We start from the raw sequence: 144,179 nt of genomic DNA, 5'->3' as shown, positions 1-144,179 counted from the left end.
TCACTGTTCCCTGGCTTGCTTGCATCTGCCTGTGATCCTTTTGATGCCACCCTTGGCTTGCAGGGCTTAGATCGCTCCAACTCCTGGGTGCATACCATGGGGTGCAAAAGCGCCCCCTGGGGGACCAGCCCTGGCTCGACATCCGATGCTAAGCAGGTCATTCTGACTATCCCAATCGCCAAATACAAAACAGAAACCCTCACTTCACACAGCCCTTCCCAGTAGCACTAAAACAGAATGATCTAATAACGCCACACCACATTTCTCCTTCACTGCCATTTTCCCTTTTTTTCCTTTGTCCTTTTTTTTTTTTTACTTCCTTAACCTATTCACACTTCTAAAACAGCCATTCTCAAAGCTTCCTCATTTTTCTTATTCACCATTTCACTTTAAAAAGCATTGCATGGGCATAACTATCAAATTTCCATTTACTTTCTGCTTGGCATGTCATGATATGCTGCATGTACAAGTATGCGCGTGTGTGTGAATGTTTTGTTTGTCTTGTTTTTACTTATTAATATTATTATTATTATTTTAATAACCGGCACCCGGTTAAGGCTAATCATTTTATTTTGTCATTACTCAGTGCCTGTGACAGTCTGATTCATTAAAGCAAGCTTACATGCATACATGCACACACACATACATGCATACATACATACATACATACATACATACATACATACTTACTTACTTTATTTATTTACCAAAACACTTTACATTTTTTTTATTTTATAAATCTCTTCAGTCTCCTTATTTAGTAGACTGTGTAAAGTCACCATGCCCCTCATAATGGCTATTTGTGTGATGGAAACTATAATTGTTCAATTTAAAGTAAAGTTATTGTATTTTTTTAATCCATTGTGATATTACAGTTTTTGCTGTCTTGTTCTGTATTGTGTTTGTGTGGATTGTGTGTGTGTGTGTGTGTGTGTGTGTGTGTGTGTGTGTGTGTGTGTGTGTGTGTGTGAGAGAGAGTGTCTGTGTGTGTGTGTGTGTGTGTGTGTGTGTGTGTGTGTGTGTGTGTTGTGTGTGTTGTGTGTGTTGTGTGTGTTGTGTTGTGTGTGTTGTGTGTGTTGTGTGTGTGGTGTGTGTGTGTTGTGTGTGTTGTGTGTGTGTGTGGGTATTGGTAGTGATTAGTGAATGGCACCACATACTCCTTTCCTCCACACTAATCTATTGTCACCCTTCCATTCATCCCCACCCGTAGGCCATGGAGCGCAGTGGCAATCGCATGTCATCGCACACTGAGAGCGCCAGTTTCTTGCAAACATTAACAGGACGCTTGCCGACCAAAAAGGTAGAGACCCAGTTCCTGGAGAGCAGGAGACGACCCTCTCCTCACCTGCGCCTGTCTGTCTTGGAATGACTGGATGTTGTTGTTGTTTTGTTGATGTGGTTGTCATGTTCTTGTGGATGCTGGGTACAAGATCTTCTTTTTACTATGAATGCCACCTGAAGACTGTATGAAGAGGGAATGATGTGTCAGTTGTGGAATGAAGCACCCTGTTAGTCTTGGCCCAGTAACGGGTACTGTGTTTGATTGGACTGTTTATTTGTGTTCAATGTTTGATCCGTAGAATAATGAATCCTCCCCACTCTTGCAGCATCACATTGGACATGTGTGTCAAAGGACCGTTTCATATCCCACACTAGAACTAAGACATGGTGACCTTTATGTAGTGTATTTGATGGTGAATGCTTCTCTGATGGTTCCTTCCCATTCTCAGCTCTTTCATGAGGAGCTTGCCCTGCAGTGGGTGGTCAGCAGTGGCAGCGTGAGGGAGGGAGCCCTGCAACAGGCCTGGTTCTTCTTTGAGCTCATGGTAAGAACTACCACACCCAAGTTTACATGCTTCCTCCTTTATGATCAAAAGTGTAACATTTTTGCAGGTGTTGAGGTTGTGAGAAGAACAGTGTTTTCTTGATTCTTTCTCGTTTCAGGTTAAGAGCATCATACACCACTTATACTTTACTGACCGACTGGAGTCTCCCAGGAAGAACCGCTTCCCTGAGCGCTTCATGGATGACATCACTGCTCTGGTTAGCACCATTGCAGGTGACATTGTCTCACGGTTCCAGAAGGTGAGGAATTCAACTGCACAATGAATTAAACTTTTTTTTTTTTTTGTGTGTGTGTTTTTTTTTGTGTTCATTTGTTCATACCACAAATGGTATGTGCAAGTGAAAACATGAACTGTTACGTGATTTATGTATAACAAGTGGTTCCATACATTATTACAGGAATTACAGGTACAGTATTCGCATGACGTTTTCAATACGTTTTCTGTGCGCAAACATCCGAAACGTGTGCCTCTTGTGAGAATAGCCTATTAAATTGAGTTCCCTTTCTTGTCTTGCGTTTGAACGGGCAAATTCACGCAAAATTCCCAAAACGGCAGTATAGGCAAGTATCCTTGTGAAACATAGTCGTTATGTCTTCAGAGAAACGTAAACAGTTGAGAAAGAAAATCCGTTTGTAACCGTAGAATGGATACTGTATGCGCAGCTCTTAAAGTGACGGCAACCTAATAAATCTATTGCTGTCTTTGTCCTCGATGTTAATCTAACAACAAAAGACAAAGAGAAAATCACTCACTGCTCTTGACCTGAATAACTTTTGTAACGATTAATCTATATTTGTTTTATACAGTGAAGGCTATACAGTATTATTTTACATTTGATTACTTTATTCAATTTCTATACCTGAAATTTGTGACGTTTCACTGGTATCTAATAATTTGAATAATTGAAAATCCTTATCATTGAGCCTCTACATGTTCACTGTGCTATTAAATTAAAGATAAAATATGATGGAGCAATAATATGAACAGTGAAAGTAGCTCCTACAATACATTTTAACAGGCATAATTAGGCGTGAAACTAACTGAGTGAAATATCTATTTGCTGAGCCAACTAATTTGATTTATATTATTTTGCTTTCTCTGCCCAATATTTAAAAAAAATAAAAAATGCAGTGAAAATAGGTATCGGTACTCAAATGGCTTAGTGCCCAGTTAAAGATTTTGGTGAATGGTGAGTTTGCAGTTTCATATTTGTCTTTACTGTCTTTTCAGGATCTTGAGTTGGTGGAAAGGCTCAACACAAGCTTGGCGTTCTTCCTCAATGACCTCTTGTCAGTCATGGATAGAGGCTTTGTCTTCTCTCTCGTCAAAACCTACTGGAAACAGGTACCTTTCAAATTCAGCTCCAAACAACATGCTATGCTTTTTACACATTGTCTTTTCTGATTATCTTCTGTTCCTCCTATTCCCAGGTGTCCACCAAGCTCTATGCACTACAGAACCCCACTCTAGAGTCTCTGAGACTAGATTTCCTGAGGATAGTCTGTAGCCATGAACACTACGTCACTCTAAACCTGCCATTCAGTCTACTTACACCCCCAGCCTCCCCCTCTCCTTCAGTCTCCTCTGCCACATCTCAGGTATGAACCCAAACTGAGAAAGGTTAACTGTAAATTATTGGATTATAAGGACTTATTCCCAGTTTTAGTTTTTCTTTCTCATTGTCTCCCACCAGAGTTCTGGTTTCTCTACCCATGTGCAGGACCAAAAGATAGCCAACATGTTTGAGCTGTCTGTGCCCTTCAGAGAGCAGCATTACCTCGCTGGTCTCGTTCTGACAGAGCTGGCTGTGATTCTGGACCCTGAATCTGATGGTTCACTACCATGGTATTTGCCCTATTTTCATTCTTTTATGACTTTTGTCATTTTAATATATATTAAAATATTGGATGTGTAATTGTACACTTTCTGCTGATGCTGTAGGATGTTTGGTCTCCATAAGAAGGTCATCAGCGTGGTTCATAATCTGCTGTCCAGTCATGACTCGGACCCACGTTATGCTGACCCCGAGGTCAAAGCCAGAGTCGCCCTGCTCTACCTACCACTCATAGGCATTGTCATGGAAACCCTTCCTCAGCTCCATGATTTCACTGGTATGTATATATATCCACCCGTGTTGTTGTTGGGTTTTTTTTAAATTTTATTTTAACCTTTCTTTTACCATCACAGAATCCCATAATCAATGGGGGCGTCCTGGTGGTCCAGGTACCGAGGATCAGGAAGCTGAGGGTAACAGTATGATCAGCCAAACTGTTGCCATGGCAATTGCCGGAACATCTGTGCCACAAATGTCACGGCCTAGTAGTTTTCTGCTCAATCCACAGGTATTGTGACCTCACTGTTCTTAAGAGATGGATTTTAAAGATGTTTAGGATGTTAGATTTCTTTATCCTTTCACAGCTTAATATGATATGAAGAGACCCATTTAAACACATTGTTATATTACATTACACTTTATATTTTATATAATATATTATATGCAAAGTGGTAAAATCTAAATGTTGGTGTGACCAATGACATGAGTTTGGGTTTTCTGACTGTTCAACCAGTGTTACATGGGGAGAGTGTTTAGGTAGGAAACCTGTTTGAAAACAACCATTTATGCAATTCCATCTGTTGCCAAACTGGAGTTTGCGAACCTCTGAGGGTTTGTGAGTTGATTGAACAGCTAATAATGAATTTGATTATAATAATATAACATTTCTGAAAAAGTAGTAATACAAATCTAAATAAAACATTAAATATTTTATATTTCAAATTTTATATTTGATCAAAAAGCTAAAAATGTGAAAATATAGAAATATTCACATAAAATCTCTTTAAAAAGATTTTAGCTGACAAAAAAAGATTAGAAATCTGTGTAGAAGAGAGACAAAAATGGCACCCTTTGCAAGTTTTTGTGAACCCTTTTTATTTTCATAAATTATTATAATAGAAGCCATAACTTCTATTATAATAATTATTTTGTATACAATTAGACCAAAGCAAAGTTATACAACATGAAAGAAGCATCACGCAATGTGCAGAATATCAGTCCTTTACTAAAATCTATACACCTTGTTCTCCAGGCCACCCGTCAGCATGGCTCGTTCTCGGCTGAGTCCAGTCGAAGTCTGCTCATCTGTCTGCTGTGGGTGCTTAAGAATGCAGATGAGATGGTACTTCAGAAATGGTTCACTGACCTGTCTGTCTCCCAGCTTAACCGTCTGTTGGACCTGCTCTACCTCTGTGTCTCCTGCTTTGAATACAAGGTTTGAATAAACTTCATATTTGAGTGAGTTTTAACCATATGCATTAATCAGAAGTTGCTCCACAGCACTTCTGGGTCTCTTAGTTGCAATATATCTGTTGTCTCGTCTATATCTGTTTACTTTTCCATTCATCTCTAAATAAATACACACAATCTGCTCATCTATATCCCCACACCTGCTGAGTGAAATTAATGAGTGTTTGTGTGTTTCTATCCATCCATCTCATACAAAAAGGCCCATTGTTTGTTCATGCAGGGCAAGAAGGCATTTGAACGTATGAACAGTCTAACATTTAAGAAATCTAAAGACATGAAGGCCAAGTTGGAGGAAGCCATCCTAGGCAGTATTGGAGCCAGACAGGAGATGGTTCGGAGGAGCAGGGGGCAGCTTGGTTAGTTGAAATAAAAAAAAATGGTCAACATTCGGTTAGAAATAAGATTCAAAAGCTAAATGAAGGCAATTGACACATACTCAGTTTGATGTATGTTGATGTATATTTCTCTATCCTTTCCTCCACAGAGAGAAGTCCATCAGGCAGTGCTTTTGGCAGCCAGGAGAACTTGCGCTGGAGAAAAGACATGACCCACTGGCGTCAGACCAGCGAAAAAATGGACAAGTATGGTTTTATTATTATTTAAAAAATGTCTTAATTTTTTCTATATTTTTTCAGTGTTTCTGTGCCAAAACTTAGCTGATACAAGTACAAACATTGTAATCTGGTCATCATATAAGGCCAGTAGTAAGATCTAGAAATAAAGAAAGAAGGAAAGAATATATGATTTTAATAAAACAATTTAATAATTTTTCTTTAAAAAAAAAAACTATTTTAACAAATCAAAAAATATAGAATCACTGTGTGCAACTGTTTGTCATATTAGTGGAAATGACAATACTTTCAAATGAAAAACAAAAGATCCACACTCGCTTGTCGTCTTCGTTTTTAAGCTTAGTTTTTATTATGCATTTTATTATTTGTTGCATAATAAAAATAAAAAATCAGTTCATAAAGAAGACAGTGATAGCAGATCATTTGTTATTTGTTTTAATAAAATAATTTAAATTATTTTAAATAGACGGCATGCATTTATTTTTTTAATTCACATATTAGTTATCTAAATTGTTGTAATTTAGTAATTAGTTGGTTTGCCTCATGTATTTCCTGCATTGTCTATGTGCTCTGTATGTTCATATTGAGAGAACTTCTTTTCTTTCCTCCCATAAAACTATTAATTTGATCATTTTCATAATAGTATGACTCAGAAACAACCATTAACCATTTGACCTTAAATAACCCCTTTATTTGACCTTGTTCTTTCATGTACTGTGTGTTTAGGGGCCAGAGATCAGTCAGGTATTGTACAGCTGAAGTGCTCTTTGCTTTTATTGACCCTTGCTTTGCTTCAGACCTGAATTTAAAGCCCCTCCCCCTCTTGCTTTTGTCCGGCTCTCCTCTACTGGTGCTTGGAATGGTCTGGATGCAGTTCTTACTGACCACAATCTGATTCTGCCCCCAGACCAATGTGTGTGTGTGTGTGTGTGTGTGTGTGTGTGTGTGTGTGAGATTTTATTTGGGGGGATGGTGTAGGATGCGGCTTGGTTGACATGATTCTAGTGTGTTCATAACAAGAATGCAACATGGATCTTTAACCAGCCTCTCCGATCCAAGATTTAGCTGTGTTACTTAACAATCTTAGCCTATAGGAGCTCTACCTGTCTAGTGAGTGATTTCAAATTTAAAGGGTTAGTTCACCCAAAAATGAAAATTCTGTCATTAATTACTCACCCTCATGTCGTTCGACACCCGTAAGACCTCCGTTCATATTCGGAACACAAATGAAGATATTTTAGTTGAAAGCTGATGGCTGAGAAAGCGTGCGCGAGAATATGACGTAGCGCCGGGGTTCGAGAATCCATGAAATGCACACTTTAACCCCATTTTGAGCACTACGCCGAGACCTAAAGCACGATCAATGTAAAATTCAACAGCTTAGATATGCGCGTCTTCCTCTGCTTGTAAACAAATCGCTTCTGGGTCATGTGTCCGAACGCCGGATCGGCGTCATATTCTCGCGCATGCGTCGTGGAGGCACACACGGAAGACAATAACAAGTTGGATAAAGGTGTTATTTTGATTTTTTTTTTGCGCACAAAAACTATTGTCGTCGCATCATAAAATTATTGTAGAGTCACTGTGGTGAGATGGACTTTGTAACGACGTTTTAAGTGCCTTTTATGGGTCTTGGGAGTGTAAATGTACTGAATGCCAATGGAGGCCTATCTGAAGCCTTTCTAAGCCATCCGCTTTCAACAAAAATATCTTCATTTGTGTTCCAAATATGAACGGAGGTCTTACGGGTGTCGAACGACATGAGGGTGAGTAATTAATGACAGAATTTTCATTTTTGGGTGAACTAACCCTTTAAAGGGGCTATATGTAGAATTCAGTACCCTCTTGTTATTAGTGACACCGGTGGTCATTAAGTAAACTGCAGCCAGCAATTTATTGCTAATGCTCGCATTCATTACACAACGTGATTGAAGGCCCTGATATACTCACGGCAAAGTTCTTTTTCATTCTTCACTTGGATGTAAAAAATTATTTGGAAATACCTTTGCCGCGATATACTTTTAACGAACGTCCCAACATCGTCCATGCTGCTGAGAGCAACGTTAAGATGAATATGTAAATATGTGCTGCGCACTTTCCTCTCAATAACAAAATAAACACACATCAAAAATGACATCGGTGAGAAAACAGCTGTTAAGAAAGTATCTGATCTATGTTTGGATATGTTTGGACCAGCTCTGCAATTCAAAGGCATCATGTCGACGGATAAGGTTATTAAAATTACACTGTTATGATAATTTGATTAAAAAGTATACCGGTTTTTGAGACTTTAGACCATGGGTCTCCAAACTCTGTCCTGGAGGGCCACTGTCCTACAGAGTTTAGCTCAAACCTCAATTAAACACACCTGAACCAGCTAATCAGTGGCTGAATCCGAAATCACCCCCTAAACCCTCATTCACCATTCCTTATGTTAGTCCACTAATATAGTTTACTTTAAGGAGTGAATGAAAACAAGTGTGTGAAATCGGACAGCTGTTGAGTGTACATCGGCTGTACACTCGTTATTGCGGTGCAATGTGGGATTGAATGAGTGCACTCAATAATGTCCACTATGGTTTCAGACACCACTACAAATGGCTGTCCCCTCAAATAATGCCTTTTTTGAGGGTATAGGGGGCGATTTTGGATTCAGCTAGTGTCTAACTAGGGCTTTGTAAGACACTGATTAGCTGGTTCAGGTGTGTTTATTCGGGGTTGGAGCTAAACTCTGCAGGACAGTGGCCCTCCAGGACCGAGTTTGGAGACTCCTGCTTTAGACTATATATTTCTAGAATTTGTTTCATGTGTCATAGAACGGAAGAGAGGCTCTCGGGAGTGTGTGTAAATGTCACATCCTTTTGGTTTTCCTGCCAAAAACATCCTCATAGTTTTTTATGGACAACCTAGGAAGTCTTTTTTTTTCATTACAAGCCATTAACATATTGACACTAAAATAAGTGATTAATACATGGAAATTCTTACATATAGCCCATTTAATGTAGTTAACCTAATATTCACATTGAACTATTAACAATTATCTTTAAATATAGTATCATTGTCATGTTTAAAGATTTAGGTTTTACACGCTAAAATTAGCTATGAGAGGTGTATTTTATATATTTGGTATTTGTCATATTATTTTTTAATTCCAAGCTCTTATCCAATAATGATTTAATTTGGAGAATTAACATGGTAGCAGTTGTTCAGAACACTGGTTCTCAACCTTTATTCCTCCACAATCTCTAATCCTAACCCTTGGAAGTTCAGGCCACCTTTCTCTAGTTATTTTTTGTAATAAAGCATGTTTAAGTGTCCACTTAGTAACATTTTGTTTCTTGCGTTGGACTGCCACATTGTTTTCCGATGTGACACAGAACTGCTTAACCTTGTAAAACTACAATAACATTTTAAGAAAATAAATATTTATCCACAAAAAAGGGGGGGGGGGGTGTTTAGGAAAAAAATACTATTACAAAATACAACACGAATAACATTATGATTTTCATATTGTAATATTTGACTTCATTCTTATTTTCTTTAAATATTTTAATTAAACTACTTCATTTTATATATATGCCTCTGGTGCCACTTGCGTTTAGGCAAAGAATTGTGTGGGTTATGTACTATAGTGGACACTTTTGTTTGTCTTTTTATTATGCTACATGATGAATATAGTGTTTCTATTTTCTTTTTTTAGTTAATCCAACTTCATATTTAGTGAATAAAACTTTGTGCTGCTATTATTCATATCATTCATGACCCCTCAGTTGAGAACCACTGGTCTTCATTCATTCACTTATATTAAAGCAATTCATTGGTGGTTATTGATATTTTTTTAAAGATTTAGTCATTGAATAACAGGCCTGATCTTCTCTCATAACCTTCTGTAAACACTTGGCTCCCCTTTTCAAAGGGACAAGCACCAGGCAGTGTGGCTGCTTCTGTACTTTCAAACCTTTTTCAAACAAATCCTATTCGGTGACCCATTCATGTGGAATTCAGATTACTATGGGCCCATGTAAAACGCTACTCTACCTCCTGGAGTCGCTGTGTGCAAACTGATTTTCAATAAAAAATTGCATGTAAAATAAACCTATAGAAAAAAATTATTATGCATTATATGGTTTGCCTGTGAAGTCTAACTAAAAAAAAATACTACTCAATACTCAAGTTTAGTTTAAGTGCTAATGCAAGCTTTATTTTTTGTAGCGTTTACATTTTAGCTTTTAGCTTGTAAAAATATCTTGATGAGTAAAGCCTCATCACAGATTGCACGATATATGTACATAGTGAACCTCCAGGTGCAGAGTTGCAGTTTAACAATACAGCATTATAGCACATTTTCAAAAACCCTTTAACAACAGACCACCTTCTCTGCTTCTAACAATAATCAGCCGCAGTAAGACTGTGACAGGGCCATGGCTCGCTCCTTCCCTATAAAGCTTTGGTACAGGGCTATGATTTGTGTGTGGCCTCTTTTAAATGAATCGTGTACCATACAGGTTTAAGGGAACCAAACCACGCAATGGGAGAAGCCAGGAGCCCTTCTTAGTTAGGTTTGTAAGCTCACTAGGATATGCTTGCACATCTACAGTTAGTGTTTTTTGAAAGCATTATGCCTAGCTCAAACCTACAATGATTAGCTTATAGAACTTGATGTATTTATTTGTTAGTTTTGTTTGTTTGTTTATTTATTTGTGTTTTTGTTTTTTATTATACAAATATTTGTTTTTAATATTTATATATTCAGCACATTAAATAGTATTATTAGTATTACTATTACTATTATTATTATATTTGAAAATTTAAAGATTAAGTCCATATAAGTTTACATATGTTTTATAGATTAGAATGTTACATATTTTATTTATTTATTTATATTTAAATATTTGTTTTTAATATTTAAATATTTAATGCTATTGTTATATACAGTAAGTAAAGCCAAGTCTGTATTATTTATTTATTTATTTATTTATTTTTAAATATACAATTCCTTCCTTCCCTTCTTCCTTAGTATTATTTGTTTATTTATTTTTAAATATTTATTCCTTCCTTCCTTCCTTCCTTCCTTCCTTCCTTCCTTCCTTCCTTCCTTCCTTCCTTCCTTCCTTCCTTCCTTCCTTCCTTCCTTCCTTCCTTCCTTCCTTCCTTCCTTCCTTCCTTCCTTCCTTCCTTCCTTCCTTCCTTCCTTCCTTCCTTCCTTCCTTCCTTCCTTCCTTCCTTCCTTCCTTCCTTCCTTCCTTCCTTCCTTCCTTCCTTCCTTCCTTCCTTCCTTCCTTCCTTCCTTCCTTCCTTCCTTCCTTCCTTCCTTCCTTCCTTCCTTCCTTCCTTCCTTCCTTCCTTCCTTCCTTCCTTCCTTCCTTCCTTCCTTCCTTCCTTCCTTCCTTCCTTCCTTCCTTCCTTCCTTCCTTCCTTCCTTCCTTCCTTCCTTCCTTCCTTCCTTCCTTCCTTCCTTCCTTCCTTCCTTCCTTCCTTCCTTCCTTCCTTCCTTCTAGGTATTTATTTTAAAATATTTAAATATGCAATTCCTTCCTTCCTCTTTCTCTCCCTCCCTTCCTTCCTTCCTTCCTTCCTTCCTTCCTTCTAGGTATTTATTTTAAAATATTTAAATATGCAATTCCTTCCTTCCTCTTTCTCTCCCTCCCTTCCTTAGTATTATTTATTTATTTTTAAATATTTTTATTATTTAAATATGCAATTCCTTCCTTCCTCTCTCTCTCTCTCTCTCTCTCTCTCTCTCTCTCTCTCTCTCTCTCTCCCTTCCTTAGTATTATTTATTTTTAAATATTTGTTTTTAATATTTAAATATGCAATTCCTTCCTTCCTCTCTCTCTTTCAATCTCTCCCTTCCTTAGTATTATTTATTTATTTGTAAATATTTGTTTTTAATATTTAAATAGGCCATTCCTTCCTTCCTTTTTCTCTCTCTTTATTCCTTTCTTCGTTTTAAGTTTCAAATGGCTTAATTGGGATGGTGAAAGAAGTCTTTACATTGCCATCGCATCAAAAACACTATACAATAAATAATAACATGCCTTTCTCTCTCCCTTCCTTCCTTTCTTCCTTCCTTTCTCTTTTTCTTCCTTCCTTCCTTAGTATAAATATTAAATCTATGTAAGGGAAAGTTCAGGTTATTATTGTACCGATTTGACAACACAGGCTTGGACAAAAACTTACTCAAGTACAAATGGATCAAAATATTTGGTCTGTATGCAAAGGATACCCTTCCTCTGTATGCACTCGCTTGAATGCTTGTGTGGAGATTGCGGTGGCATTCAAGGATCCACTTCATGTTGTACCTGCCACATTGCACCATTCTAACCATTCATTACCTCATTGTTTGTCAGGACCAGAGCTGAACTGGAGCATGAAGCAATTATTGATGGCAACCTGGCAACTGAAGCTAATCTCATCATATTGGATACGCTAGAAATAATAGTTCAGGTAATGATCTCAACTACTATCAACAACGGTCAATATTTTAACACAAGACATTTATTGTAACTATTATGGTGTCTCTATGTGCCATGTAGACCGTGTCCGTGACGGAGTCCAAAGAAAGCATTCTGGGAGGGGTTCTGAAGGTCCTGCTCCACAGCATGGCATGCAATCAAAGTGCCCTATATTTGCAACACTGCTTTGCTACACAGAGAGCTCTCGTGTCAAAGGTGAGTAAACGCTGATCAGGTCAAAGACCAGTTAGGACCAGTTTTGCCCCTGCTAATCAATGCAATGTTGTTTGGTGATTACTCTCTTTACCTTAAAATTTGTACATTTTATCATGAAGTATGACCTCTTGTGATGTAGTGTATAAGTCTTAATGTGTCTGTTTAGTTTCCAGAGCTTCTGTTTGAGGAGGAGACCGAGCAGTGTGCTGACCTGTGCCTGCGTCTCCTGAGGAATTGTAGCAGTAGCATTGGCACCATCAGAGCCCATGCCAGCGCCTCCCTCTACCTCCTCATGAGACAAAACTTTGAGATAGGAAATGTGAGATACACACTTCGTCATAATCACCATAAATATTAGTAAATAGTTTGCGTCTCTTAATTCTGTACCTCAGCAGCACATTGTACATATAGCACATGTACATATTACCTGTATTAGTCTAAATATGCCATATCTCTACTGCTGAGTTTTCTAGAATTGTTTTTTTTTTCTTATACTTTTTTTTATACACTAACATTCAAAATTTGGGGTCTGTAAAGTTTTATTTTATGCTTTTAAAAATACGTCTATGATGGTCACCAAGGCTGCATTTGCTTAATTAAAAATACAGTAAAACAATAATATTGTGAAATATTAGCGTTAAAAATTACTTTTTTCCATTTTCCCAATTATAATTACATATAAATATACGTACTCTAGTCTTCAATGTCACATGATCCTTCAGAAATAATTCCAATTTAGCATAAAAGAACAGCATTTATTTCCAATTTATGTCCCCAAATTTTTGAATGGTAATGTATATTTGTTATATATATATATAAATATAAATGCATTTATAAATAGATATGTATAGATATTGATTGAACTCAAACCCCCGTTGATCCACTTCCCTCATAAACTGATAACTCTCCTACCTCACATCTGCCTTCACTTTGTTATTTGCACTACTGACTGTTTATTACAGTAACAACTGTTTACTTATGCATTCTGCACCACCATACCGTAACTGGATTATGCTCATCTGCACTGCCGACTGTATTTACAGTAACAATGTTTACATTTGCATTTTGCACCGTACTTCTAACTGGAATATGCTACCACTTTCCACTGCACTTTTACACTTTCTTTCGGATAGCTCTGTCCATAATTTATTGTACTAACTTAATCCACTGCTATATTCCTCATATTAGCCTAACATACTATTGTATACCTCTAACTGTAAAATTCTGTTCAAGTAATAACCGTCTGTATATTTATTCATAGTACATAGTCACCTGTAAATTCTGTTTATAGTAATAGCCATCTGTATATTTATTCATAGTACATATTCACCTGTAAATTCTGTTTATAGTAATAGCCATCTGTATATTTATTCACTGTATATATTCATCTGTAAATTCAGTTCTACTTATAGTAATAACCATCTCTCTACTTATACATATTTATATATATTCAGAACATTTTTATGTCCTGCACTTACGCAACCATTGTATATATCCTGCACTTGCTGCTATTGCACTTCTGGTTAGACCTAAACTGCATTTCGTTGCCTTGTACTTGTACTTGTGTAATGACAATAAAGTTGAATCTAATCTAATCTAATCTAATATGTTTAGATATGTATACAAAATTATTAAATAGACCTGTATAAAGTGTTCTATTCATTACTTTTTTAAGTCTCTTTGTTGATATGTCAGGGACTTTATCTTGTTTGTTCTTTCTCTCTCCTTCAGAACTTTGCACGAGTGAAAATGCAGGTGACCATGTCTCTTTCGTCTCTGGTGGGTACATCCCAGAACTTTAATGAGGAGTTTCTGCGCCGTTCGCTCAAGACCATCCTCACGTATGCAGAGGAGGACCTAGAGCTCAGAGAAACCACCTTCCCTGACCAGGTGAAGCTTACAAATCTGTTTCCATAATCTATTTACTAGTTCTTGACACAAAGCAAAGCACTGATTTTCACTTTGGTTTCAGGTTCAAGATCTGGTGTTTAACTTGCACATGATTCTCTCGGACACAGTAAAAATGAAGGAACATCAAGAAGATCCAGAGATGTTAATTGATCTCATGTACAGGTACTATATATCAATATATTTGCTACATTATTATCTAACATGAAGTTAATCTAACATGAAAAATAGTTTTAAAAATAGTTTTAAATTTTAAATTTAACCCTCCCCCCCTAATGTCATAATATATATAAAGTATATTTTAATAACTACAAACTAACTAGTCATTATAACAAAGCATTACAAAAATGTTGGGTCAGTAATTTCTTTTTTGAAATATTTAATTTGTTATATTTAAGGACACATTAAATTGCACAAAAGTGACAGTGAAGACATTTATAATGGAACAAAAGATTTCTGTTTAAAATCCTGTTCTTTTGCACTTTCTATTCAAAGAATACTGGAAAAAAACTTATTGTGGTTTCTGCATAAATATTAAGCTAATAAGAAATTATTCCTGGGCAGCAAGGTCAGCATATTAGAATAATTTCTGAAGGATGATGTGACACTGAAGACTGGAGTAATGGCTACGGAAAATTTTACTTTGCATCACAAGCGCAAAAACCATTTTAAAATATATTAAAATAGAAAACTGTCATTTTGTATTGTAATAATATTTCACAATATTATGTTTTTTGGGACTTAGTGAGCATAATAGACTATAATAGCTGGTAGTGTATAAGAAAAAAAATGTCTTGTAATTTTCTAGAGATAAATATGAAATAATAACTAACAATAAAAGTCATGCAGTTTTCATGGGATAAAGCTTCACTTGCAGAAACATGCAAAATAATCACTATTTACCAAGACAAATGTCTCGTTTCTGTTATGTAGGATTGCTAAGGGCTACCAGACATCCCCAGACCTACGACTGACTTGGCTGCAAAATATGGCAGGGAAGCACTCGGAGAGGAATAATCATGCAGAGGCAGCCCAATGCTTAGTACACAGCGCCGCCCTGGTGGCTGAGTACCTCAGCATGCTGGAGGACCGCAAGTACCTGCCTGTGGGCTGTGTCACATTTCAGGTTCCTGCTGCACTCTGTGACACAGATTATGATGCATATATTAATGTAGTATATTAATGTGGTCTTTCTCACACCACAGAACATTTCCTCTAATGTGCTGGAAGAATCTGCTGTGTCAGATGATGTGGTGTCCCCGGATGAGGAGGGTATCTGCTCTGGGAAGTACTTCACTGAGGCAGGCTTGGTTGGGTTGCTGGAACAAGCTGCAGCCTCCTTTTCTATGGTGAGATATTTACGCTTTGCACTCTTTTTATTTTTTGCCTTTTTTCATGTCACATATTTTAGAAATCATCATAAATTAGGTATCATTCGAAAGCTTATGAACTCAAAATTCATTCTGTGAAAATCATCTTGAAATCAGATGTGGCGTTTTCTAAATTCTTTTAGCGGGCTCCTCCCCTAGTGGGCACTTTCAGTTTACAAAATTCATTTGAACTACTTTATAATCAAAACCTTTTCTAATCTTGACAAAACGCATATTTTGTTCCATATTTTATGATAGAAGTGATATTTGGACAGAAATTAATTAATTTGTTACAGGAGAATGCATTAAAAAAATTCAGTTGAACGTGGGTGACACCAGGTGGCTATTTTTGGTACAGTGCCTAAACTAAATCTCATAAGGAACTTCAATTGCTGTGATATCAGCTTCAAATTTGGGACACAACTTGGTTAGACATTTCATTTTATAGCAATTTTAGAATAAAAATTATTTTGTAAATATATTTTATATTTAAAAAATTTTGTTTAGTATAGTACATATTTGATTTACAGTAAATTTAAACTTCCATAACGTTTTCATACTTTCATTTAATTTATTTAATTGATTCAAATGTATATTAATATTCAACTTGTTAAATAAATCATTTAGATTTTGGAATATAATAATTTATTATAATAAATAATCCTTTTTCAGATTTTTACTGATAATTTATAATCATTTTTGGTCCCACTTTTTTATATTTAGTGTATTAACTTACTATGTACCAACATTTAAATGAATCTTTCATGATAGAAGTGACATTAAAATATAAATTAGCAATCTAATATGCAATCATTTAACTGTATTTCATCATATTGTTTTCTATCGGGCATCAGCTACTCTTATCATTATTTGTCTCCAGGCTGGTATGTACGAAGCAGTGAACGAAGTCTACAAAGTGCTCATCCCTGTTCACGAGGCCAACAGGGATGCCAAGAAGCTAGCCACTATTCATGGTAAACTTCAAGAAGCCTTTGGCAAAATTGTGCACCAGGTAAATGCTTTAATAAAGGGAGTTTTCATTGTTTAGGATACTAAAATAAAGCCTCTGGTTAGCCCCTTTAATGCGTGCTGTGAAGCAATATAAGACAACAGGACTTTGTATTTTTGGCCTAGTAGTACAAAGCGACAATCTGCCAGATGTCTAACTTGGCAATATTTTGCTTGTGTATACACACAGACGTGATTTTTGTGTGACACGTGAAAGAGACTTTGCGTTATCAAGACTGCATGACTCCGTTGTTCTCTTCTACATCAGAGTGACAGTGAGGTGCTGTGCATGTGGACTCTATTTAGTGAGTTTTCCTGGGCATTATGAGTAGTATTCACACTAAGAATGAGAACTATAACGATAACTATATTTGTGTCCACACCAACAGACGATAATGTTCTGTTTATTATAATCGTGCGCCGCTGCTTTAATGTACAAGCTCTTTCAAGTCAATTGGATTCTGACTAGCTGTCAAATGTTTTTATCATTCATCAGCTGGAAAAATTGCTCTGAAAGCGATTCCAACATTATTGTTCCTCTGTGAAGTTATCGTTATAGTTGTGGTGATGTAGACTCTTAGAATTTGAACTCTTGCTAAAACGTCATAGTTATCATCATTGGTGTGAACGGGCCTTACTCATACTGTACATAGGGTTAATGATTTGAACAACAACTCTTGCACTATTTGTGCTATTGATATGTATGATACCTCAAATTTTGCGGCTGGTTGATGAGAAGTGTGTTATAACTTTTGTGAGCAGTCAGACTTGAAGTGTACTCAAAAAAATCCTATTGACATAGATTGAGAGTTGACCAGAATATAATAGAGACATGTGGTGACCCTTTTGACTTGGCAAGCATACAGAATAACCTAGAAACTGCATAGCAACATGCTAAAATAACACTACATGCACCTTAGTGACTGTATACTACAGAAAATCCCTGGGAACCACCCACAACTGAGTGACCACTCACATTTTCTTAAAAAAATTTGAAAATATAGTTTTTATATTATTACATGCAGTATATAGGGATGAATAGTCATGCATGGCAGATACAGTCTAACAAATATGCTACCGTTCAAAAGTTTGGGGTCTTTTTTGGAAAAAAAAGTATTTTATTCTCACCTAGGCTAAAAAAAGAGTTTGCTCAAAAGAGTAATATTGTGAAATATCATTACAATGTAAAGTAGCTGTTTTCTATTTTATTACATTGGCAACGCTGAATTTTCAGCATCATTACGTCAATCTTCAGTGTCACATGATCCTTCAGAAATCATTCTAATATGCTGATTTGGTGCTTAAAAACATTTCTTATTATTATCATTGTTGAAAACAGTTGTGCTGCTTAATATTTTTGTAGACACTGGATTCTTTGTTGAATAGAAAGTTTAAAAAAGCAGCATTTATTTAAAATAGAAAGCTTGTGTAACATTTAAAAAAGCCTCACTGTCACTTTTGATCAATTTAATGAATCCTACGATGTCCAAACTTTTGAACAGTAGTGTATGATTTTTCAAAAGCGATTGTTCCCCACAATGCTTTGCCGTCAGTGAATATGGGCTTCTAAAGGGGGAGATTGTGACCTTTGTATGTTGATTTGTGCTGTATTCTCTCTGTTATACAGAGCACAGGCTGGGAGGTAGGTGATGAACTTCATGGTTAATGCTTGGCCCAAACGTGCAAGCTGTGGGCGTTTATCATGACTCTCTTTGCTTTGAATTTGACCCATTAACATTTTTATGGACGTTTTCGTTTCTTCGTCCATCCCTCCATCTCTCTTTCCATGGGACTGCTGTCAGTGGTGTGTGGGCAGCAGCGTCCCTCTTCCTCTTCTCATCTTCCTCTCTCTCCCCTCTCTTTCTTGAGGAGAAGCGATGTTAACATTGTCAAATTTGACAGGCCATGCATGGGAGCCACTGTGTGAACACTAATGACAGATTTATTCACGAATGCCTCATTTCACTTCCTTATCCGTCTCTCTCACTCTGTTTCATCAGCACTGCCATCTGTCTCATCATGTCTCAAAAGCACAGGGTTCGATTTATGCGAGACATGTTAGATAACCTTGCAGGATCGGATTGCCCAGAAATGAAAATTCTGTCATCATTTTCTCACCCTCGTGTCATTCCGAACCTGTATGACTTTCTTTGTTCCCTGAAACATAAAAGGAGATATTCTGAATGAAATACTGGTTTCTTAATGCAATTGGAGTTGGAGCTGTCAGACTTTAAATAGGACATAAAAGAACCATGAAAGTGGTCAATATGACTCATGCTAGTTTTCTGAAATTATCAAATATCTTTGTGAGACAAACAGACCATGGCTGTGTCCGAAAGCTTCGGAGATGCCTTCATCTGATCGAATTTTGTAGGCAATATAGATGTATCCTTCGCTGCCTTTGACATCCCACAATCCTGTTGGTTCCATTTTAAGACAGTTAAGCTAAAGAAAAATAAGGTGGCATCTAAAAGTTGCATTTGGTGGTCAGTTTGTATGTTGATATGTTTTTGCACTTTTTCCAACATTTTCCACTTTTGATGCCATTTCTAGCGAGAAATTACTATTGTAGTAATTAAATATTTGCTTCTTTGTCACTAAAGCTTTAAACCGTTACCCTGCCTCAGAATTCTGTCCGAAATCAGTTTCATGAGGTATGTTCGTGTGCCAATGCTGCCTGCAAAGTCATTGCCTGACAGGGCAGCGAGGCAACAAGTCAGCTGCCTAAGCTTTCAGACACAGCCCAAATGTATGACCGGATCATTGAGTCAGTGAGTGTAGAAGTGAGAACTTCATGAGTCAGATTCTTAAAGAAGTCTATAGACCCTTTTCACATTTCCGGGTTTCTCAGAGTGGAAGTCGTCATAGTTGGGTTAAATTTTATAGCGGTGAATGAGATAATACATTAAATATATTTTTTGTGTGCCCATTTGCTCAAATAGCAAAAGAAAAACGCCACAATAGTGATTTCACAACTTTCAAAAAGAGGGAAAAAATAGAGTGAGATTAATAACGGCAGTCAAAAGAGAGAAAGATGTTCATTTTTACCATCATTCCCATAGGCTGTATTAGAAACACCCTCACAGCAGCGGTAACTTGTTTTTTGTAATTTGATGCAAAAGTAATAAAATACAAAGTATTAGTGTTATAAATGTACATGCATAAAAAAATAAAAGTAAATAAAAAACACTTTGCAGGATTTACGATATTGATGACCGTTAGAACGCATCATCACAGTCTATTATGTGAAATTAGCCTCAAAAGATCATTTGACATCACACATTGTTTTTGCTGCGTTTGGATTGTTTGTGTGACTTCAGAAGACTTGGAATAGAATCACTTTTATGACATTTTAATGGTGTGCTTTTTTCCCCATTTTGGAGCTTGACAGCAACAGTAACAGAAATATATTTTCATTATAGAGTGCAACAGTCAAGTTCCAGAAGTACAATCCCATAGGAAAATTTATTTGATAATGATAATCTATAAAACTTTGAAGACAAACCTACTGTGAGCTCTGAGCTTTCAAATGGATGACACATGGTTTTGTTGAAGTCATCAGTTCACATTATTTGGACTTATTTTAATAAATAATTGTTTAACAGCTGCATTCCTGTGATGCAATTTAACTTGTAGCTGGTTGGTTTAGTTCAGGGCTTATAATGCTTTAACAAAGACTTTTTTAAATCCCTATGGGAAAAATGAATGGTAAAATACTTCTGGGAACCATGATTGCTGAAAAAGTGGGCGGGCACTGTTGTGCTTTATATGGAAAATAGCAACTAGGATTGTCTTCAAAAATCCATCTTTAGTGTTCCACGGAAGAAAGGATGTCATACAGGTTTGGAATGATAAGAGGGTGGTAAACCATGATTGAATTATCAATTTTGGGTTATCTCTTTAACAAATGAAGAAGAACATGAATTAGGGACAGAAGCTTCTTGTTATTTTGGTAAATTATGCCTTTTTTTTCTTCCAAGGGACATGTCCTGGTGATCATCAGTTCAAAACAGATATATATATTAATGTGCTGAAAGTGACATCCAAGTGACCTTCTATTTATATGAGCTTTTGTTTCATTGGAAACTAAATCGACCCCTGAGTTCTCATTTATATCAATTTGTTTATTTACTAGTATTAATCTCACTTTATTGATTAATGCATGGCAGCGAATCAACAAAACCTTCATATTTGCAGCATTATACCAGGAATGCACTGTCTCCTAACTCTATTTAATAAAGACCCTTTAGTGCACTTTCACTGCCTGCTTCTTCCTTATTGCATGTTTCTTGTTGGGTTTTAGTCTTTGTATGTATGTATGTGTGTGTGTGTGTGTGTGTGTGTTTTTGTTTGTAAACTGTTGATTTATGGAGTTTTGGTAGTATTGCTGTTTGTTTTGTGTGTACGTGTTTTGTTAGTCTTTCAAAGAGTTTCTTGGTTTCCTGATTAAAATATGTTCTGTTCTCTCCTTTTTTATTTCCCTGGTTGCTGACCCCTCCTCTTCCCACTTTAATTATTGTGTCTTGTGGTAAGTTCATAGTTTGAGGGTTTGGTTCATTGCGATTGTCATAAAAGCTACAGAAATAGAGATGGGCTGAACCATCTCAGACACCTGGTAACCAGGCCAACACGGAATCTGCATCCCAAATTTCTACAGAATCCATCATTCTCACAGTTTTACACATCCTTTACCCCATATTTGTTCATACATTATTTTGGCTAATTTTAAAATGCTTGCTATAGCTCTATTTAATTTTTTTTTTTATCTAGGCTTACTGATGATAACTTAGGGTTATATGTGCTTATAACCATTTTGAACAGCTCTTTATAATCTGAACTAAAGAACGTAGTTATGATAGTTTTTTTTGTTACTTCATCAGGAACTTATGACATAGGCGATATTATATTACACAAATGAACAGAATTATCATGGACATTGCTCTTTCATATATTGCTAGACACTGACCAAAATCTATTCAGGCTTATTGTTTTATTAGCTCAGTCTGAGTACTGGCTGTGTTTGGTCTGCTTTGGTTCAGCCCTTATCTGCACCTGATTGATACTTCACTTCCTGTGTGTAGAGCACTCCGTCATGTTCCTGGCTTTGTTCAAATACAAGCACCACTCTTTTTTTTCTCTCCTTGCTGTACTTTTATCACCTACCCTGTTATTTAAGTACATACTAATTCTATAACTTTTTCAGTCTGGCGTTCTGTATTAGGCTACAGCAGCACGTTTACTTTCTCACGAGGAGCTTGCTACAACCTAAATGTTCTCTTTTGTTCCATTCTTTGTCTCTTCTTCAGGAGTACAGTTGTTTACTTACTGTTTAAGGACATCAGGTTTTCTCTGGTCTTCCTCCTGTTATGTCCACCTTTGCTAATACAGTTTTCAGAGAAAGGTCCCACTTTGTTTTGAACTGCTTCTTGCGCCACTATCCACAAGCTTGGCTCAAACTCTCATGCATTTTAGTTAGATTTTGTGTCTGATATGGAGATGCTCACTTTCTCCTCAGCTACTACTTCCTAAACAAAATATCAATTAAATAATGAATACATATAAAGACTTCAGATGCAAAAGGTCCTTCTGACGTTTTTCTTTAAAATAAGCATTTTTGTCAGGCTTCTTTGTATAGGTTTCTACCGGCACTTCTGAATGGGCTAAGGCTGGGATTTAGTGGGCTTGAAGTGAAAGTATTTTATGCGGAGCGGAGACATTTTTTATGTTTTTAAATGAAGTCTCTAATGCTCACCAAGGCTGTGTATTTAATCAAAAATACAGTAAAAACAGTCATATTTTGAAATATTATTACAATTTAAAATTACTTTCTATTTAAAACAATTAATGTAATTCAATTTTCAGCAGCCATTACTCCAATTTTCAGTGTCACATGTCAGCCTTCAGAAATCATTATAATATTCTGATTTGCTGCTAACGAAATATGACAGATTTTTAACAAGATTACTTATTTTGTTCTTTGCTGTCACTTTTAATCAATTTAATGCACCCTTGCTGACCTCAAACTTTTGAATGGTCGTGTAAAATTGAGTAACTATATGGAACATTTATTAAAAAATATATGTCATAACGCACAACCACTTAGTAGTGAAGGTAAAAAGGGATGGAAGCAAATGTTTCGCTTCTCTTTCTTGGAGGTTGCAAAATATCCTTAAATATGGTAGATGTTTGTACTATAACAATACTGTATTAGTGCCTGTGTTTTCCTGTATTTCTCAGTTATATGATTGCATCAGTGTTGAATGCAGGTTATTTATGTAAACATGTCCCAGACAATGTTTACATTGCTGTTGTCACTTGATAACTTGCTGCCAAGAGAAAATGTTGTGTTCGCCTCATTGCACTTTATCTTTCTTTACGAGCAACTGTTTTAGAATTTAAAGTCATGCACATCAACATGAGTATCGACAGACGTTATATTTCCAAGTTATCTGGCATTTTGAAATGCTAGCTTTAATTGACAGCAGATTTGTAACTTGACACATTTGTTTGTTTCAGGATGGAAAGCGAATGTTTGGCACCTATTTCAGAGTTGGAATTTACGGTTCTAAATTTGGTGACTTGGATGAGCAGGAGTTTGTATACAAAGAGCCAGCCATCACCAAGCTAGCAGAAATCTCACATCGACTTGAGGTACAAGCCACTGTTTGCGGAATTGTTCACATGGGTGCATTTTCTCTGTTTCACATGTTGATGTAGATGAGTGATTTGACAGTTATTGTCTTAATTTCAGAGTTTTTATGGTGAAAGGTTTGGTGAGGAACAAGTGGAAGTCATTAAAGATTCCAATCCAGTCGACAAGTGTAAATTGGACCCAAATAAGGTGTGTTTTCGTGCTGCGTTATGGTGCAAAATGTGTGCTGTTTTATGATCAATAATAATTATGATAATACTTTGCACAGAGAATAACATTCCTTTACTCTGTCACAGGCCTTTGTTCAGATCACGTATGTTGAACCATATTTTGACACTTATGAAATGAAGGACCGCATCACTTACTTCGATAAGAACTACAACTTGCGGCGCTTTGTCTACTGCACGCCATTCACACTGGATGGAAGAGCTCACGGTGACCTGCATGAACAGTTTAAACGAAAGACCATCCTCACTACCTCCCACGCTTTCCCCTACATCAAGACCCGCATCAACATCATCCACAAAGAGGAGGTAACTCAAACACGCATGCTTTGTGAAAGCTTCTATAAGGATTCATGCAAGACTGAAATTTATGAAAACTTTTGTGATAATTTGAATAGTTTATAGGATATGAGTAAAGACTTCTTCATTTAGTACCGTGATATCAAAGTACTCTGGTATTATCATTATGTATTATCAGACAATAACACGTTTTGGAAGGATTGATGTATTGACTCGTTATTTAAATGTGGTTAATTTTGAACAAAAAAAGTTACATATTGTATATTTTAAGGAAAGATTTTAAGACTTTAATATTTGCTTTTCAGATCATCTCGACGCCAATTGAAGTAGCTATTGAGGACATGCAGAAGAAGACACAGGAACTGGCCTTTGCTACTCATCAGGACCCATCTGATGCCAAAATGCTGCAGATGGTTCTGCAGGGGTCTGTTGGCACCACTGTTAACCAGGTGACTCCTTGAGCCGATTAATTAAATAATACATATGCAATATCACTATCTTCTGGATAAATTTGAGCACTTTAGGACTGGGGCCAGTTGCATAAACATAGCCATTATGTTAAGACTTAACTCTTAAAGGATTAGTTCACCCAAAAATGAAAATTATCCCATGAATTACTCACCCTCAAACCATCCTAGGTGTATATGTCTTTCTTCTTTCAGACGAAAACAATCAGAGTTATATAAAAAAAAATCCTGACTTACCCAAGCATTATCATGGCAGTGAATGGCAGCCCAACATTTGAAGCCCAAAAAAGTGCATCCATCCATTATAAAAGTAATCCATATGGTCTGGTGGAAACTTTATTAACCCCCCAGAGCCGTGTGGTGTGGAGCACTTTTATAATGGTTGGTGAACTATTCCTTTAAGAACTAGTATGACCAACTATGGTTTTTATGGAACTGACTTAAAAAAGTTATGAACAGTCTTCAAGAAAAAAATTGGATGACTAACTTGTAAGACTAGTCTTAGCAGTTTATGCAACCGGCCTGGTTTCAGACAGGGCTTATATTAATCCAGGCTAGGCTTAAGCCTTGTCTGTCAAACTAGGGGTTCATGACATCCTAACAGTATAAATAACCGTACAATTAATTGCTGGAAATTCAACCTCCAGAATGTGTAATACACAGATCAGGCATAACATTATAACACTGATTATCTCTTCACCACAGAACCTGTTAGTGGGTGGGATATATTAGGCAGCAAGTGAACATTTTGTCCTCAAAGTTGAAGTGTTAGAAGCAGGAAAAATGGGCAAATGTAAGGATTTGAGCGAGTTTGACAAGGGCCAAATTGTGATGGTTAGACGACTGGGTCAGAGCACCTCCCAAACTGCAGCTCTTGTGGGGTGTTCCCAGTCTGCAGTGGTCAGTATCTATCAAAAGTGGTTCAAGGAAGGAGCAGTGATGAACCGGCAACAGGGTCATGGGCGGCCAAGGCTCATTGATGCACGTGGGGAGCAAAGGCTGTCCGATCAAACAGACGAGCTACTGTAGCTCAAATTGCTCAAGAAGTTAATGCTGGTTCTGTTAGTTTTTTGCGTATGGGGCTGCATAGTTGCAGACCAGTCAGGGTCCAATCAGAACGGGACCAATGAGCAATTGAAGAAGGTGGCTTGGTCTGAAAAATCGCGTTTTCTTTTACATCACGTGGATGGCTGGGTGTGTGTTCGTCGCTTACCTGGGGAACACATGGCACCAGTATGCACTATAGAAGAAGGCAAACCGGCGGAGGCAGTGTGATGATTTGTGCAATGTTCTGCTGGGAAACCTTGAGTCCTGTCATCCATGTGGATGTTACTTTGACACATACCACCTACCTAAGCATTGTTGCAGATCTGTATTCCCTGGTGGCTGTGGCCTCTTTCAGCAGGATAATGCGCCCTGCCACGAAGCAAAAATGGTTCAGGAGTGGTTTGAGGAGCTCAACAACGAGTTTGAGGTGTTGACTTGGCCTCCAAATTCCCCAGATCTCAATCCAATCGAGCATCTGTGGGATGTGCTGTACAAACAAGTCCGATCAAAGGATCTGCTGCTAATATCCTGGTGCCAGATACCACAGCACACCTTCAGGGGTTTAGTGGAGTCCATGCCTTGGCAGCAAAAGGGGGACCAACACAATCTTAGTCATAATGTTATGCCTAATCGGTGTATATTACATTACCATGTAGTGTTAATTATTTGATGAATGTAGTTACTTATTATAGTTTTTCAGTTTGAGTTTCTGTCTCAAATGTCCATTACTACACAGCCAAGTATCAGTGAATGTTAATTTGAATGTTAACCATGCATGTATTGTGTTTCTCTTCAGGGCCCTCTCGAGGTGGCCCAGGTGTTTCTGTCCGAGATCCCAAGCGATCCTAAACTCTACCGGCATCATAATAAACTACGCCTGTGCTTCAAAGACTTTACAAAGAGGTTTGATTCCAGATGCTCTATCACTACATTTACATGGACTGCATTAGTGCAACTACTGACCCCAAGTATTGTTGTTTGTATACACTTATTTTTATGTATCGCATCAATCAAGAAATACAGCATAGTATATAAATGTGATGATGTTTACATACTATAATATAGATGCTGCCATTAAATTCAACTATTATACTAAAAACAGCTGGATAATTGCAGACCATGTATGGTTATATGAATGATGACATAAGACAAATGTGTTATTGTTTAATTGTTAAATGGTGATAATACATTTAGAATTTGAAATTATCTTCAATTAACCTTCAATAACCTCCCCAGGTGTGAAGATGCCCTTCGCAAAAACAAGAGTCTGATTGGTCCAGACCAGAAAGAGTATCAGAGGGAGCTGGAGAGGAACTACCACAGACTGAAAGAAGCTCTGCAGCCTCTCATTAACAGGAAGATCCCACAACTCTACAAACCTGTGTTACAGATCAACTCGCACAGGTCAGGCAATGAAAATGTTAAAAGCTGTTAAGAATGTCCTGTATATTTGACTTTGCGCCTGATAAACTAGCTTACTGCAAAAACTCGGTTTACCAGACAATTGTTTGAATGAATAGATTATGGTGGGAGATTCCCATTGCAGCTAGTACCTTTTAAGTCGTAATATTTTATCAATGGGCCATTACTATTTTAGTAATACACCAAGTCAACGGGTTCACTGTACAGCTCACAACATTCATATGAAATCAAAATTGTCATTTTAAATTGTACATCACATACTGTAGCCTAGAAATCTAGTCGCACCCTAGCGGCAGCAAATGTAATTTTCAGCCAGGGTCGTCTAGCAACTCTCCGTAGACTTGCGAGCTTGAAAAACCAAACTCTAGTCAGGCCAATCACAGCGTGTATTGAGTCGGTGGGCGGGTATAATGACAGCAGAGTTGTGACGGTTCCGCGTGGAATCCCTGCTAACAAAGAACGTTACGGCAAGTCATTCTTAACTCAGAACACATCTTCCTTTTTTTTTTGTTGTTTAATCTATCAACTAGCTCCGCTGGTGGGAAAACACATGGGACTTGTGATTGTTGTCACTACTGAGAGCGCTCTGGTTGGTTGTAGCGGCAACAGTTTATCCCGCCTCTCAGATTGAGCCCTGCCAATGGTGTGTTTCCAGACCCAACATCTTGATGTGGGTCTGGCTTGTCAGGCTACAAATACTGCAGAATGAATATGAATTCAGTTATTGTGAATCAAAATCAAATTACAATCAGGAAATAGACACTCATACCCGGTTCTATTTAGTGAAATGTAAACTATATCTATCTTCAGGCCACATACTGTACATCCAGTCAACAGCAATGAGCAATAGTTGGTTACTTATAATGGATGACGCATGATTGTCCAGAAAGCTGTGGCTGTTTTGAATGCATTTAACCTCTTTTTTCCACTTTAACAAGCAGCAAAAGGACGGCTTGACAAGGTAGCCAAGTTGTTTGAAAGGATGTTTTAAAAAAAACAAAAACATTTTTGTTGACCATTAAAGGGATAGTTCACCCAAAAATGAAAATTACCCCATTATTCACTCACCTTCAAGCCATCCTAGATGTATGTGACATTCTTCTCTGCATCCATCCATTATAAACATACTCCATATGGCTCCGGGGGGTTAATAAAGGCCTTCTGAAGCGAATCGATGGGTTTGTGTTAGTGATGCACCGATCATGATTTTACATGGCCGATTCCGATACCGATTTTTTTCAAGAAAACTGTCCGATTCCGATTTCCGATTTTTTTTTTTACACAATAAAGTAATGAAAGTATACATGAACAAGATGTTTATTTGGTATTTAACTGGCTAAATTGGCTTTTGGCTAATGAAAACAAGTCCGCAATCTGAAATTAACAGGAAATTTAATTGGAAATTAAAAGGCTGAAAGGTGAAATTAAAGGCAACAACTGCTTATTCTGCATCCAAACAAAGATGTTACTTAAATCAGCATTTGTTTTTAAATTCAGTGTAAAGAAAAAAAGTCTTTACCAGTGAAATTCAATAAAACCAAAGTATATAATTGTTCCAAAATGTTAAATTTAAATAATGTTTAGTGCAACGAAAAAAAACTAAGATGCTACACAGCAGGTGCTTTTTAAATCAAATTAAGTCAATGTAATTTTAAAGGGGCTATATGTGTTTTTTTGAAATTTAAACTCGCGACTGACACCTGTGGACAAAAAACAGAACTGCTCTTCCTTTCTGCTCGCTCTCGCAGTGGTGGTGACGTCACATCCGCAGACAGCGCGGGAAAAGACGACCCGCCAGAAAATAGGAAAAATAGGATACAGGCTTATAGGTGCACCCACTGTGAGCGGACAAGGTGTCAGTATGCTCATCAGGAGATGTTTGAGTCATAAATGGTAAAATAAAAAGGCTATTGTTACGTTTATTTTGGGGAAAAAGTTGCATATAGCCCCTTTAAGGTAAAATAAAAGGTAACACTTTAGAATAATGGTCATTAGTTAACATTAGTTAATGTATTAACTAGCATGAGCTAACTATGAGCAGTACATTTGTTCATCTTTGTTAACGTTAGTTAATATAAATCCAGCTGTTCATGATTTGTTCTTGTTAGTTCACAGTGCATTAACTAATGTTAACAAGATTTTAATAATGCAGTTATCTCTCATTAGTAAATGTTGAAATGAACAAAGATAAATAAACGCTTTATAAGTGCAGTTCATTATTAGTTAATGTTAACTAATGTAGTTAACTAATGACCATTATTCATTACCATTACCGTTACCAAATATAAATTATCATCCTATAGGCTACAGAACTGATAGTATTTCATTTCTAAAATGCATGCATGTTCTTCTTTAGGCTACAAAAAGAAGTATTTCGGCTTTTTCACAAGTTAGTCTGTTTCGTTCTCATCCGATCCAACACGTGAGAATCTGAGATGAACAAACGCTCACTTTCTACACTTGTGCAGGGCGCGGAGAGGCAACTTCAGCTCGCGCAGGAAAGCGGCTCTTCATTCCCTTCAGCGTATCTCGTCTCTTCCCTCAGTTCTCCAGTTTCCATTTGTAACACACAAGTGACATGTTCGCGAATGATTGCAAAATAGGCGTATGTGCACGCGGGCGCACTTCCGGATAAATCGGCAGAAAAATACAAAGAAACCGGCCGGTTGCCGATCGCACGCTAGAAGCAAAAACCGTCCGGTTCCGGTTTTTGGCCGGTCAACCGGTGCATCCCTAGTTTGTGTAAGAAAAATATCCATATTAAACACGTTATAAAGTAAAATATCTAACTTCTGGCGGACCACCTTCTGTATTCAACTTACGAAGAAAGTGTAGTGCCTCTCTAGGTTCAAAACATTGGTGCTACGTCCAATGTCATCGCCGGAAGCTAGATATTTTACTTAAAGCTGCTGTCTTGAACTTTTTTTTGTGTTCAATATTTACAAAAATTATATAATGAGAATGTACAACATGAATCAATTTTCCATACCGTGTTTTTGTCTTACCCTGAATCATTATGGTACACTTATAATAAGTGTTTATATTGGGACTATTTCAGACCGTTCTGGTAGGAACCGCTGCGGAGGAGCTCAGTCCCGGTGTCACTCGCCATAGACATAACCAGAGAAGTAGTTCCGGCTGCAATGTTCTTCCGCAAGACGCATGCAGTTCTGTTTATTAACCGCTAGAGCGCAAAAAGTTACGGACTGCAGCTTTTAATAAAGTTTAAAATATGGATATTTTTCTTACAGAAGGAGCTGTGTGGATTACTTAACTTTTGGGTGAATTATCCCTTTAATTTAACTTTCGATTCCTTTGAAACATTTTTACTCTTCTTCTTTCATAACATTAAGTTTTTCTTTTTCTTTCAGGGACTCTTTTAGCAGAATGAGCCTTCGCAAGCTAGACGTGTGAAGACTGAAGAAATAAAAAGAACACATGCAATTTTATTTATTTGTATATATCAATCTTCCTCACCACATCAGTGTTTCTGCCAAGTAAAAAAAAAAGGAAAAGTGTTAAGACTTTTGGTACATCATTCCAATTTTGTATTTGTTTACAAAATGGCCTGTTACATTATCACAAGAACTGATGGTGAATTTAGCATACAATGTGTCAAACCTATATTCAATTCCTGTGTGCACTTTTTTTTTTATTTAAATGTTTTTTTTTTTACTTCATCCCAGTGTATTTTTAATAGTCACGGTACAACTTAAGAGTTTATTTAATCCTCACGGAAAAAGCAAAAAAGGTGATGAATTTTTTTCAGCATTATGTAGTTTTATGTACCTTTTGTTTACTTTAAATATTTTACTAAATAAATAACTCTAATAGTCATTTCAGTGTGGTGTTAAAGAAACTGTGCACCAAAAGACATGTTTATATACTGGTGTTTTAATGTGGTAAATAAGAATCTACATTACCAGTCATAAAAAATATTTTCATTTCCCCTCCCTCAAATATACAACAGAACACCATTATAGAGATTCTCCATGAATGGTTTTATTTATTGCTCATAGAGATCTAACTGTAATGGCAGGGCCTGGTCACATGGAAAAAAGGAGAAAAGCTTCTTAGACTGGACTGAGGTATGGCTGATAAACTATAAATCTAGAAAAATAGGTCACTTTATCCCTGTGGGCATTTATAGGCAATTAATACTCTCTGTACTTTCAAGGTCGACCACCTTTAAAACTAAATTTGATTCTGTGTGCAAATAGTCAAATACTAGATCATAACTGCAGCGGGGAACAAAACATTGCCTGTCTTCTAGTATAAAAATTGAGACAAATATGAAATCTACTTTGGATTTGTAAGCCATTAATAATAGCCTCCAAAACAGGGGTCATCAAAATGCGAATTCATACTTGAGACAAAACCCAAATAAGCAAGAATAATTGAGCTTTTAAAAAATATATAAAATATCAGAGCACAAAAATCATTTTGTGTTATTCATTACAGCTTCTAAGGAATGCTTGAAAGTACAGGAAAACTGTCACATGCACTACTATAAGTGCCAAGGTGCATTTGAAAAGCAAATGACATGGACTCACTGAACAAGAGCAAAGTACAAAAACAGTAAAAGAGAAGGTGGGGGAAAAAAGTGGCAACAAATGTCATAACCTTGAAAGATTCACATTGGCTCTCCACTGACACTCGTTACACAAACATACTTATAAACTCTTAACACATCCCGACTTGCTTTTCCATATACCCGCAAACGTACTTTCAAAGTCTTAACAGTAAAACAACTGCGTGGAGTGTCCATATCCAATCACCTATTTTTACTGAGAGACTCTCTTGTAGAAGAGCAGGTAGGGCGTAGAGGTGGAGCACGTCTCGGGAGAACAGGCTCGGAGGAAGTCCTCTTCTTCAAAGAGTCTTACTTCGGAGTCATCAAACAGCATCCACTTTCCCTCAAAGTCCAAAAGGTTTCGCAGAGCGAGGTCAAAACTCACCTGGGTCTCGTCGCCCATGGCATCGGCTCCCTCTTCCTCAGTCTCTTTCTTCACAGCGTTCTGAAGTAGAGTACCGGTGGCACGGCTGGCCAAGCTGGAAGCCTTCTCTGGATTGGTTTGCTTGCCGTTGCTGAGCTCATAACTGGTGACGCTCCTCTGTCCCCCTAAGAGCCCAACACCCTCGGAGCTCCTCTTTCCTCCTGCTTTGCCAGACATGCTGCTTGTTGCACTGGCTCTGGCCACATTGCGCCCCCTGCCGGACAAGCTGAAAGACACCTCACCATCATCGTAATCTGTTTGAGGTGGCTCCTCTTTCTTCTGTTTCGGGTCTTCCTCTCGGTCTCGGTTTTGCTCTTCATCCTGAGACTGAGGCCTGAGATTGGTGCGATGGAGATCCATCATACGGATGTAAGTGGTGTAGTGACCACTGCTGATGGTTACTCCGCTGTGCATGACCACGGCGAAGAGCTCGTAGCGATGGCTCTGGTCTGGAGAATCGGGCTGAGTGCACCACTCGTGCAGTGAAAGTTTGAGAGGGGTCTGCAGAGGCGTGTTCACCTTGGAAAGGCCAGCATAAGGGTCCATTCTGTTAGAATGAAGGAAGAATTCATTTTATTGTACATTGATGATAACTTTAACAAGATTGAATACAATTTTACTTTTTTTGCTGTGTGTAACAAAAAAGACAATAAAAATGCCCATAAAAATGCCCATTTTGTCAACTTTGGCCATTGGAGGCACATTGATTGTATTTTATTTTTTCTTCTTGTAAGCAATCCTTAGCTATGTTTCCATCCAAAGTTGCAAAGTTTGTGCAAAATTGGAAAATCATAAAACATTTATGAATAAAACAGTTTCCACCCAGTGAGGTGAAGATAACGAAATAGTCATTCCTGATAAACTGGCACTAAAGAAACAATGGTGTTATCTTGCAGCAGATGCTGCTGTTTGGAAATGCAGTCGTGTATCAGTTCTGGGAGGGAATTATACTGAACCACTTTGATGACAGAATTCTGCGCATTTTTTATCTATGCCAAGACGCGCAGAGCGTTTCCATCCAGCAGTTTAATGCAATATCCTAAAATGCAGATGAAAATAGGTGGATGGAAACATAGCTATTAAAGGCAAGTTTACACTAGGGGTGTAACGGTACACGTATTCGTACCGAACCGTTTCGGTACAGGGCTTTCGGTACGGTGCGCGTTGTACCCAACGGTTACGAATGCAATCTTTAACAATTAACAGTCGGCTTGTTAAGTGCGGAACACACTTCAGTCCTAGTTCCCACACGAACATTAAGTATTCTGTCCATTTATCACGAAATTCAGATAAATGCCGTTTGACGCTCTTTAATGTGACGACTGATCACTGTAGACACGTCAGTTCAAGCGGCCGCGGGGCGTGCGAACGCGATCATCTCTTCCTAAAGAATAAACATTAATTAATATCTTAAGGTATGTTGAGGTTACATTAAAACTGAAACGTATCATATGTGGTGTAATCGCTCAATCAGTGTTTCAACCGCGGAAAGACGTCAATATTAAAACAGCTTGTAAACAATGTCATGTAGCATCACATTTACCTCAGGCAGTCATTCAGTGTCCACAGCTGTTAGTTCACTGGAGAAATCAACGATTTCGCTAAATATATGCACTATATAGCCTATGTATTCATTATATTCTACTTAACCTTTTAGTGATGTCTTGATTATTTCATGTAAAAATTCATGTCATGAAAATGACACTCAAATGATTATATTTCAACAACGAATTGGAGAATTTTTTTTTTTTATAAATTAGATTTAGAAATGAATGCAAAAACTTGCCTTATGTGAAGCTTATGAGTGTTGATTATTATACCAAAAAATAAATAGCAACTGAATTTAGGCTAATAGTTTTGGCTCCGTTGTTAACCTTTAATATTAAAGGGTAACTAAACCCTAAACCAACTTTTTTTAGTTAATGATCTGTAATACTGGGGCTTTATTAATGCTGTTCATTGATTCGAGTAAATGTTTTGACATTTGAGTATAAAGTGTTTTAATTCTATAATGGTGTAAAACCGCCAAAGTGCTGCCCTCTTAAGGTTGAACGGTGGCTACTGCACTTGAATTTTCCTATTGGACGTTGTGGTACATCGTGACGTAGGATGGTACCTCCAACGGCTCACTATCCGCGCCCCTGGCACGAGCTCACCACGCCCTCAGAAATGTTTCCCCCAATCACATGAGAACGGCTTCACTCCAGTATGGACTGTCATATTACATGAAGTAGAAACATTATGGATGAAACTGACTTGACACTTGCTTTAACATTGTATTGAAGAAAATGCGGTTAAATAATGCAGTTGTCAGTACACGTCAGGCTTTTTCTTGCGATATTATTGCCGCCCGTCATGTGTACAGATAATTTTCATACATGAGACGCGCATTCAAACCCTGACACGCAAGTGGTTGCCGCGGACGCAGATAGATTAGGTCAGTTCTCTTGCGCGGCTGCTTCACTAGCATCGTCGGCATCGGGAGTTAACGCAGTTTGAGCAGCGGCTCGCATTGATAAGGCTCCGGGTTTGTGTCTACAGACAATCCACCCTCCTCCACTTCAGGTGAAGGTAGGAGAAATGACCGCTCTGTTGCAAAGCTGGCGTCACTCCAGTCATTCTCCATCTCTGCGACTCGCGAGTCTGACAGCTGTCAATCAATCCGTCACTGCGGGTCTCAGGTGCACGCCCTCCGCTCAGCCCCGCCCTCGGTTCGTCCCCTCTGTGTCCGCCGGGCTCTGCCCACTTTTCCAGCATTTTTCAAAATTTGCCAGTGGGTGGAGTTAAGCTCTGAGCAGGGGTTTAGTTACCCTTTAATGTGCAAGTAAGGGCTCTCTATATAGTTTACACAGCAATATCTTCAATAAACTGTTATAATTGAATTCATGTAAGGACAGACACTTTTTTTTCTTCAGTAAACCACTGTTTAATAAAAATAAAAAGCAATTTTGTAAAACTGCTGTACCGAAGCCATACCGAACCGTGACTTCAAAACCGAGGTACGTACCGAACCGCCAGTTTTGTGTACCGTTACACCCTTAGTGTTTACAGTATCTTTTTCTGCTGAAACGGCAACAACAACACAAAGTTAAAGTCAAAATTTCACGGCTTTCGTGGTTGAAAGATAGGAAATAGGCTCTAAAATTAAGCATACATACTCGGAGCCATTGGCAGCAAAGCATTTCAGGTGGATTGTTATGACTTCTGGTGTTTTGTCAAACAGAAGACTTCTCTCAGCTTCGGTGTAGTGATGACAAGTCTCACAGAAATATTTATCTTCACCCACAATCCGCTCAACAGATGCAAATTGAGATATGGCCCACTTTAGAGTTTTCAGCTCAGGCTTGGGATCCGGAGAAACTGAAAAGGAAGAATACAGTTATGAAATGTTATAACCAGCATCAGTGAGTGTTGACCGATGGACACCAACACAGATGGATTTAAATACTTTCAATGTACTCACTCTCAGAACTGGAGTCGGAGGAGCAGGTCTCATCCTCTTGCACAGGTACGCTGATATCTTGAAAGTCCTCTCTCCTCTCTGTGAAACACTCGCATTCCAGGCAGCGTGTCCGCAGCACCAGCTGACCCTGGAACATCCACTTCAGCACATCCAGGCCAGATTGCTCTAATTATACAAAGCAATGTTTGTAGTTATTGATTACAAATCATTTAAGTTACATTTCTTTGCAGCTCTTCAAAACATTTTCAGCCCAATTAGTTTCTCAACTGAAATGTCCCGCTCAAATGGACAGATGATTCATTTGTCAGTGAATAGTACAGATTTTGTTTAAAAAAAATTCTGGATTGGAGATAGTATTTGATCGCACATTTTTGACTAAGGTATTTACCTTCATTCTTTCCAGGACTCGGTTTAACGTCTTGAGTTCTGCTGTCATTCTCAGATGTATCCTTCTCCTGCTTCTCTTGGGCACTACAATCTGATTTCTCCTTGGTGTCCCCTCTGCCTCCTACGTGTGAAGTAATTCGCCCCATGCTGCGGAACTTCGAGAAGATGCTTGGCTGCTTTCCAGACGGTTTCAACCAGCCAAGCTTCCCTCTCCTTGTCCTCTTTCCCACCTCTTTGGGGGGACTGTCATTCTTCTCTTCCTCTGTGGTGCTCCCTCTGTCCTTCTCTTGCTCTTTTTCCTCTCGCTCCTCTGCTCCATTCCTGTGGTTAGCTTCTGAACTCTCAGTAGTTATGTCACTGGAGGACTTGCGTTTAGAGCGGGTCATGGGCGCGTTTTCCTCATTTTTCTTTGACTTGCTTTGAGATTTTGGCTTCTTCTTAGCATTTCCTGCTTCTGTGTCGCTCTTTCTCTTTCCACTCAGCTGGCCGTCAGAGCTCCCATCATCCTCGTGGGTAGTCTCCCCCGTTCCATTGCTCATTGTGCCGTCCTTCTGGCTGTCTGTCTGCTCTTTTTTGATAGTATCACAGGCCTCCTGGATACTAGCAAGGATGCACTGCAGTACTTCCTGTGCATCATGTTGTAAGTAACCCTCATACATTGGATTGAGCTGCCTACAGAGGAGAAATCAAACAGGTTTGTTTGGAAACTCAAAGCCAAGGGGACAGTGGCAAGAAAAACTCAGTGAGATGTTTAAATCTCTTTTCAATGTTGTTGAACGACACTCCTGGCATTACCTGAGCGTATTAAGTAGCTTGCGGGGTGGTGTGGCAAGCTCTCCGTCGCTGTATTTTTCAGGGTTAAGCAGGAAGCTGGATTGCAGCTGTTCCACAGAGGAGATGAGGCTGTGGAAACTGTCCAACAGCTCCATGGGAACAGGTAGGGTGTTATCTCCAGAGTCCCCCTGATAACATAAAACATTCAATGTTTAATGCAATCAATCATAGTCAAGGCAGCAATATTAATATATTCTGTACATTTATGCAAATGAACAGATGACAAATTTAGATTTTTTTTTCTAAAATTAAATCTATTGGTACTGATATCCATTTACAGTCAAACCAAAATTTATTCAGACACCTTCAACATTCACATCACAGTCAGAACAAATTCATCTTGATAATGTCAGATAACTTTGATAGAAAGATATGTAATGGATTAACCCAACCAATCAGCTGTCAAATTTAAGTACACAATTGGATTAGGGCTGCAACTAACGATTATTTTGATAATCGATTAGTTGGCCGATTATTTTTTTCAATTAATCGGATAAAAATATTTTATTTTATTGGCAAAACACACTATTCCACATCCTGTCCAATACTGTCCTTCAAACAAATGTGTCAGCTGAGTGCTATGAACACACACATAGTGAATATCTACCATTACATAAATTAACCATGGTTTTACAATGAACAAAAACAATAATAAATAACAGGGTTATTTTAGTTATTCAATGGTAACCACAAATTAACCGTAGTTTTGCTTCAAATCTATAGTTTAACTATACGGTATTTGTGTGGTTATACAAATGGTTATCAATAGCATAATTTTCGTATGTTATGTGCTACACATTATGTGCAAAAAAAGTTACTCAGCAAATCCCTACAATAAAATGATATTAAAGAAGAAAAAAAAATAGGGCTGCGCAATATATCGAAATATCGCAAATGTTCATATCGTGATGAGATCTAGCAGAGAATAGACTGGGCACATGACTGTTACTTATGTGACATTAAAAATAGTTATTAGACGCAATAACTTGCGAAAAACAACTCCTTGCAGTCTCGCACTGACTGACACACACACACCGAAACGTGCGCACAAGCCACCTCTCTGAAAGCGTGTGATCCCTTCAGTTCTGTTTCTTGTCTTGTTACACACTCAAACTGTCAAATACACACACAGTTATGTAAAATATGGCGGTCTTGAAGAGTATTCATCAAGAAAAGAGTTTTTGGTATTTAAATATTGGCATTACATTTTTTGTTTGTTTACAATGATATTAAAAATTATATGGTCAGATTTGTGACATACATTTTTGCTAAAACACTGCTAATCACTTTCAGAAGTTGTAGCGATGCTTTCTTTTCCCAGAAAGAATGTGAAACACATAAATGTTATTATAATTTCTTAAATAATTGTTGAAATATAATTTAAATAGATTTTACACCCTTAAAGCAATATCGTATCGCATATCGAATTATTTATAAAGATATTGCTTATCGCATTTTTCTTCAATACCGCACAGCCCTAAAAAGAAAAAACACAAACTCAGTGTTAGCAGATAAGAGGAATGTTCTGCAGGAACACACGCACACACAGTACCTGTTATGTTCATTTCTTTATCCTGTAGAAACTTCTTACATTTATTTTCAATTACATGCAGTTATTACAGTTCCTACTCTCATAAAATACATGTTGACTTTTAAAACTAAATTTAGCGTCCAACAACATATTTCAGCTAAATGAATGTTTTTGCGCTGAATATTAATTGTCTCCCTCTCTAAAGCGTTCTGTCTGTTTGACGCGCATGTGCACGCATTCAGTGAAGTTACACAGACTGTCAGGACCAGGACGCGCTTTCATGCAAAATGGAAATACTCGCATGAATTAGTAACATTTACAGATGAGGATATAACTGCTGTTCTCTATATAGATCAGTGAATATAGCCTGTAAAATGAACATTTTGCGCTAAGTACGCAGATGCACAGACACACCTGTCAAAGAGCATGACAGGGTATGTCAGGGTTACTCAAATCTTGCCCTGGAGGGCCAATGCGCTGCAGAGTTTAGCTCCAACCCTAATCAAACACACCTGAACATGCTAATCAATGTCTTCAGGTTAATTAGAAAAATCACAGGTAGGCGAGTTTGATCAGGGTTGGAGCTAAACTCTGCAGCGCAGTGGCCCTCCAGGGAGATTTGAATAACCCTGCGGTATGTTAAACGCTGATGCATTCGTTTGAAGCTTAAAATAAAAAATTCTCATGTTTTGGGCACTTGGATCACGTACCTTTCATGCATCAGCTCACTGTTTCCACTCCACTATTTCTAGATGCACATTTTGTCCATAAAAATGTGTTATTCAGTGTTGTAATTTGGCGCGACTGGTGGAAGCTTTGCGTACAGAAAGCAGACCCGACTATCAATGATTTTCATTATCGATTTTAACTATTAGTTGGCCAGCCCTAAATTAGACAATACCAATTTAGGTCAAACAATTACCAAGCAATGCTTAATTTTGTTCAATCTGTGGTGTAAAAGGTTGTATTAACAATTAAAGAAAAAACACTTAATTTTGGTCCAGAATTTATCAATTTGACTGGTAGTCCATTGAAAGAAAACTTTTTGGGTATAATATATCAGTTTACTTTATTGTGCCCTCCTCACTTATATAAATGAACTATGCACCCACTGGTAAAAAATTATATCTGGTGTCAGAATATTTTTTTTTTTGACTGTATATACACAATCAAGGCAAAGCAAAATGTCTCTTGAAAGATGAAATTTAAGACCAACCTCATTTTTGGCACCATCTTCTTGTTGTTTGTCTTTCAGCTTAGCCAAATGACACAAAGATTTGATGGCCTCTTTAAAACCAGGACAGTAATACAAGACCTGCAATTTGTAGAAGAAGGGAAAACTGATTAATTAGATCCAGACTACTATAATATTAATATGGAGATATTTCAGGCAAAACCGGTCAATTTTGAGGTTTTGGGCTATTGTACTTCCATAACATGTATGGAACAGGGGTGTGTTCAAATGTAATGATGGATCAGATAATGGATCATTTGCATATTTAAACATAACATTTCAGAAAACTTGTAATACAAAAAATTTGTATAACAAAGTATAGTTATTCTTTTTTAACCATATTCACCTGTGGTATCTAGCCTCGATAACACAGTGTTATGAATAAAACAGATTTAGCAAGTAAAATGAACAGCATACCTGAAGGATGCTGTTCAGATAGCAGGTGTTCCCCAAATTATTAAGCCCTACAAAGGGCACCAGGCTCTCAGGCTTCTCACAAGTAAGAGGAGATGAAGGGCAAGGCATTGGCACAACCTGGTCATGACTTGAGGGGGGAAAGTGGGAACAGTTAGGAAAAATAATACGGCTTCTTTAACATAATCTGTATTTGATAGCACCGTTACAACATGCCATACTTAGTAGTCTCTTCTGGTTCAGCGGCACTGTTATCTTCTGCTGGTGCCTCGGAGAAATCCAGGGCTCGTTTGGTTTCCTTCTTCTGGAAGAACTTTAGAGAGAGTTTGCTTTTCTTCACAGGACTTCCCGCCGCAGCCACCACTCCACCGTCACTATGCAGCCCGGGCATTTTTACCTTTCACTAAAGAAGATAAAATATAAACTAAAGCGAATTTCAAGAACGAAACGCACTCAAAATATTGAAGATCAGCCACGGACCGCGTGATAACCTTTGGCTCAGATGTTCCCTACAAAATACTAGAATCATGTTTTGCTATGAATATAACTTCAACTACCAACCTTTTATTTACATATAACTTACTCGTTTAATGTTTAAAATTCGCGTAATATCGTCTCGAGACTCGTAGTTTGATCAGTATTGATTCATATGTATGAAGACACATACCGTATATAGCAGTGTGGCTAACTGTAACGTTAGCCGCCCAACCCACACAACATGCACATTCATTTTTCAAGAGTACTTCAGAATTATGTAATAAGAAATACAACTACATTTAATGCTCTTACCTAATGAGTCCTAATATTCATGCGTTACATTTTCGCAAAATACAATCCAAAGTAACCTTACGCAGTTTTGTTTTAAATAACAACTTGACAAGCGCGCCTGCTGTAGAACTTGGCGCTTTTTCCACGACTGAGAGTCCCCTGCTACTGCCTGAACAAAAGGAGATGGTCGAATACATTTTGTGAGATTTAACTAATCAGCACCGCGATGATTTAACGATTTATTTGTTGTTTTTGGAAAATATATATATTTCAAAAACAATTAATAAAAATCTAACTCAGTTTCCTGGCATTATTTTGGACTACCGCGTCGTTTTGTCTGACATGAATAACAATGCCATTTTAAGCCGATCTGAGATCAGTCATGCGCGGGTTTGTAATTATGTCGCGGCTGGAGTTTGTTAATAGGAGACTGAATCTGGACCTGCTTAAAAAGGGGGCTTCACAGGTAACCGTCTGCGCGGTAAATAATACAATTTGCTTTTGTAAAATATTTTAAATTGCATAACGTTAGTGTTTTTTAAATATCATCCCAACTGCATGTCATTGTAGCCTATATTGATTTTAATCTATTTAGGGCGCAGCCAACATATAGGCTACTGTTATTCGTGTGTCAATTCGGATTGTTATTCTTTTTTATGCTTCCACATGCAAACAAAAAAGGTAGTACATAATCAAATCTCTGAATATAACAACATTTGTGCAGCCTTCGGTTGAGCATAGCCTGTAACAAAACAGAAAGATCACAATAAAGCAAATGAACAAATAATAATAAAAAAAACGACATAAAATAAACAAAAATATTCAAAAGGGGCTTTTTAAAATAATTTATACGTATCAAAAATAGTAATCAAATTAAGTTGGGTTAAACCATCTGCACTTATGAATGAGAACTTCCACGACATAATAAGAAATTAATGTCAAATTTAAAAACGTGACTTTGTAAGATAGGCTAGGCTATTTAGAATCATTAAATCAAGTAGGCCTACACTTTAACCAAATTAATTAATAAATAAAAACATATATCAGATTTCAGTTTGCTTAAAAACAAAAATTCTTCTTCATGCAGGCCTACAAAAAGTATGTTTTACCTTTCACCAGCAGATGGACATCAAGAGCAAAGCATGAGGAAAGCACTACTAACCATCTTCATCTACTTCCCATATTCAAACTGTAGCGTTTATGTTTCCGTGAGATACATATTTTGACAATGGGGTCATGAACCTTTTCCCCAACATTAAAATTTTAATTCATAATTAGCAATTTAATAAACTGTTTGTATAAATTACGTGGGAAAGTGCAGGCATTATAGATGCTGTAATTGGTCACTTATTTAGGTTTTTCAGTAGGCCTATTTTAATCATCTTTTTACAGTACGGTCATGTGATGTGGAAAATTAAATGTTAAAGTTATATTAAATAAGAGGTCAAAACACTGCAAGCAATAAAATGCTGTGAAGAATAGTGTTAGATAGAACTTTACACAACAGGACATGTCATTTCACCTGCCAATGTACATACAGATTTAGGAGGCTAATCTCGAACCTCTTCAAATCACATTAGCATCTGCTGATCATTTGCATCTGCTTAACTTAGAACTCCTTTGTCAGGAAAATGTATGAGGAAGACAAAAACAGAACATTATTTTCTTTTGTTAGTGTGTGAATGCACCTTTATGTAGAGGAGACTGAGGCTAGGTGTCAAAAGGGCTATATATCAGTAACCACACTGGCATGCATTCAGGCAAATGTCAATTGCGGTTTAACTGTTTCTGTGACAAAAAGGCTGTAGTTGTCACATGTGCTATCTTGCAATTCCATGCAATGTTATTAGATGGCTTAAAATGTATTTAATAAGTTATAATAATTATTATTATTTTAATATTATTATAATATTATACTATTGGCCTATATGTACAATATTTATTTAGCCAAAACAATAGTTTGATATTTTTTTGTAATTTGTAATTTGTTTTCTGTTTAATTGTTTTTCCATTTAAATTTACAAACAGAAACTACCACAACATTATGCGTTTATACAATGCATATGTATTATTACATATTAAATATCCACTAGAGTGTGACAACTAGCCCTGGTCTCCCCCCATTAGCCAAATATAAATTCTCGTAGGCTATTATGTACTTATATCTTTGCTTACAATTTGAATGTAGGTAAAAACCTGAAGAAATGCACCTCTTTTCATTCCCCCGCAGTGTTAACCATGAAGCCTTAGAATGCAGTTACTGTCAGAAGCAAAACAGCCCTGGGAAGAAGCTTTTGAGTCTGGAAATGCGGAGAAATAGACCAGTGCGCTCAAAGAATGAGAGGCATGTCCTGGACTCTTTCAGCCCCGGCTGAGCGGTGTGCTGTTTTTTCAATCACTTTTCCACACTAAACCTTCCTCAGTGTCAGTGACACCAACATCATACACACCAGCTGGAACACACACACACATACAGTTCTTGATGCAGAGCTCAAGCAGCATATATATGGCTAAACAGCAGTTTAATCTTTTAGCAGCCATGCTTTACTACTTTAATCCTATAGCATTTGAATGTGATGGGGAAGCTGGATGGGGGGTGTTGGCTAGTGATGTGTGTGTGCTTGTGTGTGTCTGACTCTCTGACTGCCATTGGAGGAGCTCTGTGGGAGGGGGTGTGTTCAGGCTCACAGTATAGCGCTTGTTATGAGAGCCTTCTGCCGTCCCCTTCCACAAACCTCAATAACAACAGTATCTCAGCCTCAGATTGTGAGTGTGAGTGTGTGTGTGTGTGCAGGGGAGTGAGGAGTGCCTCTACCGACGTCGCAGCTGGTTGTGGCTTCCTCCCTGTGCTGGATTTCCTTGAAGGTCTGCTTCACCTCTGCAGTGCCTAGGAAAAAATAAGGGTCCCCCAGAGACTGAGGTAAGTGATGGGAGATAATGCATTCCTCTTCTGCCAGCTTCATTATTCAACTTTTCTCATGTTTACCGTTGGAAAATGCAGCACACCTCTATACAGTAGATCCCACCCTCCCTCCCTTGAATCCACCCTTGTTGAGCGTTTCAGGGAGCCTTATTATGTTCTGTTTTTCATTTAATTTCATAGATTGGTTGTGCAGAAATTCAATCCTTCATTGCAGACCTGGCTTTTTTATAGTGAGTTGGCCACCTTGACAGCATTTCTGGCCATTATTAATACTGTCTAGGTGGGAAGCCCATGTCTCATTGCACAAATAGTCTCATCTCGCGCTTGGTTGTGCTGTTTCAGTTTACCTCCCCGCTGGGTTGTCGTAATGTCGACCAGCTGGCTGTTACTATGTGTCAATCTGGCAGAGATGCGAGACCGTTTGATCGTGCCGTAGTGCAGCACTGCGCTCGTGACGCTGGGCTGCTAGAGCTCGCGCGTCTGCAGTCAATAGCTCATGCAGGCTTGGTTATTTCGCGATGGAGACTGGCTCATTTGCTGGCTCATTTTGCCATCCAGAGACGATGAGCTCAGCTGGTCGAGATCTCTGATCTCTCTGATATCCTGCGATGCCCGAGGCGAGATCCTAGCTGTCATGTTGGAAGGTTCCCTGTTTGATTCGTGTGCTGAGCGCGCTTTCCTGCCAGTTTCAGTCGCGACCGAAATAGCGTTTTTTTATTCAGATGCTATGGGTTGGTCACTACATATTTGTACATAACAGTTAGGTAGCTTTATTAAGCAGTGCGTTTTCTAAACTGCACGTTGACTGTAGCAATACGATTTTCGTATTTGTGACCCTGGACATAAGGGTTTATACATCATTTATACAAAGCTGAATAAATAAGCTTTCCATTGATGTATGGTTTGTTAGGATAGGACAATATTTGGCCGAGATACAACTATTTGAAAATTTGGAATCTGAGGGTGCAAAAAAATCTAAACATTGAGAAAATGGCCTTTAAAGGTGTCCAAATGAAGTCCTTACCGATGCAATGCATATTACTTGGCTACTAATAATACATTTTTTATACATTTACGGTACGAAATTTACAAAATATCTTCATTGGATTACTTAATGTCCCAATCATTTTTGGCATAAAAGTAAAATCAATAATTTTGACCCGTACAATGTATTGTTGGCTATTGCCTCAAATATACCCATGCGACTTGTGGTCCAGGGTTACATTTGTCATTGCCATGATGTGACTGAGAAAGTGTCCCAATTAACCTGAATTCACCCTCAATCCGTTTATGCAGGAACAAAACTGATATTGAAATGAAATTATATATATATATATATATATATATATATATATATATATATATATATATATATATATATATATATATATATATATATATATATATATATAAATATAATTACAGAGTACAGACAGTCATTTCCTTTGCACAGGGTGTGTTTTGGAGTGGGGGACAAATCCCCCTAAATGAATGCTAGTACCCCAAAAAAGGAAGTCAAAACAACCAGTTTGGGGGTCTTCAGGGGTTTCAAATGTTTAAATGAAGGTAAAAGTTTGATGAGAAGTTAGTCACAGCGGATGTTTTGTCCTGTCTCCAAATTAGATCAGATGAGGTAACCATAGCAACACTGCAGCTGAGCACTTGCATATATTAAAATATATAGAATTTTATAGAAAAGTTTTTGAAAATCGTACAAAAATAAAAAGTTACAAGACTGTGTACGTAATGGCTTTAGTAAGGTACAAAATCACAATCCCATGAAGCATTGCGAGCAGCATCGAATTAAAAACAATGGAGAGATTGCCACGTATCAATCTACAAGTATGATGAAGAGAAACGTAGGCGATTCAGTTGTGGTTTTATTAAATAACACAGAATCCAAACTGAGAAAACACAACGAAACAGCATGCCATTCACAAACAATAGCTGAGGGACTTAAATACACAAGGATAATGAACTCAAAGATGAACAGGTGTGCTAATTAATTAAAACCCATAGAAACCAACAAAGAGCGGGAAAATGAAACAAAGGAAACAGCTAAGAGAAACAACCTAAAAGTCCATGAAAAAGAAAGTAAAGCGAACTAATCGTGATTCGTGACAGAAATAGCCTATCATTTAAAAATGTAATATGCAGATAAGTATTTTGAGAACGTAGGGAGATTAAGTCATTTGCAGTGCTTCATGGGAGTGGATAAAGCTAAACCGCTCTTTTGGCATGTTTTCCTTGTCTTGACTCTCTAGCTGTGTACATTTCGAAGGCTCCAGAGGGCGCATTTTTCGCCACATACGTCATAAAGAATGTCTTATTTCAGAAAAGTAACCATTATAAAATTTAATGTTATTCCTAGCGTCAATTGTTGTCATTTCTTTATAACTTTAGAATGTATTGGTTAGTTTACTGAAATGAATATACAGCATCATAATGTAGTTTTTCACTGATAGCTTCAATAGAAGCAGATACAAAATAGCAACCTCATAGCTCGCAGTAGTGCTATCTTTAAAGGTTTATAAGTTAAAAATCTATCCGAATCCAACAGTTGTACTGTTCATATTTGGGTTCTATGAACAGTAAAGCCCCACCTTCTTTGATTTGATCAGTCATCTTAATAATTTTGACACTGATGATTATTTTTTAAAAATAATTACATTCCAGAAGGCACTAAAAACAAAGAAATATCAAACGCGGTTGAACATCTCAACATGCTTCTAAACCCACAAACAGAATAATTTGTAATTTATAGACTCTTATATGACTATCTAGACAAACCTCATTCTTGACATGGCCGGGAGGGGAAAAAACACTAACAGTGGTTAAACTATGGTGTTTGTTTATATAAGATAATAATACAAAACTTAAATAATTCCAAAGTGGTGATTTGCCCCCTCCCTGTGTCCTAGTGGGCCCATATGCCTGGCATACTTTGCACCCCCCTTAACAATGCCTCTGATCAGTTTATTATATATGTAGATCACAAGTCTATCACAAAATATTATTTTTTTTAGAAAATACACATTTAGCAAACTGCTAATGGTGTCAAATTACAATTTGTGTTGCAACAAGGACTTCGACAGATTGCTTGCTAAAAAGTGCCTTTACATTTTCATAGTTTACCAGAGTCAAAGAAGAAAGATGAAATTTCATTTAAAATTGTCAACCCCCTTGAAAGTCGTTGTATAATTGGCTCACTGCCTTTCTTTGCGCATGTAATGTCTGCCTTGTAGCCTACAGGCTGTTTGATGTTCTCAGGAATGCAGAGGTACATTAAACATGTGACCTAAGGGCCACCCAGGAGCTCTGACTCCCTAAAGATATTGTACAAGTTTACCATCATTCTAGAACTATCTATCTATCTATCTATCTATCTATCTATCTATCTATCTATCTATCTATCTATCTATCTATCTATCTATCTATCTATCTATCTATCTATCTATCTATCTATCTATCTATCTATCTATCTATCTATCTATCTATCTATCTATCTATCTATCTATCTATCTATCTATCTATCATCTATCTATCTATCTATCTATCTATCTATCTATCTATCTATCTATCTATCTATCTATCTATCTATCTTTCTATCTTTCTATCTTTCTATCTATCTTTCTATCTATCTATCTAATCATTTAGTATTATATTATAGATTTTTATATTATTTATGATTTTCTGTTTTTTTAATCTTTTATTCATACATGCATTTATTTAATTTATTAATCTCATCTTAAAGTAAAATCTTGTAAACCCAGGGGACATTTATTAGAGAAAACACATGTTTTTGCTCTTGTGATCAGTCATGTGGGCTTCTTGCACCAGTGACTGTAATTCCATGGCCTGGCTGATCTCTGAAACATGCCTTTAATGGAAACAACAGAGACACATATTGGGGTACTTTGAATCTACCTGATATGTTTTGAGTCATTCAAGACTATTGCTGTTACGCTAAAATGGTCGTATTGTACGTTCCTCAGTTTCTTGGATGTCTGAATTAGTGGGCATGAGAGAGCTCGCTGTGGAGGTTATGGAATTTGGCATAGCGAGATCTCATGGGGCTTCACATGTGAGGCTCTGTGGGGGCGATTCCTTGTCCATTGTTTTCTGCTGAAGGACATTTCTCACAGAACGGAGATGGAAACAATGGCTAATATAATTTTCAACCTGCTCCTGCCCTTTAAATGTATTCCTCATATGTGCATAAAAGAAAAAAGTAGTATGTGACCATGTGAACACAAAAGGATCTACTCAAAGAAAAATCTTCTGACAAGTGAATTGGAGTTGTATATTCTCAAGTCTCATGGATCTCATGTTCTCATGAATGGAAACTTTGATTTGTATAAGAACCACAAGAGTTGACTGGACTTTTACTGTTATTGTGTTTTCATATGAGGAAATCCCTGAAGGTCCAGTGGATGTGTCTGTGTATATGGTAGAAACACTTTGACCTCACAGAGGCCTGATGTCTGTTTCACACCAGATGATTTTGTTTAGCATAATACATTTAAATTATAAAGGAATAGTTCACCCACAAATGAAAATACTGTCATCATTTACTCACCCACATGTGTTTTGAAACCTGTAAGAGTTTCTTTTTACTTCTTTCTATACAATGAAAGTGAATGGTGACCACAGCTGTCAAACAAGATTTTCAAGGGAATATTTTCAATGAATGATGACTTTCAGTCTGTTACTCAGCTTTGCCATCACAGGAATACATTACATTTTAAAATATATTAAAATAGAAAACAGTTATTTTAAATTGTAACAATATTTTCAATGTGACTGTTTTCACTGTATTTTTAATCAAATAAATGCAGTCTTGCTGAGCAAGAGACTTTTTAGAAACATTTAAAAAAAATCTTACACCCCAGTCTTTTGAACGGTAGTGTAAAGTGCACTGACTCTGCATTGAGAGCTGAGAGATTTAGTGAAATTGAGGGGTTGTGGATGTTAAACTGTGAGCTGTCATCCTATTTTTTTCTGGCTGTCTATCAGTGAAGGCAGCATGAATGGGTCGCATTGAGAGTTAGGAATGTAAATAAGCTTTGTTGCATATCAGTGAATCGAGTGCAATATCAGTAAATCAGTGAGCATGTGTACCCATGTGCTGGCGTGTGTTAGAATGCATGTGAATATTCAAAGAAAAATGCTGTTTTTTTTTGTTGATCTCTTGAACAAATGTTTAGATCAATTGGTGGGATCTATCCAGGCACATACTGTCTTCACATTGTGTCCTAGACCAGTAAAAGCCACATGGGCCTTTGGGAGGCACTAAATTCCCATACCACCATTTTTTCAACCCATTCTCACTCCAAAGGCATCAAAATCTGAACCATGGTCAAGTGCCGTCCGCGTCACAATGAAGATGCTAAAGATACCCCTTGGCGTCAATGAGAAACCTTTATACACAGTGACGCGATGTGACTGTGTATATGGGCATGGGAATATTATCATCATGATGAAATTATATATTGGGTTATGATTTTACCATTATGACATGTTGGAGTGTGATTCTCAATTTAATCAACCAGCATAATTGTATTTACATTTATTTTATTTACGCTATTCAGACTATTGGTTTGAACATGTAACCCAACCCAACCCCATTCCATCCCTAAACCTACCCATTTGTGTGTTATGCATGCACAATTTATTCAAAAAGTACAAATATTCCAAGTTTTCCAAGGCCAAACGATTGATTTGTGTGAAGAAAATCCCCAAAAGCGATCAACGTCTCATTCGCCGAAGATCATGCACATATTCAAATGTAAAAATTTGCTTGATCTGACGCATTGGGCAAACAACTAAAATCAATGGAGCATCCTGTGCGTCGATATAGTGACACCTAGGGGTTCCTTTAGCGTCTTCATTGTGACGTGGAAGGCACTTGACCATGCTTCAGATTTTGACGCCTTGAGAGTGAGAATGGGTTGATTTTTTTTTTATTTCAACCTCTTAAGTCTGACAGCTCTGCAGCTTCTGTAGACTCATGGGATAGCAGCTTGTCTACTGGTGGCACACTTCAGTATCTCAGCAGATGCCGTGTGTCATCTGGGTATTTTTTGCCTGCTGTATGATAAATACTGATAATGAATGATGAATATTTAGACATTAATCTTTTTGTATACAACGATTTCCCCCATCTTCAGCCCTAGAGAATCTGCAGATAGAGCTTGGAAAAGAGGTCTACACAGATGCTAAATGGAGGAGTTGAAACCTTCTGACCTCTTTAGACAATAATTTCTGTTTGCGTCTGCTTTTGCATGTTTTTGTCTGAATTCTTTTCTGTTTTAAGCAATAAAAAGACACTTGCGCAACTGTCAAAACATAGTCTTCCTACATATTTCATGATCATTTCATACCAATTTATAGGTAGTCATAAAGATTTAAACTTTGGATTAAAAGAGACACAATTAGTGTGCTACATGATTTGGGTTTTACCGCATTTATACATTTAATAATGGAATCAAACGTTCTCATTTGCACAGCTTGGGCTGCATATAGAGGTCTTTATAGATATGATCTATCACATTCTGTGAAATCTTCTAAGGATGGGGGTTTGTCTATCGCCCAATTGCACTCAGATATGCAGTGACATCAGCAGTCTCCAGGAGAGAGCCAATGTTGCTGTACAAAACATGCGATTGTCTTTTAGTTATTCCACAAGTTTTGACACATATCTTCTGATCTTGTATCCACGACTAGCAGTCCATTGTTTCCTTTGTCATGATTTATTGTCCAAGTCAACAGAGAATCAAGTTCAGTTTTCATCATAATCCTCTTGTGTAACATTGTCTTCACTTAACAACTTGTTTCTTGAGGTACAATATACAGTACCGTTTTTGTAAAAATAGTAAAACATGGAAACATTACTATTGTAATGTTTTTGAAAGAAGTCTCTTATGCTCATCAAGCCTGCATTTATTTAATCAAAAATACAGAAAAAAAACAATAATATTGCGAAATATTATTACAATTTAAAATAATTGTTTTCGATTTTAATATACTTTAAAATATAATTTATTTCTGTGATGCAAAGCTGAATTTTCATCATCCATTACTCCAGCCTTCAGTGTCACGTGATCCTTCAGAATTCATTCTAAATAAATTATTTTGAAAAGTATATTAAAACAGGAAACCATTATTTTAAATTGTAATAATATTTCACAATATTACTGTATTTGTTCTGTATTTTTCATCAAATAAATGCAGGCTTGATGAGAGACTTCTTTCAAAAGCATTCAAAATAGTAATGTTTCCTAACTGAAGTATGAAATATGTCTCTTACAGTAGAAGTCAGCAGAAGTGCATTCAGAAACAGAGAAAGAATAAAGAATACATTGAACACCCTTCTTACAAATGCTGAGATTTTAGCATGCATATTCTGATGTTGTGTGTAGAAACAGCCCTGTTAGAGCCGTACTATTTCTCAGTGGGCTCACAGTGTATCCAGACTGTTGGGGGTGTAGTAGTGTCAGATATGTAGGGCATATGTAAATATGTTTTTAAGTAATCCTTTTTTATTAATGCCCTGTCTGGCCCAAGCTTCTCATGTCTTTGTTATGAGAGTATGTAACCAAATGCTGGCATGCTGGCAAGAAACTAAAGTTTTGTTACAGATGTTATGAGCTTTCATATTGTCAGACGTTTAAAGCTTCTTGTCAGACAATTTGCCGCTTGCCAACATAGTAGATTTGACAGTCATGAGGTGTTGAACATTAATATGAACAATGAACATCTGTTGCTGTGTTGCTATGTTGCATCTTACAGCTGTTTCTTCTTTAGTTTGTCTTTGAAGTCTACACCTGCTGCTTGTATTTTTGGCGGAGGAATGGGTTAAAACTTAAGAACAACTTATGATATTCACAACACACACATTATACTGAATTCACACATTCAGTATAATACACAAATTGTTAAAGAACAAAAATATATTGTATTTTTGTCTTTTCATCAAATCTTTAAAAGCGGTAAAAACAATTTAATTGGTTAACTGTAAGTTACCTTACCATATGGTGAAAAACTGAATTGGTTGTATTTAATTCTTCTGTATAATACTGTCAAATTTTGGAAGTAAAAACCAGTGAAAGGACACTCACAGAAGTCCGTGTGACACTTCACATACGATTAAATTTGATTTACTTTTTTGTTATTTTGTTCATGTTTATTGCATTTAACCCTGATGGTGTTTTGTCTTTTTTTGTATGACCATGTGCACTGCCTGCATACAAGTACTGGCCATATGCGATTAATTCTTCATGTGGCTTTCTATTGTGCCATCTGTATTATCATGGTGGTTATCAGTACATTGTTATATAAAAACAACGACACACCTTATGACACACTATAACAAGCACACCTTAAAATATAGTGTAACCTTTATTTAATTTGATTATTTTTCACTTTGATTTTTAACAATTATTACAATTGAGCCAATTGTAAAAGTAAAGGTAAAATGTCAAAAATGCAATAATTTAAATGATTTATTGAGATAAGAAGATTAACTGTTTTATTAGTTGTTTAACATAAATAGAGTTTGCTCCTGGCTATACACTGGAATTTAATCTGAGCCTCAGTAACCGTAAATTCAATTGATCTGCCTTTAACATGCATTATATAATCAATGGTATAAATTAAAAGCTTGTATTACAATATTTGATTCATGCCTGTGGGCTATTGGATTCAAAAATAGTTTAGAAAAAATGGCATGATTACCTTTGAAGTTGGTCAGAATGTCTAAAAATTTGCCCTCCACATCCTGTTGTTTCTCATTCTCTCTAATTTACCATAGCAGACTCCATTTTTCCCCCATTAATATTTTCCCCACTTAATTAATATTGCACCCAGTGCCGGCCTTGTAAATACACACCTGAAATATATGCTTCATGTTAATAAATCAATCAACGGCTGCAAAAGTGTTTATTTAAATGTATTCGAGTGTTCTATTTTAGTATAATCCCCAAGCTGAGAGCAGCAACAAGCTCTTTGCCTGATGTGACAGATGTGCAGTAAAGGAGACAAAATGAGAGCCATTTTATTTTTTTCACTGTATAATTGCTCTTACTTTCATTCTTATAACCTGCATGTCCGATGACGTATGTATGTAAGTGAATTATATTGTGACTGCTATTTTGAAGGGGAAGTCTGAACTGTTGTGTAATGGCATAATATGTGGAGAACGGAAATGATGAGTAAACAAGATGGATGAGGTTCTCTACTCCTGTGTGTCTCTTTGCTTAATAACTCCTGACAGACACCACAACATCCTATTGCTTGCTATTACTGTTTTATGTGTAACATCACCCATTGAGTAAGCAGTAGCCTATTTGAACAACTGTGTGTTTCTGCAGCCTGATATTTTGCATTGATAGTAATGAAGAGACGTAAATTGCTCCGCAAAGCAGAAATCTTGACTGAGATTGGTCTCATCCTGCTAGATTAATGCGGAGGAAAGCTGCACTGAAACTGATTAGACACTAATCCTAAGGGATGGTCATAATTTACAGCTGTGCAGACGGAACCAACACTTCCAAAGCTGATCACGTTGATATTCTCACATCTATTAATCTTTATCTTTCAAAAGCATTGTTTCATTTCCAGATCGTTATTGTTTTCTGAAACAACATGAAGTCTGTTCCACTGTTGATTTCTTTGCTCATTTCATTTAAAATGCAGTGGTTTTGTGTTGTTTATTTGAATGGGATGATAAGGATAGTTAATTTGAAATGGACCAGCAGTGTTTCCAAGATTGCCAACGTTTATTTATAACACTTTTATATCACTAGACCACTTCCATCACTCTGTGTTTGGAGTTTTCCAAACAGACTTTCAGTTATTTTTGTATTATTGATATACTATTATTTATTAATATTTTGTATACATTTTATTTTTATATATTCACATCTAAGTTGTACTTTTGTCATTTTTATTAGTTTTTTTTAAATATTTCTATTTAGTTATTTATTTTTATTTCAGTTTTAGTTCTTAAACTTAGTAGTTCTATAAACGTATTACATTTTTGTTCAAGTTTTGTAAGTTTAAGTTTTTCATCTAATATTTATATTTTGTTTCAGCTGTATTTCAATTAAAAAATATATTTTTAATAGTTTTAGTTGATAACGATACTGCTGCTGTCAGTCTGGCATTGATTGGTTGACCCTGCTTTAACTGTAAAATAAATGGCCATATTGAGTCTAAAATTTAGGTTTAAACATGATACATGTTTCTGAGTACCATTAGTTGAGTCAATAACCATCCAGTGTCCTCTAAAAATTCAGCAGGAAGAGCACAATATTTTTTTTCCTTGTTATTTCTGGTATGAAATCTTGGAGGAAAGTAGAACCAAATGTCCTTTAGGACCAAAAGTCTTGCAAAACACTTTTGGTCCTAAAGGAAGATGTTTTGGACACGCCAAGCCGATGGTCAGCCATCGTGAAATGTCTATCAGGCTTTGTTGTGCTGAAGTCTCACAAAAAGGCACAGGAGACAAGACACCAAAAAAGGTTATCTTTTACAAAAAAACAAACAAACTGAGATACAAATAGTCACATGGGAAATGCAACTTAACACAACGAAATGCGACTATCTTTGACTTGCACCAGACAATGAGAAAAGTTCTTGGAGTCTGCTTTACAGGGTTTACTGTCTTGCTTGTTTAGAGTTTAACCCTTTCATTGCTGTGCTTTTATTGCCTGCATTACAGGATAAGAAATCTCGGTAACACTTTACAATAAGGTTGTATTAGTTAACAGTTAATGCATTAGTTAACATGAACTAACCATGAACAACACCTCTGTTCAGCCTTAGTTAATCTTTGTTAATGTTAGTTCATAAAAATCCAGCTTTTCATGGTTTGTTCATGTTAGTTCACAGTGCATTAACTAATGTTAACAAGATTTTAATAATGCATTAGTAAATGTTGAAATTAACATGAACAAAGATAAATAAATGCTTTATAAGTGCAGTTCATTATTAGTTCATGTTAACTAATGTAGTTAACTAATTTTAACTAATGAACCTTATTGTAAAGTGTTACCGAAATCTCTTAGGCCTTATTTTTTCAATAAATTTGAAAAACAAAATAAAGGCATAGACCCAGATAATCTGTAGTGCACTGACAACATTAATAAAAATATAGACCTTAGGATAAATACTTCTCAACTTTTCATTTTATTTTGACCTGCAAATGATAACTTCACGCTTAGTTAAATTGGACCTATGCTGCTGAGAACATTTTTCAGATATAATGACTTGCTTTTATTAAGTATTGCATTTGGATGTATATTTAGACATTATCAAAGACTACTTTCTGTCACAGTTTAGGCTTGTTTGTTTAAAATTTTGAGTTAACTAACTGGTAACATTTTTTTAATCCTTTTTTAATGACAAAATAAATAAAATAAAAAGGAACCAGTTCAACTGACACATTTTTATATAATTAGTTTAATAGGTTTATAAAAAATAAAAAATGACCTTAAGATAAATACTTCTGGACTTGAATACTGCAAATTATAAATTTGATATTGATCTATGACAGACATGTTATTCATGATTCATGAGTGATCTCATGGATGTGGCTGTTGTGGTTCGTGGTCATAGTGGCACCCACTGCGGCAGTAAATGTGACATATTCAAGCATAGTCTTTTGATATTGACCTGGTTTAAATGCATATTGCCCACCACGCATAGTTTCCATAAAGCCACCGAGTGGTGGTGGTATCTGGGCTTGGGCCCGTCATCGCTGCTTGCAGCTATATTTATTCTTGTTCTTTCTATTCTATTCTATTCTATAAATTCTATGTATTACTTGAGCCACATATTAGATACAATATGTGCCCTTTCTCATGATCTAACAGTAAAAACCTTGTAGAAAAGGAATTCGAGCTATAATTTAGGACAACAAATCTGTTTTTCATTCAGATAAGTCAGAGTTTTGGTAACCACCACAGAGAAAGTATGTGACCACCTGCTTTTGACTGCTTTTCTCCTGCTGTTCCAACCATCCAGTTGCTTTATTTAGATTACAAATCTTTCCTGTCTGAAATAAAACCCTCATCCAACCTGTGCTATCTAGAACAGCAGCTTGAGACGGTTCGAGAATCAAAATGGATTTGACACAGAGGGAAAGAACATTAAGAAAACAGATAGCGACATGAGTGGGGAACTGAAATTGCTTCAGAGAGCAGCTCTGATAAGAATAAGATGGCATCACTGGATTTAAGAGCGGGCAAAAGACAGAGTGATAAAGAAAAGATATAGATGCAATGTGCTGCACTGCCTCCAGCTTTGCTTTGCTGTTTGAAAAGGTATCAGACTTTTCAATATGGAAGATCCTCAGGGTGCCAGATGCTACCTGTTGCAGATGACAGTTAACCGAACTCCAGACCACAGATAAGAGATGTCTTAATGTCTGTGTGAGAGAACAAATAGACAGAATAAATTCTCTCATTCTCATTTTCTAGGATAATTATAGAATTCATCTGTTGATAATTATGTTAATGCAAGAGACAAAATGCCTTTATAGGCATCTCCTCTTTGTGCACTAGCTGGACCAGTTTCACTAAAAGAGAACATTGTTATTAAAATTTTATTAAATATGGCATCTTGTTGATTTAGCAATATTTATTTATTCCAGATTTTTTATAATGCTCTTGTTGAATGTACTGTTCTTCACTCACTGTCTAAGCTAAGTAAATTCAATACCATAAAGTAAATGCACTTCAGACCTCTGACCTACTTATAAATCAGAATATTCCCTTTAAGTTCATAAAAAGGGCAGTGTCACGCCTACAGGTTAGGAGCATGATGATAGTTTCTATTTTAAGCACTGTGTAATTGTGAAATTAGAAACAAGCTCTTTTCCCATGGCTTGATCCTGCTGGTTAAAACAGTGTCAATTAGAAAACCACTGACAATGGCAGTTCATGAAGCATTTATGGTTCACAGCATGTGAACATTTAGGCTTTCCTCTGTGGCTGAGAAAGAATAGCAACTCTTCATTTGAACAAAATGATCCCCTAAAGATTTTCAGGACCGCAGTCCTCCTTATTAAAATGTTAAAAATAATTTTATGATTTTTGGTCATGTTTCTAAAAATATCATCGCACGGTTTCTGATGTTGTAGATCTCACTCCTTAAAAGCTATTAACAGGGACAATTAGAAATTGTTTCAACAATGTTACTTTTTTATTCCTTTTAGAGTCACCAGAGTGCCTGTATGTTCACTGCATATGCATTTTTACATGAATCTGCTGTGCAGGTTCATCCTTACAGTCTTAAAAGACACAGTGCAGTGTTGGCTTATATGGGATTGTCCTCGGTGGTTCTTATTTTGTCCTTCAGAGACGTAATGATCAGATGTTTCACCATCAGCGGAAACGGAATAGGAGCCTTACCCACAGTTCCTTAGAGACGGACTACACGAATGTGACCTTGGGAACTCTGTACTGTGTTATTTCCTCTTAGAAGAAGCTGGAGAAGTTTTACATTTCAAATGGCCTTCCTTTTTTTCTTCTTCCTCCCACTTTCTTTTTTATCTATCCTCTGAGCTATAAGAGGACGAACAGTGTTTTCCATTAAAAGCTGATTTGGAAAGCAATAGTGATTGCTTTCAAAACAGCTTCTCTTGATAACACAATATCTTGCATATAATATACTGTATGGCGATGCCTAGGGGACTGATCCATAAGCAGAATCGGTAGCGATATGTGATTTCTTGATAGTCAATAGATCAATAGATATTTAATTCAATGGTGCGTCCATGTCAATTGTTAACATATCAAATATTTTCGTAGATATGTTCAACGCAGGAATTATCCAAGCATGCTATCACTTTTCCAGATATCCAGAAAAACAGCACATGCCAGTTACTGATAACAGAGGGCACGTCAAGTTCAAGTTGTAAGTGAAATGGTGCCAGGTGTGGGAGAAGATTCCTTTAAAACAGGATCTGTTTTTCCAAGCTGTAACTTCTTAAACATTCTCATGCCTCTGATCTGAGAGATTCACTTCTGGAAGCTTCTAGCCTTTGGAAAAATGAGGATAGCCAAGATGGGGGGAAAAAAGAGAGGGAAAGAAAGAAAAAAAGGAGGAAGATGAAGTAGGCAGATCAAAGAACAACACAATGCTGCTTGTCTGCTGTAGTAGGAGGAAGCCAAAGCCTGTGAGCTGTGGGTCAAAGAGGGAAAGTTACGGTTCCAACTTGGAAATCTGCAGAAATTCCAAGCCTCATTTTTCAAGAAGTAACATTAAAATATGTCTAGAAGCAAATTGATATACAAGTGAACTTGTGGGCAATTTGTGTCTGAAAAGTGTTGGAGGCGCTATATGCTTTAATTAATTAGAAAACTTTAACAAACCTCTGTAGGCAGGAAAACTTTTTCGGGTTTATTATTAAATCGTCTTTGCAGAAGAAGAAAACATCAAGCTGGAGCTCTCACCATTAAAATATTTGAGGTCCCCCGAGAAGTCTTGTGTACTGCCCACTGAAATCTAACCAGGTTCTTATTTCCCACAATGCTAGAAGGTAAAAAGCTGTACTCACTTTGTGACCACCTCCATATACAGTATCTAACACCAAGATTTACCATATTAAGCATTAAAGTATTCAGATCGAATGCATGTTTTATTAGGAGTTTAATTATTTGTGTTGAAACGCACTGTGTGTAGATTTCATATCAATGCTGTTTTTTTAGTAGCTCTGGTAGAAGTCAAAAGGATTTACATGTATGCTTCTGTCATCGATCCTTTACTGCGCCACTAGCAGTGCAAACGTCCACTGGCAACCAAGTGGTACCAAAACGAGATAAATGACTCCCACTTGCAAAGAGTGAAAAATCAATTCACTTTCTTTTTCACACTTTCTCTCTCTCATAATTGCGTGAAGCAAACAGGAGAGCATGCAACGTTTTAAGATTGATTCTGTTGACAGCAAATTTGCAAGTGTGAAAAGTAGCAAGTAGTTGGTCATGTTAAAAGTGCGTACAAGTTCTCAATTGATTAGACAGCCTATTGAATAATAGAGCATATATGGGTTTTTAACCGAATCATTGTTTTGCGTTCTGTAGGAATATTTTTTGATCTGTTGTATTTTTCAAAACTGCCATCAAAGTGCTGAATGAAGCGTTTCAAAAAAATACAGTATGACATTGTCATAAATATTTTTTATGAGCGTGTGCAGCCCTGTCAGCATTTTTGCTATCAGCATTTTGTCTGTTTGTATATTTTAAGTGTGTGTCTGTGTGTGTATATATATAGTTTGTATTTTTGTAGCCTTTTTCTTAGTGCCCAGGGGTTAGAGATGCATGTTACTACAGCTCATGTAAACTAACAGGACTAGCTTGTCTGTCATCGCATTTCTATTTGAGCATTCTTGCTTGTTTGCAGCTGCTTGTTTTTGTGTGTGTGTGTGTGTGTTCATGTTTATATTAGGGAAAGGTAGGACGATATAATGATAGCAGCAAAGGGAGCATTCGTTCTGTGAATGTTGAGAACCAAACATTTGTGCCAATTGACTTTCATTGTATGGGGGGGAATAAAATTCTCAAAATATCCTTTTTGGGTGAACTATCCCTTTAGCTGTTTCATTTATTTCATCAAGAAATGGACAGACTGTAAGGGTTTGAGGGGAGCAGATAGAGCTCAGGGATAGACATCTCCAGAATGAGGGAAAGAGTGACAGTAAGTTATTGGGGAATGGCCCGGAAAACAGCAGTATCATGTCAAGAAGTAAATCAAGCAGGAGGGATAGAAAAATGGCCCAGACAACATATGAGTTTGCCCTCACACACATACACCTCTCTTCATCTGTTGACATCAGGTCACATTTCCTGAGAGCATCTTTATCTCAGCAGAGTGACAGCCCCATTTCTCACACACATTCATTATCCCACCCTCACACCTGTGTGTGCGGCCCAAACCATCTCTCCATGCTGACTCACACGCTACTACAAATCTACCTGTCATTGTTTGGTATGAGGGCTAATATAAAGTCAATAATGCATTATCATTTTTACTTTACAATAATTTGGTTACCAACATTGTTCAAAAATTATTATTTTTTTGGTAAACTATCCCTTTAAATCGCCCCTAAAAATCAGTGGAGGACAGAAATGGCATGAGCAGCATTAGGGAGTAATCATAGACAGATCCGTTTTGAAAGACAATACACTTTTAACTATGTTTTTTAATTTCTTTCTGAATACATTTGCAAGCTTGCTTTTGACCTCTCATCATTTTGTATATTTGTTTGTCTGTCTGTCTTTCTAAGACATGATTAGAAGACTATAGATGGTTTGTTTATGCTGAGCAACCTGCATCCCATCAGCCTGTGTATGTTTTTCTTCTGAATAAACAAATACAATAAAAAAACAAATTTTTTGTTTACCCATGTGGGATCTATTAAATAGTTATGCTCTAAACACAATATTTTGTTACTGCTCAAGATTTATTCATTCAGTGTTTTTCCCATTGAAAAAACAGCATAAACAAATAAAGGAATTCCATAAAGGGTGGATAAGTCCTTATCTGTTTAGGGCTATTTTGTTTTACTAAACTCTTTAACACACACACACACACACACACACACACACAAAACCCACTGCATAGTCATGTGCGGCTGCAGTTTTTGCCTCATGGTATTGGTTTATTATTAAATAAAATAATGATTTGACAGAAATGTATTTGAAATAGTTACAGAAATGGTTGTACACTGAATACCTTTATTTTACATTATGTATTTGCTAACCAAAATCTTGTTCACACTAAAGAAAGTATATCCCATTTGTGCTCTATTAACCCGGACCAAAACCGTGCATTTACTCATTTATCTCAAATAAAACCTATGCCAAGAATAAATGCAAAGCTGTTATTTAAATACTGCAATATGCTTTTTCTCTGGAACATGTTAATTAGAATTTGATAGTTCTATTATATAGGTTGTGTTTTAATTAGGTTTTAATTAGAAATTAAATGTACTGGAAAATAATCTTCACAGAGAGAAAAAATACATTTAACATGTCATGCAGGGAACAATTAAGAATGGGAAAAGGAAGTAAAAATAGGGTTAATCCGCTGAACATATTTTGAGCTCTTGTGCGCAGAGCCCCGCACACATGCCTGGCTGGGAACCTCATGATTATTGATAGTGGGAGCAATTTGGCCACATCCTCAGCAGCAGAGCACAAACAGCCCCCAGCAGCAGATCTGCAGAGTTCCAGAATGTGCCTTGTACACACAAAACAGATCTTGTCCATTTAGTAGACAACGAAGAGAGCTTGTTTTCTCTCTGTCTTTCTCTTTTGCCTTGTCTCTTGTTCACTCAAACACACAGTAGCGCATTGACTAAATGACACAATTACACAAATTTCACAGGGGAAAAAAGGTCCATTGTCGATAGTAATGCATGAAGCACAGCTCACACTAAAGCCACTTTCAAGCCAAGCAGCGTGTTGGTCAATGTGGCGAATTTGACTGAGCAACATGAACACGATCGTAATCTCTGCAGGGAACTTTTTCACTTTCACGCTAAATTCTCGATCGCGCCGATTCATAATAAATGACTGGATTTTGTTAGCGAATTTTCACTGAGAGTGACGAACAACCCTGATTTGCACTTGTGCTATGTACTGTATATCTTACATTATTTTCTATATACAGTAAAGTTTGTTGATAAAGACACCCAAAAAGAAAAATTCTGTCATTAATAACCTGTAAGACTTTTGTGCATTGATCTTCGGAACACAAATGAAGATATTTTTAATGAAATTTGAGCAATTTCTATCCCTCCATTGACAGTCCATGCAACTGCACTTGGACGCTTCAAAGAGTTCATAAAGAGATCGGAAAACTAATCCAAATGAATAGAGTGGTTTCGTCCCAATTTTCTGGAGAAATATATGATGAACAAGTTGAATTTAGGCTTTTATACACATATAAACATTGATCATCAAACATAAACAGAAGCTCAACTGAACCTGCTTGAGAGAACAAACCTCATTAGTTCTTGTGGAAGCTCAAACGTGCTGCCTATATAACATGAACTGTCAATGGAGGGACAGAGATCTCACAGATTTCATTAAATATCTTCATTTGTGTTTGGAAGATGAATGAAAGTCTTATTGGTTTGGTACGACATGAGGGTGAGTAAATGATGTCAGAATTTTACAACCCTTTAAGATAGAGAAAGCACTCAGAACCAGCCTGAAAGTTGAAGAATCATGCAAATTGTGTACAATATATTTTTTAGCAGTAATTTTGCTGTTACTTGATTTGGAGGATATTACGTCGGTGCTAAACGAGCCTGACAGTATGTGTAAATAAATATGTAATTTACTGTCATTCAACCTTCAGTGTATTCATTTGCTTGCAGACTAATGGTGAAATGATACTGTGTGCTACAGAATGGCATCACCTTCTGTAGCAAATGTGGGTGGGTGGGGGATGTTAGAGATGTTCATCCCTCTCACTTTTTGGGAGAAAATCAATACCCATGCCTTAATGTGCCTTCTTTGTCTATAGTGGCCCCAGACTGGATTTTAGTTTCCAGCCATTTTGTTTTCCCCAAGTAGGGAAATTTTAGGAGGAGGTTCGAGGATCATGCAAATTTAATGACATTGATTTCTCTGAAAAGTAAAGTCTGTGGCACAGTCAAAACATTGCTCTTTTTAAGCATCCCGACCAGCCCAAAACAGTAACATTGGCCTATCTAATGGCATGAATTTGGTGGCGGCTCTATCTGTTTGGCTGACCAATCTGTTTAGCTTTTAAAACCCATTTTAAAATGCTAAAATTAATTATTTATAATATTAATAATATAATATTTTAACCATATGTAATTATTTTTGTAATCTATCAATATGAATAACACAATTATACATTATTTCAATGTGAAATAAAGTAATACATTTTTTTTTATTCCTGTCGATTGCTAAAAGTAATACTAAAATAATTTTCCATAATATAATATTTTAGCTTTATATAATTATTTTTGCACTATGTAAAAATGAATCATGATTTATTATTTGATCATTTTCAACAGCATATACCGTGTAATCTGTCAAAATTTTCAAATGTGTTTGTATAATTATTTGCAGTTGCATTGGATAACTTATTTTGCCTACACTGAGTGCAGAGCAATCAAATATATTTTTCATGACTGTGTGAATTTGAACCATCCCACATTTTTGTGTAACTGTCGGCTTCTTTTCCATGCCAATTACTTATGACTAAATCTATGCAAGATACTCTTGACAGGGCCACACAGTTTTATTGTTGTGGTCTCTCTCTCCCTCTCAGACTTCCCCATTAGTCTGTATTCTGGTTCAGACATGGCGGTTTGAACACAAACAGCCTGAGGTTCTTATCAGTCTTTCTCACACTGCACTCTTCCCCAGGAAACCCGTTCAAACCTCACTTTATCACACGTTCAGCACTCCACTCCTCCCTCAGCTCCAGCCATTCCCACAAGCATACTTTTTACGTCCCTGCTTGCACCCCTCTTCATTTAAGATGTTACCTAAGAATTGCACCTCTTTTAGCTTTCACTTTCCATCTAAATCTCTTTCACCAGAAGCAATGTCTGTCTTTCTCCTCTCTCAATAGCTCTCTTCCTCTGTGTAAGTCACTCATAGTTATTCCGGTTCATATCTCTCTCCCTTTTTTCCTCTTTTTTTGTGTTAGTCTGTGTTGGTCACATGCTAGAGTTCTTTTCTTTCCTCTCTCTCCTTGAGGGTCTTGAGTTTCCACAGTCTTGAGACTCCATCCCAGTGTCAAAGTTGGCACGCATTTTGTCTGTACTTTCATGTTTCATCTTGGAATCTTTGGGAAAGTTGTCCACTTTATATTAGTAATAATTGTATTAATTAATATTTTTTTTAAGTCGTCATGAAATGGAAGTTACAACTTTCTTCCCTATTGTAATGTATATCTGAGTGAAACGGCTTCTCGAACAAGAAAAAATGTAGGGCGTGACTTGATTTTGTAATCAGGAATTGATTGAATCCTATGTGATCAGAAAACAAAATTATTTTGATTAAAAATTACAAGGGCACATGTTAAAAAATAAATAATGATGTGCACTGTTAAATCATTTATAATAAATACTGCATTATTCCGTATATACTTTTTTTGACTGAAAAATGGCATAAAATTAATATAACATTTTGTAACCTTTCCTTGAACCTTTCCTTTTTGACAATAATCATGTGAACACTTTTGTATAAAAGGTCATTTAACAAGCTTCTAATCAAGTTCTAATTCAAGCAAGATGCCAGATTTACCATCTCAGTAAATAGAAACACATTTGATGCCATTTTTGATGTGGGAGAATTTGATCTGTTGAACAGTTTGGTCACCCTCACTCCAGCCAAGGGGGGTTTTGAGGTTTACAGCAGATGATGAGTAATGCAATATAATTTGTAATCTAATCTACAACGATGCTCACATAGCTCACTTCACATTGTGCGAGCATTAACATCAGTTCCTCTCATGCCTTGAGAGAGCCGCATGACACAGATGCCAGTGTGCAGTGAAGCCTTAAGGAGAGAGCAGAATTTGATACAGGATTGTGGTTAAAGCCAGCGGAGGGCATTCACGGCTCACTGTGTTGTCACTGTAGTTAACACGTTTTTCACTTTCTACTGAGAGTTGAGTCACTTGAAGTTGGTTACTTGATTTATCTGAATCATTGGTGTGTATGAAACCAAGTGTTAACGTATTCACTATCGCTGAGCAGATGGGTGTTGATGGTCTGTATATGATTGAGGACTACCGCTTTTCACTGTACTGTGGTAGATAACAATTTCCACATAAATGTAGACTAAGTGGAAATTGTCAGCTAAAATAATCGTGAGGTTGGCACCCCACCCACTGGAAACTACACCCCACCCACTGTCTGGCCCTCCCTCAATCTTACAGTACATCTTACATCTCAGAACTGGAGTTGGACCTGCAAATCCACCACAAAAACTCATTTGATAATGTTTTTAGCCACCAATAGTACTCTCAGGTCCATTTAACACATTTTACCATCTTTTATACAATTCCGATTTCCATAGATTCAAAATAAGCACAGGAAATGCACTGGGCCTAGTCTTTGTTACTTTACTTAAAGGGTCTTTACTTTACTTTACTTTACTTTACTTTACTTTACTTTACTTTACTTTACTTTACTTCTTTCAGACAAATATGAATACGGATATATATACAAAATGTCCTGGCTAATCCAAGCATTATAATGGCAGTGAATGGCTGTTTCTGTTTTGCAGTCCATAAAAGCACATCCCTCCATCATAAAATTGCTCCACACGGCTCCAGGGGGATTAATAAAGGCCTTCTGAAGCGAAGTGATGGGTTTGTGTAAGAAACATATCCATATTTAAAACTTTACAAACTGTAATCTCTAACCTCCGCTAACTGTCGTACGTGTGTTCACGAGAGACTGGCATTCGTAATATGCTTTGTTTTGCATATAAGTTTTGTTTTGCTATATCCTCTGCCAGTCTCTTGTGAACGTGCATACAGTTAGTGAAAGTTATAGATTACAGTTTGTAAAGTTTTAAATATGGATATTTTTCTCACACAAACCCATCGCTTCACTTCACAAGGCCTTTATTAACCCCCCCGGAGCCGTGTGGTGCACTTTTATGGACAGAAACAGCCAGTCACTGCCATTGTAAAGCTTGGAAGAGCCATGATATTTTTTTAAATATAGCTCAGATTGTATTCATCTGAAAGAATAATGTTGTACACACCTAGGATGACTTGAGGGTGAGTCATGGGCTGATTTTAATATTTTGGTGAACTATCCCTATCCCGCGACAGACTTAGCATGCTAATGCAACAGGTCCTACTCAACCTACTCCAAGCGGGATTCGAACCGGCATCTCCGGCATGTTAGACGGGCACACTAACAAGGGCGCTAAAGACTGCAGCCTTTAGCATCAGTTGCAAATACACCTCTTGAGGCCAGGGGAGTGAGGTTTACAGGAACAGCTCTGCTGACTGGGCAAATTTCCTTTGGTATAGATCTTCCCCAAATAAACAGATGAAGTGCGGCCCATATTAGATTGTGTTTTCTGGCCCAAATCTGGTCCACTTCTTTTTAGCCAGAACTAAACCAAAACAGTGCCATAATTCCACCCATAGAGAGACAAATAAATAATAAAAATAAATGTGTCCCTTATGTGAACCTTATATGTAATTCTTGTATGGTTGAGTTCTGTAAAGCCCTGGCAAAACATATAGTATATATGGTGAGATTTGGCCCACATGTGCTCAGCCATGCCATATAGGCCAGATGTGACAGCTATCTTCTACATTTGGCCCAAAAGTTCTTGCTATCTGCAACAAGTAACACGTGCCTCTATTGTACTCTGTAGTTTGAAAACGTCTGCCTGAAAAAATAGGTTATTCTCTAAGTAAAATGATAATAAAAATTGGCAAAATAAGAACAAGCATTCTAGCCTGAAAAAATCTTATCAGACAAAGTAGCATTTTCCTATACTGTATACAGTATTGGAAAGCTTCAGGGCAGCTGCAAGTGTTAGAACAGGTTACATTGTGTTTACTGAACCTATGTTTGTACAGAGGAACATGTGCGGTCTGCACCAATTGTCTTTGCAGGAGGCTGCTGTTTCTGTTGGAAAAATTTTTTTGTATTGGCTTAGATCACTATTTGTTGTTACTTACTGTAGCATTTTAGTAGCATTATTTGCACAAGTGGTGAAGGTATTGCCTCCATTTTGGCTCTTACATTATGTCTTGAAATGATTTCTACACACTCTAAAGTGGATATTGTTATATATTTTTATTTTCATACAATACTTGCACAATAAATACACTTAGATAGCAACAGCTATTATGCTCTTAAAAGGATAGTTCACCCAAAAGTGATAGTTCTATCATTATTTATCCACTCTCATGTCGTTCCAAAGCTGTTTGACACACAAAAAAAATGTCTTAGTGTTTTTTAGTCCATATAATAAAACTCAATTGGGTCCAGTTTTTTTTTTGTTTAGTTTTTTTGCATTCATTATTGATACATTGTTGAAACAGTCTTCAAGACAATCTGATTGACATACAGTACAAAGCAACTTATCATTATTTGGTTTGTTTTTAAACGCCGTTTATGTGTGGGTTTAACTGAACAATTATACTAAAATAGACTGTCATTGGGGAAAAATGTAATTGAACACTGAAAAAAGGCAGCAGAAAATGTGATCATAGTTTCTCATCGTGATTATTTTGCAACCATAACTGAATGAACAGCCTCTGGGCGGTCTGTGAGCATGCCGTCTGAGGCTGAGACTGTTAACACTATACATGGAAAAATATGCAGTAAAAATGTGCAAATATGTGAGTCTGACATATGTTAGGGCAGATATGATATCCTGCAGCTTTACCGGACCTTGAAATAATAGATAGGGCCATAAGTTTCTCAAGTGTGTGCACACAGCCCTGTACTGTATAAAGTTGTCAGCTTTTATGGCTGATAAAGATGACTGTGTTTTGGCGTGGGGTATTTATGTGACCTATTTTACGAACATTACTGATATAGATTGCTTATATGCTCACTCTCGCTCTCTCCTTTAGACCCACAGCCAACAACCGTGCTAATGAACGTGTGCATGTTTGTGTGTATTGAGTGCCAGCTCGCGTGTAAAATGAAGGGGCTCTGAGTATGTTTACACACGTTTTCCTCTAATTCAGCCATGAGACAGTCAAAGGAACAGCAGGAGTAAATATTCAGACTTTTGAAGATTAAAGTAGCCATGAAATCAAAATAAATGATTTATCCATGCATCACATTTACAGCATGTCTGTGTTTTTAGAAGTGTGAATGTAAGATGTCTGTCTGTATATGCATCAGATAGAGTGAGAATACGTGAGTTTTGTATGCATGTTTGAATGCTCGCTTTTATTAGTGTCTGCAAGGCCCCTGTTGACTGAAGTAGGAAGAGCATTTTATGGCTACAGGGTGCATTTCACTGCCAGTGTACACTAGATATGCTGAGCACTCAACACCTCCTTTCTTCAAGTCTGCTTTTAATCTGGCCTCTGACACTTGACGATGACTCACTCTGGACACAAGTGAAATATGGTCATGGCAGGTCATCTCAATTCTGTGATTAGACAGACCTCTCAAGCACATTGCAGAGTTGAATAGCTTCCTCCTTAAGGGGCCACTTCAATTTGTTTGCTCCAAATGAAAAAGGCAAAAGGAGCACTCCATAGCATAATCTGTGACAAGAATACAAGATGGCTTATCTGTGGGATCATCTCAGTATACAATTAAGTACCCTGTTTTTTAGACCTTTATAATCATGGTATTCAGAGCCATGATGCTAGTGAGTTGATCATGCAATGTAAAATATAAAGATGTGATTTATTTCGGTTTCTTTTGTCACGTACACATACCAAACAAAGGATAATACAAATTCCATCACTCACTGTCATGTCATTCCAAACCCATAAAACGTTCATTCATCTTCAGAACAAAAATGAAAATATTTAAAACATTCTTTCATCCTGTTTGTACATCTATTAAAGCCTATATTCAAGCTTATAACTACAATGTCTTTATGTACTTTTTAAAAAAAGGCACAGTATGTAAGATTTTTGTATTAAAATACCCAAAAACCACTAGAAAAATTTGATATATTTTGTTGACCAGTGTACAGTGCTTAATTTGTAAATGAATCATTGCCAGATCAAAAACAGCATTTAAAAGGCGTTGTGACCGACACTGACCATACAACTTCCGTTTTCCCGGAACATAAAATGACGTCACTAAACGGTGAAGGCACAACTGTGTAAGAGCATCGTTCACAAGTTTCTGCATGGCCCTAACTACAGCCTAGTGTATTATTCTGTCACATATTTAGCATTGAGACCAAAAATCATTTAGTTGATCTGATCAGGGATATTTTCTCACCGATGACGTCATTGCCTCAGGGCCGGCACCACGAGGGGGCAAAATGGGGCATTTCCCTCTCAGATCTGATTTGTGCATAAATACATTTAGCCTGTAATTTGTTCACTTCCAATTCCATTCACTGATGTCTATGGAAGCTGCAATAATAATCATTTCAATTATAATTTTGATGAAGTTTTTATTCATACCAGATGGCCTACATTGTGTATGAAACAATAAAGTTTACTCTATTCTTCTCCCAGTTCACCGGCCACTTTATGTATTTTAGAAAAAAATTATGAATTTACTTGATGTAAACGTGCTGGGGACTCATCTAGAATAAGCAGTAAGCACCAACCAATGAGAATGATTTTGAACTTAGGAAAGCTGATCAAAAAAATATATGCTGTGGGCCAATAGCAAAACATAACCTTCAAATACATCTCGATTAACCTGCGCTCGCTCTGCTCCGCTCGTTTAAAATGTGTTTGAAAAACAAATGCCGGAACGCAAAATCCAAAATCTGACATTTTCCGGAACAGGATCCGGCAAGATCCGGCTCAAATTAAGCACTGGTGTCTGTGCATTGCATCAATGACATCATAGCCACGTTACCCTCGGTTTCCAGTTTTATTTTGTAGAAACCATGGAAACACCAAAAAAACGCTTTAATATATTATGTGTTTTATCAGACAGGGGAGCAACTGTTTGGATACATTCACTGACAGATAAATAGCTCAACACAGTTATGGTGATGATACACAGGGCAAATTTTTGAGAAATGTAACTACACTCTAAAAAAAAAAGGTTCTATATGGCACCAAAAATGGTTCTTCGTCGTGATCATTGAGGAACCACTTTTGGTGCTATATAGCATCATATCTTAACATGTTCTGTATATGGTAGCAGTGCTATTTAGCACCTTAGTTAGCGGTGCTATATAGCACCTTAGTCAAAGAACCTCTGAAGAACCGCTGAAGAACCACTGAAGCATCAAAATTGTTTGCTATACAGCACTTAAAAAGGTTCCCCTATGATTACGAGCCAAGAACCATTTTTGGTGCCATATAGAACCTTTTTTTTTCACAGTGGACCAGTGTAGGCAATGTTGCCGTCAACGGACAAACAGGTAAGACACAGGGCCCATGACCGATCTAAAGTATCCAGATAGTAATTTGTTGCCCATTCCCAATGGGAAAGTGGCCAAGCAACATTGCTTTGTAACATTGCCCATCAACATTGCTCAAAAAAGTTGCCCCATGTATTATCACCTTTAGTCTTATTGTTTAAACTCGTTTTCGTGATTTCGTGATCGTGATCCGCGAGTACCATGATCTAGCTTACTGCAGTGTGCAACAAATGTGTCATAGGAACTGCCGAGCAAATGCACAGTGTAGCATTATAACATAACTTTCAACAACACTCTAATGTTTCTAATATGATAAAACAGCACTGCGTTACCCCACATACGCATGACTGGAAGAAGCGGAAGTGGTCGCCTGGCATAATAAAAGCTCCACTGCTCTCGAGCCGTGTGTCACACTTGTATCTCTTGTTAGCAATCGCTCCAACGGCCTCGTTCCACGCCTGAACAGCTTTCAGCTCCACCCTGCGTCATACTACAGTAATGTTAATAAATCGTTAATACATTAGCTCAATCATGAATATGATTTCTGCCCAAGTCCCATCAGATTCTTTTCCACCGGATGTAGAGGTGAAGACAACAACTCCCATAATTCCGCGAAATCAAGGCGTCATCAAGCTACGCCTCTGTTTTGAATAAGCGACCCCTAGCGGTGAAAATTACATATTGTGCCTTTAAGCATTGATTACCTATAGTGGATGGACAAAAATGATGAGAGAAACAAAAATAATATATATATATATATATATATATATATATATATATATATATATATATATATATATATATATATATATATATATATATATATATATATATATATATATATAAACCCTTTAAAATCATCTGGATTTTTGTGTTTGCAAGATGAGAACTAAATCAGTCCTGTTTTTAAATGGATCAACCACTGTTTTTGTGAAGCAAAACATCTGCTAGAATATTTTGTTCTAGAACTGGACATATCTATTTCTCTCTTGAACTCTTATGAACGATCCGAGGAGAACTAGGGTGAATGTCATAATTGAATAACAAACCTTAAATTTCAGTCTGCTTCTCACAAAACATTGCTTCAAAAGAATTGGAATATGAAGCATGAGTCATAGAGACCACTTTTATGTTTTTTTTATTATGTTTTTATTGTCATTTTGGCTTCATTAAATTGAATTACATTAAAAAGAGTGAGCAGGTTATTCTTGAAAGAAAAAATCTTTTGTCTTCCATGAAGATGGAAGGTCATGTTTGGAGCAACAAGAACATTTCATTTTTCAGTGAACTATTTCTTTAAGCCCATAATGATTATTGTAAAGCCCTGAATGTTAATGTGGCTTGCACCTCAACAAATGAGCAGCTGCACTCCTGGCAAGTGTTAGGAGAAGATTAGTTGTGGTGGAGATCTGGTGCATTGTTAATGGTTAACCTCCACCCAGTACTAACGATTACAGTGTTCATAACCCCCCCCCCCCCCCCCACCCACACACACACACAATTTTGACATATTCCTGGGGCTACGGGGAGAGAGGGAGGAGAGTTAGCTTCAGCAATAAAACACAACTTTTTAAGAACAGAGTTATTGAGGGAGAGAGAGTTATTGAAGGGGAGAGAGAATGTAAGGAGATAAAATACACAAGGAAAGAGGGTGAGAAATTAAGAGACCTCCCCTCCATGGGTCATTTCATCGGAGGCTCAGGTCGTCGTCAGTTCAATTCTCAGATGCTCTGTGTCAAAAGGAGGGCAGGGGGAGTTACAGCAGCAGTGAACTGAACCTTCAAAAGCGTATGAGAACTGTTTTCTCACTTTTCTTACTCATCTTTGATGCCTTTTCTTCCTTGTGTTAGATGTTTTTCTTTTCCTCCAGGACCAATATCTCGCCATAGCAAAATAAATTGCCTGTCCAGTATCTATGCACTGTAAAACTCATTTTCTTCAGTATTTTTGTCTTGTTTTCCAGTGAAATATCTAAACATCCTTAAAGGGATAGTTCACCCAAAAATGAAAATTCTGTCTTCGTTTAGTCACGCTCAAGTTGTTCCAAACCTGAATTTATTTCTTCTGCTGAACTCAAAGGAAGATATTTGGAAGAATGTTTGTAACCAAGCAGATCTCAGCAGCCATTGACTACCATAGTATTTTTTAAATGGCTGCCGAGATCTGCTTGGTTACAAACATTCTTCCTTTGTGTTCAGCAGAAGAAAGAAATTCAGGTTTGAAACAACTTGAGCGCGACTAAATGATGACAGAATTTTCTTTTTTGGGTGAACTATCCCTTTAACAAGATGCATTTAATTTCGTATATCTTATTATGTTGAGAATACATCTTGAATTAAGATTATTTTTCATATAGTTTTTAAGCATATATTTTTCAGAATAAAATTGTTTACATATTTCACACTTAAACAAGCTATATTCTCCGAAAACAATTATTATGATCTTATTTATGCTTCATAAGATGTATCTGCTTTGAACAATGTTTAGATATTTTACTGGAAAACAGAACACATTTTTAGAATTTAAAATGTAATTTTGGGGTCAGTTTTTATATATAGTGCAAGGATACATTAAACTAATCGAAAGTGACAGTTATGATATTTACGTTATAGATTTATATTTCAAATCAGTGCTTTTGAACTTTCTATTCGATAAAGCCTGAAAAAATGTATCAAATATATTTGCTCAGGTATCAAATATAAAACAGCACAACTGTTTTCAGCATTGGTAATAATATTTTTTTTTTTACTTTTCGCACTAAATCAACATACTAGAATGATTTCTAAATGATCATGTGAAACTGAAGACTGGAGTAATAGCTTCTGAAATTTTCAGCTTTGCCATCACAGGAATTTATAACATTTCATAAAATTTCATTTATATATATATATATATCCGTAACATATTTCCTTAGCAATCAAATCCATCTCCCCTCTTTTTTCCTTGCGTTATCAGGTTGAAGTTCAAAGAAAGGAAGGGAGGGGTCTTCTTGCATGTTTTTGGTAGACGGGAGGGGAGCAGCATTCACGGCACATGCTAGGTAAGAGGAATTCCTTTCCTCCCCCACCTCTCTCTGTCACTCTGGGGCTGTATCTCTGTTTCTCCCTCTCCCTATCTGTCTTCCTCTCCTTCTCTTTCTGTCTCTCTATCATTTCCCATCTCTCACGATGATGCACACACACTTACGAGCTCTGGGATGCATGTAGCACGTTAGTAGAGGTGAGAATCTCAGCCTGTCATTGCGCTCTGTGTTTTTTCATGTGTGTGTATGTGTCTGTACATACATGTGTGCTTGGACTGTGTCGCTGGGTTTTTAAATGACTCTGTTGCTGCTATTACTGCAGTGCAGGAATAACTGCCGGGCTTTTTTTCCCCTCTCAGGCATATAGCCAGCTCATCTCCTCTCCATTATTTGTTTGTGTGTGTGTGTGTGTGAATGTGTGTATAGACCTTGCTTAATGTAATTATTTGGGCATATAGTGAAGAGATCTTCATGATGCATTGAAATAGTGTTGTTTTTCTGGAGCCCCCTGGAAGACGGAAGGAAAGCAGCATCTAATGAGAGTATTGTGCATTTGTTTTGATATGTGTGTGTGCACATATGTGCGTTTTTATTGAGAGCGATTGCAAGCCACTAGGTGTTTAATATATGTATAAAATGTGGATTAGCCTGGCTCTCAGCATGTGTTTGACTCTGCAGCCTAGAACATTTTTGGCATTTGTAAATGATTATCAATATGGGGCATCGGTGTTATCTCTGTTGGAATCTGGCTGTACGTATGTGTCTGCTGTTGTGGGTCCTGTGGGATGTGAATGATCCACACAGACAGAGCTAGCACCTGGCTGTCACTTGCTGGAGCTCAATAACCCCCCTCCTCTCTGTCGCCACCAGCCCCTCTCTGTCATCTCCCTGTATCCGTGTATCCCTTCCCCCTTCACTTCAGTGTTCTCGGTGTGCACCTCAAGAAAACACCTTTGCATTTTTGAATGGTTAGACTTTTTTTCTGTCTCCGTTTCTTCTTCTCAGCCTCATATATTGCTTTCTCGCTCTGTAATCAAGAGAGAAACCTCGGACTCGTCTGCTTGTAGCGTTGCAATCAGGGTATTACTGAATAATTTATAGTCATTTGCTTCACATCCTTAATGAAAGCTCTATATCTCGCACATTCTCTTTCTGTTATTTGATCTCACTCAGTCACCCGACCAAACACGTTGTGGATAAGGGTTGAGGGATAAACCAAGGCCCTTGTTGCTATCTTTTCAAACAGGAAGTAATTAAATTAAATGCGTACGTATTCGTGGATATGCACTTAAAATTAGAACTGTCAGGTTAACAGGCTAATTTATAAAATCAATAATATAATATAAATGATATAATAATATATCATTATTTATAATATAATATATATTACAATATAATGAATATAATATAATATAATCGAGCATGGCATTATCAATGTCATGGTCATGGGTTCGATTTGCAGGGAAAGCATGAAACTGATGAAATTTCTTAAATGCAATGTGAAAAGCAAGATAAAAGTGTCTGCCAAATGTATAAATTAAATGTAAATGTAAAGTCATATATTAAAATTAAAATGATATAAGTGATATAAAAATAAAATTGTAAACATTTGAAGTATTTGGTCATATCTTCTGACCTGTACGTAATTTATGCCTGCTATTACTTATTCAAATAAAAAAAATGTGGACAACCATTATTAAAATATAAGAATCTGTTACCATGTGTATAGCGTCTATGTCACTCATCGTTTACATTGAACAAGACCGTAATACAGAAACGTTTTCTCACTGGTGGTCCAACCTTCATTCCAGCGTTGTTCTCTCCAGGCCTCCTCTCATCTCAGCAGGACAGATGTTCTGTGTTCTCTACCTCCTCCAGATGTCTGAAGCTTTGCAGAGCCATTTGTGTGTAGATCTAGAACCATCAAGGAGGGGAAGTGCAGCGAGGTTTTGCTTCCTGTCAGGCAGCCCACTTGCTATCTGTTTATTGTCATTAGATGAGAGCAGTAAAAGAGCTGGAAAAGAGTTGAGCTACTGGGAAAAGAAAAGTGTGGGAGATGATCGTGACCATTAGAGAGGAAATCGGAGCACATTTTTGGCACAAGCATAGACGTGAGGGAAAATGATTGAGTGTGATACTGCTTTTGCTAACAGTTCTATATACAAGAAGTCAATAATACATTTTAGACAAAGTATTGTGTATTTGTGCTGTACCACAGAAAATAGTTCCAAATTAAGTCCAAGCAGAATCATCCGCTGGGCATCTCAGAGCAAATACACCGCAGTGGTGTTTCGTTGCTGATTAAATCGATGTTTTGAATGAATCAGTGTGTGTGAATGATGCATTGATTCAATGACTCACTCATAAAGACTGTAGCTGCATTATACATTGCACATTTTCTAGCAGGTACTAGATTTGGTTTGAAACGTACTTTGCGTCCGACCGTTAATAAAGTATGTTCTATATAGTATGAATATGGGTAGTATGAATGAAAACTAACTATTTGCCATGCTGTCAGTTCAATCACTTCACTGCAATCTGCAATTCACAACTCCTTTCTAGTGGCTTCATGGGATAGAAAATTGTCCATCGAATGCACACTCCAGGATCTCAGCGAAAGTAGTAGGTAATCAAGGTACAAGGTACGCCTACGTTATTCGAATACTGTGAATTTGGACATACTACTCTCTCTCTGTCTACTAATATTTTGACCTATGGTTTTCAAATACTAAAGGAAGGAGGCATATTCGGTCACTTGATGCCACCTACTGGCATAACAATAGCTGTGTCTCACTTCAGAAAAGTAACCATTATAAAATTCACTCTTATTCTTCTTGAGGCATAAATTACTATAATCTCTTTATATACACTCACCTAAAGGATTATTAGGAACACCATACTAATACTGTGTTTGGCATTTTCGCCCACAGGACTGCCGCATACTGGATGTTTTTCCCTTTTCACACCATTCTTTGTAAACCCTAGAAATGGTTGTGCGTGAAAATCCCAGTAACTGAGCAGATTGTGAAATACTCAGACCGGCCCGTCTGGCACCAACAACCATACCACGCTCAAAATTGCTTAAATCACCTTTCTTTCCCATTCTGACATTCAGTTTGGAGTTCAGGAGATTGTCTTGACCAGGACCACACCCCTAAATGCATTGAAGCAACTGCCATGTGATTGGTTGATTAGATAATTGCATTAATGAGAAATTGAACAGGTGTTCCTAATAATCCTTTAGGTGAGTGTATGTATATATATATATATTTACTGTCATTTGGAATGTAAATGTTACTTTTCTGAAATGAGGCTGCCTCAATGACGTATGTGGCCATCAAATGAGACCTCTGGAGGGTGCAGCCTCTGAAGTAAGACACTGCTAATGTAACCTGGCAGTCTCTGTTGAACACTGCTCAGCAAATGCGAGTAAAGCAAGGAATACACCAAACCGACACTGACCAACTAGTGGCCACGAAAGCAGACTGCTGAGTTGGCTCACGTCGGCAGCGTCTGGGTCCAAAGTTACCCTGACACACCAAGCAGACGCTCGACATCCGACGGCCAAGTAGCACATCTGTTCTGCGCCTGCGTTAGAGTAAATAGCTTTCTGTACCAGCTGGTGGCAGTAGTCTGTTTCCGTTATTCAAAGCGGGAAACCGGAAGAGCTACAGGGATATAAACAAAGCACCTCATAATCTCGCTCACCACAGACGATCACTTCTATTTTTTTTTTCTCGTGCACTGGTTCACTAGCTGAACAGCCAATCAGAATGATCAGATGGCCCGACTGATCGACAAGCGCCGACGTCGATTCAACATGTCGAATTGGCTGAAAAATAGCAGACGAGGACCAACGTCAGCCGACAATGCGGAACACACCGAGAAAACTTAGTTGGCCGATGCACGAAAACTGCCCGATGGCCGACCGTCGGCTTGGTGTGTTCCAGGCTTAACAGAACTAACTGATGTACAAAATACAATTATATTAAAGGTAGGGTAGCCAATTTTCAGAGAGGCTAGCAATAGTGAGCTAGTTTTGAAAGCTTTAGATTTCACCCTCCCTTCAGAGCGCTCTCCAAAGCCACGTCTCCTTTGAAACACATGAACGTGTTCAGCAGGGAGCAAACAAAACCGTCACGAGAGACGGCGTTAAACTACCTCATGTCTTAAAGCACATAACATTACAATAATAATGAACATAAATAATTTAAAGGGTACATAACACACACAGTTTCTTCCAACCTCATTTTAATCTTGAGTACCTATAGAGTAGTATTCTGCCCTACAAAGGCTAAAGGCAGTAACTTATTGATTATAGTTATTGATATTTTTGGGACATTCAAGACCTCCTTTATCATGTGGATAAGTATCTGGAGTCAATTCTGTTGTTTTATCGAGAAAATAATGGATTGTCTTAACAGTAACTTCCAAAAGCCCAGGGGAAACCAAGACAGAACACCGTGACACCAGTTACTGTTCTTTGCCTTTGTTTTATAACGCTCAAATTGAGTTAGGAGACTCTGCTAATGTTTATAAGTTACTGTGTTGGCCTGGAGTTACGGTAGTCTGCCTTTGTTTTACTTTCCATTAAAGTTTGTTGCGTTTAAATTACAGTGTGGCCTGTGTCATTCATCTGTCACTGAAGCACTTCTGACACACACGATACCTGAATAAAAGTGTAGGTAAAACAAATAGTTGAGTAGTTGTTTTTACTAATAGCGTTTAAGGATGACTTTGAAATGTAGACATCAAGGTAAGAAATTGTGTAATACAAAAGATGCATTAGACTAACAAATTAGATAGATCGCTATCTACTTTGTTAAGCTAGCTAGCAGCCTATAGCATAAATTGGCTAGTCAGCTATCCAATGAATAGGCGACCAACCTGCTCCATTTTAAAAAGCAATTTTAAATCATCCAAAATAAATTCCATGGTCACTAGATTGTATACAGGTGTTACTATAATAATTTTGTAAATGGTGATCAGCAACCAAATATTGACAATGTGGACGTTACTGTCATTTACTTTGGTGTGACTTTTTGCAGACAATACAAAGGCAGAGTACAGTAACTTAATTTTTTATGTAGATAATTTCCATTAAAACATCTAATTGCCAGATTTCCAGTGTCCAGTTCCAGTGGCTGGACAACTAAAAATCTTTAATAGTCATGAGCAAAAACACACACACAATATATCATGGCATTATCCCTGGATAACTTTCGATTCACTATACATTCGTGTTGTTTACATTACGTATATGCACTTATACGGCTATTGCCAACAAAACAGACATTTGATGCCGTTTCACTCACTGCTTGCAGTTTCGACTCATTACCAGGAACAAACAAACACACTTGCAGAACTCTGTTGCTGCTCCGGGAAAACATCCACTGTTTCCGTAACGCTGGGTTATTTGGGAAGCTGAACATGGTTTTCTTTCCCTCACAACCAAAAACACACTTCTTTAGTGACATTGTTGATTTCATGGTCTAAAAACAAAATGACAGCGCTGCCGACGGCTTGTGTAACCCGAAACGAAGCTTGTTGATGGGCGTGTTCTTGCTCTCGCTCTGGTTGATGTGCACACGCGCTAATCCAGGAGAAGTGCCCATACAAGGAATTCCGCCCTTTATGACATCATATAGGGCCATACTCAGAAAAAATAAAAACTTTCCGAAACTTGTTTAAATCCTGAAGGAGTTTATTTGGCACAGAAATACTCAATCATATGTCCAACTCGTTTTTATTATTATTATTTATTTATTTTTGGCCATTTTTAACATGTGAATCCAACTCTTTAACACTGTAAATAAGTCAGAATGCATGAAATAGCATTATTTAATGCTATTTAATTGAATTACATTATTTAATTAAAGAGTACTGACCTATAGGCTACCCACCTGACTGCTGCAGATTATTTTCAGAGTTGATAGTGTCGCCATTGAAACGCATAAATTCGAATGGTTCCAACTATAACGTCATGGGTTTCCATTTCTTTCAAATTACAGTAGCTAGTTATGGCGTGAGCACAGCATAAGCTCGTTGTTTTGGTTCATGAGGAACTGTAAAAGGTGGCTTCTGTTTTGGTTGCGGTGCTCGTTGACTGACGTCTGTCTAACTCTGTGTGATGACATGTAATGTCTGCACGAGCAGGGTGCGCAGAGGTATGTAAATACATATGTTTACAGGCAGGAAGGGCATCGTATCATTGCATTCGGATGCATATATATACATACATTTAGACCACTTAATTTAGTGATTGCTATCAAGATGTGAAGAGTCTTTGGAACCTGAGTGCTATATGCTTCAGCGCCTTGCACATGACATGCAAAAGAAAAAATAGATATTGTGGACACAAATTAATAATTAGCTTTCAAACACTCACATGAATATTTGTGCACATGCTCTGTGAAGATTGCCTGCAAATGACGATCAAATGAACATCTTGGTCGAAATGCCTGTGAGGTATTAATGTAAACACAGTTGGATATCTCTTAAATGAATGTAAACAGGTGGGATAAAAAAAATCCCCCCACCCCCGGAACGCGATTTCGCCCCTGCACCAGCGGAGGTCTGCGTGTGCATCCTAAGACTTGAAATCACAGGGTTATGGTGAGGATCATGAATAACGGGTATGTGGAATATTAACAATCTTTCCCTGCTTGTCCAGCTGGCATGCCTGAGAATGCCCACAGATGTTGTTTTGTTGGCTGTTCAGGCGGTTTCTGCTGCCTTTGGCTCTGTTTGGTTCGATTTCTTTTCAAGGCTTCAGCACTCCTAATCAGCAGTAGATGCTGAGCATGTAGGGTTGCAGGTGGATTGTGTGTGTCAGTGTGTGTGTGTGTGTGTCTGCATTTTGCCCCTACATGGTTACAAAGACTGCAAATGAGATTGATTTGTTTTACTTCCCTCACTTCCGCTCCTTTACTGCAATTTGATTAGTTATATTGAATTAAATCTTCTGTGAATAGCTAAATAAACAATGACATTCCATTATAGCTCACCAGTACATGGTCCGTTGGGCCATCTGAGCTAAAGCATGATAAAAAGGTCAACCAATTAAATGTATATTATGCATGGTTTTGCAATCAAATTGAATTAATGGATGCAATGCAAACAGATGATTCTAAACATTTACAGGAAAGGCGATTTTGAGACAAACTTGAAACCTGAAGTCTTGAGATATACTGTGCTCAAATAGCCTAATATCACCACTGATAAGTTAAAACAGATTCCTGCAAATGAGGCCAACAGAGGATTGCATGAATGTCTTCTTATTAAAGTAATTTCTCTCCAGTGGCCCTGATTTGCCATCTTTTTTCTCTCTCTCCCACTTGCTTCCTCAATTATTCACTCTCTCTCTATTTTTTTGTATCTAATTAAATAGGCAGTGTTGGGTTCTTCGGTTCCATGTGGATAATTGACAAGCGGCTAGGCCTCACTTTACTCAGAAATTACAAGCTGCATTCCAGCTCTGGCTAATTAAGACTCAGCGACAGACAGTGTATTTGAATCGCATTAAACATTTCTTAGGTTGGGGATGCCTCTTATCCCCTGCCGTCCCTGCCTTGTTCCTTTCTTCTCCAGGAGGACTTAAGAAGCTGTACATTTTCCATGCTTGCTGCAGTGTGTCGGATTCTGGGGATTCAGCTGTCAGTCAAGCTCAGACTCACACTATTATGGGGTTTTGCCTTGAAACATGGGGATAGATGCAGGCTGTTTGTACTCTGAGGAGTCTAATTAAGATGCGCAATATTTCCTTAATTACCATTGCAGAAACAAAGTTTTAGCACTTTAGCATTATGACTACTGACAATAATTTTCTTAAAGGGGTGGTAAAACACATTCTTTTGAAGGCTTGATTGTGTTTGTGGGGTGCACTGTAACATGTGTTCATGCTTCGTTTTAAAAAAAATTGCCTTATTTTTCATATATTTGACATTTATTCTACACTGCTCTGTCCCTCCTTGTAAAACGGTCTGATGCTTTCCGGGTTGTATGAAGCCAGTCCCTCAAAAATACGCAGTGGGCTCAGATTGGTTAGCTGGCCCAGTGTGTTGTGATTCGCTAACCGCAGTGCACGTCGGAAACGTCACGCCCCTTACCGCCCGAATCAGACCCAGAACATTTTAGTGAAGATGATCGAGCAGAAGCTGTTCAGTCCTCGAGAGTAAAGACTGCGGATCTATAATGATCGCTACTGAATGGCACTTTAACTTTTGTATTTTTAGAACGATTATAGAACTAACCCAAAACAAACACTAAGCACTGGCTTTAACTAGTAAGTTAGCCAAATCACACACAGAACCATGTTTAGCATGCCTGTAGATAAACAATACATAAAAGCTCTAATCAAAGAATCATTTACACTAATGCCAGGTTCGCTGTTGAGATTTTAACGTTAGTGTTTGTAACGATAGGTGTTCGTCGGATAACGTTAAGTATGAATGAGCATTTAACAGACTGGTTTGCAGAACAGCGTTGTCATCTGTTTACTTCCTTGCTACAACCTATTACAGGAAAACACATCGATGAAAAATAAATCAGACTTACAGGTTGTGGCCCGTGAACAGCTTCTGTTTGTAAATCCAGCTTTCAGGACAAGCCGTTGTGCATATCCTGTATTGAACTCGCGAAGTTTGTGGAAGTTTGTGTTGTCCTCCGTGAAATGTGCAGCGCGCGCGTCGTGCATCCACGCACCGGCAGTGTTTTTTTCACGCAGCTGACGTTGTGCAAATCTGGCATTGAAATCGCGAAGACGGTGGATGCAGGGAGCCCTGCGCGCACCTGATTCCCCGCTGACTCAAACACACGTGCATATAACATGCTGTATGTTAAACGCTCTGCAACGCACCCCCGTCCCTATGAAGGCTGAACAGAGCAAGTACCCCAGACCTGCAATCCGGATGAAAATAACAGCGTTTCTTCGGCATTGCGGCAAAAACACAGCCTACTAACGCTTCCCCGCGGCGATACAAAATTGCCTCGCCCCCCTTATTTCATATTCCCCGGAGGAGGGGTTTATGTAAATATTGGGCCTGGTGATGTCAGCAAAACCTGGGTGAATGTGTAGTAGTCCCTAGCGGCCGTTTGCTGTAGTCCTTAGAAACTGATTTCTTTAAAAGCAAATATCTCCCTTTACTTTAAACTTTGAACGTTGTAACTTTGCGGATGTTGTTTATGCTCAAGCAGCAACATTACACGTTAGCTAAAGTTAGAATAGTGAAATCGTGGTTTACCACCCCTTTAATAGCTGTCCAATCAAACTCAGTATTTGTATGCAAATACATCTGTCAGATTAGGCAGGTGCCAACATGTCATAGAACATGCTCTCATCCTCAAAAACCATGAACAAACTTATACAACTGTAACTGGTCCTACACGACCCGCTTGAGTGGGATTCGAACTGGCATCTCTGGCATGGGAAGCGGTCGCGCTAACAAGGACGGTAAAAACATACTCTAGCGCGCCTCATGAGGCCAGGGCAGTGAGGTTTACATGCACAGCTCTTACTAGCTTGCCTTCGTTACACTCACTCCCTTAAACCTCCATCCTATCCAAGTCACGGCACCAAATTTAAACCTCGACCTGCTCCGAGCGGGATTCGAACTGGCGTCTCCGACATAGGAGGCAGACATGTTAACAAGGACCCTAAAGACTACAGTCTCTAGTGCGCCTCATGAGCCAGGGCAGTGAGGTTTACATGCTTGCCTCCGTTACAAACAAATCAAAATGCAAAACTATACATAAAACTTGGGTTCAGTCAGGATAATCCAGTGTTATTTTAGTATTATTTATATACAATGATAATATATATTAATATTTTGAATGTTTTTATTTTTGTTTTCATTCTTCATGTTGATATTATGTTGTTGTTGCAATATTTTGTCATTTTTTAAAAATATATCTTTATAGCTTTAATTAAATTTATTTTATTTAGTTTTAGTTTTATTCATTTTAGTACTTCAACTACAGCTACAACGTCAACTTTATACATTTATTTCAATTAGCCAGTTTTCAGAATTTTCATTTTATGTTTTTCATTTCATTGTATTTATTTTATTCCATGATACTGGTACTCTTATCTAAATAGACTTTACAGTGCACAAACTAAAGGGAAAAGTCCCTTTGGATCAAACCTGGGTTAAATGCCTTGCTCAAGGCCACAACAGTGATTGCTCATGGCTTGGTCTTTGTGGTGACCAAACCAGAAACCTTCTGTTTACATCCCAACCACTATGCCACACCACCCTATTTCTCTTTCACAGTAGTATCAACTTTAAAACATTATTTTCTAAAGTAAATGTGTTGTGAAAGGAAATCATGGAAGCTAGTTGATTGATGGTCTGATCACCAAATGCTGTGTTGGCAGTTTGGAACTGTTATGCCACTCTGCTTCAGAATGCTTAGAGCTTGACTTCTCAACCAAACCATGGCTGAGAGCCCATTTCTTAAATGCAACCAAAGCATATTTCTATCCTTGCTTGTACTTAGTGAAATACATACAACAGGTACAAACATTAGAAGGCTGTGGCTGATGATGAATAGTGAAAATGTTGTTGTAACTTTAGCCCCAATATGTCAGCTGTTTTTCCTTTTTTCCCCTTTTTTTTGTACTGAGAATTTCAACTCTTTTTTTCCTATACCGGTCTGTCCAGATTCTGGACATCCAGCAGCCAGCCCATGATCCAGATTTCATGAAACATAGTCAAATTGCACCTTTGAAGAATATTCTTTTCCAAACTGTTCAAATTCCAAGCCTTTGGCTCAGAAAGCAACATTGAAATCAGAGCCAGATGACACATCTTTGAGTAATCTTTTCCCATAAGTTCAGTACATAGTTAAGATCTGCAAACATGCCTTGAGGGGTTTGACCACAGTTCCATTAAAGCAAAAGGTTTGAGATGGATCGTCTTCACCAGCTGAAGGTTCAAATTTAATGTATCATTTGACTAAATAATTACATCTCAAAGACTCCAATAAATAAGTTGTGTAAAGTGCATCCAACAGCATTTCAGTGCTTATATTCATTTAGAAATGGCACAGCAATCATTAACATAGATTGTATGATTGAAAGCTCAAATGTCAACCTACAATATGGTGCTGCTTCAGAATAACACAAATTTGAGGGTGTCTTTAGTGACAGCTGAAAAGTAATTGTCCTCATGCTAAAACAAAAATAGCAGTTAGCTGTTAAGTGAGACTGTCTTTTTGTCTGCATTGTTTTTTGTGTGTGCAACTTTTAAGTAAGTTAGGATGACTTCAAGATAGGACAGTGAGAATGTTCGGGAAGTAGATCTCCAGACCTGAAGCCTGAGAGTGTATTCAGTTTTGTATTAACATGATGTATTTTGATCAGTGGCCTTACGTAAGCCCCTGAAGAATCTTAAATCTAAGATGGCAAAATTGTTTTCCATTGCCTAAATCAACCCCACATAAACTGTGAGCCATCTGGAGTAAATTAAACAGAATGAACTACTATGTCACTGTGGTTTGAATAGTGGTGTGGGGTTTTTAAATGGCACAAACAACTAATGAAAAATCATGTTGCACAGGAAGTATGGATTGTTATTAGTACAGAAATTGGCAAATCAGTATAGGCATGATGTAATTATTGTTGTAATGCCCTACAGTATATGCATAATATAATTATTGTTGTCACTGTTCTGTTAGACGGTTAATAATAAAAAGTAATAATGTTAGTTCTGTACATCTTTATTTTGATCTGTCTAGAGGTTTCCAGTGTTTACAACATATTCCACCCATGATACTGCAAAAACAGAAATAATGGACAAGAAAAATGGTAAGAAGTTTGAAGTCATTTCCAGTTTCAAATATGTAAATATATTCCTTCCACTCATCTTCATGCAATAGTTAACAGCAAAAAAATGGGGTACCACTTTACTTAAAGCCTTTATATATAATGAATTATACAAGTATTTTTAATGCATTGATTATGTCTTGTAATGCACCTTATAATAAATTGTATGGTCTCATAAATAAATGTATCCACAGTTATAATACATTATAATCCTTGCACAGTGATAACACCATCAACTGTTTTGCTGTCTTGGCTAATTATGCTCCATATGCTCAATAATACAATGGCTACTTGAATTGGAATTACAATAAGAGAATGCAAAATGTGTAATAATGTACCTTGTATTTCAGCAAATGGCTTTGCTTCCAAAACCTCTGAGAGTGGAGTACAGAGGAAACAGCTGCCATATTCTGTAGAGACCCCCTATGGGTTTCACCTGGATCTGGACTTCCTGAAGTTTGTAGATGACATAGAGAAAGGGAACACAATCAAGAGGGTGCACATTCAACGCAAGAACAGGGGCCCAAAGTACAGCACACTGCCACGCAACTTCAGCCTTCCTGGGCATGGTGCTCGACCTCTAGCCAAAGATACATGGGCCAATACTTCCACTTTAGGGTCCAAACCCAAGTCACGCGTTACTGAAGTCCAGCAGCTTTTTGAGTTCCGAGCCAGTGATGCCACTAGTGGTAGCAGTTGCACCAGTGGAAGCTCCCAGGCCAGCCAGTCAAAGAAGCCTGGGAGTGGTTACCTCGCCTCGCCGAAGGCTGCGGAAGAGTCTCAAGTTCAGACCTCATCTCAGAATGAACAGTCCATGGGCCTTAACGTTAGGCCTCACCTGTTAAGAGCCTCCAGCATGCCTGTTAATGTCCCACGCAGGAAAGGTTCAGACTCAACTGATGAGCAGAGTTCCCAGTCACAGAATGGCTCAACTGAAAGGCTTTTTCGACCAGCGGATGGAGGCGACAGGAGAGGCAGTGTTCCCCAAGACAGGGCCAGCTTGCATCAACAGATTACAGCTGCTCTGAAAAGGGTGCGTGAGTTAGAAGAGCAAGTCAGGACCATCCCTGAGTTGAGGGCTCAAATATGCTCTCTTAGAACGGAGAGGGAACAACTGCTTCAAAGAATTCAGCAACACCAGTCTGAACAAAGGAGCCCTTTGCAGTTGAATGAGAATGTGGTTCCTCAAACTGATTCGCAAGACAGTGCTGTTCCTCCAGTTATAAGTGAGAAGAAAGATACTGGCTCCCTTTCCACAGTTACTGCAGCTGATCTTGAAATGGTTAAAGCAATGCAATCTGACAAAACCACAGAACAACAGTCAGAGGAACCAAATCCTGTGGTGCAGGTTATTGTAGAACAGGAGTCAGAAAAATATGAACCAGTAACTAATACAGAGTCAGAGAAGGAAAAAGTGCCAGCTCCAATGTGTGTCCCAGTGATACTCATAGACAAAGCAGAAACTCCAACAGATCCAGATGAAGCAGAGGGACTTTTGCAGGAGTCTACACTTCAAGAAGAAGCATCAAAGAGTCTTTCAGAGCAAGCCGAAAAACAGGAGATATTTTCAGAGACTTCGTTAGACGATAAAAAGTCAACGCTGGAATCGGAGGAATCAGGTGCTACATCCGAGTGTACATCTGCTCAAGAAGATACTGCGACTTTTGAGGGACCAAGTGTAATTATAATTGCGGAAAATACAATAGCTCAACCTGCAGAACAGAAACCTCTCACTAACCTGGAACTCGAAGCAAAACTGAAAACTTTGGAAGAGAGTCTAAGCAAGGCCAGTTGTGAATTGGAAAAGACAAATGCTTCACTGAGGGAACAGATGGACAAGAATATACAAAAAGATGAGAGAATACAGGAACTGATTGACCAAGTGAAGGAGCAGGAACTTCAAGGTCCTATCGAGGCAGAGGCGCTTTCTGTGCCAGTTGTCACGTGTGATGCATCAGTCAGTACAGACAGCAAAATTGTCCTGGAAAGAGGAGTCTCAACAGAACCTCAACCAGCTGAGGGTCCCAAAGAAAAAGATTCTAAATGCTCAAGCACTCAGACAAATATAGTAGAAGCTCGGGACATTGAAGTCTTAGCACAAATCATTACAGCAGAGAAAATTGTTGGGGTAGAGATTGTCATGTGTGACCGGGCAGTGGAAACTGAGATCCAGGATAATCTAGAAGATAACCGTAGTCAGGAAGTCTCTGAAATGCTAGAGAAGACAGACTCAGTAAAAGACAAAGAACAAGAGGGTGATATCAAAGATAATGAGTCTAGTCAAATTATAGATACCAAAGTCAGTGAAAATGTTGCAGAGAGTGACACTGAGGAATATGTCATGGTAGAAAGTGCCATGGTTGAGACTATGGCCAGTGAAAATGAAATCCCTAAGCCCACAGTCCAAGAGATAGAATCTGCAGAGAATAAGGGAGTTGAAAGCACAGAAACCGACAAAGCAGGAGAAGAAAAAAGTTCAGGTTTGCAAACACAGCAGGAACCAAGAGAAATACAAGGACAGGATCCTCATCTTCAGTCTCCAAGGGCATCTGAAGCCACAGCTTCTCCTGCTGCAATCGGTCAGGTTGTTAATCGTATACAGGGGCTTCTTAACGAGCAGTGGGCCAGTCTGGGAAGTGGGGGCCAAGACGCAAAAGGAGAGAGCTCCCAGAAACCTCATTCTTCCAAAATAAGCTCTATTCAAAGCCACCTGAGAGGGTCCCTTAGTGCCCTGTCTGCCTTTTACTCACCTGTTCAGAAAGGAGGGGCTGCACGACAATCAGGTATGTTCTTATTCAATATATAGTCATGTGCCTTTTTAGCAAGCTCATTAAATGTACAGTAATGACTGATGTGAGCATCTATTTAGACGCTTTTCCACTGTTGGGCTTTGCTTAAACGTTTCATTCCATGCCGATCCAGGCCAGACGGCACAGATATAGTTTCGTTTTCCACTGTGGGGCTGATAGCGGCTGCTCATTGCCTTTGTTAATGCAACGGTTTACTAATATATGAGATGTAAATAGCCACCAAATTATGGAGGATGAACAGATATTTATTTTAATTGTATTATTAATTTGTGTTACGTCACTCAAATAGCCAGTTACAGAGAAACTGGTTGCCAGGCAACAGACAAGTGACCAATCCTAAGTGGCTCAGTGCGGTTAGCCGACGGTTTGTAATCGTGCGTGCCGTACCAGGCTCAAATGGAAACATAACTGGAACCGTTCCATAGCGTTCTTACAACGGTTCGACTCGATGGTGGAAAAGCGGCTTTTGAGTCAGGTGCAACGGTCTTTGGTATTAGTGTCAGTTTCTTGTATTAGGCCTGTTTCACAAAGCTTGCATTTGTAGCATGCAAGCAAATATATTGAGAAATGATGATGAACCTCATGAATTTGTTATTCTACAAACCTCAAATGATTTATAAATATTTGTATAGTTCCAAAATAAAAAGGGTTACGTTTTTAGATGCTGTCAATATATTAATATTGTCCAAACTAATACTAATGACATCATGTCGGACATTGAAAACTTGCTAGTTTATTCTGTTCTACATAAGAAGTTGACCCATACATCTGAATACATACCACTTCATACACAATACACAAGCTTCTTTTGTGCAAAACAGACCTCACTAAGTTTGAAGCAAAGGTTTTGAGAGCCAGAGATGCCAATTTAAACAAGCATAAAAGTCAACTTGAAATAAAATGTTAAAATATGCATGTTTATGCCTGATTATAAATGCGTGTGTGGCACAGAAAACCGTCTGTTGCAATGCAGAGACCCAATGGCACTGCACTTTCATATTGAAGTTGCTAACTGTATGCCAAGATCATTTAGGATTTTGTGTTGACAGTTTAAAAGCATCTGGCTCATGTCACAGTGCTTGCAAAATGATGCAGTCTAATACATTCTGGCATCCATTGTTATTTGTGCAACCACAGTTAATTATTATCTTTTGTGCTAATTATGTTCTTCTACAATTCCACCGAATATTATATAATGTTATGGTCATTTAAAATGTTGCTGTTTTACTAAAATAATAGTTGGTTATTTTTGATTCATACTTATCTTGTTGTGTCCTGGGAAATGCACACAGTCTTGTGGGAGTTTTTTCCTAGTTCCTGGAAGCATTTCAATCTATTTGATGTCTTGTGTTTTGTTGTAATTGCATCCACTGTCTCCTTAGTTGTTATTTGCCTCTGTTCTCTGCAACAATCAAACAAACACTCAGGAACAAATCTCTGTAAATGCTTTGTGGTATAATCTCCTTTACAATCACATGATTTATCAGATTTTTTTGTGGCAGGTTTTCTCTTTTTTAGAGCATTTCATTTAAAATATCAGTTCCTTTGTGTCTGTAACAGTTGTTTTGTCAGTTTTGTCTGCATTATGAATGAGTACAACTGACTTACACACTCTGTGGAGCACAGCAAGTGTTCAGTTCAGCATTTTGTTGGTCATATTACTTCTGGTAAAGGAATTTAGAGATATTCAAAAGTACTATCTCATAAACTGTGCTTTAATATCAGGTTGGACAAATGGACTAAATAGTGCATATATTTTAGTTAAGTTATTAATTTTAGATAAGTTATTGCTAGGGATGATAAATAGGTGCAGACTCCTTACATATTTGACCATCTCTCCCATATTAGGCCTCAAATCCATCATGAAGAAGAATGACTGTTCTGACAAGCAGGGCAATGGGGGAGCGAAGAAGAACTTGAAGTTTGTTGGTGTAAATGGGGGGTATGTCTTTTTTATGTGCATTTCATGAATTTTTCTGCATGCAGCAATACAGTTTATATGGATGGGTATGCTTTTCATAAAATCACCTGTCATCTGTGTAGAAGTAAATGTTTTAAGTGAAGTTAGGAAACTCCTAAAAGTCTAAAGGGGGACCTAAATGAAGGTTATGCCTTACATTTACCAATTGCCCCAGAATCACAGTTGCTGGTGTTTTCATGTGAAGTGTTGATGGATCAGTCAATTTCACCAACATCCATGACCTCAGATGTCCGGCCCTTCTCTTTGCATCTCTTAATCTGTTTCATCCTTCATCACAGTGCTCTGTTAGAAATGGGCTATGAGGTGTCTGTATTGTTTTCTGTGAGATCTGTTGCATGATGAGTGAGGTCTAGTGAGACGACACGAAAAACAATGTCCTCTCTCTGTCCCTCTCTCTCTCTTGCTGTGTCTTTGCCTGTCTGCCTGTAACTGCGGTGAATGATTTGTTAAGCTTGGCAGCAGAGATGGTTCTGTCTCAGCTGTATTTGACCAGCCGTCAACAATAAGATAATTATCCTGATAGAGTTGGGCAAACAGCTGGACTTTCGTATGCCTGATCAGAAAGGAATAAGTCTAAAGGCCCTATCATACACCCGGCGCAATGTGGCAAGTGTCTTTTGCTAGTTTAATCCTGATGCAGTTATCATTTTCACGTCCTGCGCCACGTTGTTTAAATAGCAAATGCATTTGTGCACCCATGGGCATGCTGGTCTGAAAACGAGGTGTGTTCAGGTGCATTGTTGGCGCGTTGCTATTTTGAGGCAACTGAAAATGACTGCGCCATTGACCAACTGAAACCTGGTCTAAAGTTAATAGCGCAGTATTTTTTTTTTGTTATTTAAAGGCCGCGTTAGTAAAATGCACCTATATGCTCGTACACTCTGCTTATTACACACACAGGGCTGCAAAGCAGCACACAAACATTTTTAAGTATTAAATATAAAAGGATTACAATGTAAAAGATTATTATTGTGTACATAAAGATAAAAATACCTACATGTCATAATGGATGGTCATTGCATGTATCAGAATTACCTATTTGCAGCAATGGCGAATGAAACTGGCTACTTATTTAACCAATCGTGGCAATACACGCATGTATTTAAACTGACTCGACAGGTTGAGGGTGTCTATATTCCGCCATGTAAATAGCAAATCCGCCATGGTGCAAGCGCAACTGGCTTTTAAAGGGAATGAGAGATTAGACTCTGATTGGTTTATTGCACATTATGCCCAAAACACACCCATGACTCATTAAGAGAATAGGGACAACCCTTTTAGACCATGCGCCACGCTCGCAGACCATTTTTCCCGTCGTTAAACTAGCAAAAGTGGATTCGGACATGTCCTAAGTGCACTTGCGCTGTGCGCTTTAGACCATGCGCTTAGATTGTTAAAATAGGGCCCTAAATCAGCTAAACCGACATCTTTCTTTAGCCTGGAGAGAGTATTTGAAAGTTGGAGAACTGTAAGTAAACCAGTGGTGTGTGGTGGACCTCTGAAACTAAGTGGTCACGTCCTTGCTATGTGTTTAGGTTTTTTTAGTCCGATGTAAATTCATGTTCCATTTGATGCGTTCTGGTTAAAGGCATATAGAACACCAGTTACCTTACACTATTAACCGTATCAAAATAGTTTTATATTGATATTTAATATAAGTATATTAAATTAATTAACTTAAGTGAGAGAGCAATGAGCTCAAGGAATGCAAAAGAGATCCCTATGAAACTTTGCCTGCTTATTTTGGACCCTTGAGCAGGAAGGTTTCAGAATGAATTAATTTGCTTTACTGATGACCAAAACACAAGTTAGGACCTTATCTTATCAGTATGTCAAAACATGCTTGAATAGCTATATCGTGAATAATATCAAGTGACATACATGTGCGACCTTTAATTTACATCGCTGTTACATTGTTGAAATATTCTTTGAAAAGACCGTGTGGGAGTGTTGGCAGATTTGGCTTGTGTCTATGTCTGATTATCCTAAGAGAGGCCCTGCACTGCTGTTGTTCGATGACAGCTGGTGATTTTATAATTTGCACACAGTTTTGACCCAAACCACCATAATGTAATTTCATTCTGCTATTTAGCTCTGTCGGCCAAGCACAAATAGCAGTATCAAAGCCGCTGAATCCTCGCCTTTGGCTGCCCAGCATATTCATTTTCTGTCCAATTCTCTTTTTTATAAGCCTTATACAAAGCTAGTACATTAATCACATTTGGAAATCTTGATTACTAAGATGTTAGCAGCATAATAAACAACCAATGCATGGCCCTCTTTTCTCAGATCTGAAGTACTCAAAAGAGGCCCTCATACTCAACGCCCTAATAAATGTATAGTCACGAGGCCCTCATACTCAACGCCCTAATAAATGTATAGTCACCTGACCTGCAGCTATAGGCCTCCATTCACCCATGTCCTTGAGGAATTGTGGGAATGCCATTCCTCTTGCCTATCTGAAAACATCCATGAAGGGGCAGCATTCTTCAGACAGGCTCAAAACATATGAACCCCTCAGACCCCACAGAGGTCTCTCTCATTTGAACAGCTTGTATAAACACTTAGATTTTGCATGTCCATTCACAACATACAAATTACATTTGTTTGCCATTAGCGGTGAGAGCTGTCGAAATGAAACATCGATTTAAAGACCTTTTTAATATAAACCAGAGCATTTAAAAATGTATGGTGCTGCTAACACACAAAATAAAATGATAAAACAAAACGATACAAAACATTATGTTGAAAGATAATTAAATAAAATAATCTAAAAGTAACAACAAATTAACAAAAAAGAACGAATTAAAAATGCAAACATCATTATTATTATTATTATAAAATCATTTATTTTGAAGCATATATGGTCAGGTGGTATTTGTCATAACTAAACAAAGGTTTGGCTGATTTCAAATCCTGATCATACAGCGTTTTCAAATGCAAAATGAGTTACAATCAAAAGAACAACCTTGATTCAAGTTATCTGTGTGTCCAGCTATGAGACCACCTCCAGTGAGGACTCCAGTGGGGAGGAGGATCAGGACGAGGTTGAGGAGGTGGATAGCTCGGAGCCTGAGGTGGAGCAGGGAGTGGAGAGTGGAACGGCCCAGGAGGAGGCTGCTGCTACTGGGGAGCAAGGTGATGGGGTTCAGGCAGAGGTGGCAGAGGGCTCTGAGGAGCCTGATGCCAGCCAGGCCGCCATGAGCCCCCAGGAGGAGCAGCCTGTCAGGTGAGATGGAGGGCCGTGGTAAAAAGAGGGGGTTGGAGCGACAATTGCAAGTAACTCTTGAAACGTTTTTTTTTTTAGTCTCAATGGTTTAAGTTATCAGTTGGGAGTTATATAGGGTACAATGTAGTCTCAGTCGTCACGGCCATGGACCGTTGGCTGAACGTCTGATGCATATGGCACACTTATCTGGAAACACTTCAGGAGTTTCGAAGTCATCATCTGATTGGTTAAATTCTACAGGATGTCCGCGAGACGTGTGTGTGTTCTTTAACAGTCCGCCTGGAAACAAATGCAGGGACTCCAAACTCCCTTGTGGAAGAAGGACACCGCTGTGTTTACAACTGTGACAATGAACGCTTACCAGGAACAACTAAACGCTGGATTTTCAAATGTTTGTGAAGTCGGCGGCTCCGTTGTTGCAGTAAACTTGCACAACGTTCTTGAATTAATAATTTATAGATACTCCCCGGTCTCTGTTATTGTAGGGACTTCGACTTCACGCCCCTAAACATGGCGCAGAACAAAACAAACTGTGATTGGTTGCGTTACATGTCAGTCAAACATCTCGGGTGGTCCTTGACCAATGAAAGCTGCGATAGATTCCACACCTTCAGTCCTTTTGCAGTCAGTCTGAAGGTCTGGCTACGCGAGACTAGGTACAACGGGGCTAAAGGTGCCCCGGGGGAAAAGGCACCTTTGATTTTATTTTCCTCTAAACCACTAGATGGCACAAAAACTTGCCTCAGTGCTTTCCAAAACATCCCTTTTCAAGATGCACGTGGAAATTTGTCTGATCCTTGACATAATATTTGATGTTTTTTCAAATGTTGTAGATTTAAGTAGCAAATGAGCATCGCTAAAATGATTGAATATATGGACAAATGTCTTAATGATTTTCAGTTTTGTTCAAGGTAATTGAAGCAACAGTTTTTCAATAACGGAAGAATATGTAAAAGTATGGTATTTGGGGTAAAATGCACCCCTGCTGTTGGGGTTAAAGACTAAATAATTAACTTGATAAAAAACAGCCGGCTTAATTTTTCCATTTGTTGACGTGACATGGTTAGATTCAGATGGTAAATATATATTAAGTTGGGTGTCCACCTTAGAGATAATTGCCATATTTATAATGAAACCATATTTAAAAATATGATATTAATTATATCATATAATAAAATATAATTTATTGTTACAACCGTAAATCTATATTAAATTATTATGGGATCTCCTTCACTGCTTTCAGAATCTTTACTTTTTAAAAGAATTTTGTTTCTCTATTGTTAAAATATATTTCTATATTAACATTTTAATGACAGTATATTTATTAAACAAAAAATGAATTATTTTATTTATTAAAACAAATGGATAATATTACAAACTATGCTAAAGTGATTGTTTTGAACAAGTATCAACTTAGACATAATTAAAAACATATTATTTTAGCTAAAGTATGTGTATCAATACTGTGTGCCTTTTGCCCTGTAAAAGGCCCCAATTGCCACCTCATACATTTCTAAGATTTTTAAACAAAATAAAGCACTTTTGTGATTTATTTTCACAAAATCTGTTGCTCCATAAATGTTCAATAGAAACATATATGTTTCAGCAATTTTCCCTGTATGTATGTATGTAATATACATTCAATGGCGTCTCTGCCATGGGAACAAAACCTTTTAAGTGTATTTTAGGAAGATCCGCATGACTTTTATTTTGTGCTAGTCCTCTTTACTTTTTCAACCTTTTGTGAAAAGCTCATTAGCTCATAATATGAGCTGGCTTAACACATTAAAGTGTGCAGTGACCATGTTTCCCAAGGCAGGTGCCTCTGTTATGAATAGGACACAATCCTGCCTTTTGTTCTGTCCATCTTCTGGCAGGAAAGCACAAGCGTTGAGTGACAGGTTTAATATGCCCAGTGACTGATCCACTTAAAGAACTGCATCACAACAAAGGGCCGAACCATTTAAAGCTATGTGAACATATGGGGAAAGCAAAGGGTATGGTCTTCTTTTATGATTATCTAAAAACTATTTCATTCGAATATATATCATTTTGGAGCAGGGAAATGTTATAATTATACAAGTTCTCAAAATTATTTCTGATGTTTTGGATGAGTTGGCAGACAAATAAATGGCTGATGATGTTGAAATTTTTCAGTATGCACCCTCACACACCAGATACAAAGATACATTTATATCACGCTTTAGTTGTAATTTTATATAAACAAACCATATTAAATTCACCTGAGATACATAATTGTGCAACTAGTTCCAACCATTCATTTCTGATATTGTTTCAGAAAAGAAGAAATTATAAATTTTATACAGGAACGATACATTAAATTGATCAAACATATGAGTAAAGACATTTATAATGTTACAAAAGATTTCTATTTTAAATTAAGCTGTTTTTTGAACTTTCTATTTATCAAAGAATCATGGGAAAAAAAATCTGTTTCCACCAAAATATTAAGCAGCACAGCTGTTTCTTGAGCACCAAATCAGCATCTTGGAATTCTTTTTTTCATGATGATAAAAATTCAGCTTTGCCATCATGGGAATAGATTACATTATAAAATATGTTATTTTAAAATTTCATATTTCACAATATTACTGTTTTTACTTTATTTTTGACCAAATGAATTTCTTTAAAAAATATTCAAATCTAACCTATCCCAAACCTTTGAATGTTAGTGTAGACCCACCAGTTCACAAGGATCTGACACACTTACAGAAATCTGTAGAAATTTAAACACAATTCATACTCCTCAAGGGACAGACTTTTTCCAGAATCTGCATGTGCCAAGATGCAATGAAGATGTTTGAGCCATTCAAATATTGGTAACAATTTGCTTGAGAGGACAGTCCAAAATAAGCCACTCTCAACTAATGTTACCAAGATTTAAATTATCCAAAATATATTACATTGTATTTCATAATATGTATCAAATACAGATTTCTGTTGAGGCTCAGGTGTGCAGCCAATCTGTATTTGAAAATGATTTTACATACATGTATGAACTTGATGAATGTATGAACTAATGCATGATTTCATATCTTTTTTTAGATATTAGTTTCTTTTTGTCTCTCTCTGTAAACAGTTAAACATTGTCTTAGGCTGAAAAGACACAATGTTCTATCTAGTTGTTCATGAGTTTAATGTGCCCCTTTGATTTAAATTACAGCTCAATCTGTGTCGTTGCAGTGAGTTAGTTGATAAGAACTTCATGGCTGCTTGTCATTTCCTGAAGGATCGCACTGCTGAGGTTGCTTCCCCAAATAAAGACATGGTAAGCTATTAATGTTTTTTATAGTTTGATTCATTACCTTTAGCCTAATATACACTGAAAAGTTTTCTGTTTATCCTCCTGGGGCCCAGTTTGAATCTAGTATTTTTTCATGTCACTACATTGTTTAGAGCATAAGAAACAAATGGAAAAAATTATATTTTATTCATATGTTTTGATATGTCCTCTGTAGTTGACACCAGGACTCGGTTGTTAAAAAAATAAAATGACCATGAAAGTCACCAGTCAATTTTTAGGTTTCAGGGTTTTTTTATTTTTAAACCAAACTTTGTTTAAAGATGATTCTGAACTGTTATGAAATATATAACGGAATGCATTGATATACAATTTTACTTCATGCAATATGTGGGTAAAATGGCCATACTTGGATTTTCCCATTAAATACAATGGATCTATACTCTGCATCTAATTTGCATATTAATGTGTTCTTGGTGCAACATGTAATGAAAATAGAAGTGTAATAATGGGAGTAATAATTGGCAACATTTTCATAATAATATCTAATATTTCATAGGAACATTGATATGTAATTTCTTTCCCTATTCACTTGCTGTGTCTCCAAAATGACTGATAAACATGATTTAAGTCCTGGTGTCCACTACAGTGGACATTTATGAAATCAATGCCCTGTTTTGTAACAGAAAGTCATATTTTGATTAGAAACCCCTTTAACATTTTCCTGAGATGTTGTTTTATAACAAACAATTAGAAAATTAATCAGATTTAAATTATAATTACTAAATATTATCATATTTCTAGTGCTAAACATTAATGTCAGCAGTTTTTAAAGACCAAGAAGAAGTTGTTGTCCTGGTGAAACCTCCAAACATTTGGTATCTCTGCAAAGCCCTGAATGTGGTCTTTACAGGACACCCAGACTTAAAACTGTGACATGTATGCTGTCAGAAAAATTCACTAAAAATAATGTCCACTACAGTGGACAAAAGTCTATTCCTGGGTCCCAAGAGGTTAACATGAAAATGAAGTTACTTGAATATAGATTTAACTTAATAATTTGACTTGTTAAACTTTAGTGTGCTGACTCTTGACTGTGTTAATGTCAGAGACAGGTTCTGATGGTGTTATATCAGGAGTGGTTCCGTGTGTCCAGTCAGAAGGAATCACAGGCTGATACAGTCACACTCTACCTGAGAGAGGTGGGCTTCCACACTCCCACTCTGCTGCGCTATATAGTGAACTTGGCTGATGGCAATGGAAACATGGCACTGCACTACAGTGTGTCCCATTCCAACTTCTCTGTGGTCAAGCTGTTACTAGACACAGGTGAGAGACTTGCATGTTCATACCTGAGGAAAAATGAACCTATCTTATCTATTTTACAATACAATAAAAACAATACAATTTGAAATATAAGCTGACATTATTGTTCATCTGCCAAACTGGCATGATAATAAGCCAATTGTTAAATTAAAGTTCATTAATCTTAACTACATTTCCAGCTGCTGTTTCCACTCTTGGCATATGTGTGAATCAGTAAATATGTACACCGATCAGGCATAACATTATTCCTAATATTGTGTTGGTCCCTGCCAAAACAGCCCTGACCTGTCGAGGCATGGACTCCACTAGACCCCTGAAGGTGTGCTATGGTATATGGCACAAAGATGTTAGCAGCAGACCCTTTAAGTCCTGTAAGTTCCAAGGTGGGGCCTCCATGGATCGGACTTGTTTGTTCAGCACACCCCACAGATGCTCGATTGGATTGAGATCTGGGGAATTTGGAGGCCAAGTCAACCCCTCAAACTTGTGCTCCTCAAACTATTCCTGTACCATTTTTGCTTTGGGGCAGGGCACATTATCCTGCTGAAAGATGCCACAGCCACCAGGGAATACCGCTTCCTTGAAAGGGTGTACATGGTCTGCAACAATACTTAGCTAGGTAGTACGTGTCAAAGTAACATCCACATGGATGGCAGGACCCAAGGTTTCCCAGCAGAACATAACCATCCACGTGATGTAAAAGAAAACGTGATTCATCAAACCAGGCCACCTTCTTCCATTGCTCCGTGGTCCAGTTCTGATGCTCACGTGCCCACTGTTGGCGCTCTCAGTGGTGGACAGGGGTCAGCAACAATATGCCCCAAATGCAAAAAACTGCGATGCACTGTGTATTCTGACACCTTTCTATCAGAACCAGCATTAACTTCTTGAGCAATTTGAGCTACAGTAGCTCGTCTGTTTGATCGGACCACACGGGCCAGCCTTCACTCCCCACGTGCCTCAATGAGCCTTGGTCACCCATGACCCTGTGTAGCCGGTTCACCACTGTTCCTTCTTTGGACCACTTTTGATAGATACTGACCACTGCAGACCGGGAACACCCCACAAGAGCTGTTGTTTTGGAGGTGATCTGACCCAGTCGTCTAGCCATCACAATTTGACCCTTGTCAAACTCGCTCAAATCCTTACGCTTGCCCATTTTTTCTGCTTCAACTTTGAGGACAAAATGTTCACTTGCTGCCTAATATATCCCTACCACTAACAGGTGCCGTGATGAAGAGATAATCAGTGTTATTCACTTCACCTGCTCTGTGTATTTTATCATGAAAACACTTTAAATCTCATGTTCTATTTCTCACTCTCTCTCTATTTAACTTTTAACCTTCACATATACAAACATTCTCTTTAATATTATGTTCATCAGGACTGTGTGAGGTGGATCACCAGAACAAGGCCGGCTACACTGCTATAATGTTGGCAGCTCTTACTGCGGCAGAGAGCCCTGAGGACATGGAGGTGGCTCAACAGCTACTGAGAATGGGCAAAATCAATGCACAAGCCAGCCAGGTACACACAGCGAGACACCACAATGTCCTGTACTGCAAGAATACACATACGATTTGTCACTCATGTAGGCCTACTGACATTTGTTATACCAGACGGCCAATTCTCAATGGTTTAGCTTGCCTTGTACAATTTCGTACATTATTTATTTGATTATAGGGTATGATAAAGACTGTTTTATATAAATGATACTCTTTTTCATGACTCCCCACTAGTCAGGGCAAACAGCACTGATGCTTGCAGTTAGTCATGGGCGGACAATGATGGTGCAGGTTCTTCTGGACTGTGGGGCTGATGTGAACATACAGGACCGGGATGGCTCCACTGCTCTGATGTGTGCCTGTGAGCACGGCCATACTGAGATAGCCAAAATACTGCTGGAGAGACCAGAGTGTGATATGTCACTCACAGATAAGGTGAGAGAGACACTGATATTAAACCTCACACCAGTTAAAAGTTGCCATTTAAAATCAAGTCATCTACAAACAAAAAACAACATTTGAGGCCACTAAATGTCATGAAAAGAGGAAGTTAAAATTTTGACTCCTAACTCCTAATTTTCATTTCTCTGCTTCATTTTTTTGTGTTACACTTAAAAATATTTAAATTCTATATATTCTAAAAACATTTTTAAAGAACAATTATGGGGAAAGCAGAAACTGATCCTCAGTGCTGTCACAAAAGAACTATGTGTGAAGCCATGGGTTGAGTCCTGGCTTCATTTCAAGAAAATGCAACACTGCCACTCAGTGGTAAAAAGTAGTTACTTCAGATTTTTTTTTCAGTCAGTTAATTACTATTCATTGGTCTAGCTTTTAAATGTATTATTGGGGGGGGGGGTTATTATATTATTAGAAGGAAAAATATTTGAACATAAAAACAATAAGATAATTAAGCAAAATAATAAAATATACACTAGATATACATACACCAAAAATATACAGTTTGTGGTCAGTAGGATTTTTTGTAAAGAATTTTTTAAAATATGTTTATTTTAGCAAGGTTGCATTGAATTGACAGTAAAGACTTTCATAGCGTTACAAAGATTTATATAAAAAATATGAAAGCTCAAAAGAATAGTATCAAAGAAGCCTGAAAAAAACAAATCACAATATCAAGTTTCCACCAAAAAAATATTTAGCAGCACAACTGTTTTTAACATTTCATCACAGGAATATTTTTTTAATAAAAAAAAATAATATTTAAAAATAGAAACCAGGAATTTTAAATTGTAATAATATTTCATGGTATTGCTGTATTTTATTACAATATTACTTTGTTTTGTTTTGATTAAATAAATGCAGCCTTGGTGGACACCAGACACTTCTCTCAAAACACATTTAAAAAATCTTGCCAAACCCAAACTTTTGAATGGTAGTGCATATATTTTTATTAGGAAAAACAGTTTAACATAAATGCAGCAAGGCCAAAAATTTCTGAATATCAAAACTACGTAATACGTCCTGCTTCATACTAATACTTTATTTCCAATATTGTTGCCTTTTTAAAAAGAATGCAGCTTGAACTATTCATGACTTTTTTATGTATCATTCTCTCAGAATCCATCTAACTGGCTTTGGAGTGTCTGATGGAGCCATAACAAGTTATCTTTTATAATTTGATCAAACTGTTCACATCAAAGTCTGTGTATCCATTTGAAACTCTTTAAAGGTCTATCATTTGAAACTCTTTAAAGGTCTATTATTCTATAATGTTTCCTGAGGTGTACTTATATTGTTAGTATGGTTTTTACATCAAAAAATGTCATAATTTAGAAATAAAAAGCATTTGTTCTATACTGATATTAGCCCTCTGGCTTGAATGCTCTATTTCAAGGGGCGTGTCTAATGTGAGTCTTCAGTGAAAACGCCCACTGTTGTGATTGGCTGATATCTTTGCATTTTAAATGAGTATTAGATTATGTGGCGGAGGGGGCGTGGTTTAGCAAGGCACGGTCTGACTCTGCAAGCACTGCCAGTCCAGAGAGAGACGGACTGGGCACACAAGATAGCTGAGAAAGTTTTATTGTACCGAGTTGTTGAGAGCGCTGACAGCGCAAGTTCATTTTGTTTGTATCTGAGAGTTATCCAGTCACGCGACCCTGTCTTCTTCCTCCTTATTCTACGAACTTTGTAACAGGTGGAACCCCTCTCGAATACTTTTAAGTTTTTTTACCATCACAGCCGTCGAGATGAACGAATCGTGAAAGTGTTGATTATAGCATTATTTTGTCGATCTTTCCCCATCACATGAAAAGCTTGAGCATTGAGTCTGTTGATCGCGTGAATGCAGTGATCTCGTCATTGCAGTGCTATTTCTCTCACAAAATGCTTTCACCACAACTAACAGCAAACACGACATCGACATGAATACAGTAAGAGCCTCGTTGTGCAGCATAACAGCGTCATTCATTATAACGGCAGTTTGGACAAGTGTGCAGAAACACTCGCGATGTGTGATTGACAGATTCAAACATTATAAAGAGAGTGTTCTTTGATCGCTCTCTGTAATCATTTAAATAACGGATTTGTTTCATGCTACTAACAGAAACCATGTGAAGTTGATCGTTTAGTCACTGGCTTGATTCACTGATGCATTGCGCTTAGGGCATCAATTCTCTGGGCAGGCAAAGCAGAGGAAGGGGAGGTAACCGCTCCCCATATGACGACATACAGGGAAGATTCCAGATCGGCTCGTCTGAGCTGTCATTTTCTCAAAGGCAGAGCAGGACACCCAGAACTCGGTTTACACCTATCAACATTTCTAGCCACTCGGGGACCATATACAGGCTAGGGGAACTCATATTAATGTTAAAAAACCTCATAAAATGAAAATGTCATGCCATGGGACCTTTAATCACTTGGTAGGATCTACACAAATTAGGTAGTCTCTAACGTGGGCAGGTTGCGTGACATGCCGTCATCCTCAAAAAGCACAAACATGCCTTTCAAAATCATTTACATGTCATTTCTTTCCCTCTATTAGGACGGACACACAGCTTTGTCAGTAGCCACGAAGGCGTCCCACTCTGAGATTGTTGATATTCTGAAAGCTCGCGCTGATCCAGCCACAGTGACAGATCCTACAGCTCCGCTCTGAGTCCAATGGCCTTCATGTCCATGTCCAATCATCTTTCTACTGCCTCAACCTGACTCGCTGGCCAGGCCAACAGTCAACAATAGAGAGACAGCACTTGCCAGTAATTCGCAGATTCTCTGTTTGAGAAACAGCCATTGAGAAATGTACTTCCGTACGCCAATCAAAGATGCCATGGAGGGTGGGCTTCCCTAAACTCCCCAGAAGGTCCCCATTTGTCCTGAAGCACAGCTACTGTAGCTATTTAGCAGGCATGGTACATTGTTACATGTTTTAGCCTTCTATTTTCAGGTAATGTGACTATATTTTTGTTAGGCAATGAAGAGTAATCTACAAATGTTATTAAAGAAGTGATCAGATACACACTATATTTATTTTTTATTGCACTTTTCTGTAATATTTCCCCCCCAGAAGTATCCAAGGCCTGTCTTAGTATAACCAGATGTGTCTTCCTAAATGAGGGTTTTTGGGTCAGGCCCAGTACCGAACCATTCCTTGCCTTTCCAGGTGGAACAGGGAAAGGAGTTTTGTGGCCAGTATGTCTCCCATCATAGTTTATTTAAACCCCAACAGAGAGCCAAGCACTAAAAAAGATTTAGAAGCCGTGCTTTCATTATGTTAATCATGTTTTGGGGGTAAAATACCATTTATCTGAATGGTTTCAAATCTTGTTTCTGTCCTATTGTTCTCTTCACCTAAAGAAAAAGAAAAGTGTGCAATATATCTTCAATGACAAATAATTACAGCAAACAGTCCCAATTTGTAATCCATAATCAGTCCATTATAATTTATTCACTGTCAAAGTTTACCATATACTCTAACCTGCTGCAATATTAACTTCTTTACAACTTATTGTCTTTACAAATTGTATACAAGTTTTCAAGTTCCCCTTAGTAGCACATTATAATGGACTGGACTGTAGTTGTATTCTCTGTACATTGTGCCTGCTTAAAATTAAGACATCAGAAGTTGTGATGAAGAGATATGTTTAACGACAAATCAATAACTCCGCTGGACAAAGTATGAATCTATATATATGTATACTGTGCAACAGTATCTTGTGGGAGGTGCTGTGAATTAATACCCTGAAATGTAATGACTATTTATTTCCAATTCTATATTTTTGAGTATATACAAGTATATGCATGGATAAAATATTGACTTAATAAAAACATGCATTTTGTATTTGTCTTTTCTGTGTGGTTTGAGAAAATATTTACTTGCCTAATACAGTATATCAAGAGTAAGATGCAGCACACAAGTGAAGTCCTAGAAAGTGCTTAAATATCTAGAGCAGATATCTAGTCAAATCTAAGTTTCTCTTTCAAATAAATTCTGTTCGTTTGAAATTTCTATTCATCAAGGAATTCTGGGGAAAAATGTTTCCACAAAATTATTAAGCAGCACAACTGCTGATGATAATAAATGTTTCTTGAGTTCCAAATCAGCATATTAGAATGGTTTAAAAGGGATCATGTGACACTGAAGATTTGAGACTTTTTTTCACAAAAAAAAACTACCATTTGAAAGGAAGTTATTTTGAAGGCATATTTCCAAGGGGAATTTATGAGAGTCATAGAAGCCTTTACTGCTTATCTACTGACATATTTTTGGAAAGTTATTCTCAGTTTACAGGAAGTCGAAAACATCAACAACAAGGTCTATATACTTATGTAAATTAGAGATGAACAGAAAAATAATACAGAACCACCTTGTATTTGAAACATCATGTAGCACAAAGAAACTATGACGGATGTAAATAAGTTAAAAACACATTATATCATACTTGTTCACCCAGTAAAAAATGTGATGCTATTTATGTATTAAATCCATAGGAGGTTTAGTGGATCATATTACATCATAAGACCCGCTAAAATTTGTTATGCAAAACTTAAACAAGCAATTGAAAAAAAAAACATACTGCTCTGGGCAAATAATCTTTCAGCCCTCCCACCCTATACTTCACTATGTTGTCAACTACTGTATATACAGTTAAGTGTGATCTCAGTGTCTGCTGCCATACTTTTTCTTCTTACTCAACTTTCTTCTCGTGATGTGGCTGATATTGGGACTCTTCCAAATCTCTTCACTCATCCTCTCAGGTAATGCAAAATAAGACAGCCTATAACTCAAGACAATTAAGAATGTAATCATGTCAATGTTTAAGCAATTAATGTTGTCTATTTCCTACAGTGTATGCAAAGTCTTAATATGTCATTTATAAATAAATATAATTTTATGTATATAATTTGTATTCTCTTAATGAACAGTTGAAATGCTGCAGTGTCTGAATTTTGAGAGTCCAACCTGTGTGAGCCAGTTATTCAATTTTGGCCCTGTTTGTGCTGTTATAAGGACTGATGAAAATCAGGTTTCAGGTTAGTTATATTATTTTTTGGTTTAGCTAATACAATTTTTTGTATCCAATCTTTTATCATTTCAAATACATTAAACTGCACCATTATGTTTTTTACAGTATGTCTTTTTTTATGTTAAGCAAATGTCAGTACTTGTGTCATGAGGACCTCTCTGCCCAAAATATATTGTTTGGGGCAAAAAGAAAATAGTTCACCTGCCATTGCATCAGTTGGTTTAGGTTTTGTAAATGTAGCTGTCAGTGTTTCCTGCTGCTCCACTGATGGCTGTAACAGTGCAAATCTTTCTGGTGAGTAAAATGCTTCCAAAATGAAAGATTCTATTTTATTAAATATATAATCAATTAATATACACACTTACTTTATAGAACCCAACAATGCCCCAAATGGATTAAAATGTGTTTCCTGCAAAACTGTGACAGATAAACAGTGTACCACTACAGTGTCCTGTGTGGGAATCCAGGACCGCTGCCTTGATGATACAGGTGCAGTGTCTTAAATTGCTGTTCTCTTTCGGTCTGTAACTTTCGAGATTTTGTTGAAATGACAACAGAAGGGGTTACTCTTGGGAGCCCCAAACACCTGACGTATTTAGAAAAGGCCAATGGAAATGGTATATGGAATTTGCATGCTTGAAAAGAGCCATTCATTTTCTAGAATAAAGAGCCAATTTCTCAAAAAGACCAGCATGGCGGATCACATCTTTTTAAAGATGCCTTTCCGTCCGTATCCTGGTTGCGGTCCCTTTCAATCGGTCACGTTTGATGTACATTGGACGTCACAGACAAATTTGGATCACTTCAGGGAGCCCTATCAGCTTTGAGAGTATACAGAACGAGCCAATGCACATTGGCATGCGAAATTTGTATCTTGCGCTCCGCCCCGCTGCGCGTGTATAAATACGGAAGCTGATGCAGCGCACATTTGTCTTTCACTTCGGAGATGAATGTTCGAATGACTCTTAGAGTGTTCAACTGTTAAATCAGGGAGAACGAGAGAGAGAGAGGAGAAGAGTTCGAGTGCTGCGAGGGAAGGCACGATCAGTGAGGGCCGTGATCTCACTGAGAGATATAAAACTGCTGTTTTCACAGCATTCTCTGTTGGTTCGCTGTACAGTGAGTGCATACACAGGGTTGCACTACTCCCGGTGTTTTGCCGCGATCATCTCCTTAAAAGAGCTTTATTCCCTTAAAAGAGTACACGGGAAGTGCATGAGGAGCTCACTAGGTTGTGAACGGCACCATATTCTGCCAGAAACCGGCCCAGTTGCTCTTCACTCCTCACTACCCTCGATGGTGGGCCACCCAAGGGGTACGTGGAGATCCCGCCAGTGGAACAGGTAGTCGCGATGCAACTGTGTCCAGTGTCCGCTTCCTCCTAGTGTGGTAATCCATGTCTTCCATCCAAGGCCTGTAAGTTCACGTCCACTGTAACGGGCAAAGCTTACAGAGCCTGTGGAGAGGCTGCGTCCGTCCTACATGCCATAGCATTGCTCCAGGTGCACCAAGCCCAGGTACCATGGTGCCCAGGACGCTGGCTGTGCCCAGGACGCACTCAAGAAGCCTCCACACACCCATGCGCCCCCTCAGCGGAAGCAGGTAAGTGCTGCACTGCACAGTCAGACCCCACTTCGGGCCGCTACGCCTTCCGAGTGGGGTCCCTGCATGCCGCCTCGCTGCCCCACTGCGGGTACGTCTGTGGTGCCGTTGGTCCCGCTCGCTCGGTCGCTGGAAGCTTGCCTAGCACTTCCCAGCCTGTCCTGCTGGCTCATCCATACTATCAGACTCGGCTATCCAATTTAGTTCGCCCGGCATCTACTTCACCTCCGTGCTGATGGAGGGTGCCTCTGTTTTACTGGCGGAGATCGCAGTCCTACTGGTGAAGGATGCGATAGAGCCGGTCCCTCCAGCCAATATGAAGACAGGCTTCTTCATTGTACCCAAGAAAGGCGGTAGGTTACGGCCAATCTTGGACTTGCAGTTCTTGAATCAGTCCCTGCAGAGGCTGCCGTTCAAGATGCTAACGCAGAAATGCATCTTCGGATGCATCTGTCCCCAAGATTGGTTTGCAACGATCGTACTTTCATGTCTCGATTCTCCCTCGACACAGACTGTTCCTACACTTTGTGTTCAAGGGGCGGGCAAATCAGTACAGAGTCCTACCCTTCGGGCTGTCCCTGTCGCCCCGTGTCTTTAGGAAGGTCACGGAGGTGGCCATTGCTCCCATGAGAGAGTGTAGTGTTCACATTTTCAACTACCTTGACGACTGGCTGATTCTGGCCCAGTCGAGAGGGCAGTTGTGCGAACACAGGGACATGGTGCTCAGTCACCTCAGCCAGTTGGGACTTCGGGTCAACTGGGAAAAGAGCAAACTCTCCCCGTGAAGAGGATCTCTTTTCTCGGTATGGAGTTGGACTCTCAGAGGACCGCGTCCAGTCGGGGTTGAACTGCTTGAATTCGTTCAAACGCAGAACAGTGGTCCCACTGAAACATTTTCAGAGGCTCCTGTGGCATATGGCATCCACAGCCGCAGTAATGCCGCTCGGGTCCCGAGATGGGCGTTGCAGAGCGGTTCATTCCACGGTTCATTCCACATATATATATATATATATATATATATATATATATATATATATATATATACATCAGGAAACGAGGGTTACACTAGTAACTGAGACGTTTTCCTATTCAACTGCTGTGTTTTATGGGTAGATTATATGTCACTTGTGAACAACTTATCATGTAAGCGCATTGACCTTTCAGGCAATGTTTTAAATTGGTTTACAACTTACCTTTCTGCATGGCAATTCTTTGTTAGTCTAGGTGACTGTACATTAGGAAATCAATATCGTATACTCTATGGTGTTCCACAAGGATCAGTTCTCAGCAATGTTTTCACTATAAAGCACATTATTCATAAGCCTTAGATTATTTTTGTGGTATTAACATCCTAATGATATTTATTTATTTATTTATTTTTGTTATTACATTTTTACAATGGTTTTACATTGTTTTGTATCTGTTTTCTTATTCTTTCTCTTTCCTTTTGTTTCTTTTTTTAATGTGAATAAAATGTTATGTATGAAAGGTGCAAATACCTTCTGTATTATTATTGTCTATTATTCCATTCGATGCACCTTTTGATAATTTTCATATATAAAAATGTAAATATCTTTCAAATATTTGTTTCATCAGGTAATGTAGGAAACATCCTACCAATACTTTTCCCTTCCCTTCAACATGCTACACTCAAGGGTTGTGTCTCAAGAAATCTTTGTGGACCTTCATCTATCACCAAGTTCAACTGCATTAGCAATTCAATGTACCCAGCCATCAAAAATACAGACTTCAGTGTTCTTCTGATGGGATTTATTACTGCTCATTTCCTGTAATTTCAACATAATTGTTCAGGTATTCTGGAATGTTTTGAAAATTCCTATAGTTTACAATCTATACTTGCATCTTATTATACATAGATATGTGTATTAATGCTGTAGAGGAATGGGTGCATTGTCCAAGTTTTTTTTTTTTTTTTAACTTGTGAAGATGAGGGTATTTAAATTAAAACAGAGGATATTTTGTATAGCTTGATGTTTTTATCTATGATTTTGTATACATTGATGAGCAACAATTGTAAAAACATTACATGATTAAAAACATTACTAAAAATTATTATCTAGTAGGCTATAATTTAACAATTACACTGTACAAAAATTACAACTTGGTGTTTCATCTGCAGTTTAGTGTAACAATGGACCCTTTTCACATTTCCAGGGTCCTCAGAAACGGAAGTCATCACAGTTGGTTATTGTGGTGAACGGAAACTAGTACAACAAATTTTTGCATTCCCATTTTCCCCAGTAGCAAAATAAAATTAGCATTAGCCAAATAGCATTTCTATGATTTTGCAAAAAAAGAAAAACAAATATTGTGAGATTGATTACGTTGGTCAGAAGAGAAAAATATATTCAATTTGCCTTCACTCCTTCAGCTGTTTTAGAAACACTTACACAGCAGCTTTAAACAGTTTTCTATAATTGAATGCCTAGGTAAGAAAACGTCTCAGGTTATGACTGTAACCATTATTCCCCGAGTAGGGCAACAAGACACTGCATCTTGGATTGATGCTATGGGGAACGCCATCAGCGTGACCAGTGTCTGAAGCACGTGAGCAAACATGACCATTTCATTGGCTAATGGCAGTCTATGACTTCATTACCAGAGCGCCTGTGAATATAAGAGGCTACCTACAATGTATGTCATCAGCTTTGTCTCAAAGAGACATGCAGGTAGACCCAAGGCAAACAACAAAACAGTCTCATTCCCCTTCTCATGGAACCATGGTTATAACCATGGTTACCTGAGACATTCCTTTTCGAAGTGGAACTCAACACTGCGTCAAAACCGTAAAGGTAAAGACCATAAAGTTGACTACTGACAGATGTATCAATCATTCAGGGTGCGCCCTAAAGCTCAAAGAGACTGTATAGTGGTAATATTCCCTTGAACATTACCCAGGCTTATATGCTCTATGACCGGGAAAGTCCTAGCCATTACAAGCTTCCTCCCTTCCTTGGAGGCCAGGCAAGAGCCGAACTCTATAGCTTTGTCAACATCTGTTGTTTGACACAGCCCATAGGGAATACTTGTCCCACCACTACCTCCAGTACCATCAGAAAAAAAGGTACAGCGTTGTCATTGGGGCAGTACCCTAAGGTACAAAAGCTACTATTATGTATTTTAAGGTACTAATATGTACCCTTTAGGGGTAAGTACGGTACAAATATGTACCTTTTCACTTTTGTAACTTATTGTACTACCCCAGTGACAGCGCTGTACCTTTTTTTTTCGGGGGCTGAGTACCTCCCAAACTAAAACAATGCATGCACTGAGACAAAAATGCATTTGCCCACATATCTAAATGTAGGAAAGAAGTTGAACAAGCCCTATTTCTAAAACCGTGTTCCTTTAAAGGTCCCCTTCTTCGCGATTCCATTGTTCAAACTTTAGTTAGTGTGTAATGTTGCTGTTAGAGCATAAATAATACTTGTAAAATTATAAAGCTCAAAGTTCAATGCCAAGCGAGATATTTTATTTAACAGAAGTTCCCTTTCAAAGCCTACAGCGAACGGCTGGCTTGGACTACATCCTGGTACTTCCTTCTTTAATTACGTCAGTAGAGCAGTAGAACAGACTAACCTCCGCCCACAAAGAAATGCGAAAAAGGGGGCGCGGTCTTGTTGCTGTCCCACGTGGAGAAGCGGACGGTCGCGTGGAGAAAAGGAACTGTTGCGTTGAATGTGTTTATCGCCAAGTCATTGAGACGCTGTTATTTTCATTCAGGAGTCAAATCACCTTTGTTTGGCTTTCCCAGGGACACTGTAGAGATTATTGAACGCATACATCTCCCCGTTAAGAGGCGTGACCTTTCCAACGTGCGCTAAGCTGCTGTCAAATTACAACACAGGAACCGCTTTCACGTGCGCTAAGCTGTGGTCGAATCACAGCACAGGAACCGCTTGCACAATCAGAACTCGTTACGTATTTCTGAAGGAGGGACTTCATAGCACAAGGAAATCATCAGCCGTTTTTAGGATGGTGAGAACAGCGGTATACAGATAAGTAAATTGTGTGAAAAATACTGTGTTTTTTTACACGCGAAACATGAACACATGTTATATTGCACACTGTAAACACAATCAAAGCTTCAAAAAAACACGAAGAACGGGACCTTTAAGAGGTTGGGAATAAAGTAAATGAGCTGACAGACTATCAATTTCATATCACTTTATTACACATTATAATAATTTGACGACACAGATTACATTTTTAATCCAATGAAAAACCTCACAAAGTCGTTAAAAACACAATGTTTCCTGTAGTGATTGTAGGGATGCTTGAGCAGTACTGTAGCTCACAAGGGCAGTATTGAAGCTGATGCAGGATATACAAGATTTTCTTGAGCACCAAATCAGCATATTAAGATTTCTGAAAGATTCAGTTTTACCATCATAGGAATAAATGACATTTAAAATATATTAAAAAGAAAACATATTATAATATTTATACTATATAGAAATATATACATAATATTTAATGATACTATAGTTCCCATTCAGTCGGTCACGTTCGACGTACGTCGGACGTACCGACGAATTGGGATCACTTCTGGGAGCCCCTATCAGCTTCGAGCTATCTAGAACCGGCCAATGAACAATTGGCGTGCGAGATTTGCATCTCGCGCTCCGCCCCGCACTGCGGGTATAAACAGGAAGCGAGAGCGAATGCACGCTGTCATTCACTTCGGAGCCAAACGGCAGAACGAAGACCACTCAAATTGAGTTCGCTGCTATCAGCAAGACACTACAAGAGAGTTTGAAGAACCGGAGAAGAGGAGAAACGCGTGTTGGAGAGACGGTACATTCCAGCGGGACAGCGGAAGCTCATCAGCTGCCTCTGTGCTTTTCACAGCAACAAATTTCTGTTGGTCTGGTTGGGCGTTTTCCCTGTATTGAGTACAGGCACGGGCTGCACTACAATCCCGTGCGCTGTCGCGTTTCCCCCTGAGTGCTTCAGCACAGAGCGTTTCCTCACAAAAGAATACACGGGTCGGGTGACGCTGCGTCTTTTTCAAGATGACATTCCACCCGTGCGTTTCTGGATGCGGTCGTTCCCTGGTGCCTACTGACGGTCACAATCGCTGTCTCACGTGTTTGGGCAAACAGCACGCTGAGGCGGCGTTTGTGGATGACTCATGTTCCCACTGCGGGAACATAACCATCGCGGAACTAAGATCGAGACTCTCCTACCTCCGGGCTGGGGGAGTCCCCTTACCCATCCCACGAACCAGGTCTGCCCCTAACCCGGGTGGACCTGCTTCTTTGGATGGCCAGGGTGATCTGAGGATCACGTTTAGGGCAAACCCGCCGAGTGAAACTCCGCAGGCCCCTATTCCCTCGGTTCCGCAGCCGGTAGAGCTCCCGAGAGAGACTGCTGGACCCTCCCACGGGAGACCAGTGGTGTCTTTCGGAGCTCCGGTAGACGAGCAGATGTCGATCGCTGCATCGGAGGGGGAGTTTCAGTCCTCGGAGGATGAAGGGTCAGCTGTACTGCCTCCCTCTGGGAGAGTGGCAACGGCTGCCCCGGACCCCGAGATGACTGCTATGCTTGCCCGGGCCGCCGAAAGGGTTGGGCTCGTGTGGAACCCTCCACCGTGTCCCGAACCCTCTAGGTTGGATGATTGGTTCCTCGGGGCGGCTCGCGCTGGTTCTCAGCGTCCCGCCCCAACACCTTTCTTCCCGGAGGTGCATGAGGAGCTCACGAGGTCGTGGACGGCACCTTTTTCTGCCAGAAACCGACCGAGTGACTCCTCCCCCCTCACTACCCTCGACGGCGGGCCAGCCAAGGGTTACGTGGGGATCCCGCCGGTGGAGCGCGCCGTCGCGATGCAACTGTGTCCGGCGACCGCCTCTAACTGGCGCGGTGACCCACGTCTCCCGTCCCGGGCCTGTAAGTTCTCTTCCGGTCTGACCATGGCATGGCGCTGCTTCAGGTCCACCAGGCCCAAGCGCTCCTTGACATGCACGAGGGTAGGCCTGACCCAGAGCTCCTCCGGGAGCTCCGGACGGCGACGGACCTCGCCCTCCGGGCGACGAAAGTCACCGCCCGTTCCATTGGTCAGGCGATGTCCACACTTGTGGTCCAGGAGCGGCATCTCTGGCTTAACCTGGCTGATATGAGGGAGACCGATAAATATCGGTTCCTGGACTCCCCCATCTCGTCAGCTGGGTTATTCGGCGACGCGGTCGAGAGCTTTGCCCAGCAGTTCTCGGCCGCCCAGAAGCAGACGGAGGCGATCAAGCACATCCTGCCCCAGCGGCCCGCTGCTGCCCCTACACCGCCGCCGGCGGCAGCGCCTCCGGCTACTCGTCGCCGAGGACGTCCACCCGCCGCCGCTTCCGCCCCCGCCCCCGCCAAAGCCCCGCAGCAGCCTAACACTGGCGTGGGGCCGGCCGTGGGAAGGACATCCAGACCGCTCAGGCCGCTGCCAAGCCAGGTGGCAAGCGCCGTCGCAAGCGACCCTGAGACGGGCCGCCCAGAGATGGAGGAAACTGCTCTGAGGGAGATGGCTGCAGCACCACTCCCTCCCCCGGAGGAGGGCCGGGGGAGAATCTTTTGTTTTTCTGTTCCGCCGCTGGCCCCAGTGCCAGCGGCACCCAAAACTTCAATAAAAGAGCAGTTTCCAATATCTCTGGGTGCCAAGAGAGCGCGCTTGGCGGTGGTCGACGCTCCCATGCCTCGCCACCCTCAAGTACCTCTCCCTTCGCCAGCAGGGGACGCCGGCTGTCGGGACGCACACAAGCGGCCTCCCCACACTCGCACGTCCCCTCTGCGGATGCAGGTAAGTGTTGCACAGCACACTCAGATCCCGCTTCGGGCCGCTCCCATGCCGTCCGAGCCGGATCCCTGCGTTCCGCCTCGCTGCCCCGCTGCGGGTACGTCTGTGGTGCCGTTGATCCCCCTTGCGCGGAGTCTGGGAGCCTGGCTAGCGCTTCCCAGCCCGTCTCGGTGGCTCCTCCGTACCATCAGACTCGGCTATGCGATTCAGTTCGCCCGGCGTCCCCCCAAGTTCAGGGGCGTTCACTTCACGACTGTAGTGGAGGCTCTGGGATCCCTCCGTGTCCAAGTGACTCCGAGATGCCGCCAAACCTTCGGCCCGTGGTCGGACCCTTTGTTTCTCCGGGCGGGAGTTCCCCTAGAGCAAGTGTCCAGGCACTCCGTTGTCTCCACGGATGCCTCATCCACGGGTTGGGGTGCCACGTACAACGGGCTTGCAGTTTCGGGTCTGTGGACGGGGCCTCAACTGCAATGGCATATCAATTGCCTCGAGTTGTTAGCAGTTCGTCTTGCACTCAGCCGCTTCAAAGTGCCGCTCAGAGGCAAGCACGTTCTGGTCCGGACGGACAACACTGCGGCCGTAGCGTACATCAACAAACAAGGTGGTCTACGCTCCCGTCGCATGTCGCAACTCGCCCGCCATCTCCTCTTATGGAGTCAGAAGCATCTGAGGTCGCTTCGTGCTGTTCACATTCCGGGCCTGCTCAATCGTGCGGCCGACGAGCTGTCACGTCAGCAGGTACTTCCGGGAGAATGGCGACTCCATCCCCAGGCGGTCCAGCTAATCTGGAGTCGTTTCGGGGCCGCACAGGTAGACCTGTTTGCCTCCCCAGAGACGACCCACTGTCAGTGGTTTTATTCCTTGACCCAGGGGAACCTCGGGTCGGATGCCCTGGCGCACAGCTGGCCCCGGGAAGAACGCAAGTATGCGTTTCCCCCAGTGAGCCTTCTTGTGCAGACACTGTGCAAAGTCAGGGAGGACATGGAGCAGGTCTTGTTGGTTGCTCCGTATTGGCCCAACCGGACCTGGTTCCCGGAACTAGTGCTCCTTGCGACAGCACCTCCCTGGCCCATTCCTCTGAGACAGGACCTCCTGACTCAGAGACGGGGCACCCTATGGCACCCGCGTCCAGACCTCTGGAAACTCCATGTCTGGTCCCTGGACGGGACGCGGAGGTTCTAGGTGACCTACCGCAAGCGGTAGTTGACACCATCACTTCCGCTAGAGCCCCCTCTACGAGGCGCCTCTATGCGTTGAAGTGGAACCTGTTCGTCGATTGGTGCTCTTCTCGCCGAGAAGACCCCCGAAGATGTGCGATTGCATCTGTGCTTACCTTTCTACAGGATGGGTTGGAGCGAAGGCTGTCTCCCTCCACCCTCAAAGTCTATGTTGCCGCTATCGCCGCTAACCATGAGCTAGTAGATGGAAAATCTCTAGGTAAGCACGATCTGATCGTCAGGTTCCTTAGGGGAGCGAGGAGATTAAATCCGCCTCGTCCTCCCTCTATACCCTCTTGGGACTTAGCTCTGGTGCTTACTGCACTACAGAGAGAACCCTTTGAGCCTCTGCAGTCAGCTGAGTTGAAAATCCTGTCGTTAAAGACTATACTCCTGATTGCGTTGGCCTCCATCAAGAGGGTAGGGGACCTGCAGGCATTTTCGGTCGACGAATCGTGCCTGGAATTCGGGCCCGGTAACTCTCATGTGATCATGAGACCCCGGCCTGGATACGTGCCCAAGGTTCCCACTACTCCCTTCCGGGACCAAGTGGTGAGCCTGCAAGCGCTGTCTTCGGAGGAGGCAGAACCAGCCCTAGCTTTTCTCTGTCCCGTCCGTGCTCTCCGGACTTACGTGGACAGAACGCAAAGCTTCAGGACCTCAGAGCAGCTCTTCGTCTGTTACGGAGGACAGCGGAAGGGAAAGGCTGTCTCCAAGCAGAGGATGGCCCACTGGATAGTGGATGCCATCGTCTTGGCTTATCAGTCCCAATACGTGCCCTGCCCGCTCGGGTTAAGAGCCCACTCCACTAGGGGTGTTGCCTCTTCCTGGGCGCTGGCTTGTGGCGCCTCGCTGACAGATATTTGTAGAGCTGCGGGCTGGGCGACACCTAACACGTTCGCTAGATTCTATAGCCTCCGTGTAGAGCCGGTATCTTCCTGTGTGCTCACTTCCCATAGTCAGTAACACCGAAATGCCTGTTCTAGTGTCGGCTTGCTGCGCCATTCCCTCCCCTATGGTAGACGGATGTGTGCGCTTATTCTGCTCCAGTCGAGTTCCCCGGAACGGTGAACCCTGTTGAGTCCTCCGCAACCCGCGGCAGTCGGACGTGGCGGAGCGTTCAACGCCAGGTCTAACACTCGTATGCATTGGTGGAACTTGTGTTAGGCTGGGTTCCATATGTAGTGACCCCCACGGCGGTCCCATATGTGTATTCTTCCACGGTACGGCGAGCCCGTGTCTTTCCCTCGGCAGAGTGTCCTCTGCCGTTCCAGGTACGTGTTGTTCCCCCTCCACTAATTGGCCGGGGCCACCCCTGGGACTTCCGTATGTTGTGCTGGCCACGGTCAGCCCATACGTGTATTCTCCACATGTTAACTCCCTCTGGGCATGATGTGGCTTCCGCAGCTGCCTTCACAGGCACGCTTTCCCAGCGTTATCCAATACAGTCAGCTGAATGGGTCTTGCGGAACAGCAGCTTGGACTCTCCCTGCGTGAATTCCCGCCCGCATCAGATCGGGGTCTGAAGGGCTCATCGCTGGGCGCTGTAAGTGGTAGTAACTATGGCGTTTTCCATAGGGGATCCCAATTCGTCGGTACGTCCGACGTACGTCGAACGTGACCGACTGAATGGGAACGTCTCGGTTACGTATGGTAACCCTCGTTCCCTGAAGGAGAGAACGGAGACGTACATCCCGTCGCCACAGTTGCTGTACCATCACTGCAGGTTGAGCCACTACGTTTGGCTCCTCAGTGAAAAACAGCGTGCATTCGCTCTCGCTTCCTGTTTATACCCGCAGTGCGGGGCGGAGCGCGAGATGCAAATCTCACACGCCAATTGTTCATTGGCCGGTTCTAGATAGCTCGAAGCTGATAGGGGCTCCCAGAAGTGATCCCAATTCGTCGGTACGTCCGACGTACGTCTCCGTTCCCTCCTTCAGGGAACGAGGGTTACCATACGTAACCGAGACGTTTTTACTGTAAATTTGATCAAATAATTTGCAGCCTTAGTGTGCAAGACTACGGTCCAGAGCCCCACATAGCAAGAAAAAAACACTTGATTTATAAATCATGCTCACAATTAACTATTTCGTGCCCTCGATTTGCTACATCGTGCGGGCAATTTACTACTTCGTTCCCTCGACTTGCTAAACTGTCGACTTGCTAAACCGTCCAGACACTTCTTTTAAAAACAAAAATGTTATCAGCTCCAAACTTTTGAACGGAAGTAGTATATAAATAGTTTGGAACTAAGCTATTACCCACATTATCTAGATCAGGGCCCGTATTTATCAAGCCTCTCAGAATTACTTACAAGAACACTCACTGAAAAAATCCAACTCACAAAAATGTAGGCTAATGATTATGTTTGAGTTAACTGGACAATTAAATGCAAAAAAGTTGGCTCAACCAGTGAAAAGAAGTTGGTTCAACAATTGTTGGACCAACCTAGTATTAATTGTAAATTTGATTTGTAATTGCAAGTTAACAAGCATACAAGTTGCAACAAGTTAACAATGCATTCTGGGTGCATCATGCAAAACTCATCCATGGCTCCCAGCATGCATTGCGGCATGAAGCATGTCACCATTGTTGAGATTCATAGGCTGATTCTATGTCTGTGGGCGTAAATCACACAGGAGGTCAAAGTGCTACAATTGGTTTTAAACCTTATTCATCTTTTCTGATTAAAACCGTGCTGGATCTTTTCTAGAATCACAATAAAACAAAGTTAATAGTATATTGCTCATATTAACCTCAGTCATAAAATCAGTGAAATAAACCACTACACAGTGATTATATTTTTATTCAGCAGTCAGAGAATTACTAACATTAAAAAGTCGTCAAACTGCCCAACTAAAGAAAACACCAGAGATGTATAAAGTACTAGAGACACATACTTGAGTAAAAGTACAAGTTCCTTATCAAAAAAGTGACTTGAGTAGAAGTTGAAGTGCTCTTTAAGCACCACACTTAAAGGGTTAGTTCACCCAAAAATGAAAATTATGTCATTAATTACTCACCCTTATGTCGTTCGACACCCGTAAGACCTCCGTTCATATTCGGAACACAAATGAAGATATTCTTGTTGAAAGCTGATGGCTGAGAAAGGCTTCAGATAGGCCTCCATTGGCATTCAGTACACTTATACTCCCAAGACCGATAAAAGGCACTTAAAATGTCATTACAAAGTCCATCTCACCACAGTGACTCTACAATAATCTTACGATGCGACGACAATAGTTTTTGTGTGCAAAAAAAAATCAAAATAACATCTTTATCCAGCTTGTTATTGCCTTCCGCGTGTGCCTCCACGACGCATGCGCGAGAATATGACGTAGCGCCGGGGCTCGGGATTCCATGAAATGCACACTCTAACCCCATTTTGAGCACTACGCCGAGACCTAAAGCACGATCAATGTAGAATCCAACAGCTGAGATACGCGCGTCTTCCTCTGATTGTAACCAAATCACTTCTGGGTCATCTGTCCGAACGCCGGATCTGCGTCATATTCTCGCGCATGCGTCGTGGAGGCACACGCGGAAGGCAGTAACAAGTTGGAAAAAGGTGTTATTTTGATTTTTTTTGCGCACAAAAACTATTGTCGTCGCATCGTAAGATTATTGTAGAGTCACTGTGGTGAGATGGACTTTGTAACGATGTTTTGAGTGCCTTTTATCCGTCTTGGGAGTATAAGTGTACTGAATGCCAATGGAGGCCTTTCTCAGCCATCAGCTTTCAACAAAAATATCTTAATTTGTGTTCCGAATATGAACGGAGGTCTTACGGGTCTCGAACGACGTGAGGGTGAGTAATTAATGACAGAATTTTCATTTTTGGGTGAACTAACCCTTTAAGTAGAAGTACTAAAGTATTCAACATGTTTTGTACTTAAGTATTGCAAGTAGTTTATTTTAAAATGTACTACTCAAGTACTAAAAGTAAAAGTACAAGTATTGTGTTATGTAGTTATTAAAGAAAGTAGTCAAAAGTTTGAACATCATATTGTTTTTATTATTTCAAATGATTAAGCTAAAGGACAATCACAATGTTGGTTGGTAATTTTTCTACATATTGTCATATAAATAACCTGAAAATACTGTAGTTCATTAAGATTAAATCTTACTATAACCACTCTTACTAAAAAAAAAATGTGGTAAGCACACTTATATTCTCATTTCAAGAGGTGTTCTGAGTAAATGATTTGTTTGTAACACAATATGGTTTGATTTGTTAACATTACATTAGTTAATGTATTAGACTAATAACTAACATGAACTAACATTTGTTACTGTATTTATTAATCTTTGTTAATCTTAGTTAATAAAAATACAGCTGTTCATTGTTTGTATATGTTACTTCACAGTGCACATTAACTATGTAAACAAATAGAGAGCAATTTGAGCGCAAGACGCTGTAGTTCGCGGGGCTCTCTCGCGCTCTCTCTCTCTCTCGCGCGCGCTCTCTCTCTCGCGCTCTGTCTCTCTCTCTCGCACTCTCGCGCGCGCTCTCTCTCTCTCATGCGCGGTAATGTGGGTTTGGAATGGAATGATTCGTAACATTTTTATAATTGTAACGAGTAACGATGCAGCACATAAAAAAATATCGGAGTAAAAGTATTAAACTCATCGAAAATATGTACTGAAGTAAAAGTGGAAGTAGGAGAAAAAAATAATACTCTAGTAAAGTACAGATACTGCCTTTTAGTACTTAAGTACAGTAGTGAAGTAGTTCTACTTCGTTACTATACATCTCTGGAAAACACTGATCACCATTATGGTGACATAAAAAGATCTTAAATGTGACCTTACTCAGTTAATTGAGTTGAGTGAACTACTTTGTGTAAAAGTTGAGTAAACTCAAAAACGCTGTGCAGCAAGTTGCCTTACAATTTTAAGTTATGTCAACTTTTCTTTTTTTACAGCGCAGCTAAGAATTGACATTACACTTTACAGAATTCTTTGCTCAAAGCTGCGCTTAAAAGTTAGTTATCAAGCATCTCATTCCTAATTGAAGTGTAGTATAGGACTAAATCTTAAGTGTCAGTCTTATAGATTCATGCCACTTTGCTGTGCCACAAACAGCATTTTGGATGACAACCAGGGATGTAGTGGAGGCTAAACGCACGTAAACGCCGTTTACGCACCTCCCAAAATTCGGAAATAGCGTTTACCCACCTCCAAAGTGCGTTTATCCACCTCTAAATTGAGTTTATCCACCTCTAAATAGCCTACAGTTCCTAAGCCATTTTAAATTAAGCTTATGTCGTTTTAGTTTCATATTGTTCATTTTCATTGGTTGTTGTACAGTTAGACGAAGTCTTTCATATTGCGCTGCAACTGTCAGTGTAGTGGGAAGTTCGGATCATTTTACTGACTCGGATCTTTGAGTCTCGTTCAGCAAAATGAACTAATCTTTTTTTCTTTCCGTCTCCATGGGACTGACAGGAAGAACAAAAGACTCGGATCTCACCTGTCGATTCAGAATCAGAACCCATATGTTGCGTAATGCGCATGGGCGGTCAAAACAAAATGAACGAATCACTCTCTGAGACAACTCGGTAGTCCCGAGTCATATTAAAGATTTGTTCAAAATGAACGAATCATTCATGAACGACACGCTACCAAGATCCGAAAATGGATATCCGGCAATTTTTTAAGCGCCGTCAAGACAGCAGCCTTCCTCCTAATGCCAGCAAACGGGCTCGGCTACAAGCCAAAAGTGAGGGAGCTCGGAAAACAGTACTAAACTTTATGTTTTTGGGGTTCACGGTTAGATTCATGCCACTGACTCAACAAGTCACCTCTTCCTTTCCCATTAGCCAATGTAGGCCTACAAGTAAAATTCAGGATACATTATTATCAGATAAATAATTGGATGTAATTATATGCATTCTCTGGTATTTAAACCACTGAAAGTTTGTGACAACAAGCTCCCTTTGCTAGTCAGCTAGCTAGTTATTGTTATCGCTACAGCCGTTCGCGGGTATGGTAAACGATTCTATGGTAAGCGAGTTGGACCAATCAGAGGCATCGCTGTTAAGCTTAGGACTGTGGGTAGTGTAGTTTTTCTTACAGACCAGAAACTTTCGTTTCACAACTCGTGGACATTGTTGTGATATTAATTAATCACAGGCAGCTGGTTTAATGTAGAGATCATGTCGAAACCCTGTAAAAAAAGCTGTAATGATGCAGTGTATTTTGTGTTCAAATGGAACATTTTTTGTTTTATTGTTTTTTTAGTTTAGCAAAATCGTTTGTTAATGTCGGCAGCCATTACACTTGTGGAAACTACAGTGAAACTTATATTGTCTTTCTTCTGTTAATTACAGAAACTGAGTTTTCTTTAAATTAAAATATGTGGCACCAAATTCATCCTTCTGTTGTTAATCTGCACCTGCCTCATTAGCAATTGGCAAAAACTGTAAACGACAACTATTTTGATAATCGATTAGTCGGCTTGAGTAATTTTTTAAGACAAAAGTAAAATTCTTTGATTCCAGCTTGTTTAATGTGAATATGTTCTAATGTGTTCTCTCATATGTGACAGTAAACGGAGTTGTGGACAAAACGAGACATTTGAGGACGTCATCCTGGGCTTTTGGGAAACACTGATCCACATTTTTCGGACATATTATAGACCAAACAACTAATCGATTACTTGAGAAAATATTCAACAGATTAATCGACTATGAAAATAATCCCAAATCTAATCATTATGTACAAGTGCATTTCATTGGAACCCCTGGATATAAGCCTCCCCTCTCTATCTCTCTTAAATATTTTTGTTCTCTCTGAGAACAATAGCTATCATCAGGATACACACCAACGCTAGGCAGTGGCCCACCTTACCGTGACCACGATGCGGTCACCCAGAATTTATAGTTTACCCACCTCTTTTTTTACCACTACACCTCTGATGACAACATAGGCATGGACCAATCACTGAATAGATTTCCTTATTTAAGAATATTCTCAGATAAATTCACATTGAATGGTGAAATTCCTAAGGAGAGTTTACATTCAACACACAATTGACAATAAAGAATTTTCAAGAGAATACATTATGATATACACATTGGAAATTAAAGATAAACACTTTTTCCACCATGTTTTAATAGCAAATTTTAAACCGGTGTGCTGTTAATTGACCTGCCTATATACAGTATAGCCTAGATTTCATGATATAATTAGCCACCATGGATTTCAAAAGAAAACCGAACTGGTAGGAGGAAGAAGCGCTAGATCCGGCGCAGATCCGGCGTTCGGACAGATGACCCAGAAGCGATTTGTTTACAATCAGAGGAAGACACGCGTGTCTAAGCTGTTGGATTCTACATTGATTGTGCTTTAGGTCTCGGCGTAGTGCTCAAAATGGGGCTTAAGTGTGTATTTCATGGATTCCCGAACCCCGGCGCTACGTCATATTCTCGCGCATGCGTCGTGGAGGCACACGCAGAAGGCAATAACAAGCTGGATAAAGGTGTTATTTTGATTTTTTTTTGCGCACAAAAACTATTGTCGTCGCATCGTAAGATTATTGTAGAGTCACTGTGGTGAGATGGACTTTGTAACGACGTTTTTAGTGCCTTTTATCGGTCTTGGGAGTATAAGTGTACTGAATGCCAATGGAGGCCTATCTGAAGCCTTTCTCAGCCATCAGCTTTCAACAAAAATATCTTCATTTGTGTTCCGAATATGAACGGAGGTCTTACGGGTGTCGAACGACATAAGGTTGAGTAATTAATGACAGAATTTTCATTTTTGGGTGAACTAACCCTTTAATAGGTAAGTATATTGCTGAGTCACAAAAAGCACTCATTAAATATATACAGTTATTTATCTTAAATTAAGGCAAAATGCATCTGTTTGTTGTCCACAGAAACCTGATCCAATTCAAATGAAACTTTTCCACACGGGATGTGAAAAGGTGTTGCCTTCCTGTTTGCCTTCTGTTCCCTACACGCTCTAGCTCTTTCATTTCTTTTATGCCCCAATCTCTCGCTATATTTTTATTTGTTACAGAGGACTTCTCAATATATATTTTATGTCATACTCTGGAGGCTTTTACCATAAATTATACAGACACACTAAGCTCTCCATTTGCAGGACAGATGTTATTTTTCACTGAGAGAAAGAATGGGGTCTGCTTCATAATTTAGAGTTCATGCTGTCCAGTCGCAAGAATAAATAAATAACAAATAAACATACAAAAAAACAAAAATCAGGCCACACGCACACACACACGCGCACACACACACACACACACGCACACACACATAAACAGATAGACATACAGTATATAAAACATGATATTATTAACACTTAAGTTAATGTTTAAATTTTTTTTAGAATAGACAATATTCAACAGCATATAAACAGTATAGACTCAATAACAGTCTGAGATGTACCCGGACTTTGTGGTTATTGTTGGCAAAATTCACTCGCTTCACCCTGGGGTGGGGAAAAGACAGAAAGCTGTGCTCACTATATCAGTGCTCAGCGGATATCCCAGGTTTTTACATAGCCGTCCCATAAAATGTGCATGAATGTGACTGTCAAGGAATAAAGACACCAAGTGTCTCCCTCTCCCTGATAGTGAGGATGCATTTAGATTGTGTGTGCCTCTCTCTCATTTATTCATGATGGGAATATTTAGACACTAGGTCATCTGGCTATCTGTCATACCATGGATGAGGATGAACAGAAGAGACAGATATGTAGGGTGTGTGTGTCGGGGCTCCGGGAAGTTAGGATGACTAGGAAGAAGAAAGATTTCAGCAACAGGATAATCATGTTGGTGAAATTCTCTGGGGGAAAAAATCTAACGGCAGATATTTAGATCAAAATGATTATTTCCGTTTATGCAAAATGTGGGCTTCATTGGCAGCTTAATGCATCAAACATGCATTAATTATCAAATCACACATACACACATGACACATCACACATAATTTTTTACTTAAAGGTATAAACTACACTTTTTTGTTCAAAATTTGTTAAACTTAAATGTCAATACATCATCAATCCTTATTCCAATATGTGTTTTTGTAAGACAGTGTAAGTGTTTTGACAGTGTTTTGTAAGATGTTGTAAAAGCGACGCAGAGATGCCGTTTTTATTACTCAACAGGTGAGTAACATATTTTGTTGAACAGATAAATTGCCATATGTACCTCTCTAACAGAGTTAATTGTGAAGCATTATCTATTATTGGAAAGGGTAATATTCATCCGCATAGTCACACAATGTGATTTGATTAGACACATAATCATTAGGATTTAGCATCTCATTTGGCTTTCATTTCTCAATACTTGTCTTCTTATTTTTTTCAAAACTCTTCACACAATTCTCCTTAACAATTCAGTTTGTTTGTTGTTCATGTCTCAAATGGACTCACAAAAAGTTTGTTTAAATTACAATACAAAATTATTCCTATGTTGTCTCCTTTTTTTATCGATGGTAATGAAAATGAAAGACATTTTTTAGATTTAACATATTATGGAATTACTGTAGAAATGTAAAATTTCTTATTAAATTTTGTATTAGGAATTTAATTTGAACAGTTGTTAAAAGATGTAAATATGTGCAAACTCACATTTAAGTATTTTGGTGCTGGTTGTGTAAAATAATTCATATAGCCTAACTTGAAAGTGGTAATTTAATGAATTTTGCTCCAAAGCATTGAAAGCAATGATTCATAATAAGACTGCTGTTGTGCTCACTTGAAAAAGTGACCCAAGTATTGAAAAACTGGACTTAGCGTTTATATAACAACAACAACAACCAAAAACACCCTGTAACTGTCTCCGTAATACAGCTCTTGGCCACATGAGGAAGCTGTTCCCAAACAAAACCAACAGTTAAATAGAGTACCAGGGAAAACACGTGGGCTACGTCGAGAGTCAAGCCAAGTCATAGCCAAGAATTAGACAAATGCAGAGACAAAAAGTAATTTTCTTAACACCTTTCGTTTTTTGAAACTGATTTTTGAAATATTTATTCTTAATTTTCATTATTATTTTACAAGCCTAAAAAAACATTAGGCCTATTAAGGACAGACCCATCATGGTTGACAAATGAAAAGATTAAAAATGTAACGCTAATGTTAAAAAGTTGTGAAAGTAATGTTGAAGTCGAACGTTGTTAAAAAAGAACAAGTAGGCCTAAACAAAAGATTGATTGAAAATAACGGATAAAATACCTACATCATATTTTAAACACTGTAGGCGATCCTATATTTGTTTATGTTTATTTTGTTTTACAGTAGCCATAGGCTAAACAGTAGCCTAGCAAATATGCCTATTAGAAATGATTGTCAACATGGTATTTTTTTTTTATTGGCGACAATTCCATGCGAACAAACCTAATAAATAATAAGCAAACAATCTAATAAACGCGCTATACATGGATTTAAATACTCCAGGCTGTTCATTCAAATATGTTTTCGAATATGTCTCAGGACTTGACTTTCCCTTTCCCTCTCCTGTCCCAAACGCTCTTGCCTCGAGACAGGACGCACGAGGTATAGGAGCGCGCGCTGACAGCCGTCACTGTGGTTCGTGATAATGCAGATGGTCTAACCTGAGATGAAATGGGACAGATCCTGGCGCCAGCCTCCCACTCGTAAACAGCGAGGCTTCCCTCAGCGTCTTAGTTTGGCTGAAAAAAGGCAAGGACTTTGATTTAAAGTCGCCTACTTGACGGCGAACTGACAGAAGCCCATATATGCTGTAAACATACATCAACTCTTATTTATCCTCTGTTGGTCCTTGATTAGCACACAAAAAAAGGTTTTGTCGTGAAAATTGATAACTGTCCTTGACAGTTATGTGTGTGTGTGTGTGTGTGTGTGTGTATATATATATATATATATATATATATATATATATATATATATATATATATATATATATATATATATATATATATATATATATATATATATATATATATATATATAACCTACAAAGGCTACTTCAAACAGATAATAGATATTTAATATAATAGCTATTATATAGGCTAATATATAATATTAATTTAAATAACATATGCTATAAAAAGTTTGAGCCATGGTTAATTTGCAACCCTGGTCTCAACGCTGTAGAATTGATTGATATCTTCCTATAGAATTTATATGATATTTTACAGTTTTCCAAATGATTTATGTACGTACAGAAAAAGTAAGAGTGCATGGGACTTAAAGAGTCAAGGGGCTGGCAGCTGGGGCAGGATGGAAGTGGCGAGATAAGGGCCCGGATATAAAAGGGGTCACGGGGCCAACAGTGCTGTGAGAAAGGAACACGGGACTGGGAAATTGATATGAGCAACTTGAGGAATCAGAAGAACACCAGACAAAGGAGAACGAAATTAGGGATGCAGTAGATCTCTACGACGAATAAAGAAAAACATGGAGATATTAAGAGATAAGCAAAAAATAAATAAAGAAATGAACTGAATGTTAATGCAAGCAAATATACATTTACTCTTCTATCTGCAACAGCGAGTGCTCGCTCTTTCTCTCTCTCTGCTTAGTCAGCTCATTATCCGATGGAGCCTCAGACAGAATGGGTTTAAATCTCAGCATTGCCCCCAGCTCTCACTCTTCCTATTTCATCCTCTTACCTAGTTTGTTTTCCTGCATCTCTTATGTCTTTGTTTTTCACGCCATGTTCTGTTCTTTTTTGTTCCTATGAAATCTTTTATCACCACCCGTCCTGCTCACCACACCTCCACCTTGCTCGTTTCAGGGCCCCTGCAGCACCACCCATGATCGCTTTGCTTCTGCTCTTTTAAAGGTCTTTTTTGGAGGCCCTGAGCTAACATTTCCCATATGCTCACAGATTATAGAAAGTGGCACTGTTTTTATGTTCTCTTTTACTCTATTGCTCTTGTGTTATTTTTCATTTCAATTTTTAACGACATCTGAGGCTTATAAACGCCCTCCAGTCCTTATATGACATATACTGTGATATTGCAGTTGCATGGCAAAAGTTTGACATGTAGGCTACTGAACAAATCTTAATGTTAAATGAATGATGTATTTATTAGGGCTGTCAAAAGATTAATCGCGATTAATCGCATCCAAAATAAAAGTTTGTGTTTACATAATATATGTGTATGTACTCTGTTAATTATTATTTATATATAAATACACACACAAGCATGTATATATTTAAGAAAAAAATATTATTTTTATATATAAAACATGTATATTTATATATATTATAGATTATATAAATGTATATACAGTATATACATGCAAATATTTCTTAAATATATACATGAATGTGTGTGTATTTATATATAAATAATAATGAACAGGGTACACACACATATATTACGTAAACACAAACTTTTATTTTGGATGCGATTAATCGCGATTAATCTTTTGACAGCCCTAGTATTTATTCATATTAATGTTACAACAAGATAACATTGACAAGTGGAGCAAGCAGTATATTGATTCTGAAGAAGATCATAGACATTTAAACTTATGGTCATAACTGCAAATTAACTGAAAAAAGACCCAGAGACTCTAAGCTGTTTAAAGACCTTTAAGTCATAATTTGAGTAAACCAAAGATAATAAGGATTAGCTACATAAGCTGCATGGTTGGGGATTTTCCCATGTTAAGCCTCTATCTAACCACTAATTAATAAACGATTTCCTGAATCATCAAACTACTATCACCAATCCACCAATGTTTCAAATCCAGATCATTACAACGCGTTTAACTAGGCATACTTAATATACTGCACCATCACATCACATGACAAGAATTCATAATTCATAATTGGAACTCACTTTTCATGAGTAGCCTACTCATTGATTTAATTTGATTACTTTTTTCATGTAATGAGTAAAGTAACACATTTCTTGAAATTTACAACAAAATATCCAAGTTACTTTTTCAAATAAGTAATGCAAGTTACTTTGTTTTCCCATTTATTGACTGACACCTCTCCTGTCCACATGTTGAGTGAAATCAGGAGTAAGTGCAGAGGCATTGTGTGTGCTGTGTAAACATGATGGTTATTGTAGTTCTAGACTAAATGTTTGCCTTTTAAATACTCATTGATTTACACTTTATTTGAGCAACCCTGAAAGATAGTCTCATCTTAATAAAGGGTCATTTAACCCTGTTTCATTCCCACAGGAATATTATGTTGCGCATTGTTTTCATATTTCCTTAGTAGGTCAATATCTGCAGCAGTGCGTTAATGGTATTAACCGCAGTGGAGACAATGCTTAAGAGAAATTTGTAAACATTACCATTTGAAGTCAGTAAGATTTTTTTAAACAAATTTTATAATGTAATATATATATAAAATAAATGCTGCTCTTGCTCATCAAATAGTCCTGAAAAATATATATCATGGTATATTAAGCAGCTCAACTGTTTTCAGCATTGATATTAATAATAAATATTTAACGAGTACTAAATCAGCATATTAAAATGATTTCTGAAGAACCATGTGACACGGAAAAATTCAGCTTTGCCATCACAGGACATTCGAAGGAAACCCTTTGGCTGCAGTTGCAGAAGGCATGGGACAACATTAGTGTTGGAGTTCTCAGAGGAAAAATACTGACACTATGCCAGAGAGATGTGCTGCTGCAATTGCTGCAAAAGACCAAATATTCAAGTTAAAAGTGGATAAAAACAGTACGACTCACTTTATCTGATATTTGTTGTGCTCAGAGCAGCCATCTGCTAATGTTTCATGAACATTATGAAATTAAATCATGTTTTGGAGGCAAAAAAGGTACATATTTTCTGATCTGTCAGGTGTTCTAATAATTTTAGCCACCACTGTAGTTATCGTGTGTACTGTAGGTGTTCAGCTACAGCTAACATTTAGTAGTTTGTTTCAGAATATATTTCAAAATAGTACTGTAGAAATGTAGCAAATTGTTGTCTCATACATTTTAGTGTTATGTTAGGTTGTGAACATGCAAACATGCAAACTGACCTGCATATTAACCTAACGCATTACAAGTAACTCAAGTTACATAATCAGATTATTTTTAATTTCAAGTAACGAGCATTACTTTTAAAATGACCAAATATCTGAGTTACTTTTTCAAATAAGTAATGCAAGTTACTTTGTTTTGCCATGTAAACATGATGGCTATTGTAGTAAATGTAACCATGCATTTATTCATCTCAGTGCACAAAAACAGTATTCCTCAAATACTGATTTATCAGTATTCCTCAAAATGGATAAAAACAGTGAAACGCAAACTCAGAATACTGTGCAAACCTGCAATAATTAAACATGTTAATTATATACTGTATGTCTTTGCTGCTGACCTTTGATAATCCATTTCAACTATACTAAGCAAAAATGACTTTAGATAAACATCACATTCGTGTTTCGAAAAAGTGACCTAAGGATTAAGAAATTGATCCTAGTGATTGTAAAAAAAAAAACTGTAATTGATTCAATTCTTTCAGAAAGTAGTTATAAAAGCCCTCTGCTTCATAGAGAGAGGCTTCGGTAAGGGATGACCAGTCTCACACACATCCCTCCAGGAATTCAAGTTGACACTCTTGACTATGTGGTTTTTCTCCTCCTCCCTGGGGTCAAATACAGAGCGAGGGATCACAGCAATACATTCCACACCCTTTAAAGACCTGAGCACTACTCAAGGGGGCATTCAGACGGCAGTGGCCCATGTGTGTGAAGTGTGTAATGTGTGTTAGGGAACCCTGGAGGAAAAAGCCGCAGGCTGTTCAACACGCTTGAATATCTACCATCTCTCTCTTTCATTCCCTCTCTCTCTCTCTATTGCTCCTCTCACTGCAGCCCAGTAGACCGCTGCTCTCCACACACGCACATGTTTAAATATTTCAAAGGGAGGAGGAGGGCGGGGGTACTGGCGACAACTTCATAAATACTCAATGATAAATGGCCCGCCTTGCCACCACCTGTCAAAGCCAGCAATGATTTATTGATTTCTTTATTTGTCACATAAAAAGAAGAGAACTCTCCCTCTCAGTCCATCCTTCACCCTCTCTCTCTGCCAGTTTGCTAACACAAACCAGCAGTGAGCAAATTGCTGCTTGATGTGAAAAAGAGAATTCTTCTCTTGATCCAATGGGGAGGACAGCAAGATAGACTCGAAACCAAATACTTCACTTTGTCCTCTTTATCACATACTGTGTCTCTTTTTTTTCCCATCCCCGTATCTTCCGGTTTCTCCAGACTTTTTTCTTTATTCTTTTAATATTTGCTTACTTATGCGCTTTGCTATCACATGTGTTATTTCAATGGACGTAACTCATTATATCGATTCAGTTGTCTATTCATTTTGATAGGGAAAAAAAATATTGAATTTGATGTCACAAGCCACAAGATGAGCTCATGGGCCGTTAAAGTTAATATGCACCATAAAGGACATAATGTTTCATGATTATTACTGTCACATAATCAAACTATCTTTCAGAACAGCTATGTCACGTTATGGAGGTACATTGTATTTTATTGTATTTATTTATTTATTTTTAAAGATTTGTCTTTCTAATAGAAAAGCAGACACACGCACGCACGCACGCACGCACGCACGCACGCACGCACGCACGCACACACACACACACACACACACACACACACACACAAAAGTGGTCTGTCATTTTTTTTTGCTATATTTCTATATTTGCTATATAAGTCTTGGATTTGTTTACAGCACCCTTCAAAGGGTTTGGGATTGTAGAAATGTATACGTTTATTTAGCTACGACAATAAAGAAATCAATACATTTATCAAAAGAGACTGTAAAGACCTTTCTAATGTAAAATAAATTATGTTTTATTCATCAAATAAGAAATGTTTCCTGAGCACAAAATCAGCATATTAGAAAGATTTCTGAAGGATCAGTTGACACTGAAGACTGGAGGAATGGCTGATAAAAATTTAGCTTTGCCATCACAGTATTAATTACATTTTAAAATATATATAAAAAAATTAAAATACAAAATGATTTTAAATTGTGATTATATTAAACATTTTTTTTATAGTTTTTTATATTTTATTTTGTATTCTGTATTTTTGATCAAATAAATTCAGCCTTGGTGAGCATAATATAGACTTTCAAAAACATAATTTTTTTTACCAACTTTTTGAACTTTTATCAATTTCAGTCTTTTCCTCACACATATGGCTTTCGAAGCCTGTAGTGCACAAGTCATATGGACTACTTTTATGATGCTTAGTGCTTTTAGTGTAATGCTTTTGCATAATTTTTGAAGTTTGTGAGTTGAAGTACACATACCTCCATCCCTGGCTGGGATAGGAACAGCTGGGAGTGAGGTGTTGGGGTGGGGCAGAGATGCTAGAAAACTATTGTGGGGCAGAGGTGAGTTGCATATTTATACAGGCCTCATCACGCTGATTGGGTAGATTATCTGAACATGTGCCTCCTAAACTTTGTTAATAAAACATAATTTTTTTAAAATCCTCTGTTTCCATTCATTGTGATTGTGACCAGTTCATTCTGCAAAATGTCTTCTTTTGTGTCCCACTGGTGAAAGAAAGTCATATGGATTATGAGCCACATGAAGGTGAGTAAATGCATTATTTTTGGTCAAACTATCCCTTTAAGTACTCGTTGTGTTTTATTTGTCATATTATCTTGAAATTTTTCCCCAAAAACATATTTTTTCTTCTTATACTGCCATCATGTACATATCTACAATTTTCAGCTTTTTTTAGCCATGTCTCTTGGATCCTACGTCCTTCTCTCTCTGCTTTATACTTCTTTGTCTCTTGTGTCTCCTTGTCTCATCATTCCTGGCCCTGTCTCTCTCTGGCTCTCGTTCTCTGGGCTAGCAGCCTGTCGATGAGAGTCATTGGTCGGCGGCAGGCGCAGTCAATGACCCTGACAGTGCGCAGTTATCGCCCTAATTAAGATGCCACACTTGAGTTAAACCGCTGCATTAAGATTTGATGGGGAATTGATCAGAGTGTCACAGGCAGCAAGAGTAGGAGAGAGATGAAGAGAGAGGGAGATGAAGGAGGAAGGTCGGACCGCAGGCACACCCACCTCCTTGTCGATGGCGTCTGAAGAGCGAGGGTCAAAGGTTAAGACAATCTTTGATTCCAGTTGATCACCCCACTGTGTCTCCGGTCGATGGATTAATTACTATGATATTGAAGCCGTGGGATCTCAAGTGGGCTGCCAAACAGTGAGCAAGTGTTTTGCATGGATGTACGCATGCATGCTTGTGTGTGTGTGTGTGTGTGTGTGTTTTGGGTCAAAATTAATTACTCTGTTATTCAAGCTTTGTAATCTCAAGTGGACTGTCACATAGTATGCAGGGATGTGTGTGTTGGAGCATCAGGATTAATTACGCTGTTATTGGAGCAGTGTGATCTCTAGTGGGCTGTCAAACATCAGGCTGATCTGACTGTCAGGGGGCAAAGGGACAAGAGGCTAAGGAGTAGGTAATATCTGTGTAATTTTCCTATCTCCTCTCCCTCTTTTTCTCTCTCAACTGCTCACACACATGTTCAATTTCCCTGTATAGTGAGCTGCCCATGCAGGCAGCAATTTAAGGCATCTTATGTGCATTATCGATTCAAAGTCTGTTCCAGAAAATATCCAATATAATTATGCTCTCTAATTTTAGCCAAATTTTAATATTACACTGCATGTATCCTTTGCAGCGTCAACAATCTTAAAAAAATTTACTTGCAGATAATTGAAAATGAATGAAAAGCCACTTGAGCATCTTTACCTTATCAGCTATGTTTCTTAACACACTTAAGTACACTTTTGAAAAGTGCACTTTGTAATAATGTCAAAGGAAAGGTACATTATAAATCATATAGTTTTGAAAATCTATTGATGTGTTTTAAAGGAATACATTATGGGACCATTATGTTAAGCTCTGGGACCATTTTTGGGGATTTCCGCCTGGATTTGCCCTCCCAAATTGAAAAGCTTCCCATACCCACATGCAGTGGTCCATATACAAAATGTTGGTGTCATTTTACAGGAAACCCTTTAAAGTTACATAAAACAGTGTTAAAAGTGATAAACATTTAAGTATATGTTGTCTGAGCTGTAATAAACCCCCCCAAAAGAGGCGCTTTTTGATTTTTTTGGTTACAAATACATTTTTGAATGAAATCCACAATCACTGCCTCATGTCTCTAAGCTGTAAGTACACTGAGTTGATGTCTTGTTCTCACAGTGGGAACATGACCATCACAGTGTTAAAATTGAGACTCCAATACCTTAAAAACGATGGCATTCCCTCCGTTATTCCCCATTCCGGTCTCTCTGCACTGCAGTGAACCCCTTCGGTTAAAACGCAGGAGGATCTGAGGGTTACAATGGGAGCTCTCCCGCCAGGCCAGTCGTAACGGGCCTCTCAACGGGCCAGACACATCGCAGGCTGTGGAGTTTCCTGATGAGCCTGCAGGTCCTTCTCATGGGGGAACCCGGCATCTCATTTAGAGCTCCCGTAGCGCATTGGATGACGATAGCTGCATTGGATGGTGGGCTTGAGTCCTCCTCATTAGTGCTGCTCCATTCTGGGAGAGTGTTACTGGTTGAGTCGGACTCAGAGTCGGCCATGCTTTGGTGGTCCAGGAACAGCATCTCTGGCTGAACCGGGCTGAGATGAAGGAAGCCGACAAAGTTTACTTTCTCGATGCTCCCATCTCCCTCGATGCTATGATTCCTCACTCTCAAACCCCTCTTCTCTCGCCACAGTGCAGAAGTTTGCTGTTCAAGAACGTGGCGCCTCCTCACGCATCTCCATCCAAATCTTCGACCTTTCCATGGAGCCAGGTAAGAGTCACACCACACTCACTGCCTTTACTTCTGAATGCTATGCCTCCTGGGTTGCCTCCCAGCACTCCAGCTCGCTGCCCCTCCGCGGGTATGTCTGTAGTTCCGCTGGTTCCACTTGTACGGTGTCTGGGGGTGTCTGGGTGATCATCACACCAATCTGTTGCCGCACTTTCAGCCCATGGTCTGACCTTGCCTTTCTATGGTCCGGAGTGTCCTTAGAACAAGTGTCCAAGCATGTTGTTTTCACAACAGATGCCTCCAGAATGGGCTGGGACTTTGTATGCAACGGGAACACAGCCTCTGGCTCCTGGACAGGATCCCGACTGCAGTGGCATATCAACTGCCTCGAATCGCTGGCAGTACTGCTGACTCTACACCAGTTTTGACCATTGCTCCAGGACAAGCACATATTTGTCTCGACGGACAACACTGCAACAGTGGCGTACATCAACCACCAGGGTGGTCTACGTTCACATCGCAATGCCACAACTCGCCTGCCATCTCCTCCTCTGGAGTCAGCAGCGGCCCAGGTCGCTCCGTGCCATTTACATTCTGGGCGAGCTCTATCATGCAGATAACATTCTCTCACAACAGCTCCCGCACCCGGGAGAATGTAGACTCCATCCCCGGTCTTTTCCCTGACCGAGGGAACCCTTGGTATGGATGCACTGGCACACAGCTGTGGGGTCTACGCAAGTATGTGTTTTCCCCAGTGAGCCTGCTCGCACAGAAATTGTGCAAGGTCAGGGAGGAAGAGGAGGAGGTCTTGATGGTTGTGCCTTACTGGCCCACCCGGAACTGGTTTTCAGACCTGATGCTCCTTGTGATAGCCCCCCAACCCACCATATGTTGTGATTCCGTCTTGGTAATCCTATATGTGTATTCTTCCACGTATGGTTCCCCTGTCGGAAAGCTTGTGTCTTTCCCTGGTCAGATTTTGCTCTGGCCCATCTCTGCATCTGTAGTGGTTCCATCCTTGTCTAGGCAGGACCTACCGCAGAGATCCTCCATATGTAGCACTGCCCCACGGGTTACATCCCTACGGGTTGCATGTGGCCCCTGTAGCGTCCCTTTCCATCTTCCCCAGTGTTATCCAACCAGTTGTGGCTGTATAGGGTAAAATAGAAAGGAACAGCAAATACTGATCTTCCCCTTGGATAGTTCTGTCCTTCTGTCCTGCCAGGTCTGATTGACTTTCATGGGGTGCTGGGAAGGGTCAGTGCTTGTGGTGCTTTCCATAGGGATAACTTTTTTTAATAACTAATTTGACTGGATTTCAGTAATGTCGAACATGACTGGCTGAAAGGGAACGTCTTGGCTACTGTCGTAATCCTTGTTTCCTGAAGAAGGGAACGGAAACGTCACATCCCGTCTGCCACAACCCTGTACTACCTGCTGAATGCCGGGATCCCATCATGGCTCCTCAGCACAAACCTGAATGAGTGAGTTGCCAGCAAGCTTATACAGTATGTCAGTGGGAGTGGCTTGCCATGCCAATCTCACTCGCCAATGTTCATTGGCCCGTTTTCTTACCACTTGAAGGTAATAGGTGAACAGAAGATATCAAAATAGTACAGTTTCCAAACTTTTGACTGGTAGTGTACATGTTTTTACATTGTACTTACATTTGAAAAATGACCTGCATGTAATTACATCTGTAAGTGATTTCTGTAGTTACATTTATAATTACACCGATGACACTACCCTTACACCTAAACCTACCCTTAAACCTACCCATACCACCACACCTGTCCCTAACTTTTCACCTCAATATCAGCAAAAGTGTTTTGTAATACAATATGAACACAATAAGCACATTATACTTATTTTTTTATGTAAGTAAATAGTAGTTAAGACCACCTAATATAAAGTGGGACCATTTATTCTATATGAGGCACACTGCATACATATATAACCAATTCATACACTTCAAGCCAAAATTATTTCACTTAAAGCAATGGAGTATGTTTAAACATAAAGTGTTGGCTTTCAGGTCTTCTTTCACTTCTGGTACTGAGGCCGTATGGTAAAACTGCACTTATGCATTACAATAAGTATGATGATGCATATTTATATGCCTGACGGAACATATCCAAACAAAGCCTTTACATGTGCTCTACCCAATAATCAATTAAGTAAACTGATAGACTATATGCTTTTAGAAGAAAAGATAAAAATTCATAATTTTTTTCCCACCCAGAATATTCACATATCCTCCATTTTTCATCATCCAAATAAATAAATAAATTAACAAACATTACTGTGGACACAGGATTCATAGAGATGCATTTATTATTATTGTTGGTGTTATTATTATTAATTATTCTAAAGTCTTTTTTGTGCTAAAACTTTGTAATGGGTGTGAATAAGCCAGAAATGTTGAGTTGGTTGTAGTCAGACTGTCAGTATTATTCCCCCACTATTATGATAACAATTTGAAGGCTACATCAGATTAGCATAAGAGTGACCAAGTGGCAGTCATAGTCAATAAGAGGTCAAATAGTCATGAAATAGGGTTATTTTAGGTCACATATTTGCTCATTCCTCAGTGCATAAAACAGTGTTATGTGTGGTTTCCAAAAATAATGCATTTACTACATAATATCATGGTCAATTTCCCTGCCCCATCCTAATTCTTCACTCTATTTTCTCATCTGTTCGCCTCTCCACAGCCAGGCATATTCAGGAGCTTTACTCGCATTTTGTACGTCCACGCTATGTGCTCTTTTTCCATACATGCTTCCTGTTCGCAACCATCTCACTCTCTCTCTTTCATAGGGTCATTTGCCTTTTCAGATGAGATTATGAGCTGTAATGGAGGGGGAGGTGTAGACTGCTGAGACAAGGAGAAATGGCCTGCTGTGAGGATGGGAGATTTGATGGCTAGTCGATACAGAGGTAGAGAAAGGGAGGGAATGAAAAAAGAGAAAGCGATGAAGAGGCGAGGTGACATGGAAGAATTGAAAAAGTTTCTGTATCTTACTCAAGAAATAAAAGCAAGAATATAATATATCTTGTCCACATGACTCTTTGCCAAATTGATCAATATAAATACATAATTTTTTAATAATAATTTGTTATTTTCTATTCTTTTAAGTGGATTATGGCAAGTTTTCCTTGAAAACTGTCTAGTGTATATTGATTTAAAAAAATAATAATTCATACTAAATATTTACTGCTGTAATGGAGATTCTTCTTTCCACAACATTCCTCCTGCCTCATTTTTCTCATGCGCTGCCATGAGAATATTTATATATATATATATATATATATATATTTTTTCCACCTTATAATTTTTTTCACCTTGCAGTTCAAGTTGTCCTGTGGTTATAAAACGGAGCTAAACCGCATGATTATTATTGTCCACATGAATTTAGTGATTATTGGTACACTTTGGATTTTGTCTGTATCATATTTGCAAATGTCATGTAAAAATTCTTTATATTATATTATTTTCTATACTTGAAAGGCCACAGACCGTTCTGAACTGAATTATTATGGAAAATTAAGTGAATAAATAAATAACTAATAAGTCAAGTCAAGTCAACTTTATTTATATAGCGCTTTTAACAATGCAGATTGTTTCAAAGCAGCTTTACAGTGTTAAACAGGAAAATAATGCAGCATAATTTTATTCAGCCGTATAGCCGTTCTGGAGAAAAAATGTCATCAGTTCATTTCAATTATCATACAGTGACAGTGTGGGCTTTAGATCAGTAATTAGAGCAGTAATTTAGTTTATATGGTTAATTTAGTTTAATAATTAGATTTATTTTGATATTTAGTTGAAAAATGTAGAAAATGTTTGTATCCCCAACTGCCAAGCCAGAGGCAACAGTGGCAAAGAAACCAAAACCCCATCAGGTGACCTACTGGAGAAAAATAAACCTTGGGAGAAACAAGGCTCAGTTGTAATAATAATGATGCTTCTTTCAGTTCATTTCAAATTAAATCAAGGATGTAGGTAGGTGTGCCAGAAATGAATGACATACTTGACATTATAAAAAGAGCAGGAATGATTGTGGAAAAACTTGTCAATCTGCCATTTGCCATTGTCAATCCATGAATGTGCACCTGTACAGCTCCATATGCATTTGTAGTCTGTGCTGCTTAACTCATGCTGAGAGATATGCTCGCACAGGCTCCTTAAATGCCCTTTATGGGTGCTTTGGGAGACAATGGAGCGACGCTTCCCTAGCATCCCACTCCCCATGTCAAATGTAATAGAGCAGTCCATTGCCACGGTAAGATTTCCATGGTGATGGATGGAGGCGGGAGATGGGGGATAGGGATTAACCTTGGCTTTATGGTTGAGGGCGGGGCTTGATGGCTGACTTTAGGGAGGGAGTGGAGGAAGGCCCCGCCTTTATGCATCATAAACAGGGCAAATGGTGCATATGCAAAGTGCCTCCAAACGAGAAACAATCCATCAGGGTCTTAACGAGGGATTTCTAATCAAACAGAGGTCAGTGTGCATGGGGACAAAGACAGGAGAATAGGACGTATCAGGATACTGACAAGATTACACTTTCTCTTGCTCCTTTTTAAATTCATTCCATTTTTTTCTATCTCATACAAAGACATATACTGCCTCTGTGACGTATGTAAACAAACACTTACACACAGACACTCAGTGAGAACAGAGCTGTCACGTTGCCTGACAATGTCACTTCTGTTGGCATCAGTGAACAGAATGAAGTCAAACACACACACTCACACACACTGTTACATTCTCCATCTCTCCTTGATGCTCATGGTCCCTTGGGTGTACAGACTGACAGAGACAGAGCTCTATTTAGGACACACTAAAAGCTGTTCTGGACTGACACCTGAAAGTTGGTCAGGAGGCCAAAGCAGACACTTCTATATCTACTTCAGTATTTCTTCTGGTCTTCTTTATTGGTTTGTGAAAGCTTTTGCAAGTTTAAGTTTGTCAACCATTCCTGCTCTTATTTTATTTATTTTCATGAATATCATGAGACTGGAATACATCCTATATCAGGTTATTAGGCAACACTTTACAATAAGGTTTCATTTGTTAACATTAGATACATTATCATGAACTGACAATGAACAATACCTCTACAGCATCCAGTCTTAGTTAATGTCAACATTTACGGATACATTTTTAAGATCAAAAGTTGTATCTGTTAAAGTCAGTCATCATTTTTAGCAACTAAAATTAACAAAGGTAATACATGCTGTAAGAATATATTGCTCATTGTTAGTTTGTGTTATTTAATACATTAACTAATGTTAACAAATGAGACCTTATTGTAAAGTGTTACCAATAAATATTAGACCGCATGCATTAATACAGAGTTTGAAACGCACTATAAAAAATAGATATTTTGTGTTACTGTACGCATCTATACATTAGGAATGTAAATAAAAAAAATTGTCCAAATCTTCTGTGAATTCAATCTCTCTCAATATAACTTCTAATCCAGCACACACAGATCTAACGCCTGCGACTGAACCAGTGGTGAGGGTTTCCCCTGATTGCTTGTGAGTGATTCCCCCATCAGAAGGAGACACGGGGCAGGCTGTTCCACTCTAATAGTGTGAGAGTGTGTTTGTCTCTGTCTGTCACCCTGTGGCTGTAATGTGAGGGGACAAGTACGATTGACCTCCACATCACTGCTAACAGAGTGTCCAGCCAGTAATGTGCTGTAAAGAAAGACAGACTATTAACCCTCATGCCCTGCACACACACTGTGCAATGGGTTTGTGTGAGTGCATGTTATTGGAGAATGTTGAACCCTAACATGTCATTGGGTCATTTTTATGGCCATGTCAGTAAAGACACATCAACAGCAGAAAGGGTTTTTTATGGTCTTCATATGGCCACTCAACGGATCATATCTTGTATGAAGACAGCCTCTAACCAACCAACCAACCAACCAACCAACCAACCGCAGTTTAATGTGAATGGACACTTAAAGCAATAGTTCAGCCAAAAATAAAAAAATATGTCAACATACATTCACTGTCATGTTGTTCCAAACATGCATGACCTTGTGTGTATGAATGTCTAAGCTGCAATTTTCGATGAAAGTGAATGGGGACCAGGTGCTGTTAAGCTCCAAAAAAGACAACACATCACCATTGTGAAAGTGGTACATACAACCTATGTACTTTTTCTGTCTTCTTTCAAGTCTTCTTCATAAATAATAAACACTCTTTGTGTGAGAAACTCATTCGAAAATCATTCAAATTCATGCTTGATGGTCTAAATTCAATTTCACTGTATGGAAAACAGCAGCTTGAACATTCTGTAAATACTTTTTTGTGTTCCACTGTAGAAAGAAAGATGTACATGTTTTTTTTATTTATTTATGATAAAACATCATTTCGTCATCATTTACGTTAGTATATTACATAATGTATTAGAATTATCAAGAGTAAAATTCTAAATCTTTAATTCTTAAAAAAAGTTCCACCTCACAACATCACTCCTGTCTAGTCAGTAGCTTGCCAAACATTGAGAGAACACATATATTTGGGATTTCTAATGTTCTCTGGACATTAGAAGAGCATCAGTTTCCAGCGTGCAGATAATCTGGGGTGACAGCTTACCGCCATCAGCCTGTCGGCCTGTCATCATGGCAATAAAAGCTGATGGAGGGTGATTGGAAGCGATCCCTGTCCCCTCTTAGTGTCACGCCGGATGACAGCAGTCCTCAGGCGGGGGATGGAGTGGACGGAAAAGAGAGGGAAAGGATAGAAAGAAGAGGCAGGATAGCTGAATGGCCGTGGCAGACTGTCCCAGAGGATCTGTCCCTTCACTTTGACCCTCTGACCCTGAGGACAGATGTGCACCTGGACAACAAAACCATAGACACATGCAAAGAAAGACGCACAAATAGATACAGATAGATCTTCTGTGCAAATAGATTAAGATGTGCTGATCTGCATTCATTTATACGGTACAGCACAGAAAACACATACCTTTGTCATGTAGACCTGCATATTTTCTTTCTCATTCATTTGTATGAATTCTGTGGCAATATTGTTTTTTTTTTATGTACAAACCTATACTTTAATGAATAGGAAAATATGTGAAAATGTAACAATACCAGTGCTCATAGTTATCCAATTATGGGAGACTTGGTAGTTGTCACATTTACTCCAGTGGATATTTTAGATATTTAAGTCAATTTCTGTACCGTACAATCAGAAAACAACAAAGCTATTGAGCATTTTACAATTTATTAACCAAATATTGACCAACAGATGGACATGTTGTCACTAAATGCGGCAAGTTAAACAGGCTATAATTTTAAGAGTAAAAAAAATCGTCAACACAAAACTATTGTACTAAACTATTGCACTAAAATGTTAAAGGTAACTATATATTTAATGGTTATAATTATACAATTTTAAAACACGTGACAATTTGCCTCAATGAAATTGTGACAGCTAGGCCCAATATTACTTTTTTCTGAAATTTTCAAAACTTTTGTCTTGAAAACGCAGATGAGAGAAAATATTTGTGACTTTGCCCTCTTAATGTATTGATTATAAATGTATAATAGATTTTCCCCCCTCTAAACACATTGGTCATCACTGCCTTAAATTGTGTCTGTTCATCGTCCAGAGATATTGTATGGCTTCAGCTGACTTGAAATATATCAAAATATAGTTGTAATAACTACCTTAACTTTTTTGAAGTTTTTTGAAGCTCCAGTGGTTTATCCGTGACCATTCTGCAGAAGAAAGCAAGTCATGCAGGGTTGAAACAGCATGAGGGTGAGTAAATAATGACAGAATATTCATTTTCAGCTAACTATCACTTTAAAGGTCAGGAGTCAGAACAATATTTAGGAAGTTGATAAAACATTATATCTATAAAGCTCTGAATCATTCTCTGTGCCTCTCGTGTCAAGGCTCAGAATTTAACCACCACTTTTGTTCTGTCCATCCTCTGCTCTGCTCTCTCTCTCTCTCTTGGCCCCGGCATCGATCTCTGTCAGTATCCAATGTCAAAGACACATTCAGAGATGCTTTTCCTCTCTCGTTAATAATTCACATTGCCTGAATCATCAATAATAATTCTCACCAAGCAATCATTCAGCTTTACCACCATTCACCCTGGGTCTCCTTCTCTTACTCTTTGTCAGTCTCATACATCTCATCGGAGTATTTCTTCTCATATCACATATGCCCTTTCTCTTAAAGGCAACCTGAAATCAAAACTGACCAGATTGACTTTCTTGACGCATGTTCCTGTCTTATTGTTGGCGATTCATCACTGCAAGTTATTTGGCTTAATAATCAAAATGTAGAAATCTGAACTACTTTCTTTTTCCACTTTCATCTCATTTCATATGCCACCAAAGTTAATAGACTCAATAAACCAATTTTGTCAATATTTTACAATAAGATTTTATTAGTTAAAGGGATAGTTCACCCAAAAATGAACATTTTGTCAACATTTACTCAACATTTACTCAACACAACATTTACTGGTTCCAAACCAGTATGAATTTATTTCTTCTACTGAACACAAAGGTAGATATTTGGAACAATGTTTGTAACCAAGCAGATCTCGGCAGCCATTGACTACCATAGTTTTCCCCCCCACTGTGGTAGTCAATGGCTGCTGAGACTTACAAACATTCTTCCAAATATCTTCCTTTGTGTTCAGCAGAAAAAATAAATGTATACAGGTTTGGAACAACTTGAGCGCGACTTTTTGGCGTGCATATGGTACGCCATTTTTCGCGTGCATATGATACGCACTTTATGGCGTATTATACGTACGATCCCCCCACCCCCTACCCTCACCCTACCAAAAAGCGTGTCGTATATATGCCATAAAGTGCGTATCATATGCACGCGAAAAACTGCGTATATATGCACGGCAAAACTCATTTTGGCGTATACATTCCACGAGATTGCACACTCGTACTATAGAGATCGCTAAGACATGTGACCAAATGGGCGGCAACGTCATCAGAATGCAAAGAATTATGGGTACGTTTGGCCCTTTTACATGGCCTGGCATTGCAGGCTAGTGTTCTGGCATGAAAATAATTAAACATTAGAGAGAAAAACAGAATATAATCCTACAAAATGCAGCGGGCTAAAGAAAACATTGTCGGACCATATTGCCTAAAACTAAATCCTAATGCAAAGACGAGATCTGATGAGAAAAAGGGAATCAAATGACTGGATCCTTACGAGCTGAGCGACTGGTCAAGGGACGTCAAACTGTTGCCCAACTTCCAGCACCCATATATATACAAATACATGATATTAAGTGTTGTTAGTGCGTACACACACACACGCAAAGTATTCAGAATTCAAGTCGCTGCAGTCTTTTTTACAGATGGATGGGTCTAGGACCTGGAGATTGTAAAAGTGGGGCAGAAAACTGTCGTCCGTTCAAAGTTATGCTAATGTTTTAAGCACCACACTCCTCGCTCTCTCTCATCTATCTGCATGCAGTCCGAATTGAACAAACCTGTCTGTGTGTGTGTGTGTGTGTGTGTGTGTGTGTGTGTGAGAGTGAGGGCGGCTACACACTGCAAGGGTGGCGTGTCCGTTTTTATTTCGGCTCCCATGTTAACATTTACATTTACATTTATGCATTTGGCAGACGCTTTAATCCAAAGCGACTTACATTGCATTCAAAGTACACATTTTTTTTTTTTTACATTTTTGTCAATTCTTGCTTTCCCTGGGAATCGAACCCATGACCTTGGCGTTGCTAGCGCCACACTCTACTGTTTGAGCTATAGGAAAGCTTAACAGGTTAGATTAACAGGTTAACAGGTTAGAGCGTGCACGTGCACACTGCCTGCGTGAGACGCGGAAAACGCGTGCATGCTGGAAATAGAACAGACGCCTATCTTTCACGCGACACGCGTGTTGGAAGCGTTTAACATGAAGTATAGGCCTTCCACATCGTCACCTAGCAGCAGCATCGCCGCGTCAGACACGCTTCTGGTGTGCAGACACAGAAAACGCCACGATTGCAGAGTGTAGCCGGCCTGAGAGAGGGGGGAGCGGGCGCAATCGAACAGTGGACACTAAAAATATACTCCGTCATTTTGTTCATACAGGACATCATTCAAACTGCAAAGTGTTTACTTATATTTGTATATCCCGTTCTTAAGCTTTATGCCACTTTTATCGTGAGAACGACTATTGCAGTTTATAACACAGCAGGTAGACGGCATCTTGAACACTGCTTTCTTCCCTCCATGCAAAGAAGTCTGGCGACCGGCGCCCGTTTGTGCCGCGGATTCCCAAAATGCTTTGCGTTTACCACTGGGAATACGTCATGATGACGACACATTAGCAATCTCTATTGATACGCGTTGTCATGAGATCGTGTTGGAGCTTTAACCTTAGTTAACTACAATAGCAAGAGCAATACTTCTACAGCATTTATTAATCTTTGTTAATGTTAATTTCAACATTTACTAATATATTATTAAAATCAAATGTTGTATTTGTTAACATTAGTTATTGCACTGTGAACTTACATGAACAAACAATGAACAGCTGGGTTTGTATTAACTAACATTAACAAAGATTAATAAATAATTTAACAAATGTACTGCTCATATGTTAGTTCATGTTAGTTATTACATTAACTAATGTTAACAAATGAGACCCTATTGTAAAGTGTTACCCCAATTTTTCTAGCTGCCACAGTTATGGTTGATCACACTATATCCTAAGTATTATTGAATGTAAAAGTAAAGTACTGTATATCATGTTTTAAATTGTAAAATGAAAGCATTTTATTTCCATTTATAAATCAAATTAGGATGCTGTCCAGCATGCGACACCTCAGAGGCTCTATACATTCTGTTGTACTATTCTCTGAAATGACAGGCGCCAATGCGGAGGAAATATCAGCTGAATCAGCAAGAAACAACCAGGAGAAGTATTGTTTGCTTTAAATTCACCTTACCTAGGTACACTATTAATTGTTCAATTGCGGGTGGGGGATAAAACATTAAAAACATATGACTAGTATGACTGTGTGTTCTAAGCTGCATTTTTGCAGTTTACATTTTAGAGCCTCAAGATAATCACTTTTATATTTAACATTACAACACTTTAGTTTAGGGTCCAGTTCTCACTAGTTGCTTATTAGCATGCATTTTACTAGGATTTTGGCTGTTTATTAGTACTTTTGAAGCACATATTAATTCCTTATTCTGCATGATCATATTCTTCATCCCTTAATCCATAATTACCTAAACTTAACAACTACCTGACTAACTATTAATAAGCAGCAATTAGGGGTTTATTGAGGCAAAAGTTGTATTTCAGTTAACTTAATAGTCAGAATTGGATTCCGATCAGGCATAACCTAATAAAGTGAATAACACTGATTATCTCTTCACCACGGCACCTTTAAGTGGGTGGGATATATTAGGCAGCAAGTGAACATTTTGTCCACAAAGTTGATGTGTTAGAAGCAGGAAAAGTGGCAAGCGTAAGGATTTGAGCAAGTTTGATAAGGGCCAAATTGTGATGGCTAGACAACTGGGTCAGAGCATCTCCAAAACAACAGCTCTTGTGGGGTGTTCCCAGTCTGCAGTGGTCAGTATCTATCAAAAGTGGTCCAAGGAAGGAACAGTGATGAACCGGCGACAGGGTCATGGGTGACCAAGGCTCATTGAGGCACGTGGGGAGTGAAGGCTGGCCCGTGTGGTCCGATCAAACAAACAAGCTACTGTAGCTCAAATTGCTCAAGAAGTTAATGCTGGTTCTGATAGAAAGGTTTCAGAATACACAGTACATCGCTGTTTGTTGAGGGCTAAATAGCCGTAAACCAGTCAGGGTGCCCATGCTGACCACTGTCCACCACCGAAAGTGCCAACAGTGGGCATGTGAGCATCAGAACTGGACCACGGAGACATGGAAGACGGTGGCCTGGTT

The 144,179-nt window shown here is 38.6% G+C and overlaps 4 protein-coding genes across 20 annotated transcripts in view; 3 read left to right on the top strand and 1 right to left on the bottom strand.

Moving 5' to 3' along the window:
* Positions 1-30,629, top strand: part of dock7 (dedicator of cytokinesis 7) — a 62,041-nt gene extending 31,412 nt beyond the window's left edge. Inside the window, exons 23-52 of one of the 13 annotated variants that reach the window (XM_079840557.1) lie at positions 64-156; positions 1,211-1,300; positions 1,731-1,826; positions 1,945-2,085; positions 3,078-3,191; positions 3,278-3,445; positions 3,541-3,692; positions 3,789-3,958; positions 4,035-4,189; positions 4,934-5,116; positions 5,372-5,507; positions 5,636-5,732; positions 6,450-6,467; positions 10,229-10,282; positions 12,074-12,170; positions 12,260-12,394; positions 12,561-12,713; positions 14,126-14,284; positions 14,367-14,467; positions 15,236-15,428; positions 15,508-15,651; positions 16,553-16,684; positions 18,308-18,322; positions 23,206-23,331; positions 23,432-23,521; positions 23,629-23,865; positions 24,162-24,305; positions 26,167-26,273; positions 26,607-26,774; positions 30,164-30,629. In XM_079840557.1, the coding sequence (XP_079696683.1) occupies positions 64-156; positions 1,211-1,300; positions 1,731-1,826; positions 1,945-2,085; positions 3,078-3,191; positions 3,278-3,445; positions 3,541-3,692; positions 3,789-3,958; positions 4,035-4,189; positions 4,934-5,116; positions 5,372-5,507; positions 5,636-5,732; positions 6,450-6,467; positions 10,229-10,282; positions 12,074-12,170; positions 12,260-12,394; positions 12,561-12,713; positions 14,126-14,284; positions 14,367-14,467; positions 15,236-15,428; positions 15,508-15,651; positions 16,553-16,684; positions 18,308-18,322; positions 23,206-23,331; positions 23,432-23,521; positions 23,629-23,865; positions 24,162-24,305; positions 26,167-26,273; positions 26,607-26,774; positions 30,164-30,206 (3,711 nt within the window). In that variant the 3' untranslated portion in view covers positions 30,207-30,629. Of the gene's footprint in view, positions 1-63; positions 157-1,210; positions 1,301-1,730; positions 1,827-1,944; positions 2,086-3,077; positions 3,192-3,277; positions 3,446-3,540; positions 3,693-3,788; positions 3,959-4,034; positions 4,190-4,933; positions 5,117-5,350; positions 5,508-5,635; positions 5,733-6,449; positions 6,468-10,228; positions 10,283-12,073; positions 12,171-12,259; positions 12,395-12,560; positions 12,714-14,125; positions 14,285-14,366; positions 14,468-15,235; positions 15,429-15,507; positions 15,652-16,552; positions 16,685-18,307; positions 18,323-23,196; positions 23,332-23,431; positions 23,522-23,628; positions 23,866-24,161; positions 24,306-26,166; positions 26,274-26,606; positions 26,791-30,163 lie in introns of all 13 variants that reach the window. The other 12 variants (XM_079840556.1, XM_079840560.1, XM_079840555.1 and 9 more) reach the window with 12 other exon arrangements.
* A 37-nt stretch (positions 30,630-30,666) lies between these two features.
* Positions 30,667-40,587, bottom strand: usp1 (ubiquitin specific peptidase 1). Of its 2 annotated transcripts, none has more exons than XM_079840571.1 (9): positions 40,442-40,580; positions 39,874-40,055; positions 39,656-39,782; positions 39,221-39,319; positions 36,435-36,601; positions 35,641-36,311; positions 35,253-35,417; positions 34,948-35,149; positions 30,667-32,336 (listed from the first exon to the last, which is right to left on the bottom strand). In XM_079840571.1, exons 2-9 carry the CDS (start codon positions 40,041-40,043, stop codon positions 31,577-31,579), a joined length of 2,361 nt encoding a protein of 786 aa, XP_079696697.1. In that variant the 5' UTR covers positions 40,044-40,055; positions 40,442-40,580; the 3' UTR covers positions 30,667-31,576. The 2 variants fall into 2 exon arrangements, with proteins under 2 accessions (XP_079696697.1, XP_079696698.1); XM_079840572.1 differs by having other exon boundaries at positions 30,674-32,336; positions 40,503-40,587.
* Positions 40,588-43,037: 2,450 nt separating this feature from the next.
* Positions 43,038-102,662, top strand: kank4 (KN motif and ankyrin repeat domains 4). 4 transcript variants are annotated; one of them, XM_079840309.1, is made up of 11 exons: positions 43,162-43,340; positions 72,359-72,443; positions 84,162-84,231; positions 84,600-87,032; positions 88,908-89,001; positions 92,036-92,269; positions 95,474-95,558; positions 96,641-96,860; positions 98,242-98,384; positions 98,597-98,797; positions 101,367-102,662. In XM_079840309.1, exons 3-11 carry the CDS (start codon positions 84,216-84,218, stop codon positions 101,478-101,480), a joined length of 3,540 nt encoding a protein of 1,179 aa, XP_079696435.1. In that variant the 5' UTR covers positions 43,162-43,340; positions 72,359-72,443; positions 84,162-84,215; the 3' UTR covers positions 101,481-102,662. The 4 variants fall into 4 exon arrangements, with proteins under 4 accessions (XP_079696438.1, XP_079696436.1, XP_079696435.1 ...); XM_079840311.1 differs by having other exon boundaries at positions 43,180-43,340; positions 96,647-96,860; XM_079840312.1 differs by lacking the exon at positions 72,359-72,443 and having other exon boundaries at positions 43,038-43,340; positions 96,647-96,860.
* An 801-nt stretch (positions 102,663-103,463) lies between these two features.
* On the top strand, positions 103,464-107,515 carry LOC307140723 (uncharacterized protein). The gene is made up of 5 exons (XM_079840397.1): positions 103,464-103,579; positions 103,748-103,855; positions 103,975-104,142; positions 104,221-104,337; positions 107,047-107,515. Exons 1-5 carry the CDS (start codon positions 103,531-103,533, stop codon positions 107,241-107,243), a joined length of 639 nt encoding a protein of 212 aa, XP_079696523.1. The 5' UTR covers positions 103,464-103,530; the 3' UTR covers positions 107,244-107,515.
* The last annotated feature ends 36,664 nt before the right edge of the window (positions 107,516-144,179 follow it).

The sequence above is a fragment of the Gobio gobio genome (assembly GCF_949357685.1).
Source record: "Gobio gobio genome assembly, chromosome: 17".
NCBI classification, from domain to species: domain Eukaryota; kingdom Metazoa; phylum Chordata; class Actinopteri; order Cypriniformes; family Gobionidae; genus Gobio; species Gobio gobio.
The sequence above is the reverse complement of the archived record's forward strand: the minus strand, read 5'-3'. Positions and strand labels throughout refer to the sequence as shown.

Excerpts from the sequence above, each read along its gene's own strand:
- usp1 (XM_079840572.1), bottom strand. The coding sequence starts at position 40,043 with ATGCCCGGGCTGCATAGTGACGGTGGAGTGGTGGCTGCGGCGGGAAGT. Across the intron at positions 36,602-39,220 it reads AAGATGGTGCCAAAAATGAG|GGGGACTCTGGAGATAACAC; the intron begins GTTGGTCTTAAA and ends TTATGTTATCAG. Across the intron at positions 35,150-35,252 it reads CTCCGACTCCAGTTCTGAGA|TTTCTCCGGATCCCAAGCCT; the intron begins GTGAGTACATTG and ends CTTCCTTTTCAG.
- LOC307140723 (XM_079840397.1), top strand. The coding sequence starts at position 103,531 with ATGTGGCTGATATTGGGACTCTTCCAAATCTCTTCACTCATCCTCTCA. Across the intron at positions 104,143-104,220 it reads TAACAGTGCAAATCTTTCTG|AACCCAACAATGCCCCAAAT; the intron begins GTGAGTAAAATG and ends CTTACTTTATAG. Across the intron at positions 104,338-107,046 it reads CCGCTGCCTTGATGATACAG|GTAATGTAGGAAACATCCTA; the intron begins GTGCAGTGTCTT and ends TTGTTTCATCAG.
- kank4 (XM_079840310.1), top strand. Across the intron at positions 87,033-88,907 it reads AGGGGCTGCACGACAATCAG|GCCTCAAATCCATCATGAAG; the intron begins GTATGTTCTTAT and ends CTCCCATATTAG. Across the intron at positions 98,385-98,596 it reads TCAATGCACAAGCCAGCCAG|TCAGGGCAAACAGCACTGAT; the intron begins GTACACACAGCG and ends ACTCCCCACTAG.